This window comes from Suncus etruscus, chromosome 13 (assembly GCF_024139225.1).
Source record: "Suncus etruscus isolate mSunEtr1 chromosome 13, mSunEtr1.pri.cur, whole genome shotgun sequence".
NCBI classification, from domain to species: Eukaryota; Metazoa; Chordata; class Mammalia; order Eulipotyphla; family Soricidae; genus Suncus; species Suncus etruscus.
Window position 1 is genome coordinate 28,606,705 of NC_064860.1, and position 138,790 is coordinate 28,745,494.

The following is a 138,790-nucleotide window of genomic DNA, read 5'->3' on the forward strand; positions in this document are numbered from 1 at the left end:
TATCGAGGTCTTTAATCCATTTGGATTTTACCTTTGTACATGATGTTAGCTGGGGGTCTAAGTTTAATTTTTTGCAAGTGGCTATCCAATTGTGCCAACACCACTTGTTGAAGAGGCTTTCCCTGCTCCATTTAGGATTTCCTGCTCCTTTATCAAAAATTAGATGGTTGTATCTCTGGGGAACATTTTCTGAGTATTCAAGCCTATTCCACTGATCTGAGGACCTATCCTTATTCCAATACCATGCTGTTTTGATAACTGTTGCTTTGTAGTACAGTTTAAAGTTGGGAAAAGTAATTCCTCCCATATTCTTTTTCCCAATGATTGCTTTAGCTATTCGAGGGTGTTTATTGTTCCAAATGAATTTCAAAAGTGTCTGATCCACTTCTTTGAAGAATGTCATGGGTATCTTTAGAGGGATGGCATTAAATCTGTATAATGCCTTGGGGAGTATTGACATTTTGATGATGTTAATCCTGCCAATCCATGAGCAGGGTATGCGTTTCCATTTCCGTGTGTCCTCTCTTATTTCTTGGAGCAGAGTTTTATAGTTTTCTTTGTATAGGTCCTTCACATATTTAGTCAAGTTGATTCCAAGATATTTGAGTTTGTGTGGCACTGTTGTGAATGGGGTTGTTTTCTTAATGTCCATTTCATCCTTATTACTATTGGTATATAGAAAGGCCATTGATTTTTGTGTGTTAATTTTGTAGCCTGCCACCTTGCTATATGAGTCTATTGTTTCTAGAAGCTTTTTGATAGAGTCTTTAGGGTTTTCCAAGTAGAGTATCATGTCATCTGCAAACAGTGAGAGCTTGACTTCTTCCTTTCCTATCTGGATTCCCTTGATATCCTTTTCTTGCCTAATCGCTATAGCAAGTACTTCCAGTGCTATGTTGAATAGGAGTGGTGAGAGAGGACAGCCTTGTCTTGTGCCAGAATTTAGAGGGAAGGCTTTCAGTTTTTCTCCATTGAGGATAATATTTGCCACTGGCTTGTGGTAGATGGCCTTCACTATATTGAGAAAGGTTCCCTCCATTCCCATCTTGCTGAGAGTTTTGATCAAGAATGGGTGTTGGACCTTATCAAATGCTTTCTCTGCATCTATTGATATGATCATGTGGTTTTTATTTTTCTTGTTATTGATGTTGTGTATTATGTTGATAGATTTACGGATGTTAAACCAGCCTTGCATTCCTGGGATGAAACCTACTTGATCGTAGTGGATGATCTTCTTAACGAGGCATTGAATCCTATTTGCCAGGATTTTGTTGAGGATCTTTGCATCTGCATTCATCAGTGATATTGGTCTGTAATTTTCTTTTTTGGTAGCGTCTCTGTCTGGTTTAGGTATCAAGGTGATGTTGGCTTCATAAAAGCTATTTGGGAGTGTTTCTGTTTGTTCAATTTCATGAAAGAGTCTTGCCAAGATTGGCAGTAGTTCCTCTTGGAAAGTTTGATAGAATTCATTAGTGAATCCATCTGGACCTGGGCTTTTGTTTTTCGGCAGACATTTGATTACTGTTTTAATTTCATCAATGGTGATGGGGGTGTTTAGATATGCTACATCCTCTTCCTTCAACCGTGGAAGATTATAAGAGTCCAAGAATTTATCCATTTCTTCCAGGTTCTCATTTTTAGTGGCGTAGAGTTTTTCAAAGTAGTTTCTGATTACCCTTTGAATCTCTGTCATATCAGTAGTGATCTCTCCTTTTTCATTCCTGATACGAGTTATCAAGTTTCTCTCTCTCTTTTTCTTTGTTAGGTTTGCCAGTGGTCTATCAATCTTGTTTATTTTTTCAAAGAACCAACTTTTGCTTTCGTTGATCTTTCGGATTGTTTTTTGAGTTTCCACTTCGTTGATTTCTGCTCTCAGCTTTGTTATTTCCTTCTGTCTTCCTATTCTTGGGTCCTTTTGTTGAGCATTTTCTAGTTCTATTAGCTGTGTCATTAAGCTACTCAGGTAAGCTCCTTCTTCCTTCCTGATGTGTGCTTGCAAAGCTATAAATTTTCCTCTCAGTACTGCTTTTGCTGTGTCCCATAAGTTCTGAGAGTTTGTGTCTTTATTGTCATTTGTTTCCAGGAACCTTTTGATTTCCTCCTTGATTTCATCTCGGACCCACTGGTTATTGAGCATGAGGCTGTTTAACTTCCAGGTGTTAAAGTGTTTCTTCTGAGTCCCTTTGGAATTCACAAATAATTTCAGAGCCTTGTGGTCAGCGAAGGTAGTCTGCAAAATTTCTATCCTCTTGATCTTATGGAGGTATGTTTTATGTGTCAGCATTTAGTCTATCCTGGAGAATGTCCCATGTACATTGGAGAAGAATGTGTATCCAGGTTTCTGGGGATGGAGTGTCCTATATATATCCACTAGGCCTCTTTCTTCCATTTCTCTCCTCAGGTCTAGTATATTCTTGTTGGGTTTCAGTCTGGTTGACCTGTCCAGTGTTGACAAAGCCGTGTTAAGGTCCCCCACAATTATTGTGTTGTTGTTGATATTATTTTTCAGATTTGTCAACAGTTGTATTAAATATTTTGCTGGCCCCTCATTCGGTGCATATATGTTTAGGAGAGTGAATTCCTCCTGCTCTACGTACCCCTTGATTAATATAAAATGTCCATCTTTGTCCCTTACAACCTTCCTGAGTATAAAGTTTGCATTATCTGATATTAGTATGGCCACTCCAGCTTTTTTATGGGTGTTGTTTGCTTGGATAATTTTTCTCCAGCCTTTTATTTTGAGTCTATGTTTGTTCTGACTATTCAGGTGCGTTTCTTGTAGGCAGCAGAAGGTTGGATTGAGTTTTTTGATCCATTTAGCCACTCTGTGTCTCTTAACTGGTGCATTTAGTCCGTTGACGTTGAGAGAAAGAATTGTCCTGGGATTTAACGCCATCTTTATTTCAAAATTTGGTGTGTCTTTTGGGTAGTCTTTTCTTAGATTAGGTCTTTCAGTTTTTCTCTTAAGACTGGTTTTGTGTCTGTGAAGTTTCTGAGCTGTTTTTTGTCTGTGAAACCATGTATTCTTCCATCAAACCGGAAAGTGAGTTTTGCTGGGTATAGTATTCTGGGTGAAGCATTCATTTCATTCAGTCTTGTCACAATATCCCACCACTGCTTTCTGGCATTGAGCGTTTCTGGTGACAGGTCTGCTGTAAATCTCAGGGAAGCTTGCTTGAACATGATTTCCCCTTTTGATCTTGCTGTTTTCAGAATTCTGTCTCTATCTGTGGGATTTGTCATTGTGACTAGGATGTGTCTTGGGGTGGTTTTTCTGGGGTCTCTTTTGGTTGGTACTCTTCGGGCATGCAGGATTTGATCACATATATTCTTTAGCTCTGGAAGTTTCTCTTTAATGATGTTCTTGACCATTGATTCTTCCTGGAAATTTTCTTCCTGGGTCTCTGGGACTCCAATGATTCTTAAGTTGTTTCTGTTGATCTTATCATAGACTTCTATTTTCGTCTGTTCCCATTCTTTGACTAATTTTTCCATTGTCTGCTCATTTGCTTTAAGTTTTTTGTCCAATCTCTCCTGCTGTATGGAATTGTTATGTATCTCATCTTCCACAGCACCAAGTCTATTCTCAGCTTCTGATACCCTGTCCCAGAGCTTATCCATTTTGTCATTCACTTCGTTTACTGACTTTTTCAGTCCTGTTATTTGACATGTTATTTCAGTTTGGAGTTTTGTCATTTCTGCCTTCATATTTTCTTGGTTCTTATTAGTGTTCTGTTCAACTCGGTCCAGGGTTTCTTGGAGTCTGTTGAGCACCTTCCATATTGCTAGTCTAAAGTCCTTATCTGAGAGGTTGATTAGTTGTTCAGTCATTATCTGGTCCTCAGAATTGTCATCTTCATTCTCTATGTCTGATGCTGGCCTGCGTTGTTTCCCCATTGTCACACTTGTATTGTGGGTTTTTCTACGTGTTGTGGTGGTATTCATTGTCTATATGATGTAGGCAGCACACTCCTCTGGCTCCTCCCTTTCTGGATGGGCTGACTTGCCTCTAAGGGAGGGGAGTCCTCCGTGGATGAAGCCTCACACTGGGTCAAATCTTAGGCCCGAGCATGCAACAGAGAAGACAGTCCAGAGAGAAATGTTTGCTTCTGTGATATAGCGCCGTTCTTAGTGTGATTTTTCCTTCTTGTTGCAATGGAGTTCTTTCCTTAGAAAGAGTGCACGGCCGCGTAGCGAAGCGGAGCGGCCGTGCTCCTCTGAGCCTCTTTTTGCCCCACTCGCAAGAGTTTCACGCAAGAGGACAGTAGACAGACATAGACAGGTCACACTCACAGTCTTTCACAGTTGAGCCCCACTGGGCCGGTGTACTTTCGCGGATTTTCCCCGCCTGGTGTCACACACAGGGAGCCGGCTTTTGCCCAGATAGCATTGTTATCTCTTCCCGAATGTAGTTTCTTTGGAGTTAGCTTCCCAGGGCTCTGAGGAGAGCTTCCAGAGTTCAGGAAAGACAGAGAAGGGTAGGACAGGGCTCCCTTCCGGTGCTCAGTTCCTCAGAAGAAGCACAGCCCGGTGGAGATTCTGCAGGTAGAGCAGTCAGCACTCTGCCTGGAAACCCCCACCTGCAGCCTTTTCTCACTCACTCACTGGCTCGCTGGGTAGCTCCCGAATGTAGTTTCTTTGGGGTTCACTTCCCAGGGCTCTGAGGAGAGCTTCCAGAGTTCAGGAAAGACAGAGAAGGGTAGGACAGGGCTCCCTTCCGGTGCTCAGTTCCTCAGAAGAAGCACAGCCTGGTGGAGATTCTGCAGGTAGAGCAGTCAGCACTCTGCCTGGAAACCCCCACCTGCAGCCATTTCTCACTCACTCACTCACTGGCTCGCTGGGTAGCTTCTGAATGTAGTTTCTTTGGGGTTCGCTTCCCAGGGCTCTGAGGAGAGCTTCCAGAGTTCAGGAAAGACAGAGAAGGGTAGGACAGGGCTCCCTTCCGGTGCTCAGTTCCTCAGAAGAAGCACAGCCCGGTGGAGATTCTGCAGGTAGAGCAGTCAGCACTCTGCCTGGAAACCCCCACCTGCAGCCATTTCTCACTCACTCACTCACACTTGGTACTTTTTAAGGTTTACTCCTGGTTCTGTGTTATGGCATCATTTAAGGTGGGTCTCAGGGAACCATATGTAAAGATAGAGGTCCAACTACATGCTGATTTTAACTTTGGAAACAAGACACTGATCTAGGATCTTTCATCTATAAACTACCAACTCTAAATCATTGTCCATTTAACTACTGTATAACATGAGCTTCAGAATGCAGTATGTGTTCAATAAACATTCTCAAACAGTGAATGTAGTAGTACAGAATCTTACCCTTTTTGTGACCATGGCCCCCATTCAAAATTATTTCCTTTTCATGCCCCCCCATCCTACCAGCTAGCCCCAAATTCTTCTGCTTATGTGTTCCTCCCTTTAATGTAGTTTTTACCTGCAGTCCTCTTGGAATATTCTGGTGACCCACAGAGTGCCACATAACATTAAATTGTAGCTTTATCTAATTCACTTTAAAATATATAATTCAGGGGCCGGAGAGATAGCATAGCGGCAAGGCGGGTGTGACCCCAAACCCAAGTATACATATAAATATATAATTCAGTGTAATTAGACCATTTATGATGTTACACAACTATTACCTCTCTCTAGTTCCAAAGTATTTTCTTTTTCTTTTTTTGGTTTTTGGGCCACACCCGGCGGTGCTCAGGGGTTATTCCTGGCTGTCTGCTCAGAAATAGCTCCTGGCAGGCATGGGGGACCATATGGGACACCGGGATTCGAACCAACCACCTTAGGTCCTGGATCGGCTGCTTGCAAGGCAAACGCCACTGTGCTATCTCTCCGGGCCCTCCAAAGTATTTTCAACATTTCAAAACAAAACATTTCTTTTTTTTGGGGGGGGGTGTCACACCTGGCAGTGCTCAGGGGTTACTCCTGGCTCTACGCTCAGAAATCGCACCTGGCAGGCTCGGGGGACCATATGGGATGCCGGGTTTTGAACTACTGTCCTTCTGCATGCAAGGCAAATTCCCTACCTCCATGCTATCTCTCCAGCCCCCATAAAACATTTCTTTGAGCAGAAACGTTTCTCCCCATTCTTTTCTCTGCTAAGCCCTATGCCACCACTAACATGATTTCTGCTCCCACTGATTTACCTATTTCTGTATATTTCAATAAATAAAGACATACAATAAATAATTGTTTGTTTTGACTTCTTTCAATAACAGTCATTTTGAGGCCATCTCTACTGTAGACCTTTCAATATTGAACAATTCTTTTCATTATTGTCTATACATACAACTACATATTCCCTAAATCTATCTATGAGCATCTAGTTTATTTTGGCTATTGTGAATAATGCAGCTACTAACGTTGGCATACAGGTATTTATTTGAATACCTGTTTCCAATTCTGTATCAATTCTTCATGGAATTGTGGGTCCTGCGTTTATCATCTATGCTTCAGTTTTTGAGAAAACACCCAACTATTTTCCCAATAGAAGTTTTGCTGAATTAGGGGCCGGAGAGATACCTGGAGGTAGGGCGTTTATCTTGCAAGCAGAAGGACGGTGGTTCGAATCCTGGCATCCCATATGGTCCCCTGAGCCTGCCAGGAGCAATTTCTGAGTGTAGAGCCAGGAGGAACCCCTGAGTGCTGCGGGGTGTAACCCAAAAACCAAAAAAAAATAAAAAAGAAGTTTTGCTGAATTAAAGAAAAAGCAGGGTTGACTTTATATATATTTTTTCTTATGCTCTACTCTAGGAGAGCTGGACTCTGCAGAGCAGAGACTGTCAGCAACTGAGATACTTTGGCTTGCCTCATCCTCAAAATAGGGGAAATAACCTTCAGTGGAAGTGAGGGGGTGCTCTTAAGACTTCACCCAGATTGACTTCCCTTCCTCCCTGGCCTTGCCACTTGCCACTCCTGCACCTGCTTCTGCTGGGGTTGCATCCCTGAAGGCCCCCACTCCCCAGACCCCCACCCCCACCCCAACTCAGACTGAGTGCAAACTACAACTCCCAGAAAGCACCTCTCTCGGGCCGCCTCGCTCCGCCTGGTGCGCATGTTTGGCAGACGTGGCACCGGGAACTCGGAGGCGGGGAGCGGCTGGGAAGTGGCCCAGGCGGTTGCACCCGTTAGAGCGGGCGGGTGGAGGAGCCCGAGCTGAGCGCGGAGCCGGGCGGAGTGGGCAGCGGCGGCGGGGATGGCGAGGGCCGGACCGGCGTGGCTGCTGCTCCTGGGCGTCTGGGTGAGGCTGGGGTGCCGGGGTGCCGGGCTGGAGGGGCCCGCACGTGCTCGCTCCCAGCGTGCGGTGCCGCGCTCCTTGCTCCCGGCCCTGCTCCCGCGTGCCTGGAAATGCCTCCGGGCACTGGGTGGGAGCGTGGCCGTCTGGGGGAACCCTAAGGCTGCAAGACAGATTGCGGGGCGCTCTTATCTTCCCCCTCCGGGGCGCGGTGGCAGGAGCCAGCTCGGGGTGGCTGCTTGCGATCCCTTGCAGGATGCATGCTTTGCTTGCACAACTTTTGCAAGGATTCCCTCCCTGGAAGCGATCGCCGGCTAGTGGGGAGTGGGGGGATCCGGGTGCATTGGCAATGGGTGTGCAAGGGCATTTTCTTGCTCCGTTCTCTGAGCCCTTGCACCTGTTTGAGTGCTTGGGTGGGATGGGGGTGCTTTCACCTGCCTAGCCGGAATTGCACCCCCTTTATCAATTTTTTAGACCCACCTTGTTATCGGTTTCTTATCCTGAACTGTTAGCAAACAGGTCCCCACCTTCGTCTCCATCCCATTCCAAGCTGGGCGCGGTCGCAGTATGGAGCTCTCAAGGCATCAGCCTCCCAGCTCAGCCCCTTGAAGGTTGTGGGCCGCGGCGACTCATTCTCATTGAATGTATCTGACTTGGTCTTCTCATTCATGAAATAGGGGTGGTGAGCACACACACCCCTCCTCCCCCAGCATCCCCTTACAAGGTTGTCTGGAGGGTCGATGAGAACTCCTAAAGTAGGATAATCCTGAATTTTCCAAGCTGCAGCTGGGAGTTTGCCATTTGGAGATCTCCCTAAAATTCCTTTTCCAGTGCATCTTTAGACGAGGTGACTTCCAGCCCCAGAAAAACCTCATCTCCACTCTTAGTTTGGGTGGTTTTGTGGCTGTGTGTCTTACATCTCTCTGCTAAATTCTGATTTTCTTTTTATCATAGATCTATCTTGGCTCTTTTCCCTACTTGAAGTTCTAGGGAACTTCCTTTGCTGGCACCCTCTCTAAGAGATTTGTCCTCCCCACCCCCTTTTTGGGTGTGGCAAGGATGAGGGGACGACACCAGGAGTGGAGTGATGCAGTAGAGGGGTGTGTGGCTAGAGTTTCTTAATTAAATACTCAGGGACCAGAGAGATTAGGCACTTTCCTTGCATGTGACTGACCATCCTCATGTGGTTCCTAGAGCCCTCCAGAAGTGATCCCCGAGTACAGACCAGAAACACCTGAGCACCTCTGGGTGTGGCCCCAACATCATCACCCCCACTCCCAATCAAAAAACAAGCAATAAAACCACCCTCACCTTCCCATACCCTGCTTTTCCAGAATCACATGCAAACCCCTTTATTTATTATCTGGTGTCTTCGAGAAAAGGAAGCATCCCTGACTCCTAGATCTGAGGCCTGTTCTCTGTCTGGAAAGAATTTGGATCTGTCTTAAGGCTAAGAAGGGGCCAACTCACCTGACCTGGCTTTGCTGGATGATGCTCACTTTCTGCACTGGAAACAAATGACTGTGCAGAGGTGCAGAAGGGACAGTTCTAATACTACCAGCTGTTTTTCTTTTTCTTTGTTTTGGAGTCACATTCAGCAGTGCTCAGTGCTATAACTCCTGGCTCTGTGCAGAGGGGTTGCTGGGGGTTTTCTTTTTGTTTGTTTAGTTTTCAGGCTACCCCCAGTATATTCAGGATTTACTTCTGGCTCTGTGCTCAGGATTCACTCCTATTGGTACTGGGGTACTATGTGGTTCTGGGAATCAAGTGTGGGATTCCAGCATGCAAAGTATGCATGCAGAAGTTGGGCTATAGGAGATCCTGCATTCCTCCCTTCTCTTTTCCCTTTCTCTTGCTTAAGTAAAGGACTTAAAACCTGGTTGGAAAGAAGTTTTATTCTGCAAACATTTATTTTATCCAGTACATTGGTGCTGGCTTGGGTTTTGGGTGGAGAGCAAAAAACACACATTGTCCTTGCCCTCCCTTATTGCCTTGGGTTGAGGAGGTAAGGGAAGTTAGTACTGAGAACAAATAATTAGAGCAGTCAATGCCAGTTCCCACAGCCTTGGGGACCTCCTGTTCTGGAGCCACAAGTGGATGATCCCCGATGGGTGGGGGCTAATAGTAACCTCAGGCACAAATGAGATGCCTTGTTTTAAAGAAGGTAGACTTCCATGAGGTAATACAGTGGGTAAGATGCTTGCTGCCTTGCATGCAGCCTACTTGAGTTTGATCCCTGGCACCATATATGGTTCCTGAAGCCCAGTCAAGCAAGAATGATTCCTAGGGCCCGGAGAGATAGCACAGCGGCGTTTGCCTTGCAAGCAGCCGATCCAGGACCAAAGGTGGTTGGTTCGAATCCCGGTGTCCCATATGGTCCCCCATGCCTGCCAGGAGCTATTTCTGAGCAGACAGCCAGGAGTAACCCCTGAGCACCGCCGGGTGTGGCCCAAAAACCAAAAAAAAATAAAATAAATAAAGTGATTCCTAAAGGTCAGAGACAGGAGTAAGCCCTGAGCACTGTCAGTGTGACCCCCAAATATATATGTGTGTGTGTGTGTGTGTGTGTGTGTGTGTGTGTGTGTGTGTGTGTGTGTATATATATGCATATAAACATAAATGTATGTAGATATGAATTCCTGAGTTTTGTTTTTTTTTTCTGAGAAGGAGCCACATAAATTTGGGACCCTTTGTTGCAGAGACCAGGTCAGTTAGCATGTTGGGGTCTACAGGGGGAGTGTGGAGAGCTATAGAATCTGGGGAGTTTTCTCCTTTCTGGAAGTTTTCTCCTTTCTCCAAGCCCTGATTGGTTTAGTGAACCCAAGTCCATGTCTGAGGCCCAGGGTCAGCAGTGAATGTTTCCCAGTGAGGTTCAGATCTTCTCTGTAAATTTAAACTCAGTGTTCATTTGATTTGGGCTCCCCAAGTCCTAAGAGTTGGATTTCTTTGCTCACTCAATATTTCCTGTGCACTGATGTGTGCACAGTGCTGGGCTATGACCCAAGGGAGATAATAGAGCATAAATGGGCCTACAGAGATTTGTGGACAGGGATGTACAGCAACCACATATTTTTTTAACAGTATCAAAAAAAAAAAATGAAATGACTTCAGTGCTCAACAGTGCATGGTCTCCAGTCTTGTTTGTGCTGTAAACAGTGGTGTTGGGAAAGGACATTTATAAGAATGCTCTGTTTGTATTAAACTATTTCATGATGATTATGAAGAATGTCGAGGATGTGGTTGAGTGCTCACTGTGGTAACTAGGAGGAAGGTGGGATATAAAAGAGAAGCCTGGAGAGGCTGAAGATCCTCCTTTTGGTTCTGAAAAATTAGTGCCTTCATGTTAACCGTGGCTGTTCTGAAAGTGGAGTTGTAGAAGAGTGACTTTTGCTTACTTCTTTGCTTATGCTTTTTTGTGAGTTTCAAGTTTTCTGTGTGGAGCATTTTTGATCAGGAGAGCTAATAAAGAAACTCTTTTAGGAAGGTTCCTTGGGGACCTCTCAACCTTCTGGTGGAATACTGGGTGGAGTCATGGGACATGGGGCAAGCACGTTGGTTACAGCATTTCCAAGATAGGTATTTGTGCAGAGACCCTTCATCCCAACCTGACTGTTCATTCCGCTTCCTGCTGTTCACCTCAGTTCCTCCCTGTAGCTGACCCTTCCCTGAGCCTCCCAGGTGGAGTTGCTCATCTTCAAATGGAGAAATGTCAGAGCTGGAAAGGATTCTAGATATCACTTAGCTCCAGCAGGTCCAGCATTAGGAAGGCCTAGGAGTAGAGCTGAGTACTGAAGCAGTTTTCACTGAAAAAAAAAAAAAGTTATTTTTCCCTCCTGAGGCCAAATACCCTTAGATAAAAAAAAAATGGGTGGCCATTTTCCCAACACATTCTCTATATTTGGGGATGAGGATTTACAATGTCTTTTGAATAATAAAATGTACAGTGCCTTGAACTGTACATCCACTTTGGCCAAGTATTTTATTGTTAGGAGTGATTCCCAGGTTACTTGAGCAACTTCCCTTTCAAAGAAAAAATTGATAGTATGTTGTGATTTATTTTATTTTTTTATTATTATTATTATTTTTGGTTTTTGGGTCACACCCGGCAGCGCTCAGGGTTTACTCCTGGCTCTGTGCTCAGAAATCGCTCGGGGGACCATATGGGATGCTGGGATTCAAACCATCTGGGGGTTGGCCGCGTGCAAGGCAAATGCCCTACCGCTGTGCTATCGCTCTGGCCCTCACCAACACTTAAATATTTTGTGATCATGTAAGGTTCAAAAGACTGAGCTCTAACTTATTTGGTTGTCCCAGGGATCACACCCTGCAGCACCTGCAAGTGCTGGGGATGGAAGCCAGAGCCTCAGACTTGCAAGTTTTGCACCCTACCACTGAGGCAAAAGCCCAACCCATGCCCTTTTTTTGAAGATAAAAGTGAAATTTTTGGGAAATAATTCACTCAACGCCACCCAATTCTTTTTTTTGTTTGTTTGTTTGTTTTGTTTTTTTGTTTTTTTGTTTTTTGGGCCACACCCGTTTGATGCTCAGGGGTTACTCCTGGCTATGCACTCAGAAATCACCCCTGGCGTGGGGGGACCATATGGGACGCCGGGGGATCGTGGTCCGTCCTATGCTAGCGCTTGCAAGGCAGACACCTTACCTCTAGCGCCACCTTCCCGGCCCCATCACCCAATTCTTAAGGCTGAACTGGGATTAGAAGCAGACTTTCTGAATTATGGATCTCCCTGCTGCTCCATTTTCAACATACACATGCATACATAAATACAGGTACATACATGCACAGGCATGCGCATGCCCCAGGCTTCTCTACTGCTAGTCACATCTTGGCCTCTGCCTTATGGTGCTTTGTAGCTCAGCACCTGGTGGGTCAGTGGGCGGAGGTGGAGGAAGCAGATGTTTGCCACTGCTGTCTCCTGCAGGGCTTTTAAAGAACACGTATTTAGGTTCCATGCCATTATATATTTAATAGGCTTTTGTGGGTTGGCCTGGGGTCCTAATTGCCCTTTATAATGCTGGTTGGAACCTGGAATGCACTTCTTCCACAGAAATAAACTCATTACAGAGGAAGTTTTCAAACAGGACAGGCACTCAAGTTGGAGAGAGGGGAGGGATGAGAGCCATCTGAGTGCCAGGGACTGCAGGTTTCGGCAGGGACCCAGTGGTGGGGTGCCACTATTCAGAGAAGCGCCCCACTTAGTCGCAGGAGGAAGGCTGTCTCCTAACTCTGAATAAGGTAAGCACCCTGCTCTGGCCACTGTCCCCCTATATCTTGCAAAGCCTTTAATAGGCCTCACGCACAGGTGTCACTAGTCTATGCTGGGTTGCAGGAATGAGGGTGACAGGCAGGAAAGTTTCCCCCACACCCAGCGATGGGCAGTGAGCAGTGATAGGCAGCCCAAGCCTGGACAGAGGATTTGGGTTGGAGCAGGGGATGTTAATAAAGAACAGCAGGGCTTGGGGCAGGAGTGATGGTACAGCAGGTAGGGTGCTTGCTTTGCATGTGACCCACCCAGGTTTGATCTCTAGCATCCCATGTCATCTCCCAAGCACTTCCGGGAGTAATTCCTCACTGCAAAGCCAGAAGTAACTCCTGAGCATTACCAGGTGTGGCCCAACCCCCCAAAATAAGTAAAGAACAGAATTTGGAGCTGAGAGAGAGAGAGAGAGAAAAAGATAGAGAGAGATAGAGAGAGATAACGAACAACAGGTAATGAATTTACTTTGCATATTCCTAGCCCCAGTTGGACCTCTGGTACCCCATATGAGCATTGTCAGGAGTGATCCCTGAGCAAAAAGTGGTGGAAGATACACAGCTTTTAACCATCTGGCCACTGAGGAGCAGATGACCCTTTGCCCTGCCTCAATCATCCTCACTGGGAAATGACTAAGTAACATAGAATCCAGTAAGCTCTTGCTAGGAAGTGTGTTTAACCCTGGAAGCAGTTATTCCGGCAGTGGAGGTAGGATTCAGTTGGGGTCCAGGGCATGCGGTGTAGATTGAGCAGGAGATTGTTATGCTATAGGTCCTCACTCTTGGGGTGACATGGGGTTGGGTGCTTTTTCCTGCCCTCTCAACCTCTCCGTAGAGCCAGAGCCATAGCAAGGTGTAAGGGTGTGGCTGCTGGGTGTGGGGGGAAGTGCCTAAGTGTTTGAGCGCTCTTGCCTTCCTCCTGTAAGTGAATCTTTTCTTTTGGGAAGGGAGGTGCTAACCACTGGGCCCCCACTTGTGGTTTTATCTGTGGGGCCCATGTGCCTGTGGTTTTGTTTGTGGGGCCCATGTGGTGCATCTTGATGGGAGGTTTGGAGGAGCTCAGCTACCATGGGCCCTGAAGTAGTTGTGAAGTGTTATTGTATATTACTAGGACTTGGATGGGTCCTTTGCTTCCCCATTTCTCTCTTTCCTTTATTTACCCTCATGTTTCCAGGCATCCGGGGTCCCAGCAGGAGCCGGAGGTGCACACTGCCCCCCTATTGCTGGTCTTGAACTGGCATGCGTCTGTGCCTACCCATTTGGTATGTTAGTGAAAACCATAAACACCGAACATTTTGCAGATGTTTGCAAAGACTTTCCCTTCTTTCCAGTATGTGCAGTTCTGAGTCCCAATGGGAACAATGAGCTGAGATGGTTAAGTGCTGTTGTCTTGAGGCAGGGAGGGGTAGGCTGATAGAGAGGTGAAGAGAGACTCCCTAGACACAGTTGGTGCAGCCTGGGAGGCTGGGAAACAAGTTTTCCCCTGAGTGAGCTGTATACTGCCCCTGGCAGAGAGGGCTGGAACTCTCTTGGACAGAAAGCATCTTGGTGAATGATTTCTGTTTGCTTAAAGAAGGTGAATGGGGTCAGGGGTGGGGCCATCGTACTTTTTCTGAAAGAGGACAGTAGTAGGCATGAACCCTCTGGGGCAGAGAGATGTGTTAAAATGGCCTTATTCCTTGAACAACATGTGGCCAGGTACTGGTTTCTGAAATAGCTTGGGCAGTGTTTCATGGGGGTACCTGTACAACGTTGCCTTTCAGCTCACTCCTGACCTTGGAGGAGGTTTTAGAGGCGGGGTGCTCAGTCATCATTTCCTTTAGTGCTAGAGTGCAACCCCCATTGCTTTCATCCAAAATGGTCACTTCTCATTAGCCTTGCTTGAAGGGGAAAGGGGCAGGTATAGAATACCCAGAGGGTATGGAGTCTTTCCCAGTCAGGGAGGTAGATGAAGTGGTGGATCACGTGCCTACCATATGTGAGGCCCTGAGTTTGGTGCCTGCATTGCTGCTTCCATCTTCCTTCTCACTCCAAGCGCTACCACTTGTGGTTCTTGGAGCGCCCAGGCATTGCTGAGTAGAGCATCTTGAGGAATGGCTTCAGACCATTCCACCTTCTCCCTAGCACCCATGGGAGTGGCCCCTATAATTAATAGCTTTCCTTTCCTTTTTTTTCTTCTTCTTTTTTTTCTTTTTTCTTCTCCAAGGTCTCATTGAGCCTTCAGTGTGCTGTATATTTTGTTTCTGGTTGGCCTGCAGATGACCTGCTTGCTAGGGTAGGGCTAGAGTATCTCCCCAAAGAATGTTCCCATTCCCCCCTCTTTTTCTTAGTTGTGGGCCACTCCTGGCAATTCTGGGATAAGGGGCTGTAGTACCAGGATCCTCCTTTGTGCAAGGCTCTGCCTCTCAGCTACACTTCAGGCCCAGAGCAGATGTTGTTAATGTGTGAGCAAATTCCATAATCTTAGCTCTGGGAGGTATTTTTGGAGATCCAGGTTGAGGGTCCTAGCCTGGGACTTAAACACATAAGGATGCTCTAGTGTCTGAACCCAGATGTGGACTTGACTGGAGGGCTCTATTGCTGGGTCAAGTAGGGCAACTTCTGAGGAATAAGTGGGTCTAATCACATCATAGGGTTTGATCTGACTCAGCCCTGGGCAACACATATTTTTTGGTGATGCTTAGGGCTTATTCCTGGCTCAGGAATCATCCCTGATGTGTTTAGGAGACTATATGGGGTGCCAGTGATCGAATTTGGATTAGCCATGTACAAGGCAAGTGTCCTACCTGCTGTACTACTGCTCCAGAGTAGCCTTCTCAGAGCCTTTTGTTGGAGAGGAGTTTCAATATTTGTATAAATAATGGATCAACACTCATTTAAGTTATGAAATGATCCCAGTAAATCAAACATCTATGACTGTACATTCTTTAGGGTGAACTCATTCAAAATTTACTCTCAAATTTACCTACCTTGAATATACAGTATTAGTGCAATATTATTAACTATGTCCCTATGACTGACTTTCTATCAGTCTTTTATAAACCTTTGTTTATAAACTCATAAATATTATGCCTTTTAAAAGCCCATGACTGACTTTCTGTCCGGGAGTAACCTTCTCGTTCCCTTTTGCCCTCTCTCTACCATTCTACCAAGCTATCCCTGAGATTTTTGTCTTTGATATGTTTTTATTTTCTTCTGCTTTGCAAAGCATTTCAGTTTGATGTTGTTCCAACTTATTTTTGCTTTTGTCCTTTTGATTTTGATGTCACATCTAAACACACATCTTAAAGACTAACGTCAGAGCCTGTGTTATGTTCTGAATTTTTTATGGTTTCAGATCTTTGCTTTATTCTCTATAAAGATCTATCTTTGTGTATATTGTATGATAGTGGCTTTCATTCTTTTTCTTGGGGGGTGGGCACATGCAGTGGTGCTCACAAATTGCTCCTGGCAGCACACTTAGAAATCGTTCCTGGCAGCATGGGGGACCATATGGGATGACAGGGATTGAACCTAGGTCCATCCTGGGTCAGCTGCATAAAAGGCAAATGCCCTACTGCTCTGGCCCTTCATTCTTTTTTTAAAGGGGTGGGGACTTGGACCATACCCTCCTGTACTCAGGTCTTACTCCTGGCTCTGTGCTCAGAGGTTACTCTTGGTGGGTCTCAGGGGAACATATGGGTTATCAGGAATTTAGACACCCCAGGTTTTTTTTTTTATCTTCTGTGCTATTATTCTATATCCATCTTTTACACGTGACTATTTAGTTTTTCCCAACACAGTTATTAAGGAGAATATTCTTTCCCTACTTGTGTGATTTTGGCTTTTTTGGTCAAGAATAATGCTTTTATATGTATAAAGCAGAATACATAGAATTGCGAAGATTGATGATACTGAAGTGCAAATGTTAAAGTATAACAAATATGTGTATAACAAATAATACTTATATTTCTCTTAATGTGTCATGTAAAGGGATTTAGTGACAGGTTAGATATTTTCTATAATTGTGAATGGTGATAAATGTAATTGATGTTTGAAGATGTTTTCAGTAACTGGAATGTGATGAGAAAATGCAGTTTCTGGGGGGTAGGTGGAAAAGAGAGAAAGAAAATGTGATTTCTGTTGGTGGTCATCATGGGTCTTTAGTTCCTGCTGTAATATTTTACTGTGTTCATCATTTTAAGGGAATTTAGTGAAATTCCAAGGTTTTTGAAAAATTAGTGAAGATAGAAATGTTGTTTTTCTCCCTATTTGAGGTAATTGATTCAGTATAGACAAAAATTACCCCTAAGTTGGGAAGAGCAATGCTATGTCATACCAGAATATGGAATACCATTTTCAGATCATCTGGTGTTCTTGGGAATGTTCTGTTACTTCTTCCTCAGGGTCCATCTTCTGTCTACTTACCGTATTTGCTGGCGTATAAGACGACTGGGCATATAAGACGACCCCCTAATTTTACAGTTAAAACAGGTTTAGGCCTATATTCGCTGTATCAGACAGAACGTTCCTGTGCTGCAACTGTATGTACCACAGAGAGCCAATTACAACAAACAAAGGTTCAAAGGTTATACTGTCATAGACTTCCTCTCTGACTCTGGCCAATCTGAGCAGGCTTTTTACACAGAACATTATCTAATTTGCATGCATAAAAAGCCTGCTTGGATTGGCTGAGTTAGAGAGGCGGTCTGAGCAGCCTTGCAGTGATTGGTGCAGGATCGAGTTGGAAAATTCGTTTTGTGGCAATATTCAGACAATTTTCGTTTAGCGGCATATTGAAACATTTTTCGGGATGACCCCCGATTTTCGGTTGACTTTTTTTGTTTCAAAAGTCGTCTTACACGCCGGAAAATACGGTAGATCAGATACAAGTGGTGTGTTTGATGGAGAAGAAACCCAGATAGATGATAGCTCTCGTCTGACAGGAGGTAGTCATTCAACATCCTACATCAAGCCACTTCCTTTTATTTTTTTTTCTTTCCAACTTAATCGTGCATGTGTTTAACTTATTCATCACTTCTTTTGAAGCTCTTGTTTTAGGACCTTTTCCCCCATCAATTCACTTTTGATCTTGCTAAGTCTTGCTATGGGTCCCTTAGTAATGAGTAAAATAACCTTTTAAATATGTCCAAAACCATTAATATGAGAATTAGTTATTTTGTTTTATTTTATGCACAGTTGTTTATTATATGGTTGATAGGAGTTTTTCTTTCATAAATCATCCCAACACTACACCCTCCTCCAGAATTTCACTTTTCTCTACCAGGGTCCTTGTGTTCCCTCCCTTCTTCCCATCTCCCCTTTTGGTAATCTTTCTTCTAAGCACCAGTTCTTGATTTCTTGGTCATTTGGAACCCCTAATATGTTTTCCTATATCTCACATATGAGAGAGATCATCCTATATCTGCTCCTCTCCTGATTAATTTCATCAGCATGAGATCTCTAGATCCATTCACAAAGCAGAAAAATTGCACGATTTTCTTATAGCCAACTATTATTTTGTTGTATCTGTGTATCAGTTTCTCCATCCAGTTATCTGTTCTTGGACAGAGTTAGGTTTTCTTTTTTGGTGTTTGAGTCACACCCAGCGCTCTCAGGTGTTGCTCCTGGCTCTACACTCAGAAATCATCCCTGGCAGGCTCGGGACCATATGGGATGCTGGGATTCGAACCACTGACCTTCTGCATGCAAGGCAAATGCCTTACCTCCATGCTATTTCTCCAGCCCCCGGAGTTAGGTTTTTAACCTTTTCCAGTTTTACTTGATCTCTCCTTCAGAACCACTGGGCCAGTAGTCAGTGAGGGTGTGATGGTCAGAAGGGAGGTCTAAGCTGGTGTGGTGTTAACATGGGGGGTGCTACTCAGGAGTTGAGTGACTTCTCAGCATTTGAGTGGAGTGGAGAGCTGGAAGAGAAGATGGGCCAAGTGAATCCTGAGGAATGTCACTATTTAAAGATAGGTGAGATCACTAGGAAGATACAAAGAGTGACTGAAGGTAGAAGGAAATGGCTAGGGTTGAGCAGGAGCACTGTGGTAGCCATTGTTGAACCTTATTCTAAGTTTTTGTGGCGATGATGGGGACTGGTCTGTTCTCAGAGGCCTGAGACCTGGAAAGCAGGGAGAAGAGAGGTGTAATACTCTGGCTATAAATGAGAGGAGAGTACCACTAGACGGGTCCCAATAGAGGATTTTTGCTGGTTTGGGGCTACACCTGGGTGTGCTAGGTTGGTTGTTCCATGTGGTTCTTGAGCCTCTGTGCAGAGCATGCACTCAGCCCACAGAGGAGCTAGCTCTTTCACCCTTGTCTTCCATGAGGAACAGTTACAAATGAGCCTGTGGCAGAGGTTTTTCAATTTGTTGTTAAAACCTTTGACTCCAAACCATTTTAGAGGATAGTGTGGATACGAATTCTTGGGATCCCCAATCCCAAAGAGTGTTTTCTTCCTGGGAAAGCACAGGAGTCTGTATTTCCAAAAAGCCTGTCAGTGCAGGATTTTGCCAGCCAAGGTTGCTGCTCTCTGATGAGTGTTGCGGCATGAGCTGCCCAGGTCACGTCATATCAGGAGCCCACGCCAGGCCTGGGAGGCATCCCTGGGCTGAGCACCAGCTGCTTTTGCTTTTCTTTGAGGACATCTGGGGATTGCCTGTGAGTGTATGGCAGAGGAGAGATGGATCAGGTTGTCAGCTCTTTGTAATTGGTTGTGCTCACTCAAGTAGGAAGGAAGCCAACTTGCAAGGCTGGGAACCAAAGGGGTCTTGTCCTGAGTATAACTCTGGATACCAGCAGGAATTAATCACACTGGTGAGCTAAGTACAGACGTGGGGATCCAAGCCTGGAGGTCCCGAGTCCTGGCTCTGCCATAAGATACTCACCCCAGACCCCAGGTTCAGGACTACAGTCGATTCCTTCCCAGCTGTTCCCAGCTGATTTCCACATGTTTTTACTCCTACAAGACCAATTCTCCCTTCTCTATGACAGCCTTTGCACATACACAGCAATAGGAGACAGGTCTCCCTGTGGGCTGCTGCTTGCTACTATGGTGCATGCCAATGTTTTTATTTAGAAACCATGCCTTTTAGAACCATGCTGATGGGAACCCCTGAACTGAGGTTGCGACTGTGCCCTAGGGTTGAGGCATGGGGTGGGAAACGCTGGATCAGGGACTCAAATTGGGAGAATTGAAAGAGATGCTTCCCTGGAGGAGCTCAGCTAAGTAAGCACCTGAGTCACAAGCACTTGACTTGTTATTTTCTTTTTTTATTTTTATTAAATAATTTTTATTTTGACCAACGTGGATCACAAGTCTTTCACAGTAATTTTTGTTTTGTTTTGTTTTGTTTTTGGGCCACACCTGGCGTTGCTCAGGGGTTACTCCTGGCTGTCTGCTTAGAAATAGCTCCTGGCAGGCACGGGGACCATATGGGACACCGGGATTCGAACCAACCACCTTTGGTCCTGGATCGGCTGCTTGCAAGGCAAACGCCTCTGTGCTATCTCTCCGGGCCCTCACAGTAATATTTTAGGTAAATAGTGACATTGAATCAGGGGCATTCCCACCACCAGTGTTGTCCTCCCTCCACCTTTGTTCCCAGCATGCATCCCATATCCCTCTCCTCTGACCCCCGGGCTGCTAGTATATATGTGGTCCCCTCTGTGTCTAGCTTGTTGTAGATTGGGTTTCGATTCTGTTGTCGTTGGTTTTGGATTTGGTGTTTAAGTATGATCATTTGTTATTTTCTTATCAATTAGCAGAACTTTGAGGAAAAGTTGAATTTCCAGAGTGGCAATTCACCTGCCCTTACGCCCTCCCTGCTGCCTCATTTGCTGTTCCCTCTACCAGTTCTGCCGTGTTAACAGGCCTAGCACACCAGGCTGGCAGTGGCCCAAGGCTTCTTGGCTCACAAAGCGGCTTTCCAAAACATTAAAAGCTTTAGGGACTTACATCCTGGTTAAATAAATGTACTGCCGTGGCAATTTCAGAATCAGAGAGCCTGAGTTTATAAGCTCTTGCATCAGTTGTCTTGTCCTGAGATGTCCCTTATTGTCAGCCCCATTGTCGCTTGGGGAATTGAGAGGTGAAGCGTTCTGGGCAGCCCAGATTCATGGTGGTGTGGGTTTTAAAGAAAGCAAGGCAGGAGCAGGTGGCTGGCTCTGTAGTTCAAGGAACAGGAGCAGTAGTGGATGAATGCGACCAGACCTCTGCCATCTGCTAGACTGGAGCCAGCAGCTCAGGTCCAGTTCTCTTGCGTTGACTATGTGCTGAGTGAAGTTTCTTAACTCCTCGTAGTCTCAGTTTTCTTATTGATAAGATAGGTCTAATAAAAACACCCATTTTAGCTCATTTGCCAAGGTAATTAAATTGATAATCATGTGAATTTGTTTGGCTTGCTCATGGTTACACAAAAAGCGCTTTGTGCTTATAGCTATTCTTATCTCAGCCTAATCCCCAAGTCCTGGGTTTTGAAGTTTAAGGATCCTCTCTTGAGTTCTGTAACCTGCTGAGTGCTGAGTGCTTTCACATCTCTCTCTCTTGTTTTCTCTCTTGTTCTCTCTCTCTTGCTCTCTCTTGTTCTCTCTCTTGTTCTCTCTCTTGCTCTCTCTCTCTTGTTCTCTCTCTCTTGTTCTCTCTTCTCTCTCTCTCTCTCTCTCTCTCTCTCTCTCTCTCTCTCTCTCTCTCTCTCTCTCTCTCTCTCTCCCTCCCCCTCCCTTTCTCCCCCTCTTTCTCCCCTCAGCTCCAGCCAGTCTGGAGGGTCTACATTTCAGCAGTTGCCCAGTCTTGTATCTGCACTCTTGACCCTCATTCACACTCACAGTACCCCTTCTCTTTTTTTTCTTTTCTTTAATCTTTGAAGACTGCTGGGTTGATATTTGAATGTTGGAACGTATCTGTGGTGAGGTCCTCTAACTTGGTGCATGGTTCATGCGCCTTGTGAAGACTGATGCTGAATCTTGGTGGTTGGTAACTTGTAATTTGCCCTTTGAAAGGACACAGTTTTCCCATATTTTAAAGTTAATGTTCTTTGTATATCTTATCCAAGCCATTTTAGGTATGTGTTGAATGCAGAGTACCTTGGAGATTCCTTATAATAGTTCCTGTGAAATAGCTGCACGCTGTCAGAATAGCAGACACAGTGACCTGGCAGTGAAGGACAGATGAATACACTCGTGTGTGTGTGTGTGTGTGTGTGTGTGTGTGTGTGTGTGTGTGTGTGTGTGTGTGTAGAACTGCTAGGGAGAAGTCTAGGGTGGAGATGACCAGAGCCTGTAGAAGAAATAGAAGATAGAAGCATAGGGTTGGAGTGATAGTGCTTTGCACATGGACAACCAGGACAGACTCAGGTTTGATCCTCGGCATCCCATATGGACCCCCGAGCCTGCCAGGAGCGATTTCTGAGCCCAGAGCCAGGAATAACCAACTCCTTAGTGCCACGGGGTATGCCCCCCCCCACAAAGAAGAAGATAGAAGCAGTGTTTGGTCTTGAGCATCTCCCCCTACCCCACATTTTTTTCTCCCAGTAAGCTTTTTCCTAACCAATTTTAGAATGATTTGTGCCTTGGAAAAAATGGTTTCAAGAAGCATATACAGGATTCTGCCATAGACCCAGGTTTCCATACACATTAACATTTGATCATATTGTTTCATTGTGCAGACCTGATGGTTCTTTATCTCCTGAATATTTCAGCATTTCCTAAGAGGCAAGGACATTCTCTTCTATGACCCCAGTGCAGTGATCGAAATTAGAAGTGCACCTTTTGGCTCAGGACTCAATCCAGAATCATCCATTGAATTTAATTGTCATCTCTCTTTGGAATCCTCAAAACTGGACTGTTTTTTAAGCCTTTTGTGACCTTGACTTTTTGAAGTCTCTCATTTTGGCTTCTGATGGAGTTTCCCTTCTGTGCAGTACAGCAGGAGGCTTGTCATGGCAGTGCCAGCCATTACTGAGGGGGCTAAAGAAGTTTGGCTCTTGGCCTAGAAGGTTTCTGTCTGGCCTCCCCTTGCTTCAAGTGAATATTCATGGAGTGAGGTGGGGAGATACTTTAAATCTGTTAATAACTTACATCAATTATATTACTTAAGTTAATGGTAAGTGATGGTGCATTTTTCTCTTTACATATTTAAATTGGATGTGCCTGTTATTACTGGTTAGAAACACAGAGGTAGAATAAAATCTACCCAAGAAAAAAAAACTTGGTGCATTTTTTTAGTCTTTATCTTTGTACTTTTTCTGAGTCTTTTTCTTGCTTTCTCCTCCTTTCCTCCTTTCCATCCTGTCCTTTCTTTGTTTTTTTCCTTCCTTCGGTTCTCTTCCTCTTTCCTTCCTTCCCTTCTTTTTTTGCATAAAGCTGTGGTAATATCATACACAATTTTAATTCTAGCTTAAGAAACATTACAACAACAACTTTCACCTACCTGCTGCAGCAGAGGTTTGGCCTTTGTGTTTCCTGTACTGTTTCTCTTGAAAGCCTGAGCTTCTCTCATTCCTGTTCCCTTCTTCAGCGGATAGCTGTCACCAGGTGACCACAGTACCTAACAGAGGTGCACCCTAAGACTTGAGTAAAGGGGATGAATACAGTCTATTCAATTTCGGATAAGCTTCCTGTCTCTTTCCTTATTAGTAGTTGATCTAACTCAGCACTTCTCAAATAGTGGGACACGCCCCCCCAGCGGGGGGCACAAGGCTCTGTAAAGGTGGGTCGCGTTTGACTTCAACAAAGACTGTCATGACAAGCTAAGCCCCACATTTATGTCTCTGTATGTCTCTGGAGCTGAGAGTTGCTGTGTCCTGCTTCAAACCCCGCTTCGAAAAGCTATGCATTGCAAAATGTGCTCATTGTAGCCATTAATCCAGGCATCACCTCTGATTAAAAAATCAGCTCAAATGATTTTATATATTTTTGTTTTGCAGGTTAAAGGTTTTTTTTTTGTTCGTTCGTTTGTTTGTTTTTGGTTTTTGGGTCACTCCCGGCAGCACTCAGGGGTTCCTCCTGGCTCTATGCTCAGAAATCGCTCCTGGCAAGCCCGGGGGATATATAGGATGCCGGGATTCGAACCGTCGTCCTTCTGCATGAAAGGCAAACGCCTTACCTCCATGCTGTCTCTCCGGCCCCTAAAGTTTACAGTCAAGCGGGGGTGGGGAGCGAAAAATGTTTTCTTCTTTCTAGGGTGGGCATGACAGAAAATAATTGAGAAGCACTGATCTAACTAAACTCTCCTCTCCTCACTTCTGCTCTTTTCTCCTCTTGTTTTCTTCTCCTCTCCTTTCCTTCTCCCCTTCTTTTACTCTTCCTCTCCTCTCCTCTTTTCCTCTCCTCACCTTCTCTTCTTTTTCTCCTCTTCCTCATCTCTCATTCTCCCTTTCTTTCCTTCTCTCCTTTCCTCTTCTCCCCAAAAATGAAGAGAAAAATGTTAATCTAAAGTTTAACACTTGATTGGAATTTTAGACACTTCGAAATTACCCAACTGAAGCAGATGCGAACAGTTCTTTCAGTTTAAGGCTTTTGCTCCGGTGGGTATTCAAGATTTATTTATATCTTTGTCAGGAAACCCAGCACGATGGTCCTTTATAAGATTATTTATTTCACTCCTGTTTTAGTGCTAGTGTTATCTCTCTGTGGTGTCAGTACCAAGTTACTTTTTAAACTCTGGTTCCACATTTTTTTTTTTTTTTTTGGTTTTTGGGCCACACCCGGTAACGCTCAGGGGTTACTCCTGGCTATGTGCTCAGAAGTTGCTCCTGGCTTGGGGGACCATATGGGACACCGGGGGATCGAACCGCGGTCCGTCCAAGGCTAGCGCAGGCAAGGCAGGCACCTTACCTTTAGCGCCACCGCCCGGCCCTGGTTCCACATTTTTAGTAAGTCTTTTCTCCTTGTTGTCTTGAGGTGATGCTTGAATCCCAGTCCCTTTTTCAAAATTCCACTTGACTGAAAGGAGGGGAGGGCTAAGATACATTCCACATGTCTATCAGGGACAGTTCCTAGAATTGGCCACTGGGAACATGTGCTTGCATTTCAGCACTCTGATTTGCAGCAAGGAATGTGGAAAGGTGTGACTTTTAATGTGGGTCATCTCATGTATGCTAGAATCTAGCTTTTCTTCAGCTAGTGCCATTATCTCACAGTACCTCTCTGGAATTAGCCCTGAGAAAATTGTTGCCATTGGAAAGGACTTTGAAAATCACTGTCAGAGGAGGAAGCAAGACCTCTGAAAGGGGAGAGGACTGGTCCAAGGTCACCCAGCCAGTGACGCACAAAATCTGGGTTTCTGGCTCTTTGTATCAAACCTCCGGCTGTTAATAAATTCTTAACTCTACTCAGATTCTCTGACCTTGGGCTCAGGTCATCTGTTTTTAACCTTTTTCCCAGATTTCTTTTACCACCAGCTTCTTAAGAGTCTAGACTTCTAGATTCTGACATTTCAAAACTATTTTGAGCAAAATGTGGGTTATACTAAATTAAACTGGTTTCTTCACAGCTTCCAACATGAGAACCTTTTTTTTTTCTTTTCAGGTGACAGCAAGAAAGATCAGGTCCCACCTCTATTCCTTTGCCTGAATGTTAGGGGGGAATTGAAGTCCCCCAATTCCCTTACTTTAGCAAGCTGCTCTTACATAATTGAATGCCTCTGGCTTCCTGATCTGCATTGAATTGTGAATCTATAACGGCAGACAGCTTGCCAGGCTTTGGAGAATGTGAGGGTGCTGGCACACACCCCAGAGATCTGGAACTTTTTAAAGCTGAGGGTGTAATGTGGCAAGAACTGTTCTCCCTATTATTTTTCTGAATTGTAGGACTCTTTAGTCTGCTGTGATGGTGGGTGGGCTCCTCCCTCGTTAAGTGAGGTTAAGTGAAAAGGGAAGAAGTGTACATGCTGTGTGTTGGGGAGGAGGCGAGAGCGAGGTGGAAGGGAGCAGAGAGAGCAGAGACTGTAGTATAAGCCCCTCATTCATCATAGAGCTGGACTACCTTCCTCCAGGCTGAGGGGAGCTCTGGGCTGCTGGAGGCAGAATGTTACCTCAGTTTCCTCCTGGGAACCTCCCTGCAAGGGGATTCTGGGAGGCTGCATGCTTGCGAGATCTCCTCTGACCAGGAGCAGGGACACCCACACTCTGGTCCTAGCTTTGCTACTTTCCTACTTGCATAGTCATTGATTCTCTGAGCCTCCCCATCTGTCTGACAAGGCAGCTGGTTCAGGGGAAGCACTGCCTGGTGCTGTGTGATTTCTGAGTTTGGTTTCTGTACAAAGGGTTGGGTTCGTGATGGGAACCTTGCTGGGTTCGTGATGCCTCATGCTTGTGCGTACATGGGAGTTTCTTCCTGTCCCTGCCCAGAAGGGCTGTCCTATCTAATTACAGCTGGGCCCAGCTACCACGGTTGCTGTCTGTGCTCTGACTCATGCATAGGCCCATAAAGGTCACTTCTGTGAGGATCGACATAGTATGCCTGGCATTACTATGTCCAGGTTCCCCTGAACTACTGTGTTAGATTCTCCATATTCTTTTCTCTCCCTCATTGGGTCCTCAGGTGGCCCTGTCAAGTCAGAGTCAGTGTAACCTGCCCATATGGCATTTGGGGAATGGCTCTTGGTCAGCAAGGCTGGCTACAGTCATCAACAGGCTGAACACAGAGGTACCTGGACTTAAGCCCAGGTCAGCCTGACCCTGGAGAATATGCTCACTCCCTGGCACTGAGTGGTAGGAACCCATAGTGGTAGGAACTCACTTCCTGCAGTGGGAAGTGAGGGGGTGGGTCTCTCTTGGCTGTCTAGCAGGTTTCAGTTTTGGGGGTGTGATGAGGATAAGGGGAGAACAATTTCCTCCATCCAATGCCTCTAACCAGATGGGCCTGGGCACCCTGGATGCTGCTGGTCTCTGATGAGGTCCCTATTATGGGGGGTCCTGGTGTTCTGGTGGGGGAGGATGATGTTGAGATAGGGGTTGAATGCTGGAGCAGGGTTCTGCCTTTAGAATACAGGCAGAACCTGGCCATCTATCTGCTCTTCTTGCCCTAATGTGGCCTTGCACTAGGTTTGCTGCACCTCAGTTCAGGCCATCGGGCAGCTCAGCTCCTTGTAATCAAGAGCTGAGTATTAAATCAGTGAGTGTTCAAGTGTTCAAGCTCAGGGTTAGTGAGCTGAAAGCTAGCAGCTTTCAGAGAGTCTGCGCAGAGACTGGAAGTAGTTATTTTGCTCTTCTGGCCTCCAAACAAACACTGTGGAATGCTCCGAAGAGCCAGCCCTGCCAGACACATTTCTGTGTGTCTTTGGACACGTCAAACCCGACTCTCTCCTTCAAAGCTTGACAAAGAAGCAGGGGAGTTGTGAACCTTTAGTATAGTAATTGAAGGAGCTATTGTTGTCATCAGGGTTTGTGAGTTTGGGTTGTTTTGTTTGTGAGTTCGTGAGCTATTGTTGTCATCAGGGTTTGTGAGGCTGCAGGAAAGTTCCCAGGTACTGGCTGCATTTTGTGGGAAGGATGGAGCGGGAGGGATGGAGAGTGCACATTGGAAAGGCTGCGGCTGTGTCAATGCTGAGGAAGGAAAGGTTAAATGGCTGGAGGACAACAGGAGGCCTGGGATTGCTGCTGCCCAAGGTGAGGGTCTCTTCTTAAGGCCAGATGCAAAGTGCCTTTCAGTGGCTCCTTCTGTGCAATGTCAGCATAGGGCCATGTAGCTCTCTGGACCCTGGGTTCCCAGATTTACCTGGGGATCTATCTAGTTCTCTGTCCTAGATCACCAGAACCTGTCTCTCTAGGTCTCCTGATACTGCGTGGGTGCTTGGTAGATGAGTCTTCTGTCCCCTTCTCCCTCTAGTGAGGAAAACTCTTGAGCATTTGACACCATCATCACCTGCTTTTTGGGGTCTCCTCCCAGAGAAGTGGTCTATGCGGGCAACGTGTCCACCTTCCTGACCACCCTACTGGAGAGTCCCCTTTTCCTTCCCTTGCCCCTGTGTGAATGCTTTTTGAACTCTGGGGGCTGCCTGCCAATGCGTGGGTGACTCCCTTTTTCTCCACCTCATCCCATCCCTTTGCCTCTAGCCTCACTGATGGCTGCTCAGCTCAGTTGCAGGTCCAGTCAGATAAAAATTAAGAGTGTGGCTGGGGGTGCGGGGCTGGAAGGAAAGAGGTATGTTTACTCAGGGTATTAGAGTGCCTGAGGGCTTCTCTGGTTGGGAGGAAGGAAGACTGTACTCTTGTGCTTGGCGCTGTAAACTTCGTGTCTCCATATGCTTCCAGGCACTACTTCCTTCCTCCCCTTGCCTGAGTTCAGACTCCATCAGCTGTCTGCCAGCCTCAGGAAGGTAGGTCTCTGGTCAGAGACTCGAGACTCCAGAAACAGGCACTTGTTTTTCTTGACTGTTCACTTTATCTGAGGATTAAAAACAGAGCATCAAATGTTTTTCCCACAGGTGCTTGTTTTACCCCTCTTAAGCTATGTGTTGAGCTATGATCTTGGTAGCCCGAAGTCCCTGGGGGTGGTAAAAGACCTTGAAAAATGAAGTGGAATGAGCTCAAGGGAGCTCAGAGAGCCAGTGCATTACCCCCAAATCCCTCCACTCCTCCTCTGGCTCTACCCTGTGCAGAGGAAACCTTAAGCTTCCAAGAGATTCCATTTAGAAGTGGTAGAATGTGGTCACATTCTGATCATCTGCTCTTGATGATGAATAATGATGACCGATGGTGTGCTCTTGATGGATAAAGCATGTTTGATAGGTTATCTCCTTTCAGCTCCTTCCTGTCCCCTGAGGCCTAAGGTCTTACTGCCTGACATAGGTCAACTATGAGGCCCAAGTCTCTGGAAGGTCAAGTGATATCTTTGCTGTTGAATATTAAAGACTCAACTCCAGACTTTTGGCTGCAAAGATGTATGGAGGGGCCTGGGATCCAGAGCCCAGGGTTCATATCTTCTGCTATTGATATCGCTGGGCAACTTGTATTGTTTAATCTCTTTTTAAAACTTTCTGGCAGAAACGAAACCTCCCATTAGTCTAACCAGGCCTTCCTCCTTATCTGTGCTGAATCTATCCATTGGCCCTTTCCCTCCAGAATTGACTCCTCCTGTCCTCAGTCCTCCCAGAACTCCACCCTGGGCCTTCTCTTCCCTTTCAAACTGACAGTGCTAGCCTTGCTCCCTATCTCTTCTCTGTGGGGCTCTGTGTTTCTCAGTTCCAGTCTTCGTTTTCATTCCCTACTTATTTGCCTCAATAAGGTTAAACTTTTCACCTGCCCACCCTCACCTATCCTGCAACAGGCCTACACTTATAACCCAGGTTGTGGGCCTGTGGATTTCCAGGACTTGAGCTTGCCACCAGGCCCTCCTCCTGGTCTCTGTAGTGTATATGTGAGCTCTTGTTCTCTGTAGTGTGTGTGTGTGTGTGTGTGTGTGTGTGTGTGTGTGTGTGTGTGTGTGTGAGAGAGAGAGAGACACACACACACAGAGAGACACACAGAGAGAGACAGAGAGAGAGAGAAGAAGACACAGAGAGAGACAGACAGAGAGACAGAGATAGATAGACAGACAGACAGAGAGGAAGAGAGAGAGGGAGGAGAGAGAGAATATCTGCTCAGCCTGAGACCTCTATCCTCTTTGTAGTGACTCCATGTCTTCATCAGTCAGGTAAGGGGCTATGCTTTGCTTATCCCTCACAGTGCTGCCAAGTACCCCAACTTCTAGGTTTCTTGGGAAGATTTGTCTTGAGTCCTACTGTTTGTTTCCTGAGGTCACTTGGCTGAGTAGGAAAAGCTGAAGACCCTCTCCTACCAGCGTGCAGCCTTTTCATTCTGTTGAACATTCAGAGCTGAACTTGCTTCTTGGTGGGTTTCATGCTCTACTACTTTCAGTGGTAATGTGGTCTCTCATTACCCCCAGGATGTGGGGTTTTGGGGTACACTGTTTAGGATTGACTTTGACCTTGCAGAGATGTCCTGGTGGAGTGGGTGGCAGTGTTTCATGTGGCTGCTGTCTTTTTTTTTTTTCACTTTTTTCCTCTTTTATAATTTTTTATTTTTAATTATGAGAACAATGATGCAAAGAAAGAGGACAAGGTAAAAGTTAACAGTGGAAGGACAATCACCCATAAAGAGTTCTCAGAAGAAATCCCCTTGCTGACGCCTAAATTTTGAACTTACAAAGAACATTACGAAAAATAAAACAGAACCTATGTATAATTACTTTGTCCACAAAAGTTGTACAACCCATGTACAACTTTGTCCACAAGTCCCCAGACTGTAGTACATTATAACATTTCTTAGCAGTACACAAAGCGATCTAAAGCCATGAAATTTATGTGACTCCTTAAACATTGAAGACATAGTATCTTTTTACATTTTCATGCACATGCATATTAGTTTAAGTTAACATCAAAAGTTTAAGTGGTTTTTTTTTTAAGGTTTAGAGTCAAAGGAGCACAGTAAAAACGGTGTTAGAGTGGCAAATATTGTTTGCATAGGTCCACCAAAATATGGGAGACATGGAAAGGAAAAGCCTTGGCTTAAATACAAGGAGATTCTACCCCTGAAGTTTCCTGGCATAAGACCAACTCTAGGCTCCAGGCAAACTAGTTTGTTCAATCCAAGTCATTGTAGTGCCAATACAGTTTTATTTTTCACGCAGTCTCTATTGTTGGCATCAGGTTTCTGTATTAAAGATCCTGGAATCTGCATATCCTACATTAAAGTCAGGCTGGTGTGGAGTATCCTCTAGTTTCACCTCACAATTAAAGGGCAATGCAGAAAGCCCTTTCCAGTAAGCAGGTCTTGTTGTTGTTAAGTCTTCTCAGTGTTAAGGGAAGTCTCTTTTGAGTAGGTCAATGTCAGAGCAGCGGTAGGGTTTTTCCTGGTAGAGGATTGCTTCCAGGTGATGTTATAGATAACCTTGGATGTTTTGTAGATGGCTTCCCTAGATCAGAGGTGAATGGAGAATGCCCATTCTTCTGAGGCCTGTGCCAGGTCATTATGTCAATGTTCAGGGTATAAGGTACCATTGTGTACAAGATTTGTGTGTTCCTATCTCTATTAGATAAGAACTTATTTGTATGTATAGTATTTTCCCGTTTTAATGTGCCTATGCAAACAAGAAATAAAGCCACGTGGCGTTACCTGTGCATATGGGGTCGTAAGAACACATCCAACAATACCCGTGACTTGGTTCAAACATAAGCATTAAACGGAGGGACTCTTTCACCAAATTCCCTATTGAACAGTTCACAAAGAGATGAAAAGATAAAAAATGGGGAAAATCGTCACTTATAAGATAATATTCAGCAAGAGCTATAGCTGTCAAAGAAAACACACATAAAATGTTGAAAAGACATATGTGTCCATTTTATGCCTTTCGAATAGTTTGGGGGGTGTTAACTCCAGTGAACCACTTTGGTCTGTGACTTAGGACTCTGTAGTACTGAAGTTAAAAAGGGTAAATGTGGAGTAGGTAGGGGGTGGTAGGGGGTGAGAGATTTAAAGAGAAAAAGCAGCTTTTGTAGGGGTATGTGAAAGGGCAGAGTACAAAATGGACATTCTGAATACACAAAAACAATTCAAGGATAGGGAGTACTATCAATGTATATTGTGCATGTGGGGTCGCTAGCCCCTGTGCGGTTTTGAACATATAGACTGGTAAGAAATTATCAGTGACTACTTCAGTGCAACCGAGCAACTCTCGTGGCTGCTGTTTTTAACAACTTATAAAAGTGTGTGTGTGTGTGTGTCCCTCAGGAGGACAAATACTCTTGGCTGCCTGTTTGGTGTGTGTGTGTGTCCCTCTGGAGGACAAATACTCTTGTCTGCCTGTTTGTGTGTGTGTGTGTGTGTGTGTGTGTGTGTACTCTTGGCTGCCTGTTTGGTGTGTGTGTGTGTGTGTGTGTCCTTCTGGAGGACAAATACTCTTGGCTGCCTGTTTGGGGGTGCCTGCTTCTTGGGCCTGTTGAGGTGCTAGAGCTCATAGCCCTTGGTTCTCTGATCCCCAGGTGGCCCTGCCCATATGGCTGTCCTCAACAAAGGTCTCACTCACGGACAGAATTGAGAGAATATCTGACGCCAAGGAATTGAAAAAGCTGCTCAGGACCCGGAACAACCTTCTGGTGCTTTACTCCAAGTCTGGTGAGTGGTCTTGGGACTAGGGCGGTGGGACATTAGGGACCCGAAGACCACAAATGGTCAGTTGTCAGTGTTCTCAGTGTAGGCTGGAGGGCAGCAATGACTTTTTTGGGGGTCCCTGCAAGGGGCCTTGGTTCTCATTTGCTAGTTTTTTGGGAGGACCAGGTTGTGTATGGGAGAGAGAAGAGGGCATGGTGGGCATGGGGAAGGCTGTGCTGGCTTCCTGGACAGACCTGGCCTGACTCCTCCTGGGAAGGCCTCGTAGAGCTGTTAACAAATTACTTGAGTAGCCTGTCAACATTCAACTGATTTCTAGTTTGGGGGCATGGCCCCTAACTGGCCCTCATGAATCAGACCAGAGGCCAAGTGCAATGCAGGCAATGGATTCCTTGCTGGACAGGCTAGCAGTTAAGGCCACAGGGGTTGGAGAGTGGTTGACAATCTCAGCCCTGGGTTGAAACTGACTGACACTGCAGGGTTCGAGGCACTCTGGGCACTCCTCCCTGGCTGCTCAGGCTACTTCTTTACTGCTAGGGGGCTGACAGGGGCTTCAGAGGGTGGATCTCCTGAAAACTGCAATCCATGGAGCCAAGTTCTTTCAGCCACTGGCAGACATGACCCCAGGCCCCTTAGAGGAGCTGTCCTTTGCTCCTGGGTTTGGTGGTTGGTAACCTGGTGCATAATTCACGATTCTCCGCTGTCAGGAATGGGAAACCAGGAATGCCGTCAGGAGGGATATCCAGAGGAACGGAGAAACAGATCCTCTGTTGAGTCTGGGGATTGTGGGACAAGATGGGTCTTAATGCCCTGAAGCCCTTTGTTTCGGGGTCCATTGATGATATAGCTTCTGTCTCCGTGGCTGGGAGGGCCAGCAACTCTCCAGGGAGACCTGGAGCCAAGATGGCCAGCACCCATCCCAAGTGGGAAAAAGACAGGTTGATTTTGTGGGGAGGACAGGTCTGAGACCAGGCTGTGATTGGCATGACTTAGAGAGGGGGCCTCTTGTTCTTGATTTCTTCCACCCTCACCCAGCTACTGACACTCCAGGTCTCAAGCTGTGCTGTCCCATGCCTCTGTCTTTTGGGCTCCCTCCTGTGGTGGCTGCTGGGTGATCCCCTAGGGATGCACTAAGCCTTTGGAGCAGTGTCCCTTCATGGCATTTCTTCCTCTACACCTAGGGGTGTAGTAGGGAGAATTTGCCACTCTCTGGACCAACCCTGAGACCAAATGTACAATGGAGCTTTGCCCTCTCTGCCTCCTATCACTATAAGGGATCCAGGTCTCCTCTGGGTGGCTCCAGGTTTTTGTTTTGTTTAGTTTTGTTTTTTGTTTTTAGGTCACACCCGGCAGCACTCGGGTTACTCCCGGCTCTATGCTCAGAAATCGCTCCTGGCAGGCTTGGGGGACCATATGGGATGCCGGGATTCGAACCACCATCCTTCTGCATGCAAGGCAAACGCCTTACCTCCATGCTATCTTTCCAGCCCCATGGCTCCAGCTTCTTGATGTACTTTTGAGTTTAGCAGACAGCTGCCATTATCCACACAAAAGGGGCATCGTGGGGTGTGTGTGTGCATACTTCAGACTTCATGTCTTTTCATTTTTCTTTGCAATATGGCAGTGGTTTAGGGCAAAGAAAGCAACAGACTATTCTCTCCACCAGCACCTACCCCTTGACCTCAAAAGTATGGGGTATATGTGCCAGGGGAGTTTAGCCCCCTACTCCTTCCCTCTCACAGTGCTTTCTGATATTTTCCTCAGATTCAAAGCACTAATCCTGAGCCAGGATATTCCTCTACCCTGTCCTGAAGCAGGGTCTTCTTTCCTGTAGCTGATCCCCAGGGACTGCTGAGACATCAGTGAAGTGTAGCCGAGGACTCTTGTCACAGTCACCAGCTGTTCTGTCCCAGAAGGCTATGAGGTGCAGCCTTCATGGACTGGGCATCAGGACAGGCAGCTCCACCTGTCCCCTCAGGGGGAGTCACAGTGGTAACTTCTGGCTCCAGAAAGACAGTGGGTCTAGGATTCTCAGCCAAGAATGAGGTGTGGTTGGGAAGGTCTGTGTTCAGAATGATGGAAGGGCACAGGGTCTCCTCCCTGTGGGGAGGCAAGTAGATTTCAAACTCTCAGGGGTGCTTCTCCAGAGGCCTCACTTGCTCAGGGCTGCTGTATCTAGCCTCCAGGGAAGGTGCCTAGAAGGTCCTGCTGCCCTGGCACAAGAATGCTGTTTTTCTTTTTTACAGAGGCTGCCCCTGACAATCTTCTCACTTTGTTGTCCACCGTGGCCCAGGCGGTAAAAGGACAAGGGACCATCTGCTGGGTGAACTGTGGGTATGTGCTGGGCATATGGGCACAGAGGTGGTGTGCTGTACCTTGGGGGCCAGGGTTGGGGGCAGGGATTGCCCCTCAATGAATCTTTGCAGAGAGCAAAGATGATGGAGAAATTGTGTCAGGAGACTCAAGGAATATGGCATCTATGATGGAAAGGGCAGGGTCCAACTCCTTTCTGTTCTTTTGAGTGCCCTGTCTCTCCCCTTTGAGGTTTTACTCTCTTATCAAGTGCTACTTGAATTTTTCTCCCCATATCAAAAACAGGGTAGGTAGCCAGGTGCTTCACTATTGGATAGAGGGAGCCCTCTCTGCTCCGAGAGGCAATGTACTGGTGGGGGTCCACATTCCCCTCGGCAAGACATTAGTTAAGGGATCTGTAGCCCTGAGGACCAAGGTGGTGAAGCCAGCTGATTGACCAGCTGCTGCCTGAGCATCTGAGGACTGTTGAATGCATCTGCCTTGGGCAAATGGCTTCATCATTCTACTGTTCTTACCATTGTCCCCAACTCCCTCCCTGCCTCTAGCCTCTCCTTCTGAAGCTCAACTTCTAGAGCCATCGCTGGCTTCCAGAGTCAGCATATAGGTGGCAGAATCCATTGCTGGCCCCTGGTAGCATATCTACAGGGAAGAAGCCCTTTCTCTGTTTCTCCTTCCTTATAGCTACTCAGTGGAATGATATGTTCTGCATCTTTGTGGTCAGTGCACATGGGTGCAGGCAGGCATATTCTCTCTCTCTCTCCCTCTCTTTTTTCTCTTTCTTTCCTCCACCTCCTCCTATTTTGTCTAAGCTTTCAAGTGGGCTTAAATACCCTCATCTCAGACACCTGCAGGATAAGTGAGCCAAGGAAAGGAGCTCAGATTGGTTTGCTGTTTGCTCTTCATGGAGCAGAAATGTGTCAAAGCTTTGTCTCATGTGGTGGTTCCCAGCTCTCTCCTCTGTTGACTGGGGACACAGGACAGGAAGGGGTATTCAGAGCCTGTGTGCTCAGCTACTTCTCATGTGGAACTTCAAGTTTGTCAGGAGTGTGGGTGTGGGAAGTGGAGGGGAAAGAAAGGACAGTCTCTTTCAGGGAAGAGGGGGCCTTGTTGAGGAAAGAAGAGTTCTCCTGGTGGCCACAAAGGTCTTTTTTCACCAGTACTGGAGTGGCACTTTACCTCCAGCTGAGAGTTAATGTGAGCAACTGTGGCATTTCTCCCGGCAGCCTCTTCCTCTTTGGCGGGAGCTCTGGATGGCAGTTTTGCAAAGGGACACAGCTGAGGCAAAGATGTTGCTTCCAACTCATCCTGCCTGTGATTGGAGGAGATTCATATTTTGTCCAAATGCTGGAAGAGAGAAGATGAATCTGTATTCTAGTCAAGCAGAATGTGTATGTGTGTACATATACACGTACTTGTGTTTATATACAAGTGTATGTGTTGCAGGGGTGTCTTGCTGCAAAAATGTGAGTGTCTTAATGTGTTTGTTGGCACGTGTGTGTACAGACATGCGTCTCTAAGGTGTGTGTATGAATGTATTCATGCATGAACACACATATGCACATAAGCCATACAAAGTGGAAAGAGACCAGTGTGGGAGATGAGGACTAAAAGAAGGGAAGAAGGAACAGATTCTGTGAGGTAGCCAGCAAAGGGACAGGGAGAAGCACTGGGCTCAGAGAGCAGGGTAGGGCAGCACTGAAGAGCAGAGACCAGAATAGGAGAGGCACACAGAAAAAGTAGCTCCCCCGTTGCATGTCAGAGACACTCATCCCTATAGAGGCTGCCTGGCTCAAGGAAGGTCAGAATGCAGAGGGCTTGGAGACCCTGGTTGGGAAAGAATCTACAGTCTCAGAACCCATTTCCTTTCTCACTTCTAGCCTTGCCCTGGCACCTCTACCAGGATGCAGATGGCATGTGTGAGTAACTCCTGATCTGGGAACTCAGGAAACCAAGATCCCTGCCAGGGTTCCTGACTAACTGATGGCAGATCTGGGTTCCAGGTCAGTGGGGCTACCAGCCTGGGCCCCCTACATGGTGGTCTTGGATCTGTGAAGGCTGTGAAGGATCACCAGAGTTTCCCTTTGATCACCTCCTCTTTTCTTCCTGCCCACCTGCCACCTTTCACCCTTGGGTTCCATCCCTGGGAGTAGCCAGTCTTGGTCCCTGTGCAGGAAGATTTGTGAATGTAGCCTCAGCCTGCAGCAGATTCAAAGGGAAATGCCCTGCCTGGACCTGGGGCAGAGGGAAGGGTGCTGTGTTGTCATCTGTAACCTTTGTCACAAACTGGACAGCTGAGCAGGGAGGGAGCTGATATCCCAGGCCTTTGACTTTGATTGGGAAGCCCTTGGGGTAGTGGATGGGTGTGGTGGGCATCTCCCCCAGCAGATGGCTGCTCCCTGCAGGAGCCAGGGCAGGGCCTGCACATAGTCAGGCTTGTAGTCTCTTTCCTCTGCTTTCCAGTAAGGCTTCTCATTTCCCTGCTTACCCTTGCTTTCCCCACCCAGGGCCATGGGTCAAAGATGAGGAAGGGAGCTGGAGAGAGAAGTAGCCAGTAACTAAATCAGTTGCGCCTCACGTCAGCCCAGATCCTTTTAAGTCTCTGAACTTGGGAAATTTTTTTTGAACTCGTGTGTGTGTGTGTGTGTGTGTGTGTGTGTGTGTGTGTGTGTGTGTGTGCGCGCGCGCACGCCTTAGGAAAACAGTACAAGGGGGGCAGGAGCTGATCTGAGAACATTAGGAGTTGTTGCCTGGTAGGGTTCCTTGCTCAGGAGACGGAACAGAGAGAGCCAGAGTACAGGGCCAAGACAGCATCACTCACTCATTCACTCTTTTGCTCTGGCTATTTATAGCTGCCTGCTAAGTGCCAGATGCCATTGTAACCCTGGAGGAAAGCATGAACAAAGGGAACCCTAGCCTTCGAGGAGTGAGTGCTTCTGAGGAGGGTGGCAGTCAGGGCTGGTCCCATGTGAAAGGCACCTGGGAAGACAGCAGCAGGAGGAAGAGGGCAGCTGAGGGTCTGTGCTGAAGGCATCAACCTGTGTGCATGTGAGTATAGCAAGGTGAAATCTCCATCAGAGTCTGCAGCACTGAAAACTGGAGAGGCAGCCAGGGAGCATTTGCTTAGCTGGAGCCAGCTCTCAGGCTGCTGACTGTGGAGCCCACGAACTCCCCACAGAGGGACTGAGGGAAGAAGAACCCTGTGTACTCCCTGATCCATCCTCACAGGGTGGGCTGGAGAATTGCCTCCAGGCCTCTACGTGAGTTGTAGAACTCATGTGCCTTCTTCTGTTTTGTTGAGGCGCGGAGAAGCTACCACTGGCCTAATGGGAGGGTGGTAGTGAGGGGTGCAGGGGATAGAATCTAAATAGGTTCAGTTGTGGATCTATCAAGACCCCATTGGGACCAGGGAGGGGCCAAGGGAGGCCTGTAGGCATTGAAGACCTACTACTTCCTGCCTGGCAGCCTTTCTGCTACAGTGGATGGGTAGTAGGTGGTCATAGAGAGAGCAGAGCATGAATAAAGTCACTGGACAAGGAGCCTGCTTGCCAAGCAAGTGCTTCTCATGTTCTTTCCATTAAGTTCTCTGAGCCAGGACAGTATTGCTCAAACACCACTGCTCCCCACCCTCTGTAGTGTGGGGTGTTCTCAGTACCCTCCAGCCTGTGTGGCTATGCACACCCCAACCCCACAGGGCAGGACTATACGGACCCCCACCCTCACTCCCTATCATCATGGCTGCTCCCTGACCTTGCCTCTCCATCTTCACCCCATACCCAGCTACCCCTTCTCTCTGGCCTCTGTCTATCCCTTTTGCCTTTGTAGAAAGGTCACACCCAGTTCCTGGCATCCAGAATCAGTTCCAGCAGTACTAGGCCTGGAGGATCAGCTGTGCTTACACCAGTAGTACAAGATAGAGCAATCAAGGCTGTTCTGTGTCTAGTGTTGGGGCCACCAAAACCAGAGGTGCTAGGGGATCACAACAAGGGCTTTATTGACAGTGCTTCGGGGGTGGGGGCAAAACAGTGCCTAAGATAGAACTTGGTACCTTTTGTATATAAAATGTGTGCTCTTATCTCTTGAACTGTCTCCCTGACTCTGGGAGTCTCCCATCTTTCAGGCCATTCCATTCCTAATTCTCACTGCTCCCCAAGATCATCTTTGCTGGGCTGAATCTAGAAGCAGCAGTGTTAAATGAGGGCTGCCTAGGGTAGGGTGGGGAGAGTATGCCGGGAATGCCTGGTGCCATCTTTCAGGCCCACATGCGCCCCTCTTTCGTCTTGGAAAGCCATGCTTCTTGAGTGGCCTGTTTTTGTGTAGGATATTGCCCTTCAGTTTGCTGGCCTATTGGTGAGAGATGCACATGGACCCAAGTGGGGTAGTCTGCCCAGTGCTTCTGTCACAACCGACAGATGCTGGTGGCTATGGAAAGCGGGTACCATGACAACAGGATTTGTTGTCACACCTGGCAGGCAATTTCTGAGCCTGGAGAGCAGGAGGGATGGAGAGAGGAGACAGTTTCTTCAGGGACTGAGGTTGAGGCAGGGACTAGGATCATCTAGTAGTCTCATTAGAGCACAATGCAGGTTTGGATCTGGGGACCTGCAGGTGGGAATTTGTGAGTTTCCTGGCTGGCATGGTGCTGCAAGTTGTGAACCTTCTGACTGAGGAGGGAACCTGGGTTGAGTGTGTTTGAGACATCTGCTTGGTTCTTCCCAGCACACTTGGAGAGAGGGGTGTCCTTTCCATAATGTGTTTCTTTTTTCCTTTGGTTCTTGTTTAGTTTGACTTGGCATTTAAGTAGGGGCAATTTTAAGTAATGCCAGTCAGGGAGGGTTGAACTTAGGGCCTGTCACCTGCTGGGCACAGGCTCAGCCATATCTCCAGCTCATTCTTCCTTTCTCTCTGTCTGGCTCTGAGTTCTTTTGCACAGTGGAACAGTTTTCTCTGACTCTGCTCAAATGGTTTTCTAGCAGGTGGTGAGGTTCAAGCTTTCAAGACTTGTTTGGGCTCCAGACAGAGATGCTGAAATCACCAGGATGTCAGGGAATGCCAAGAAGGCCAGGGAATTTGTGTTGTTTTTTTTAAAATGTTGGTCCATTCTATTCTAAGGAGCTGTCACATAGCCTTCAGTGTTAACCCCCCAATCTGTACAAAGAGTTCATCTTGGTTGTCCTTCATCTCGGCTTCTGGGGTACTTCCTTTGTTTACCTCTTTCTGGGAGGTGACTCCTCCCATCTCCTGATCCCTGCCTTTCTTGACTGATTTTTAGCTCAAGGGCAACGCCTACTTGTTCCAGTTCCTGGATAACCGACCCTACTTCCACTTGCTTGGAGCCAGCACTTCCTTTTTAGGAAAAATTTCAACTTACCTGACTTATCTGACTTGAAGATTTCACTCTGTCAGCCTGTGTGAATAATTCAGGTGAAAATGCTTCTCTATGTTTTTTCTTTCAGTGACGCAGAGAGTAGGAAATTGTGCAAGAAGATGAAAATTGACCTGAGCTCAAAGGACAAAAAGGTGGAATTATTCCATTACCTGTAAGTAGACACAGGTATTTCCATTTTTCAGCTGAGTGCCAAAATCTTTTATGGCTGTTCTTAGTGAGCAGAGATTTTTTGGGTTTTTTGGGTCACACCTGGCAGCGCTCCTGGCTCCACGCTCAGAAATTGCTCCTGACAGCCTCTGGGGACCATATGGGATGCTGGGATTCGAACCACCGACCTTCTGCATACAAGGCAAACGCCTTACCTTCATGCTATCTTTCCGGCCCCATGAGCAGAGATTTTTAAAAAGAAAAAAAATTAAAGACCCATGATATACAAAGTTATTAGTATAAGAATATAATATGTCAACACCAGTCTCATCACCAGTGTCAACTCCCACCACCACCAATGTTCCTATACTCCATTATTCTCATCCCTCTCTTTTTCACTCCCCACCTCTACCTGCCACCTTGACAGGCACATTTCAATGTTTGCTGGTTGCAGTTTAGATTTCATGTTTTCAGTGTTGTTGAGTCTCTGCTTTGGATTTATAACTATACTGTCCTTCCACATCACCAATAACCATCGTCCCAATTCCCATTCCTCCATTACTTCCCTTTCTCATCTTCTTTCTTCCCACCTTGATTTATTTCCTTCTCTGTTCTTCTCTTCCCTAGGTCAAGGGTGATCTAGGCATCCCCTTTACTACATTACATTTTCTCATCCAGTTATTTTATATGCCACAGATAAGTGTGATCATGTGTTTGTCTTTCTTCTTCTGACTTTACTCAACATGATATCTTCCAGTTCAAACCAAGCAAATTGCATCATTTCATTGTCCCTTGCAACTACATAGTATATTCCATTGTGTATATGTACCACATCTTCATAATCCATTCATCTGTCACTCAACACCTACATTGGTTCATAGACTTCTTTTTAAATGAATGATTTTAAACGTTGGGGTAGATACCCAAAAGTAGAATTGCTGGATCAAACAGCTGCTCAATTTTGTTTACTAAGAACTTGCCATACTATTTTCTATAGAACCAATATTCTACCAGCAGTGGATGAGAGTTCCTTTTTTCACCACATCTGCACAAGGACAAATTGATCCTATTATTTTTGATATGTGTCATTCTCACTGGTGTGAGATGATATCTCATTGTCATCTTAATTTGGATTTTTCTAGTGATGAGTGATGCTGAGCACTTTTTTATATGCCTACTGGTGTTCCATTTGTCTTCTGTGAAGTCTTTTAAATAGCAATTTTTTGAATGATAAGTCTTTCACAGTTATATAGTTGTGGGTGTATATATATGTGTGTGTGTGTATGTGTGTATATATATATATATATATATATATATATAGTTGTTAACCCTTCCCCAATTCCATATGCTAATATCATCTGTATGATCAGATCCACCCACAGCTGGGAGGGGTCTGCTATTGGAAATATAGATGTTACCTGGGGAGAGGGGAGAGGAGAAAAAAGGCAGCAAGCAATCATGGAAGGCAGCAGAGAGAAGCTGCTTGAAAAGGCTTAGCATAGAAGACATGTGAGGAAATGCACATGGCGGTTAGGGCCATGAAATAAAACTGACTCCTGAAACTTCATCTGACCGCTTGTGATTCTCTACGTTGTTATCCTGTGCCTTCAGACCTGCCAGCCAAAAGGGCTACAAGTGTCCTGCCGTTCTGAGGGTGGCCTAATCCCAAAACTAGGACTTTATATTTTATATGTATTCAACACATAGTGACAGTGAATTAGGGAATAGCAAATTTTAAGTTAAGTTTTATTTCAAAATTTTCTTTCTCCCTTTTCAACAGCTTGGAAAAAACCTTTAACTTTAAAATTTAATTTCTAAAAAAAAAATTTTAATTTCTAATTTGCCAAACATATTAGGAGACTACAAGTGTGCATTTTCATGACCATTGCTAATGTTCTCACTATTTTCTCCTTGTTTGGTAGGGATGGTGTCTTTCACATGGACTATAACCGGGCTCTGACGCTGAAGGTAATGTGCTGGTTGCCTCCTCAGCACAGTGCAGCAGGCAGCATACACACAGACACAGACAGACAGACAGACAGACACACACACACACACACACACGCACAGACAGACAGACACACACACACACGCACGCACAGACAGACAGACACACACACACACACGCACAGACAGACAGACACACACACGCACACACAGACAGACACACACACACACGCACACACAGACAGACACACACACACACGCACAGACAGACAGACAGACACACACACGCACGCACAGACAGACACACACACACACAGACAGACAGACACACACACACGCACGCACGCACGCACACGTGAACACCCCTGATTGGCCTTGGCTCATTGAGGTCCAGAGGACAGGTTGCACAATAGCTCTTTGGCAGGAACCAAGGGATTCTTATCTCTAGAGCCAGTTGTCAGCAGAAGAGAAAAGTTTGTGACCACCTGCTCACATGATGAGAGAGAGATAGAAGTTGTGAGATTTACCAGTGAGGCAGGAGAAGCCACCTGTCCCCTCCAAAGGCTCAGGACTCTGTAGTGGCTTCTTGTTCTGCAACTAATTCTCAGCAAGATTTCAGGGTGGGTGTTGAGGCCGGCCTGAATTGAGCTCTGAATTATAGGGTCAAAACACCTGCAGAAACATCAGCAAGGGCTAGTGTGGACGTCCTGTGAGCTGCAGGTATTTCAAGCCATCTTCCAACTTGAGTGTTTCTTCTGTCCTGGGATCCTCCTCCTTCACACATGCTGTCTTTCCCCCAGAATGGCCTTCTCCTTGCATGAGTGGGCCAAGTGTTTCTCCTGCTAGTCCTTCCTGCCTTACTTCTCACGCTGCCCCGACCTTGCATTGTCCCTCCACCTGCCTCCTCCCATTCATCCCTGTCCTTCTGTCTGCTACTCTGAGTCCCCTTTCTGTTTCACTCCCACCCATCCCTGGTGGTTTCTTGTTTATCTGCTAACACTCATTCTTTTTTAAGTGGCAGCAGCCTCTGCCACATATAGCCCCAAAAGGCCTGATGACTCACCATCTTCACACCCACTTAGACACTCTTGATCAGCTCAGCCTCTCCCCTTCCGGGCTAAGACGTCATCCGAGTCCTTGGACAGGACATGTGCTCCTACTGGCATGAGGTCCAGGCATGTGTCTGGGGACAGGCTGGCTGTTTGGGGCTGGAAAGCAGAGAGACAGGGGCTTTCGCTCGCAGTAAGGCAGACGTGCCCTACTTAAGGGGTAATGGCCCTCTGAGGTATCTGTCCTAGTATCCTGACAGACTTTTGACCTACTGTTGTAAGGAAGGAGGCCCCAGGGTTGTAGATGGTCTGTGTGAGGGATACTGAATCCAGGCCTTTGCACTTCTTTACAGATATGGGGGTGTGGGACAGACCCACCCCAGCCCATGACGTCTGTGTCCATAATCTGAAGAGCAGCTGAGGGGCATGTGGAATAGTTCATCTCTAGCAGAGAGAAGTTTCTGGTCCTAGGGTCCCAGAGCTCAAGGGCCGTTAGAAACTGAGGTGGGGTTCCTAACTGTACAAGGGCCCACATAGTCAGAGGAACATTGGAAGACCAAAGGCCGCCTTTCGGGCTCCCCAGCTTCTGTTCCCCTGGTCTTTGGATCCAGCTCTGGCTGCTGTTTTATCCTGCGCTGGTCACAGGCTTAGCACTGTGGCTGCTATTGAGGCCAGTGAACAGATAAATGAGGGTGAAGAGGAAGAAACACCAAGAAGGCAACTTTTGAATAAGGAACCTCTTGCTTGTCAGTGGTCTGTCTTGCAGAGTCGCTAGTGAGTCAGTGTGAACTCAGAGTGCTTGATAGGTTGTGAGGTATATAGAGGCCTTTATAATATTCCTTCCTTCCTTCCTTCCTTCCTTCCTTCCTTCCTTCCTTCCTTCCTTCCTTCCTTCCTTCCTTCCTTCCTCCTTCCTCCCTTCCTCCCTTCCTCCCTCCCTCCCTCCCTCCCTTCCTTCCTCCCTCCCTTCCTTCCTTCCTTCCTTCCTTCCTTCCTTCCTTCCTTCCTTCCTTCCTTCCTTCCTTCCTTCCTTCCTTCCTTCCTTCCTTCCTTCCTCCCTTCCTTCCTTTTTTGGTTTTTTGGGCCACACCCATTTAATGCTCAGGGGATACTCCTGGCTAAGTGCTCAGAAATTGCCCGTGGCTTGGGGGAACCATATGGGACGCCAGGGATCGAACCGAGGTCCTTTCTTGGCTAGCGCTTGCAAGGCAGACACCTTACCTCTAGCGCCACCTCGCAGGCCCCAGTATTTCTTTTTTCTATCTGTTCTCTCTGCCTGCTTTCCTCTCTTTCCCCTTTTAGGAAGGGGGCGCTGTTTGGATCTGAATAAATAGGAGGTAATGCTGAGAGGAAAGGGCCTTTTGCTGCAGGCAAGCTAGCTCTTTATATTTTGGAGCAGCTGGCTAGTGGGTAAAGGGTTTTGTGCCTGACCTTCTTGCCTCTTTTTACCCTCTTGTCTGTGTGGATTATTTGCTGCAGATCTATACGACTGGAACTGCTTCCCCTGTCCTTGCTGGTTATGGAAATAGGAATTCCCTTTCCCTTCTGGGAACTGTGGAATAACCAAAACTCAACCCAACTCCCAGAGAATGTCACAGTACAGTAGGTGAATTCCCCCCACCCCCGCTCCTGCTCCAGCCCTCTAATGACCTCCCCAGCCATAGTTCCTGGGATGGGACACCCAAAGGAAGGGTCCTAAGGGTCGTAATTGTCACTGGGATTGGGAGTGGAGGGTTTTTCTCCTCCAGAGTACATGCATGATAAAGTTGAGGAAATTTTGATTTGGGCAAAGCCTTGGGATGGGCTCATTCAACTCTCACTAAGGAGCTGGATTTTGAGCATGAATGTCTCAGATATATTCTAAGAGATAATTGGTTTCTTTCTTCCAGTTGCATGGTTTTCCCTTTCTATTTTTGGTTTTGGGGTCACAGTGGCAATGCATAGGAGTTACTCCTAGCTCTCTCTCTGCTCAGGAATTACTCCTGGCAGTGATAAGCAGGGATCAAAACGTGATCAGCGCTGTCTGTGCAAAGCAAGTACCCTACCCACTGTGCTATTTCTCTACCTCTGCATGCTTTTTTCTTTTGATCTTGATACTGAAGCGGGTTCAAAGTAGAGACATGGGGAGGCTGTGAAACCTTGAATGAGGCTGTGTTGGGCTGGACAAAGGAGCTCCACAGGCAGCACACTGATGATCATTCACAGGGTTACCAAACCCCACCTGCTCCCTTGGAACTGGGTGTGCATATTTAGGGAATGTGTTCTTGTCCATTAGGTCTCACAGTTCCCTAAGTCCACCATGTCCCAAGACTGAGAACTTCTGCTCTGGGTCTCTCTGGACTAGGCAGACGGGCCTCGTACTCAGAGGGCAGGCACTGCTGTAGGTTAGGCAAATATGTGTGAAAAGGGATTCAGAAAAGATAGGTCAGCCCTTGTTGTGTGCCTAAGGTCTTTCTCTGGCTGCCAGTTAGATTTGGAGGGTCAGGAAGTGTTGTCTGGGTGAGTCCTGCTAAGTCTTAGTTTTCTCCCATTCTCTGGTGCAGCTCATTCCAAATAAGAATTTTCAGTAAAAAAAAACACCCTCCCTGAGGTTTTCAGTGTGTGCCCAGTGTTGTGCTGAATGCATAGCTACACTCTGGTGTTCTCTCCCTTCTCACCCTAGGGCTCCTCACTTTCCCCTACACAGACACCAACATACAGATGTACACATGCCCCCCACATACCACATATGCACACAACATGAACAGATACAGGTGTATATACTTATATACATGCATATATATATATATACATATGAATATCACATGTACTCAGCTCTCTGGAGCTTACTCAGTTTGCAGTTGCAGAAGTAACAGGAACCTACCTCCTAAAGTGGGGGAGTTTGAGGGCTTTGTGGACCTGAATCGCAGAAGATCAGAAGATCAGAAGCCCCTTATGGGATGGGAGAGAAGAAAGCTATTCCCTGGGGCCTGGTCCTCATTATCATTGACTCCAAGCTCATTCCCTAGAGTGACAAGGGAGAAAAGGAAAGGAAAGCCTTCTGTCCCAGGTCAGCTGGGAGCAGAGTGGGCGGAGGGGCCCTGCCCCTACCCTATGTGTGTGTTCGCCAAGAGTAGAATTTGGAGTCAGTCCTTTGCATTTAGAAGACTAGTTGACTCCTTTACCCTGAAGGTCTTTGCCAGATATTCAGGAAGACTAGGGGTTTGGGGATGAACTTTAAGGAGAGAAGTATAGTTACTCCAGGGATGTCATCCTGCTATGCTATGCAGGATGACAGGTTTCCCTGACAAACCCTGCAGAGGATGATCATGACACGCCCAGGAGACGGCAAGCACCTTCATTTAAGTTGGTGGGTTGCTTGTGTATAGGGCTAACGGTCTGAGTGGCGTGTGAAGGTAGAAATGTCTACTTGGGACTAGTCACTGTTACTCAGAGTTGTCCTGGAGAAGATGGCATTTAGTAAGATCATGAATGTGCCTCTGGCCTAAATAAGAAACACACATTCTTGCTTCCTCTTTGTTGCCCATGAAGAAGCATGGTAGATGAGGACCAGTTGACTAGTGTGAGGCATACTTTTTTGAGCTCATCCTCAGTCCTTTCCCCACATTTGGGTGCCCAACCAGGAGATGGGCAGGCTCCTAAGCCCTGTCTCTTGCCTTTCCTTACTCAAACTTGTTTCCATTTCTTTTTCTTTTCCTCAGTCCATGGTGGCTTTTATGAAGGATCCCAAAGGGCCCCCTCTATGGGAAGAAGATCCTGGAGCTAAAGATATGGTCCACATTGACAGTGAGAAGGTAACTTATTTCCCATCCATCTTTTCCCACCTTACTTCCGGCATTTTGCCATGTTTAGATTTTATCCTGGTTTCCATGCCCTCCCCAGATCACATGCTCCTATCTTTACTGGAATTAGTGGGTGCATCCCCAGAGATGGGATGATGTCAAGTGTTTACCATTCTGAGTCATAGTATAACTTGGAATGCATCATTTATCGTGGAGTTTCAGTTTGCAGATTTGGACAGGGGTTGGGGGCTGGAGGTGGGTGAGACTGGTTCTCCAACCTCTCCTGGTCTTCCACCTCCGGGGCCTGTCATATCCAGCCTGACTCACAGGCCCTCTGCGGCTCTGTGTGTATACGGGCATGTTCCTTGTTCAGCTCTGCCTTCTCTGATGGGCAGCCCAGACCACCACAGTTAGAGTCTTGGTGGTCGGTGACCAGCTGTGCTTCCTGAGCACAGAGGGAAAAGGGGCCTTCTTATACCGAGAACATAAAACATTCTCGACTTTCCTCTGTTCTCTTTTCCTCTCTAATTTGAAATGACTGGCTCCTAGAAAAATGCTTGCCATTTCCAGTTTTTGTGGAGGAGGGATCATGTATGATTATCAAGTGAGCCTACAGTGATTGCAATTAAAAGGCCAGCAGCAGCACTTCTCTGGGAGAGGAAGTGCCAGAATTTGTCAGCTAGACTGGGCTGCTAAAAATTTTTCCACTGGTGACCCCTTTTTCTCTGAGAAAATTTTTGTAGCCCCTGGTCAAAGGGATTATAACATCATTTTGCATATCACATATTCACTGATAACAAATCATAAAGAAATGTATTTTAAAACATATTTTCAAAACATCTCAGAACCTCTGTGGAACTGTGATGCGCTCTCTAAAAAGCTAGAAGGAGGAATCCTAAATGAGCAAGAATTTGGGGGCAAGGAAGGAATGGCAGATGTCTGGAGCTCTGGCACCTGTGCTTTGCCTGTCACCAAGGCCAGCCAGACCTGCATGCTTTTCCTAGGCATGTTTTCTGATAAACATGTTTACCTATCTGGAAACTAAGTGTTTGTCAACAGTTCACTCCCATTATTCCTGTTCTCTCATGTAAAGCAGTACAGAAAATATGCTCTTTGTACCTACCAGCAGTCTTCTTATCCTTCACTGTGCTGTTTTGTCTCCTGCAAAATCTGGGCAGAACAGTTTTTCTGCTCATAGAATCCCCTCAGAGAGATACCTTAAAGTTACAAATTTAAGCTTGAGTTGCTAACTCCTGATTTGTAAGCCTAGAATTCCATACTTAAAAGCAATTAAGCTTCTCTCCATGAAATAATTTATTGCTGTTCAAGGTGTGAGATCAGATCACTCAGGCACAGAAAACCCAGTTCTTCACATCTTTGACCAGGCTTCAGAGCCCAGAACAAGTGTTTTCAAAGTGTTGACATTGTCAACCACTCAACTCAGGCTTTTATTTTGAGCCTGTCATAAAATTAGCAACCTAACCGTCCTCCACATGTAGACAAGAGTAAATCTTTTCAGAATCAACTATGACTATTGTACTCTTAAGTATTAAAAATGAATATTTTTCATCACCTTTATCTCTTGGAAAAAGGGTAAATAATTGTTGAAAGTCATTGCACACACAAACATTTCAACCCATGGAAGTGCCCTTCCTTCTAATATGCTGTTTTTGTAACCTGCATACCCTTTCCACTTAATGTAACGTGCACATCTTATTATGACAGTAAACACTCCTCTTTATGCCACTAATGATGTAGTGGTGTTCCATTGTGTGGGATGCACCGTCATTTATTTATCTCGTGCCTTGTTTCTGCCAGAAAGCTGCATTTGAAATGTGCTCTTATTTTTCTTTGTTCAAAAGAAAAAGGCCTCTCATTTTCTTCTGTGAAAATGGATTAGAGGAGCTTTTCTAAATCAAAATGTCTTTGCTCCATCCTGGTGCATTCCCCTCAGTGCTCAATAGATCTGTTGTTGACTTTGGCGGGTGAAGGTGTGTGTGTGTGTGTGGGGAAGGTCCCTTGTTTCACTTTGCCTGTAGTCTCTCTACTGACAGTTCTTACCATTTGACTTTGTATATTTATTGTATTTATTTTACAGACATATGATGCCTACAAACTCACCAGACACTGCCCAAAGGGTTTTACAATGAAAATGATGCATGAAGTGAAAGCTGTGGGGTGGGGTGGGGTGGAATGGATGGGCTTCCCTTTACTCTGTGCCCAGTGGTGCCTGGCACAGTTGAGGTGCTAGAGAAGCCACAATTGGCAAGCCCCCAGTTATTCTGGGACAGATAGATTCCCTGTCTGGCCTATTTGGTCTTACGTGAAAGTTCCCCCACAGCAAATTCCCCTATAGGTTGCATGAAGAGGGGTGATCTGAGGACCTGTCCTGGAGCACACAGAACCCATTCCAGTCCCCTGGACTCACCCAGATGGAGCACAAAGTAAAGCAAAAGTAGCATGTTTTAGATGAGTCTCCCCACATGGAATGGCTTTTTGAAAAAGTTCACCAAGCCTCTGCCTCCCCATCTAAACAAACTATGCAAGAATTTTTCTAGAATGGTCATCACTAGGTAGTTTTCTTCCAGTTCCTCACATGCCTGACTGCTGCAGGCCTTGAACCAGTCCCCCTGGGATTTCTGTGCTGCCCCTCCCCAATACCCCATAGGCATTTGGGAGGCGCCAACCCACCTGCTGTATCTCTCTATTTATGCTCAGGGTTTTCGAAGGCTCCTGAAGAAGGAAGAGAAGCCTCTGTTGGTGATGTTTTACGCCCCCTGTGAGTAACTGGGGTCCCCTAGTTACTTGGTTTTTGGAGAGGGTTAGCTGGGGGGCTTACAAGAGACTGGACACCAGCCCAGGTTTGCTCTCCTACCTCTCCCTGCAAATCTTTTTCCCCTTACTTGCTCAAAGTCGCACAGCTTCCTCCCCTCCTGCCCTTCCTCTTAGTGTCTCTCTCACTCGAGAATCTCACTTGATTTCTAACAGTCAGGCTACCCTCAGCAATGCTTGGTCTGGTGGTGTGGGCCCAATGGTTTAGCTGTGGGCCCAACAGTTCTCCAGGCCACCTGGGCGATACCTGGGCACTGCAGACTCAGGGCTATGCACCGGCCTAACATGTGTTCTGCCACCTGAGCCACATCCCCAGTCCTCTTCTTGCTCCCTTTACCCTGAGCTTCATCACCAGTGTGACATTCCTCAGGCACCTGTCTCCTGTGAGTCTGGAGTCCCTTTCCTGCTGACCTCATGCCCTGAAGGAGCCCCTGATTTGGGGTGTACAGTCTGTGGTCCTGCTGCTGTTCTGCATCCTCTGGACATCATCTGGTCCATCTGACTCTGGAGAAGCATAGCTGGGTAGAGTGGGGTTGGTGGGGGGGGGGGCGGGGACAAAGACCAGAAAGAAAGGTGGGACAGTGTGGAAAATCATCAATCTATGAATGAGGTAAGAGTGTGAGTGAGAGCATCAGAGAAATCCCTGAGCAAAGAACTAGAAGACCTGGGTTCTAGTCCAGCTTTGCCACTGGACAGTTGAATGTCTTTCCAGGCTTCCCCTCTCTGGGCAGGCCGCCTTTAGTCTGTCTGTAAGAGAAGTGGATGGGTCAGAGAGTGCTTCTCAAACTTTTGTTTCAAGCACATTTTCCTGATTTATCATTGGTTCTAGGAGTATATAGGACGAGGATAAATTTCACACCATTCACCATTAAATGTTCTGGTGCCGGGCCCGGAGAGATAGCATAGCGTGTTTGCCTTGCAAGCAGCCAATCCAGGACCAAAGGTGGTTGGTTCGAATCCCGGTGTCCCATATGGTCCCCCGTGCCTGCCAGGAGCTATTTCTGAGCAGACAGCCAGGAGTAACCCCTGAGCACCACCGGGTGTGACCCAAAAACAAACAAAACAAAACAAAACAAATGTTCTGGTGCCATCACTCCAAAGGCACCTTAACTCGTCTTTAAACCAATTTATTTATGCCAGGAATGGGATAGTGGCCAGGGATTCATATATACAAAGACTACATTCTACTACTGACCTATATTCCTGGCCCTTAAAATTTTGACATTATTTTGGCATTTCATAGTATTACAAGTATTTTGTATTTCATCAGCATTAAATATAAACAAATTATATGTAAGTAAGTGGAAACTGAATTTCAAAAAACCCCACTGACCTTGCCATCTACTTCACCAGATGTATTTGCATGCTGATTTTTTTTTTCTCTTAAAGAAGATACTGGTTATTCCAACTACTTCATAACCTCCTAACAATGGTCAACTAACTGGAACCCCCAAAAAGAATCCTCTTTTGTAAATATTTCAGGGTTGAGGCAATCATGTCTTACTTTGCTCAGGTCTGGCAGTGCTCAGGGGCCCTCAGTGCTATACCTGGTAACTCAGATGTAGATTTGTGTCATGCAGTGTCACGGCTTCAATGTAAGGTGATCAAATGCAAGGACCACTTGAGTCACACCCTCTTAGTGAAAACATTTTGTTGAGACCCAGCTGTACCTATTCATTTCCCTTATTTTGAAGCAGCTTTCAAGCTATGGTAGCAGATTCAATATTGAGGATATGCCCTACAAAGCCCCAGATTCATCTCTGCAAGTTTATCCCTGCAGGCAAATATGTCCAACCTCGTACAGGTCCATAGTGCTAGATGTACAGCTCCTTTCCAGAAAGCTGCTGCCATCCAGAACTGCATATGGTCCCTGAGCCCACCAGGAATGATCATTGAGTGCAGAGTCAGGAATAAGCCCTGAGTACTGCCAGGTTTGAACTAAAATCAAATAGGAAAAAAAAATTCCCAGAAAGCCATCTTAGAAAGTAAAGGTCTGGGGAAAAGTTGGGTACATGGGCATGCCCAGGAACATTCGGGTGGCATAGGCAGTAGCCTGGGTTGTCTATTTACTCTGGAGATTTTACCTCCATCTGGATGTTTCCTATTCTGTCTGGTGACAGACAGCACCATGCTTAGCTCCAACCTAGTGCTTGCCTATGGGTGGAGAGGCCCTATGCTTTTACTTCCAATCTCATGCCTCTGCTCCCAGTGGCCTATACTTGAATCCTCATTCTCTGGGCTTACAGACAGTGGCTGGTTTCACCTATTTTTGTTTTCCCTCCCTCAGAAGGGTCTTATTAACTGCCCAGCCAGGAATTGCTACAGGAGTGATTCTGCCTTCAGAGGCTCCTGAGAACTGGTGCTCTTTTGCCTGACCTTAGAGCCTTCAGGGCCTGAGTGAGATTGAAAGAGTGTAGGTGGTTGTCTGGAAATGTCACACAAGAGCACCAAATACTCTGATGTTTGTACTCTTGTATGAGTACAAGATACTCTGGAATATTTACCTTGAAATGTTTACAAAAGAGGAGTCTTTTTTTGGGTCCAGTTAGCTGACCATTGTTAAGAGGTTATGAAGTAGTTGGAAATACAATACTCAGCAGGCAGAGAGGCAGAAAAGTTATCCTCATACAAAGGAAAACTGAGGTGGAAGGGAGGTTTCCTGTAGTGGTGCAGGAAGGAGGAGCCCTTTAGTTCAAACTTGTGCTGGGCCCTGATATGGGGCAGCCTCCTGGCCCAGGTACCCCCAGACTCCACTGTTAGTGATTCAGAAATCTGTGCTATTATTCTATTCCAAACATCCCTCATGACCTTGTGGGAGACACACTAGTTACCCTCATTGGGAAGGTTAAGGGTAAATGAACCCAGAGCAGTGCCCTTTGTGACTTGAAATCTGGGTCCCCAGGACCTATTGTTTATTCTGTACATGCTAAATGGAAAAGGAAATAAAGGGAAGGTCTGACTTTGGTGGTTTGAGAGTAGCAATTAGTCTTATCTCTCCCTTGGCCTCCCAGTTGAATGAGTTACAAGATAAACTCAGATAGAGATCACAGTCCCAGCTCTATTTTAGGAAAGAGAAATTGGAAACTGACTTCGTTTATAGCATCCTTTACTCTGATCATAGGATCAGCTGGCGGAGCACTGTTTAGGGAGTATGAGAGCTGCTGTGGTTGCAGGATGCAGGCAGAGCTGGCAGAAAGTGCCCATACCTGCAAGGACAGGCCATTGCTTATGCTCCTGGAGGATGAACTTGTGGTCCAGTGGTGTCAGACTCCCATATTTTCATCCTACTGCTAAGGAAAAAGTAGGTGAGGCTTCATGTGTCCCCTTGGTTTCCCTTAGTAGAGGATGGGCAGGATAGAGTGACATCTTCCATCCCTTCTGGACACGTGGCCCTATTGTGCTTAATGTGGTCCTGATGGTCCACATCAGGTCTGGCCTGCAGGGTCTTTCAGGCAGCTCTATTATCTGCTGCTTTCACAGGCAATGTCACAGCCTGCTTTGCAGCAGTGCTGGTCAGGGAGCAGGGGAGGATTGCAGGATCTGTCAGCATCCTAAGAGCCAAGTCAAGTAGTCAAGACTGCTTCAAAAGTGGAGTGGTGTTTAAGGCCAGACGTTCTGGACTGAGTCCCCAGTACTTGGCATCTTGGCTGCTCCAGAAGTGGAAGATCACAATCCCCAGAAATAACTAGACCAAAGGCAGGTACAGAATTCTCTGAAATGAATGCTGGAAGGGGCCTGAGGTGGTCTGTCCACCCAACACCCACCTCATTTGCCCCCCAACTGGAGGAAGGTTCCAGCAAGTAAATGAAAGGTGAGAACTGAATGTTCCCATCCAGGCCCAGACTGTCCCCTGGGGCTAGAGCCAGAAGCTGGCCAGGGCTGGCAGGCTGCCAACCACCGCATAATTGTCCTTGTTAAGGAAAGAAAAGAGGTGTGAAAATCCCTGAAGCCATTGTTTCTGGAACCACCCATTGTGTCCTTAATAGCAGATGACTGGAATTCTTTGGAAGCCCCAGAATGGGTGGTGAGAGGAGATTTTTGGCTGGGCATGATGCTGAGAGCTCTTTTGGCTTCTTGGGTGAATTTCTGCTAACCCAGTATCATCTCTGCCTTCTGCAGCTCAGTGTTCTGCCTTCTCTGGCTATGGGATCTTAGCCAACCCTGCATTCTTGGGCACTCTGTCCTCTGAGGCTTAGGGCCTCTATCCCCTGTTCTCTACGTATCCCTATGTCTGGGGCAGCCTGCTCTTCTGGAGGCAGCTGAACATGTGTCAGGGAGAGGGAACTATGCAGAGCTCAGTGCCATTCATAACCGAGATGTTTCCTCCTGCCTGTGACTAGGGTGTCCCAAATGCAAGAGGATGAAGCTGCCTTTCCAGAAGGCTGCAACGCTGACTCGAGGCCGCTTTGTAAGTGGGGCGCCGGGTCAGGTCAGGCTAGCTGACTCTCCTGCTCACCCCTCCCAACGGAGAGGTGGGGATGAAGGAGACAGGGGAGAGGGTGGGTTCCCCACTGCCACTGGGGCCAGTGAACGTGGATATCTCCCCATCAAGCTGCTGTGACCAAAATGTTGGTCCCTGTGAGAAGACAGTGAAGAAGTGACCAGGAAATTAGCAGGAAGCACAGGAAGTGTGACCTGGAGGCCAGCAGCTAACAGGACATCCTGCAGAGGACACGGTTCAGGATGGGGCACTAAAGTGAGCCAGAGCGCTGATTGGGAGCCCGCAGCTCAGGAGGGGCCTTGCTAGGAATGACACCCTCCTACCTGCACAGAGGCATTTAGTGAGGAATAACAAGAAACCTGAGCCTGGCCCTTCTCAAAAGAGGAGCCCAGAGGATAATTGATGGAGCAGACAGGGATGCCCACCCTGGGCATGGGAGGGGAAGAAGAGTTGCAGAAGAAACAGGCCTTCTGAGAAGAAGCATTGGGGTGTGGGTTATGGGAGGGACAGGCCTCACCTGGAGAACAGAGCATCGCATGCTAATGGGTCTTGCAGCCCAGCCCAGCCCTTCTCTACCAGGGGCCAGTCCAGTGTTAGTTTGCCCTGCGTTGCAGAGGTTTGCAGGGGTGGTTGTTTTTTTTTTTTTTTTTTTTCCTGCTGATTCTTTTTATTTTGTTTTTATAGCTCCAGGAATGTAATTTTTAACTCACCTCAAATACATGGAAGGATTCATATTGGTAGAGTTGCCTTAGTGGGCACAACCTGACAGGGAACTCTGAGACCTTAGATGTGTAAGGTCATGGATCAAATTAGTTATCAAATTCAAAGTCAGTTGTAAAGTTAATGTTTTTAAGATTTATTTTGTGTGTGGAGGGGTGGTGGTGGTGGTGGTGGTGGTGGTGTGGATGTATGTGTGTGTGTGTGTGTGTGTGTGTGTGTGTGTGTGTGTGTGTGTGTCTACTCTACTCCTGCCTATAGGAATTACTCCTGGTAGTGGGCTTCGTGGACCATAGGAAATTCTGGGGATTGAACCTGGGTTAGCTACTTGCAAGGAAAGCGCCTTACCCACTGTACTTTCTCCAACCCCACTGTGTGTGTGTGTGCGCGCGTGTATCTGTGTGGAGGTTTTGAACTGATATCATCCATGCAAGGTAAGGTGCATAACCTTTGAGCTATCTTCCTGGCCCCAGTCTAAAAGTGACTGCAATTGACCCAGTGATGGCTTTGCTCTCAGGTTGTCTGACTCTAATGGGTGCTTCCTCATTTGACCTCATTCAGGGCAGCCCTGTGGTGCTCTATGGCTCTCGCTAATGAATTCCAGTACCTCATGGCCCTGAGGCACACTTCCAGGGAAGTTTTGCTTTTCATTTGGTACTTTAATAAATTCCATGTTTTAATAGATTTTGCCTGGAGAAAAAACTTAATTACTCATAGTATATATGCCCTCACCCATAGACAGTCAGAAATCTGCTCTGCCCAACTTACAGAGGGAGGGTAACTAAGCAGCTCCCCATTGGAGTAGACCAGGATTTGGTGCTAGTCATAAACCTCTTCTGGAAGATTCTCTGCTACTGCTGTTCCTGCTGCCGAACTCAGTATTTGTGACCTCTCCTACACTTCTGCATGGCTTATCTGCTCAGTTTGGTTTGGTTTTAGATTATGGTACTTATCAGGTGACATTAACTATAGTTTGATCGTTTCATGGCAACTATACAGCTTGTGTGCAGGAACTCTGTGGGACACTTGTCTGTTTCTCTGGCATAGAGCACAGGATTGAACTCGGAGTAGGCACTTGTACTTGTCAATGAGAGAGTGAGCACTTGTGGCTGCCCTTCTCTGGTCATGTGTTATACATGGCTCTGTTTTCAGTGAGAGTGTTGTCCCCTGTGTATATGAATTTGAAGGCCAGAAAGAACGTAGGAAGAGCATATGTGGGTCTGGGCTCACACGGTGTCCTTCCCATGGTTGGCTCTGAGAATCATTCATTGTACCTTTGTCCATAGAGAAAAGATCAGAACCTGCATCTACCTGGCCTAACTGAAAAAGTATCAGAAAATTTCAGAGAGATGGGCATCTGGTTCCATGTTCTGCATGCATGGACCCTATCTTCATCCCGGGTGCTACATGGCCCCAAGCACTGCTGGAAGTTGCCTTGGGCCTCTGAGCATTTCTTGGGAGATTCCCCTCCTTCAAAAAAAATATTAGGGGCCAGAGCAGTGGCACAAGCAGTAAGGCGGGGGCCTGGGCGGTGGTGCTAGAGGTAAGGTACCTGCCTTGCCTGCACTAGCCTTGGACGGACATCGGTTCAATCCCCAGTGTCCCATATGGTCCCCCAAGCCAGGAGCGACTTCTGAGTGCATAGCCAGGAGTAACCCCTGAGGGTCACCGGGTGTGGCCCAAAAACCAAAACAAAAAAAAAAAAAACAAAATAAAACAAACAAACAAAAAAAACAAGCAGTAAGGCATCTGCCTTGCCTGCGCTAGCGTAGGACGGACCATGGTTCGATCCCCTAGCATCCCATATGGTCCCCCAAGCCAGGAGTGATTCCTGAGCGCATAGCCAAGAGTAACCCCTGAGCATCACTGGGTGTGGCACAAAAACCAAAAGAAAAAAAATTAAATAATTGAAGTACTCCTTTAGTTCCCACATTTCCTCATCCTCCGTTCTTCCATCTTCAGCAGTTCCTTGATAAACTTCTAGAAAAGTCGGGGGACTGTCCATGGTCCTTAGAGCCTTTCTGGACAAGCCTGACTGGGCCTGGGTGCTTGTTACCTCCACCAGAGGCATCTGTGTGTGTTAGGTGAACTGGCCATTTCTTTGCTCCTGTATTTTCTCTTTTATTTCGTTTCCTTAGAAAATGGTTTCAAGGAAAGTTTTCACCCTTCCTGGCTATATGAAAGAGAAGCTGCAAGCACATCTGGAGGCTGGGCTTATGGTGCAGCCTCAGTTTCTGGAGATTGGGCTCCTGAATAGGAAACTCCTTTCTATCCTGACACAGGTCCAACAAGACTGACCCTTGTCCCAGCTCAGCTCAGTATCTGCAGTCTTGTCTTTATCCCTGCCATGCTGAGCCCTTTTGGTTGACTGTGTCTGCAGTAAGGGTCAAGAAAACTGTCCCTCCCTAGATTTCCTGGGAGCCATCCAACCTGGTGATGTCATTAGGACAGAAGCCAGGCCTGCCTTGTCGGGGGAGGCCTTGTCTTGCCATTTCCCAGACTCAGTCTGCCTCTGTTTTGCTATCATGTGTGTCTAGTGATTCATGATGTCTGTCCCACCCACTCCTGCTAATCAGGATCCTCACATATTTGCTGCCGCCTCTGCTGCTGCTGCTGCTGCTCTGTGCTTTCTGACAGTCGTGCTCAGACTGGTACTGCCTTACCATTAACTGTTCACAGTAAGCCCTTTAGCATGGCCAAGCCTTTTGGTAGCCTTGACCATGATGGACCATCACAGAATGGATCATTGGTCGGGGGGGGGGGGGGAGGGCAGCTTTATAGAGCTCAGTTTTGGTGATGGCTTTTGCCAGCAGGGTGGCATGTCCTGGGATAAAAGGTTTCTAACCTCAGAGTCTCCATTTTCCATTTGTACAATGGCTGATAACACTAGCCCTGTTCCTCTCCTTGGACCATTATTCAAAGGTGTCACAAGCCTCATCATACTCTGCACACCCCCTTCTTCCCTCTCAATGAGTGGGGTACACTCAAGGCACTGTTTTTCCACTGTTCTTCCTTATTAGCATCTTGGAGCAAAGACCTGGGACTTGCTTTCCTTGTCTCCTGCTCTGTCCCTTTGTGATTTTCTGTCTATAGCTTTACCATAAAGCAGTTTCCTGGAGCCTGATATTTTCCCTGGCCTCCATTTTTCTGCCCCATCCCTGCCCCTATGTTAGATTGGCTGTGCTCTCACAGTCTGGATCTATCTAACTGTGATCCCAAACATAGGATGTTTACAGTTCTCTCTGTGTGGAGGACTCTCCCCGAGCACCATGGGTGCTTCTACCTATGAACCTTTTCCTGCTTTTTCTCCCTGCAACTCTGCCCCACATAGCTGCAGGTGCCCACCTGCCCATCATCCCAAGATTGGTTTTGGTCGTGGCTTGCCAGATTGTTGACATGCCCTGAGTGCACACCTTGCTCCTTACAATGCATCCTGTGTGTGATTTTCCCTGGGTCTCAAGCTTCTCCCCCACTTCGGTGCAGGTGGCAAAGGATTGACTTCCTTGCAGAAATTTCTTATGGTTTCACTGTAAGGAGAATGAAAAACCTCAGTCTTAGCAGATGCACAACTAAAGGGTTTGTGTGAAAGAGACTTAAGCAAAAGACCCCACGGTCTTTGAGTATGGACTCTGATTTTTGCCTGTGTTCATGGAATTGAGAGGTTTGTGCAGGGAAGTGATGTCATGCAAAAGGAGGACGTAGAAGATTAATCTTGTGGCAAATGTGCACTGGCTCCAGGGAGATCAATTAGATTAAAAAAAAAAGGAAGAAAGAAAGAAATTTCAAGCAGGGCAGCATTACTGGAACAGACTGCTTAATCAGCCAGGACAATGACCCCAGGGGCTTTTATAGGTTCCCAGGGCTTCTAGTAAGTTCTATTTTAGCCTCTTTCCTTTGTTTCTCGCCACATCCCAAAATGGGCAAGGGAAAATTAAGTGTTTAAGGGAAAATTAAGTGTTCAGTGAACAAACATTTATCGTGCACCTGCATTAATGCCGGGCATTGTGGCTAGATACATTAAAAAAAAAATGCCTGAAAGATGCACTCTCACTGTATGGCTACTGCCACTGAAGCTTTTCTTTTTCTCTCCCTCTGTGTCTCCATGTATTGTTTCGGTCCAGTTCAGTTGGAGGAGTGTTTGGGGGGGTGGGGTGAGGTGGGGCCTTCTCATTTCACATAACAACTACTGATTGTTTTTGCCCATCCCGAAATAGTCTTGTCTGGTCACTATCTGTGATGTCTGTGACATGCAAGTTCTCTTTCAGCCCCAAGCTGTCCTACAGGAGGAGGTTCCCGCTCCAGGATCTGAATTTTAGGGGCCTTTGCTTTCGGAGTGATTCTTGGATCTAGCCCAGTCAGTCACCACCAGGCACAGAGGCACAGAACTGCTGGCATGTCCTTTTCTGATTCAGACTCAGGCTTGGGGTGCCAGATGTGCCCCATGCAGCAGGATGTGTCAGTATCTTAGTGGTGCTCAGGTCAGACCGTGAGAAATGGGTTTACTGGGGTATAGGTAGAGGAGGTCATGTATTGGACAGACAGGTGCTCACTATCCTTGGCCAGGTGTGTACTCAGAGCTTTGAGAATGTGGTCTCTGGGGTGTAGGTGTCAGACCAAGCACAGACCAGGACGGGTCCAAGAAGGAATCAAGACTGCCCCGGGTAGGACAGTGACACCACCTGGCTTGCTGAATGCCCAGAAGAGCAGACAGTGCCCAGGGGTGGCCACACCTGAACATGGTAGGAAGTTGGGGGGAAGATTTCCTCTTCCACCAGAGAAGTTGCTTGGTACTTGGATAGCACTTCCCACAGGGCAGGGAAAGGGAGGCAGCATCCTCAAACTATACAAGAGGGGTGATACAAGACACAAGGGCAGGAGTCTGGGCAAGTGGTAGTCATGTCTGCTGTCCCTTGCTCCTAGGTACTGGCTGGGATGAACGTCTACCCCTCGGAATTTGAAACTATCAAGCAGGAGTACAATGTGCAAGGCTACCCCACCTTCTGCTATTTCGAGTAGGTTCCAGTTTCCCCTCGGCTGACAGGTGCGCTTTTCTCTCCCTGGTGGCATTTGGCACCCCTGCTGAACCCCGTCTTCCTGATCTTCCAGGAAGGGCCAGTTTCTGTTTCACTATGACCACCAGACCACGAACGCTGAAGATATTGTGGAGTGGCTAAAGAAGTAAGTTGGTGCCAGGCTCAGTGAAGGGAGGCACCTGGCGGGCTCTGGCAGGGTGTGGGTCTATTGTTCTGCTAAGGCAAAGACTTGAGGAAGAGGAGGAGAAGGGGGGGGAGTACGGGGAAGGGTTTCTGATGTTACTGTTCTCTGGCCTGAGTCCAGGGAAGCTCTTAAACTGGGGAGGCAGGTCGGCAGGGTTTAGTGTGGCTAAATCCTGTCTCCCCAGCTACCTTCCTTCCCATACCCCCAGAGCTGGCAAGGGCCTCTTTGCTCACCACCAGAAAGTCAGTGACTTTCTGGGACCTTCTTGCCCCTCCTATTCGTGTGGGGTGGAAATGGAGCTTCTCTCCAGGGTGTGAAGTTTGAGGGGAGCAGTCCAGTCAGTGGGGACCTATCCCAAGGACGTCACTAGGAAGCTCCAAGGAGCCACCCCCTTTCTTTGCTTTGCTTTACCCTTTGCTATGTCTCCTTATGCAGCTGCTTCTCAGCCCCTGTGAACATTAGTGATGTGAGGCCTTGAGGGTCCCCGTCCTTCCCTTTAGATCCACACTGCCTTCACCTGCATCCTTTCTAGCAAGGCAAGAACTCAGACTCAAGCGGAAGAGAAAGGCCTGAGTAGTGCGGTGCACCCATCCCTGTGCTTCTGGAAGCCTCCACACCAGCCCATCCAGCTGGGTGTCTGCCTGCTCTCTTGGTCAGTGTGGCACTTGGTAATCACTGACATGTGACCACAGGCTTGCCTGCGCTCAGTTAATGGAATAGCAGTAGCTCTTTGGGGGAGCTCTCCTTGAGCCCCAGACTGTTCTCAGGGCTTCCCATGAATATTCATGCGATCCTCAGAGCAGGCTTTTCAGAAAGAGTATCGGTCCCATTGTTATTATTGTTGTTCATCACCATCATCATCATCATCATCATCATTATGTGGTTTGGGGGCCACACCTATGGTGTTCAGGGCTTACTTCCTGGCTCTGTGCTTAAGAATCATTCCTGGCAGACTTCAGGGACCATATGGGATAATGGAGATTGAACCTGGGTCGGCTGTGTGCAAGACAAATGCCCTACCTGTTGTGCTATAGCAGCAGCGGTCCCACTTATCATTACCTTTATTATTATTCTTACTACTACTAGTAGTAGTATTATTTGGATTTGTGGGCTGTAGATTTCTTGCATGCAAAGTCTGCTCCTTCTGTGCTGCTCTGGGCCCTCTACCTCTTCCCCCTGTTGAACGAGGATATGCTGACTGAGCACATAGTGCTGGCTGGCTACAGCTGGCAGGGTTTGGTACCACTGGGGCAGTCCTGGCTCTCACAAGTTCACTCCCTCCCTGAGTGATGGGTATTTTTTGGTCATGTTACCTGAGGGACACAGGGTTAAAGAATTTGTAATCCACCTAGAAGAAGGTTGAAAATGTGTGTTTTCTGAACAGATGCATTTTTGTGTAGAAAAGATAAAAACCACTACAGTGTCAGAGGTTGAAAATTTCTGTCTTATGTGCCTGAGACCCTGCTGCCTGGATTGGCATAGCAGGAATATCACTTGGCAGCTCTTCCCTCTCTTTCCCAGCCATTAGCCATTATCATGCATCCATTGTCTTAGCTTGGCCCCCCCTCCTGCTTGTCTTTCTCACCCAATAATCAGCCTGTCTTCTCCTTCAGCCACTCATAGCTTCCTCTGCTTTGGGGAAAGTTTTCAGCAAATAGCAATCTTATTTGTCACAAAGCAGAAAATCCGCCTGCTCTCCTCCCCTTCTCTAACCTTCTTCAATTTCCAAACACCCTAGATCTTGGTAGAAGGAAGATCAAGACTTGTTTTTTCAAAAAATCATTCTGAATTGCTTGCTAACCTCCTTGTGTACAAGGGGAGCATATGAGTAGGGTTCCTGAGGTGGGTTATTGACTGCCCACAACCCCCAGCCTGCTACTTGCCCCTCAACTCCCAGCCCTTGCCCCAGCTCCAAGATTCTTGGACCTGCCCCACTTCTGCCTACCTGGCCCTTCTCCCTTCTTGTGAAAAGAAACTTTGTTCTGGGCCACCCTAGGTAGTCCCCATTCCCGGCTGCCCTGCTACCTAGACATCATTGTCAGGAGCCGCTCTTGGTTCTTTTGAGGTGGACATGGGGGCTGGAGAGATAGTAAATCAGTAAAGAACTGGCCTTACATGTGGCTGATCGTAATCTAATACCAAGTACCCCATATGGTTACCTAAGCACTGTTCAGAGTGAGTTCGGAGTAAGTACAGAGCCAGGATTGAGCTCTGAACACCACCAGGTGTGTTTCTCTTCCCCCAAAACATGGAAGTGCAACTTCTTGAGTGAGTGGCCTTATCTCTGCCCCTTTCACACCCACAGCAAAAACAATTGTGTTGGGGCCGGAGAGATAGCATGGAGGGTAGGGCATTTGCCTTGCATGCAGAAGGACGGTGGTTCGAATTCCGGTATCCCATCTGGTCTCCCGAGCCTGCCAGAACCGATTTCTGAGCCTAGAGCCAGGAGGAATCCCTGAACACTGCCGGATATGACCCCAAAACCAAAAATCAAAAAACAAATAAAAAACAAACAAAAAAAAAACCCAAAAAACAAAAACTATTGTGGTGCCAACTGGCTTAATCTCTTAATACCTTTTTCATTTTGAGTCAATTCAAATGCAATATGCCATTAAGATGCTTATTTTTAAAGTGCATCAAAACAGTCAGAAAAGACTTCCCCTATCCAAAAATAAGGTATTGTGATACATGTGTGAATCTTTTGCCAACCCCTTAACCCCCAGTACCCAACTCTGGGCCTTTCCTTGTGTCTTGTCTACTTCATGGGACCCTAGACTCCAGCTTTTGCTCCTTTACCAGGGCTCTCATGAACTATTCTCTGCCTAGATGTTGCTCTTAGCATATCTAAGGACAAAGGCTGGGAATCCAGCTCTCTGTCTTGTGACAAAGCAGAATTCACTCTTTCCCTGGTGTCTCAGGGCAGGGCTATGGGCAGATGAGTCTTTGGGGTCTGCTTTCTTTTCCTCCCTGTGCCTCACACACTGGCTTGGAACTAGAGTATACCACATGCTATGCATGCTGGCTTGCCTCCTGCTTCCTGCCTTCCAGGTTATTTGTATATCAATATGAATAATAATAAAAATAAACACCAGTATTATTGACTCATGGTGCCCAGCTCTGTATCGCCTCATCTTTGGCATGGGTACCTACAGCAGACCAGGATCTGCCCTCTGCCAGCTTTGTGCTTTGGAGCCAAGAACTGGAGCCAAGATAGGAAAAGCACTGAAAGGCAGCATCTCTGCGTCTTGCTTTTCCCCAGAATATTAGATGTAGCTGCTTCAATGCCTCCAAGATCTAGGAAAAAGGGAGCCTTGGCTCATTTGAAGCTGCCGACTCATTGTTTGAAAGATCCTTGTTGTCAGTTATGAGTGATATCCAGAGCATTTGGGCAGTACTTTGCAAATTCACCTTGTCTTACTTCCATGATCTGTCCTGATATACCTGAGGAATAGAACAGCCTACAAATATACCATACTTCTGATTTGATTTGTCTTTATTTCTCTGTCACAGCTAGTCATGCTCAAGCCTTCTGGCTCTGTGCTCAGTAATTACTCCTGGTGGTTCTAGGGATTGAACCAGGATTGACTGTAACCCTAATGTTCTGTCTTCTTAGTCAATATTGGGTGTCTCTCCCCCTCAAGCTGGCAAGTAGAACAAATAACTGTGACCTTGTGATTCACAGGATGGCCATCTCTGTCTCTCAACTACAGAGAATGTTCTTGGACGTTACATAAAGTGTCTTTCTCTTTGTTCATGTGTGTTCTGCTCCTCGGACTTATGGAAAGTAACTTTTCTTTTCCTGGTGTGGTCTGTGCTATTTGAGGTTTACTCTTGTGTTCCCCATGGCTTTTCTTCCCATAATCCTTTAGTTTATTTACCTTTTTTAAAAAAAAATGGGGGACACACCAGGCAATATTCAGGGATCATTCCTGTCTTGCCTGTGCACTCAGGAATTACCCCTGGCAGTTCTCAGGGGACCAGATGGGATGCTGAAGATTGAAATCAGGTCAGCTGCATGTAAGTCAAGTACCCTAGCTATTGTGTTATCTCTCCAGCCTTCTATTGGGCACTCTTAAAGCACTTACTGGGAGCTGCTATTAGATGCAGGCAGGGGCATGGCGAAGAAGGAGCTTCACTCTGCCAAGAAACAACAGCAAAAAATCTGCACCAGTCAGTGCTTGGGTGCTCAAACCTGGGCTTAGTGCGTACCTTCTAACCTGTGCCCCACTCTGCCTGTGCAACCTCTGTGGCCTATGGTTTCCTGGTGGCAGGGGGATTACCAGTCTCATAGAGGAGGCACCATCTGAGGACTGAGCCACTGCAGCTCTCCCTGTGCCTCTGGATTTTAGCCTCAGTCTAGCAATCTGCTTCTCTGGCAGCATGTCCAGGCAGAGCCTTTGCCTTTTCCAACAGTAAAGCCCCCTGCTCCTTGCTGGTTCCTCCTCCTCAGCCTGTATCATTGAGTCCATTTTCTTCTGAAATTACACTGATCTATTTTCCCTCTTTTTACTGTATTATCTTTGTTGTTGTTTTTTTTTTCCTCTGTGTGTATATTTGCACCCTCTCCTATAGTTGTATTGTCTCCAGATAAATGGTCTCCATACTTTTTTTCTTGCAGTATCAGGGCTCAGAACCAAGATTTCACACATATGAGGCATGAGTTTTACCACTGAACCACATCTTGGGCCCCAACTATCCTTTTAACTACTGCCATGGTACTGGGGGATTGAGCTTGGGGCTTCATACATGTATGAAGCATGTGTCCATTCACAAAGCCTAGTCCCCAGCCCTCCCTTCATATTCGACTAGAACTTTCTCAAGTGCTTTTCTATACTTGCGAACCCATCTCTCCTCCATTTTGTGTGTGTGTGTGTGTGTGTGTGTGTGTGTGTGTGTATGGTAGATGTATTTTTAATTGCTTCTATTCTTAAATACAAGTCATTTCATTTGCATAATTAAAAACCAATTTTTTTTAAAGATACTTCAAAGTCACCCCTTGAGAAGCCTCACCTCCATGATTTTCCTTCATCTTATTCTCCCACCCATGCAGGTGGCAACTATAGCTATTTCCTGATGCAACTCTTAGCCAACAAGCATGGGTAATAGTGACTCTTCTCACCCCTGTCTGTCCAGTTCAGGTGGTGTGCCTAGAGCATGTTTGCCATGGAGGTTGCTCTGGCTCTAATTTGGCTTTCCAGGGCAGTCCATGGGGGAGTGGAAGTTCCTGGTTCTCCCTCCACTTCTGTGCTCTGCCCTCCCTGGTGTGGACAACAGTAGCTGATTGGCTCAGTGTCTTTTCTAGTCTTGCCATTTTCAGCAACTGGCCCTAGAAATTCTGCCTTCTTCAAAGGACTTACTGCCTCTTAGCCATGTAGCCTAGGTCATAGATTGCTATTATTATCTTTATTCTTATTACATTTTTTTTTTATTTCTGCCTTAGCAGTCCCTGAAACATTTCTCCTATTTTTACCAGTCCTCGGGTTTAAAAAAGGGTTGAAAACCACAGTTTGGAGTGAATACATACAGATACACTTGATTTTGAGGGATGTGCTGCTATGTTGGGAAATAGATTTTCTACAGTGGGATTAGTGGTGATCTGGCCTTTTCAGAGCAGCCTGTGTTTCTTGGTATTGCTGGGGGCTATTAACTGGCAGTGATGAGTCATTCTTAGGGGCTTAGCCCTAGCCTGGTTCAACATTGGTTGCCCTCTCCCTGCTGCTTCCAACCACATGTCCAAGGCCTCTGTGGAGCCCAGTGAGATGATTCCTGAGGGGCTACTGAGTAGGGTGGCACTCCCAGCTCATCTGGGATAGAGGGGGTCTTGGCAAGTTGCAGATCCTGTTGTGGGAGCCTTGTTCTCATAATCTCTCCATCCTGGCAGCTGGATCATGGCTCTTCTTTGAATGCTGCAGGCTCCTAAGCAGGACCCAAAGATGTTTTGTGCCTTTAACATTTTAAAGTACTTTAAACAACAGAGAAAGCACCAGCCAGAGTGTATGTAGCAGTGATGCAGTGGGGAAATTGTATCCCCAGTTACCTCACCGTTGAAACCAGAGAGCCAGTGACAGAGCTGTCACATGGACACATGGATGGGCCAGGAGATCAGGCAGGTAGCATCTCAGGGTCTGCCAGTTTGATGCCCAGCCACTCTTAGCCAGATTGATTTACGCACATGCAACACCTGGCCTTGGTCAAGCAGTGCTGAACACAACAGCAGTCCCACCAAAGGCTGTGCTTTGCTGTTGCATTGGCTGAGAGGTCAGCAAAGTCTCTGAATACCTGCAAGGAAGCAAGTACTGGCAATCATAACATGGATTGTTGTTGACCAAAGGGTCTTAGCTGAGTACATGCAGGGCCTCAAGGGAATGGTATAGCGGGCAGGGTCAGGCCTCACACAGGGACAAAAAGCTTGAGGTGGTTCTGTATCTGAGCTGGGGTCAGGGTCAGGGGGACCTGATATGGGCTGCCCATCCTGGACCTGCTCTGAGCTCTATCTGTTTTTGGTCTTGCAGTCCACAGCCGCCACAGCCCCCGGTGCCAGAGGTCCCCTGGGCAGATGAGGGCGGCTCTGTTTATCACCTTACCGATGAAGACTTTGACCGCTTTGTGAAGGAGCACTCCTCTGTCCTCGTCATGTTCTACGCCCCATGTAAGTGGAACCTACCACCCTGCCTTGCTCCAACATCCCTCTGGCCACCGCTATAGGCAGCTCCCAGGCACTGGCTTGCTGGGCGCCTCCTCTGTGCCAGATGCTTGTGAGAGTCCTCCAGGTGCTCATGGCCCTCACGATTCCATCTGAGCAGCACAGATGTTCTCAACCCTCAGGATGCATGTGTCCCTTGGCTGAACCTGACAGATGTTGAGTGACTTCCTCCGCACTAGTGTGGGCTGGGAAGTTCGGTTTTAATGGGGCTTTACTTCAGCTGCAAGGACCCTTGGGAATCCTCTAGAGAACCTAATCACTCCTCTGTGCCAGGTGGGCACAGAGGCCAGGGCTAGAGTTGCAAGCCCCCCACTCGCCCCCACCTAGCATCTAGAATGCATCCCTGTTGTGGCCAGTGGACAGTAACAGAAAGGGGTGAATAAAGCCAGAAAGGGGTGAATGAAAGACCATGTGGCTTAGGGATAGTCTGTGTCAGTATGTCTCTCTCCACCTATTTCCATGGAGAATGGAAAGTTGGTTACAGTTCATTGCCTAGAGGGAGACATCTGCTCCTGCAAAGGTGAGCAAGGGGGTGACAGGTTCATAGAGAGAGTCCTGGATGCCAGGATTACTGTTCCAATGGGAGGAAAGAAGTTGATCCCTGTACCTGAGGCTCATGTCAGGGAGAAAGCTCTTCTCTCCTGCCAGCACCTCAGCCCCCGTGATTTCCCAAGAGAAAACCATATGAAGGAGAAAACCAAAAGGCAACTTTCCTTTGGGATCAGCCTCAGTTGTGGCACAATAGCATAGACTGGGGAATCTTTCTTCACTCACCCAGGTGTCTTCAGGCTTGTGCTAAGCATCACCCATATCTGCAGGGGACCATCACCTACTGCAGCACTGGGTTGAGAATATGATCAGCCCATTGCAGAGCAGGAGACTGTTAAGTACACAGGGAAATGTGCCTGTACTGTGTTCATCTGCCCCTGCCCCTCTCACCTTTCTACATAGAGGCCACATCCAGGGCTCTTCCCAGATCCTTCTCTTAGATGATGCTGAGTTCTAGGGATAACTCAGAGGGAAAGTGTTCCAGAGAGGATGCATCCAAGCTCTTCCCAGTTTCCTGATGAAGGGCACTCAATGGTACAGCTTTCTGAGCAGGGCCAAGGGCTATGGCCTGGAGCGCTGCCTGCTCAGCTGTGTTCTCCACTACTCTATGCTCCTTATCAGCCCTGTGCTCGCTGGGCTCTCACACAGCTACTGATGGGTTGAGAGCAGAGATGGTTCTGCATGCTGCACTTTGTGGGTAGCAAAGGCAGATGTGCGCTGGCTGCTTCCCATCCCTTCCTGGGAGCTGTGCCTGCACCCCTGCTCCCCCCTACTCCAGCAGGCCTGTGACCAGAGTCTGCCTGGCTCCTGGAAAAAGGCCGAGGTTTGAACTGTGGGTTGTGGTTTATGCAACACAGCATGAAGAGTCTGTTCCCTTTGAAGAATCCTGGAAAGTGTCCAAAAGCAACATGTACCAGATAGATGGGGATTGTTTAATAGCTGTTTATTATCAACCCTGTTTACATACCGGTATTGTGTGTATGAGTGTATGAGTGTGAGTGTGTTTGTCTGTATTCTTTAAAGGGTCTTAGGGGTGAGCCTTCTAGAGTAGTAGCTGATGCTTGCAGAATCAGTGCCTCTCCCTTTCCCGCTTTACAATGTTCTCTTCCCTTCCTGCACCAGACTTTGCTCATTCCCTTTGTCGTTTCTCAGGCACAGAATAAAGACTTCATATGGAGAAAAAAAAAAAAAACAAGTGAAGTTCTTAGTACTAAACTGGAGGGTGAGCCCTGGAGACTAGCCCGCGTGCCACCTCCATGTACTATCAATAACATCACTGCATCACTGTCAGTAACAAGTCTCTGGACACCTCCCAGCCTCCCAGAGCTCCATGGAGGGGCCTGGACTTAAAGTTTAAGATGGTCAGGTGTGTAAGGATTGGCCAGTCTTCACAGTCCCCATATTCTCTGTTAAGGTGTCTGCCCGTGTCAGCTGTGGATGCCCTACAGCTTGGTTCCTACTGGAAATGGGAGGGAACAGGGCAATAGCATATTCCCCTGAGACTAGGGCCCCCTTAAACCAATGCACAGAGCAGAGGTGCAGCCCACTAGGATCGTTGCTGCAGGTGGCCCTCACCCTGCACCCCTCTTCAGTCACATGGGTTCCAGGCAGTTTTACCCAGACAAAAACACGTTCTCTGAGTGGCTTGCCTCTGTGTACTCAGCCACCAGCCTGGCCTTCATCATGGGTGAAACCAGGCTGCAGTAGGAGACTGCAGGCCAGGACCCACTGCTGGGAGCCCACTACACATGGTTCAGGGTAGGTGGGATACAAGTGCTGCTTCCTGTGCCTTTACTATCTACAGTGACCTTCCGGAGAAGTCAGGCTGTGGAGTGTTGCTTGTCTTCTCCTGGTGCTGCTCTGTAGGATCTGCCACCTGCTCGACCTTAGACAGAGGAGGAGCTGGTGTCTTGTGTCTGACACACTGCTTGAGTGAGCACAGCTGTGTGGGTGCTAAAAAGACCCGAAAAGTGGGCATATCTAGGGACGGTGTCCTTGAGCATCTACCCCACATTGTGCTCAGGAGCCTATAAATAGGCTGCAGAGGACCTAGCCTTTGTAATCATCACACACACACACCACTGCAGACTGCAGGGACTTGCAGCTTGACCCTAGTTCATGCATGCCTTCCTGGCCACAGACAGACATACATGTGTCTCACACACACACACACACACACACACACCACTGTAGACTGCAGGGACTTGCAGCTTGGCCCTAGTTCATGTATGCCTTTCTGAGCCACAGGTTGGGATGAAATGTTTTTCTTCCACACCTGGCCCTGTGTGCTACATCTGCCTCCCTCCACATTCAATGACACAAAACCATCCCTCAGGCTCCAGCTTCGGTGCCACGGAGTTTATTTCTGTGTTGACCATAAAGTAATATAGGATTTACAGAAAATCTGAAGGATTCAAGGAAATGTAAATGGTTAACAAAGATCTCTGGGTGCCAGAGTAGAGTAGAGGAATTAAAATACTTGCCTTGTACACAGCCGACCAGTTTGATGTCCAGCACCACCAGGAGTGATCCCTGAGCACAGAGCCAGGATTAGGCCTTGAACACCCCCGTGTGGCCCAAACCACACACAAAAGAAAAAGCTCCTCACCATCTGTTTTTGAAAGCAGCTTTTCACTTTTTTTTTGGGGGGGGGGTGCATTATTCTTGCTGGTTTTTATTTTCCACTTTTATTTTTTAAATTAACACAGTTAAATACTTTTATTCTGTTGAATGCAGAATTATGCCTTTAAATCTGCTGTCACCTTTTTCAGAGCCACAAATCAACTCACACACTATTGCAACCATTTTGTTGGCAGGAGCAGAAACAGGCTTCCGGCCACATAGGGCTCAGCCATATGCCCCTGCCACACCCGACCTCAGCTGCACTCACTTCTGCCAGCCCCATCTGTACTGTTTCTGTCCCAACAATGAGTTTGGACTTTTATAAAAAGGATTATCCCTGTCTACTTTCCCATGATTTGTTCCTTAAAGGATTTTTGGGGGGCTTTTGGGGTCACACCTGGCAGCACTCAGGGGTTACTCCTGGCTCTATGCTCAGAAATCGCTCCTGGCAGGCTCAGGAAACCATATGGGATGCCAGGATTTGAACCACCGACCTTCTGCATGAAAGGTAAATACCTTACCTCCGTGCTATCTCTCTGGCACCTGAAGATATTTCAGTGTAAATGAAGATGTTGGCTTTTGAGTCTGCCTTCATCTTTATAACCCCTGAGTGTGTTGGTAATTTTGCTGGGACATGCATTTCTTTTTAAAGTTTTAGGCACTGTGGTTTACAATACTGTTAATGGTAGGATTTCATGCATAACACATTCGCATACCACATTCTCCACCAGACTGTCCACTTTCCTCCACCATTGTCCCAGTAGCTCTCCACTCCTGTCTTAGTCTTCCCATTCTCTGCCCTTCCCTCTGGTAACTTCTGACTGAAAACCAGTGTTCTGTTTCTCTTTCCTTTGGGCATGTTTTACTCACACACCTTATTGTTTCTTGTTTCTTTTTTGTTTGTTGGTTGGTTTTGGGGTCATATCCAGCAGCGCTCAAGGGTTACTCCTGGCTCTACGCTCAGAAATCGCTCCTGGCAGGCTTGGGAGACCATATGGGTTGCTGGGATTCGAACCACCGTCCTTCTGCATGCAAGGCAAATGCCCTACCTCCATTCCATCTCTCTGGCCCTCTTTGTTTCTTTATATCCCACATATAGCAGAGATTACTCTGTGACTGTCCTTTTCCCTCTGACTAACCTCACTCAACATGGTACTGTCCAAGTCCCCCACATAGCAGCACATTGCATGATTTCATCTTTTCCTATTATTCCATTGTATAATATGGCACCATAGTTTCTCTACCAGTCACCTGGTTTTGGATACTTGATGTTTTCAGATTTTGGCTCTTGTGAACAGTGCTGCATTGAACATAGCAACTGTTTTCTCTGAATAGTTTTTGGGCCTTTGGGGGTAGATGCCAAGAAGTGGAATTTCTCTGTTATGTGGAAGCACAATTCCTAGTTTTTTTGAGAGGTGCCCTATTGTTTTTAAAAATGGCTGGACCAGTCTACCAAATTATCCCATTGTACAATGAAAGAAACCATAAAATTAACACAGGCTTGGGGCCGGAGAGATAGCATGGAGGTAAGGCATTTGCCTTTCATGCAGGAGGTCATCGGTTCGAATCCCAGCGCCCCATATGGTCCCCTGTGCCTGCCAGGAGCAATTTCTGAGTCTGGAGCCAGGAATAACCCCTGAGCACTGCTGGGTGTCTCTTTTCTTCACATCCATGTCAACACTAGTTGTTTTTGTTCTTTATGATGTGTGCCACTGGTATTAGATGATATCTCATTGTTTTGATTTACATTTTCCTAATAAGTGATGCAAGGCTTTTGTTTGTTTGTGTTTGTTTGTTTCTGAGCCACTTTTAGCAGCACTCAGGGGTTATTCCTGGTTTTGCACTCAGAAATTAACCCTGGTAGGCTTGGGGAACCATATGGGATGCCAGGGATCAAATCTTGCTTGCAAGGCAAACACCCTACCTGTTGTGCTATCACCTCAGTCCTACCAGTATATTTTTTTTTTAATGTTTTATGGCCATCTCTATTTTTTAAATTATTCTCCTGGTGATGATGTTTTGCTTGTCTTTCCCTCTGCAAACAGTGTAACACCCACCTGTAAACTAGTGCACTGTCTAGGTATTTGATTGCTGCAAAGTATGCAGCTATGAAGCGGGGAGCTGCAGCTTAGGGATGCTGCCACTGACCTCCCCTTGACCTGGCCTGTTTCCTTCAATGTGCTTAGTCAGGTTCTGGAACCTGAGCCCCCTTTTCTGTGCATCCTTGCACACTGCTGGGAGACTCTAGTCCAGACCCTTGGCCTGTTTTGAATTGGTTTGTCTTTCAAGCTACTATTGTTGCATTGTGGATTTCTTCTTTCTGTTATCCATGCCTCTGATATTCTTGCTGTTTTTAGCCTGTGTTAATTTATTAATATTTTTTTTGTGTGTGGTTTTTGGGTCACACCTGGCAGTGCTCAGGGGTTATTCCTGGCTCCAGGATCAGAAATTGCTCCTGGCAGGCACGGGGGACCATATGGGGCGCCGGGATTTGAACCGATGACCTCCTGCATGAAGGGCAAATGCCTTACCTCCATGCTATCTCTCTGGCCCCAAGCCTGTGTTAATTTTATGGTTTCTTTCATTGTACAAATTTGTTGCACATTTTTGTAGTCCAACAGTAGGTTATCTATTGAGCACTTAGCTCTGGGTAAAGTTCACTGTTCAACCCTTTTAACAGAGTCACTCAGTTAATCATTAAGATTACTTTTTGGGATATAGTTACCCAAACCATCTCCATTGGAAAGGGAAGTGCCAAGAGATTAAAAAACTTGTCAAATGTTATCAGAGTCATAACAGAGCGGGTAAGGCACATGCCTTGCATGTGGCTGACCTGGGTTCAATGTTTAGCATCCAGTGTGGTGCCTGGAACCCTCCAGGAGTGATTCTTGAGTACAGAGTAACCCCTGAGCACCACTGGGTATGGTCCAAAAAAGAAATTTGCTAAATGCCAGAACCTGAAAGGTAAACTCAGGATCCAGACCCAGGATTAAACTCAGAGGCCACACTCCCTCCTGAAGCTCCAGCCCTGACCTTGGCATTTGTGGGGAAAGTAAAATATTCATCCCTACATTATAAAAATAAAAGTATCCCATGTTTAGCTAACAATATTCTGTCTTTTGTGGTGGTGTTTATTTATCTGGTATTTCCACTTTGTTGTTGTGCCAAGTGGGAAGAAGGAGTCTGCTCTTATTTCTCTCATGCATTTCCTCTCATGCATTGTTTTCCTGGTGTTATTTTTTCTTATCAAGAATGCTTTTTTGGGGGTACATGCTTTTTGTCGTCACATAATATTCCATTGTATAATGGTGCCATAAATTATTTAGCCAGCACCATAATGCTGAAAGTTGGAGCTGCTTACCGTATTTCCCTATTATAAATCACCCCACTGAGAACATTTTCATGCATAAATATTTGTCCACATGTCAGACAATTTCCTTAGGATAGAAGCCTGGAAGAAAAATGTTAAAAGCTTCTTATCTGCATCTTTACACTAACATAGAGGAAGCAAATAAAACCCAGCTCTTGCTCTGTGCCAAAGGGGACTGTGATGTATGGAGGCCCCTGGAGCACATGAGCCTGCCGGGGTGTCAGTGTCATGAAGCCTAATGCCTGAAAAAATGTACCCCAAGGTCTTGGAAGTCACTTCCTGATAGCAACTTCTGTGGGAAGTTGCTAAACCACTGCCAAGGAAGGTGGCAGGAATAGGGTGGGAAAACCAGGCTCTCTTGAGTTACCACAATTAGGGGGCTTTCCAGATTAATCTGGTGCTCTGGGAACTGCTGTTCCATATGCTGATTGATCAGAAAATCCTAAGGGTGATGGAACCTAGTGGGATGTGAAGGAATCTAGAAGCTGGGATGAGCAGGTGTCAGCATTTCTAGTCAGAAAAAAAGAGTGTTGCTGGAGGGAGGAAGTGGGTGTATCACTGCCTGGTCGGATTCTGTCATCCTTCAGCACTTACAGAGGTGATGAAAACCTAACAAGGAGATTTGGCAGCAAAAGTCAATGGTCTATCAAATCACAATCTGGAAAGTAAAAGGCAGTGTGCCCACACACCAGTAGGCCCCGTAGGCAGCAAACTTCCCAGCTTCGTAGGACCAACAGGTACAGTGGGACAGAAGAGTGCAGGGTGAGGGAGGTTTGTTCACCCACCCCTCTTTCTTCTACTCTGGGCCTAGTTGTGGTCCTCATTATACATGCTTTTAATTGAAGTTTGTGCCTTAACCTTATATATTGTTCAGGGCACAGAGGGAGTTGAGGCTTGAAGAGAAAAGGCCCTAATAATGCTGGAACTCTATGCTTCAATACAGGATATGGAAACAGACAGATGCTAGAGGTTTCCCAGGATGTGTTTAAGATTCAGTAAGGAGCAGGGAAGTAGGTAAATTGGAGGTGGGTTGGGTGGAGGTGTGCAGGGACATACTTGTGTTGGTCATGGACTTGACCATGGTTAAACAGGAGAAAGGAGTTTTATCAGATCAGTAGATATGGAGCAAGGGCTGATTCTTTTCCACAAAGAATTCAGTCCAGTGAAGCAAAGTCCTCTATGCACAGGTGCAAACAGAAGCGTTGCAGCAATGAGGCTGATCCCTTCAAAGAGGAGAGGTAGTTGGGGCACTATCCTTAGTGTTGCCCCATTTGTTGGGTCCCGTTTACTCCTTTGTCGGTTGTTTGTGTGTCCGCAAAGAGCTCCAGAATGAGAAATTGATTCCCATCCCCTTGTCCCCTTTTGTGGGGAGATCTTGGTAATATTTATCCACAGCAAATAATCTACACAGACAGGAGGATTAAGGGGTAAAAGGTTGGGCGAAGAGAGTCCTTTGTCAACCTTCTGCTAGCTCCAAAACACATCTAGAGCCAGCCAGCCAACTCTGGCAAAAGATTCTGAACACCTCGCTCCCAAACTATTTATTCGGCTCTCTACAGCGCCCCCACCTGGAAGGTCAAGGTGGGACAACAGGCAAAGAATAATCTTATGGAAATATTTTCATATACAACACTTGGGACCAGAGATTAGAGGGGTTGCACGTGCCCTACTATGTGTGTCTTCCTACATACATCCTGTGTGTGCCATGCAGGTTCACTACTGTGCATGCCATTCTGTGCTGCCCTTCATGTGTCCTGCATGTGATTTGAACAGGTTCTGTGTCCAGTGGGGTTGCCCAAGAGATAGAAGCTGTGAAGCGGTAGCCTCTCTGCTTTCCATAAAGGAGTGATAGTGACTGGGCTCTAGCCATGTTGCTGGAGTTAACAGCCCAGCAGTGAGCCATGGCTATGAGAAGGCAGAATTGGATTCCTGTATTCTCCTCCTCTGTGAGAGGGAATTCAAGTCCATTCTTCCTTGTAGGGCTAAGTAAAGTTCTTATAATAGCATCTGCCATACTGGGTGTCAGTCATGATCATGTCATAATCTAATTTTCGCCTCTTGGACATCCCTCCTCTTACACCCTCCTTCCAGCACCCAGTCGATGAACAGAAGATTTTTCACATACCACCCCATCTACCCTCGAGCTTTTCTTCCTTGCTTCCCTGGTGTTTGGAGAAAGGGCTGAATCTCATTACAAGGGTGGAGGGTTCCTCTGAAGCTGTGTGCCCTGGAAATAATTTCTTGGCATTCCCATAGGGTGTGGACACTGCAAGAACATGAAGCCAGAATTTGAGAGTGCAGCGAAGGTCCTGCATGGAGCAGATGTAAGCTCCCTTAACTGGGCCCCTGAGTATGATTCCTGGGAGAGTCTGAGTGCTCTCTTGCCCCCATGTAAACACATCCTCATCAGACAAAGGACCAACTGGGGCAGAGAGAGACTGTGGGATTATGTGCCCGTTCCTGCCAGGTCACCTCTGCTAGCTCATGGGGTGAATCATAGCCCTCTCCTTTGGTTCTCTGGGAACCCATAGCCTGAGCCTGGTTGGTAGGGCAGATAGCACACTCGTGAAAAACGGAGTTGGTGCCATCCCGGGAGAGGTGGTGCGCTGGCGGTACAGTGGGGTGGGGTGGGGTGTGGCGGGGCCCCTCACAAGCCGGCACCGCGTCTGAGGCTGTCATGCATGCTTGGCCTCTCCCCCATCCCAGAGCTCTGGTGTCCTTGCAGCTGTCGATGCGACGGTCAACAAGGCCCTGGCAGAAAGATTCCACATCTCCGAGTACCCGACTCTGAAGTACTTTAAGAATGGAGAGAAAATTTCAGTGCCTGCACTCAGGACAAAGAAGAATTTTATCGACTGGATGCACAAGTAAGTTGGATACTCTCAACTCCTGATAGTGCCAGGGGACAGTTTGTAACTGCAAACCTGGGCTCCAGACCCCAGGAGACTGGCTGGTTTGATTCTCCCAGTTCTAAGACCATGTCTGGTATGCTGAGCCTGGTCCTAGTCCAGCCCAGGTACATGAAGACCTTCCTGAAGGCTGTTCCATTCATTAAGGGAAGCATATGCTACTTTTTTGAGAGTACCCAGCTTCCTGTTGTCAGGGCCCTGGGCCTACATCAAATTTTAGCCCCTGTGAACAAAGAGGAAGTACATAATGATTTATAGGCAAGAGCACCTGGAGACCAGAAATCTGGCTTTAAGAAATAAGCAGAGCTGGTTTCTTCTGAGACCTCCCTTTTTCTCTGTGTCTTCCTTTGTTTTCCTCTATGAATATCCATGCCCTCAGTCTATAACTCTCAGATGGACCTGTTGTACCAGAATAGGGTTCACCCTTGTGGGCATATTTAACTTAATCATCTCTGTTAAACCTGAATTCCAGATCCAGTAACATACCAAGGTCCTGAGTGTTGGGATTCAACATATAGACTGGAGGTAGTTGGAAAACAGTTTGGCCTAAAAATGTACAAATAGAAAATCCCAGTTACCGCATGAACAGTGGCCAAGATCATGCACTTGCTGAGATTTGCTCTGTGGAGTAGGGACCCATGGGGACATCACACAGACGCACAGACACCAGAAGCCATAGGCCATATTTCAGTCAGAAAATGAGTATCAGCATACAGGTTTATAATCTCCTGCCTGAAAGCCCCACCATCACAGTCATACATGGTAAAATATTCAGAGACACTGCTCATGTCAGCGCTAAGGGGAAAATAAAAGAAGATGGACATTGGTCTGTTCAGGGGCCTCGAGCACTGGGTTTGGGAAAGGACCAGGGGGTGGACCACGACATCTGGGCTTGTCCCTAGAGGAGAGTTTCAAGAGCATTCCAGCCTTTGTCATATTGCCTGACACTCTCTCCCATGACACCTTCTGTCCTCATCTCTGGACCTCTGGAGCCCTTGGGGATGCACCTCCAAAAGGGACAGAGCACTCACTCCTCAGATTCTTCTGGTATGGGTGTCTTTGGGGTGAGCTCTGTCCTCAGCTAGGCTAGGGTGGGCATCAAAGCTGCTGCTTTCTAACCAGGGCTGCCTCTCAGGTAGCCCCTGAGCCCAGCCCAGGGTAATGCACTTAGACGCTCACACTTGTGCTCAGAGAGCAGGGCTATTGGAAACATTAATCCAGAGGCCTGGATATCAGCCACAAGCAGGGAAGGCCTATTCTTTCTAACATGGTCACTGCAGCCACACACCTGAAAAATAAGGGCAGTTACTTGGGCTATAAGAAGCCTCTGACCCTACTGAGACCCACCTTTCCACCTGTAAACTTTCTCCACCACTGACATTCTAGGGACATCGGTGAGGCTAAATCACAAGTTGGTGTCAGATACAGAAATATGCAAAGAAAGGAAGTTGTTCTCCTGTGGATGGCAGCTGCCCTGAAACTTTTTGGTATCACCCAAGTGGTGACCATCAACTTAGCTGCGCTCTTTTTGATTATTGGCCCACTTCATTCTCGGAGCCTACAGGGGCCAGGGGTTTTCTTTCTGTGACTCTGCTGGGAAGACTTGGGTTCAGAGAAGCTGAGGTCTTGGTCTTGAGGCAGATGGTCTCTCCAGTCCATGGACAAAGCATGAACAGAATGTGAGGCGCTTACCAATGGTGCAGGGAACAGCCAATGAGGCCTTGGCAGGCTTGGATAGAGATGCCCACGCTGTGAGAACTGAGCTGGGCCCACTGCAAACTGGCTGGGCAGATAATGTCAGAGCAGAGAGCTCAGGTGGGTGCTTCACCCACAGCACCTGGTTTTGCATCAGAGGACTTGGAGGGTAAAGGGAGAGTAAATGAATGCTGGGAGAAGAGTGAGCAAGAGCTGTTGGGGGTTGGAGTGACAGTGGTACCTCAAAGTGGAAATAACCTAGGAGTCAAATTCTGGATGAGAAAACAGGCATGAGTAAACCTGAGCCACGCTTTTACAGACACTCGACCAAGGCTCTGACTAAACATGGAGGGGAGAAGAGCATTGGGAAGGTGGAAGCTAGGGTGGGTAGTGGAATTTCGGAAGGGTTGTTATGCTCTGGGACCTGCATTCAGGAGCCAAGGATCATGGAGTGAGAAGTACACAGCACCTAGGACATGCAGAAAGTGAGAAGTGTAGGTGTAGAGAGGATAACAGGGACAATAAAATATCCTTCAAAGACTGGGATTTATACTTGAGTGAGCCAGAGTGGAGGGAACCAGTGGGCAGAAAGAGTCTAGAAAGCCACCAACCCTTATGAATGCCATCATTTATGAGCATTTCTAAGCTGGCAGCAACTCCAAGGTTTTTTTCACTCAGTTTATCAACACTGTCTCTTCATAAGTGACAGAGGGTTTAGTGACTTAGCTAAGATCCCCAACCAGTAGCCTGGCTTGGAACCCAGATACCTCCCACCTTAGCCTCAGCTCTTCCCACCCCCCAGCAAAGGCTTAGGAGCAGAAAACAGAGGATCCCTTAGGGCCCAAAGGTAGGTGGAAAGACTGGAGGGAGGGAAAAGCTCTGTGTCAGAGAAGGGAGAAGATGGCTACACTTGGCACAGGCTCTCCATGCCTCATCTCCTTAATAGGAGGCTCAGGGGGAGTTTGAAAGTCTTTGCTTTTCAACAAGTTTTCTTCGTTGTGCCTTGGTTTGGGGGACCATACTCAGCAAAGCTCAGGGCTTCTGACTTTGTACTCAGGGGACCATATGCCATGCCAGTATAGAAAGTGTTGGCTGCATGCAAGGAGGCACCTTAACCTCTGTACTTTATCTCCAACCTCTAAAACTGGGGTCGCAAATGGGACTTTTTAGAATTGTGTATGGTTGCTTTCTAAGTTCCTCCCCACACAGCCGGGTGAGGGAGACTGTCCTCAGGATTGCTTCACTCAATCCCCTCCACAGCCCCGAGGCCGTCCCTCTGCCAGAGCCCACCTGGGAAGAGCAACAGACCAACGTGTTGCATCTGACCAAGGACAATTTCCGGGAGACCCTGAAGAAGAAGAAGCACACCCTGGTCATGTTCTACGCCCCTTGTAAGTTGTAAGGTGCTTGAGGTCCTGGGATGGAAGTTGGGCAGAGAGGTGCTCCTGGGGACTCCAAGTCACTGGTGGGGAGTCGACTGGTCTGAACTGGGTGCAGAGTCCTTGTTCAGATTCCAGGGCTTCCTTTCAGCTCTGCCCCATTCTCTCCTGCCTGGAGGCCTCTGCTTAGTCTTACTCCCTTTATCTGGGCAGTGACCCTGTCTCCTGTGTCCCTGAGATCTTCATTCTGCACTGATCCCCACCACCTACCCGTGGCCATCCCACTTTGATTTTGTGCTTCCTAATCCCCTCTGGGCATTGACTGCTCAGCAAACCTTACACTTTCGCCACTTGGATCATCTCAGTCCATTTTGTCCTCCTTTTTGCTCATTTTGCCATCATTTTCCAGAGCATCCAACCCCTCTGATCCTTCCAAGGGGCTTGAGAAATGTGGTAAGGCACAGTCGTCTTTTCTCCACCTCATGACCTCCCTCACCAGTTCAGCCAAAACTTACATCGAGGAAGTAGAATATCTGCCAAACAACCCTATGACCTGGGCTTTTAGTGCTTGGCTCTATGTCAACATTAGAGATTGCAAGGAAAGGCCATCCGGTGTCCTGCCCTTCACAGTGGATGAATTCCTAAGGGATGCTAAATGCTGTGCTCTGTGGAGAACCAGGCAGCTCAATATCATAAACCTTCTGTGTGTGCCCAGCCTCCCAAAGCTCCCCTCTCAGCCTTCCCAGCTGCTAACCCACCTTTGTTCTTTTGTTTGTTTGTTTGTTTGTTTTATTTGTGGCACACTTGATGGTGATTAGGGCTTACTCCTGGCTCTGCACTCAAATATCACTGTGCTCTGGAGATGCTGGGAATTGAACCTGAGTAGCCTCATCCTAGGCAAGCACCCTACCTGCTGTCCTATCTCTGGGCCCCATCACTCTTCTGTTCTTGCCTCCCCTGACTGAGATTTGTTTTCTTGCTTCTTACTCCTTGCCTTACTGTCCTCACTTATCCTTGAGTATCCTAGGAACTGAGTGCATTGTTCAGCGAGGGTCTGTCTCCAGAACAGGATGGCACTCCTAGCTAAAGGCTAGGACCACAGAGTCCATCACAGCAGCTTTCTGCAGCCAGCTGGGGTGGGAATGAAGGTGTGCCAGTCTCATTAAGGACTAGGAAACACACTTCTTCACAGTGTAGCTAGCTCGGCATAAAGATAGATCCGGCCATAAAGCCAGGAATTCCTCCACATACTCCTTTTTTTCCTCTTTTTTTTTTTTTTTTTTTTGCAGGGAATATATGCTCAGCCACAGTGGCTTTTTCTTTTGACTTTGCAGCCCCAGCCTTTTCTTTCTTTTCTAGATCTGAACCACCATATCCCTCATCCTCTACAATGTCTTCCTGACAGGAGACTTTCGTAAGAGACAAGCAGTCACCCACTGGCTTGTAGATGCCCAGTAAATTGGAAGGGAATACTTCCTAGCATCCTAGATGCCAAAGCTCTTCCTCCAAATAACAGCTCTTCTGGTCCTAGGGTGCAGGAAGTAGACTGGCCCTGCCAGGCTCAGGGTTCATAGTTCTCCCCTAAGCTTCATTGTTAGGGAAAAGGCTGGTACTCCAACTCCCTCCTTGTACTCCTGTCCCCAGATTGTGCTACAGGCTTCCTCGGGTGAATTCATCCTTCTATAGCCTAGCTTCCCAAGCAACCCAAACCCCAAAGGCAGGGTTATTTTTCAGTATTCACAATATTGCCTCTTGGTCCAGGGAGATGGCTCAGAGTTTTGAGTACATGCTTTAGCAAGCAGGAGGCTCAGTCTCTGCCCACCACACTGCATGATTCCCCAAGAATGCAGCACTGAGTTTGGCTCCAAGAAACTGAAAACCAAGCCCAGAAAAGCCTATGTATGTTTTTTACAATAGTTACTATGTGATGTGTACTTCAACTCAGGAATGAAGAATTTAAATGCAGAGAGACATCAGGTACAGTAACAAGGGGTCAAGGCAGGTATAGCAATGAGTATAATGCACACCCCAGTCCCTTCCACAGGCTCCTGCCAGATGCTGCTGTATTCAGCCCAGTTCAATCTGCTCATGGAAACTGCCTTAAATCCTGTGGGGTAGTGGAATGGAGTTGGGACATTCTGTGTGACTTCATTCTTTGGGGGTATGGGGATAGTGGAGTGGTGCCAGGAGTTCAGAAGGTTTAATAAGCTCCTATTAGCTTTCTATTCTTTTAAATTGGAGTATTTAAAAATGCATAAAAAATGAAGTTGTGGGGCCGGGCGGTGGCGCTGGAGGTAAGGTGCCTGCCTTGCCTGCGCTAGCCTAGGACGGACTGCGGTTCGATCCCCTGGTGTCCCATATGGTCCCCCAAGAAGCCAGGAGCAACTTCTGAGCGCATAGCCAGGAGTAACCCCTGAGCGGCACAGGGTGTGGCCCAAAAACCAAAAAAAAAAAAAAAATGAAGTTGTAAGGGCTGGAGAGACAGCATGGAGGTAAAGCGTTTGCCTTTCATGCAAAAGAACAGTGGTTTGAATCCCAGCATCCCTTATGGTCCCCCGAGCCTGCCAGTAGTGATTTCTGAGCCTAGGGCCAGGACACATGACTCCTGAGTGCTGCCAGGTGTAACCCAAAAACCAAAAAAAAAAAAAAAAGAAGAAGAAGTTGTCCAGAAATTCAAAGCACTATTACTGATACTTCAGCTTTTGTGGGTCATGTTCTCAGCTACCAGGCTTCCTGGAAAAAGAACAGTGTTAGGGGAGGTTTGCCCAGGTGATATCAACCTAAATACTGACATACCTGAAGTTTGATCAAATGGGTATCCTCAAAAAGAATCATAGAAGGGTGGTAAGGCAGAACCATCAGCAAAATGGTAATTCTGGTTGATAGATACATCAGGCCTGGCTTTAGGCTTTAGCAGGCCAGAACCTGGACCTGGTCCTGCCCTCTCCTCCCAAGATTGTCAGCTTTCTGCTCGGCTGGAACAGCTTCCATTTCAAGCCCAAAACTTCTTCCACAGCCTGGATTGTACAAGGATCTTGTGAGCCCACTGTGTGCTCTCTACCCCTTGTCCCTTAGACTGGTGCAGGGTTGGGATGTGGCTTGGAGTGCACCCATCATCTATGGCTGGGCATTCTCCAAATGCTGTTCCCCATTTCACTCTCTTGAGCTGAAGGTGTGAATAGCAAGACTATGGATGGATGGGCAGATTGGGTATCAGATGGACCCCAGTAGGTTGGGTGAAGAGAAGTTCCTGGAAAAGTTTCTCTGAAGGCTCCAGAAGGCATGCCTGTGACCTTAATTCTCCCTGCCCCTTCCACAGGGTGCCCACACTGTAAGAAGGTCATCCCCATCTTCACGGCCACTGCTGAAAGCTTCAGAGATGATCGGAAGGTAAGGCTGCCCCTCCAAATGCCTCCGGTATAGTGCTTCCTCCTCCATGCAGTTCCTTAATGACCAAACAAAATCTGTGGGACCCAGCTCAAGTGAAGCCATACACCATTTGCCAATATGCAGTAGAACGGGGTGTGCGTGTGCCTGCCTTTTTTGGGTGGGTGTTCAAAACGTTTTATAGTGGGGTCTGCTGACATACACTAGTCTCGTGATAAAAATACATATGAAACTCCCAGCCACAGCTTACGGGAGGGAACTGTGGCAGGGAGAGCACAAGCAGACTGCGGGGGCTCACCCACCCACGGGTGTGGGAGCTCCCGCAGCGCTGACTGCTGAAGCATAAAATGAACAAGCTGGGGCTGCAGATCGGATTAGAGAGCCCTGGACTGGCCAGGGAAATGGGAGGCCGGGAGAAGCTATGTCAACTCTCCAGGGCTCAGCCTTCCTTCTCTCCAAAACCAGGGTGATGCTGGGTGGGGTGTGGGGTGGGTGGGCGGCTCATAGACTCTTCCCAAGCTGGGATCTGGCCTCAGAATCATGCCCTTCAAACAGGCCTAACAGTGAGGTCCGCCATCCCTAATCACCTCATCCGTACAGCCCCTCTTGCCCCAGCCTTATCTTTCCTGGATGGAGGCTGGGAACAGACACACTGTAACCAGCCAATGGGAAGGGAGCCACCTGTATGAGTGTGGTTAGGGAGGGCAATCCTATGACCTTTCCTGCACTGGGGTGCCCCTTGTTCCCTACAAGGCTGACTGTGCCCTTGAACCACCACTGTGCTCCCACCTGCTGGAAGGAGTATTGGACCAGAAACATTTTTTCCTCTGTCTGATAGTGTCTACAGTAAAAGAATCACAGCAAAAGAGGCCCCATTTCTCCATCTTCCCACCACCTGGGACCTGTGTGGACTTGGGCCTGTCTCACACTCTGCTCAGTCTCACACTCTGGGTTTTGGTAGTATGGAATCCTTCCTCCCCTTGCCCATGCTGAGTGGGAGCTCCTCCACACCCAGAAACCAGGGTGCACTTTGGCTGCCCCCACCACTTAGCAACACTGGAGAAGTGAGCACATGCTTAGCCCACACTGGGGCCCAGGGTGGTGGGCAGAGGCACCCCTACCTGGGTGGCTGGGAAGTTCTTGGATATGGCCCCACCTTGGACCTGGGTCCTGTAACAGACCTTCTCAAGCATTCACAGATGCTCAGGCTGTGTCCTTGGGTTTCTAGAGGTATCTTCTGAGGCAGCAAGGATATGACTTATGTTACTGATGCACACAGACTGGGGGTCATCCTCGAATCAGTCAGATGAGGCGTGCTGCCAGGAATTTGTGATTTGATTCTGCTCTTGGGGAATCTCCCGAGCAGTGCTCAGAGGGCATGGCAGCCACTCCTGTAGACATTCAGAATGATGCTGCTCCAGTGTGGGGCCACAAGAGTCTGTCTCTGGTGGCACACATGACCAGGAGATGCTGAGACTCATGTACCAGGTCTCCACACCCTGGCAGAGCCCTCAAGCTCTCTGAGCTCTCAGTCCAGCAATTAGTCATTTGTTTCTGTTCATGGTCTTATTTTTATTAGCCATACCTGATTATACTTGGAACATGCAGCACCCTCTGTGGAACTCAGAGTTTCTGCAGGCAAAGGTGCTCCAGCCCTTAGAGCTGCTTCTTAACTAAGGCCATGTGCTTCTAAGGAGCAGGACTGTTGCCAGCCCCAGGCAGGCAGGACGAGGCAGTTCTCTCTTTCTGAGGAATCAAGTCAGAGCTGTGTACTTTGCTCAGAGATGCTCAGTGCATTGCTGAGACCTACAGCTGGCTTTTCTGATGGCCCTATTTCCCCTTCTTATGCTCTTCGCCTCTTAGCCAGGTGTTGTTTTTTCCCCCTGAGAATTGGACCCTGGTCCTTCCTCAGTCAATATGCATTTGGTTGTTCACTTCCATTTTCATGACCAATGTCAATATTAACTCCTGCAGAGATTTATTTTACTGAATCAATAGAGCCACATGTAGCCACCCATACTTTGGGCTGGGGAGCTTTCATGCCTTTGCAGGAGCTTATGGAGACTCAAGCAGTTGTCATGCTGGGTGGAGAGAGGACCATATTACTGTCATATGGGAATGGAGGGCCATAATGGGGACAAGGACCGGAAGGCTGGGGCTGCAGGCAAGGGGCGAGGGCCCAACATGGGCCATCCCTACTGCACATAAACAAGTGTAGGGGCGGGGAAAACAGTGGGCCTTATCCAGCCATAGTGGTTGTGCTGAAAGGGAATCGAAGGAGCTGAAGCTCCCTCTATGGTGAACCTCTTGTGTGGTCTCTTGTCTTTATAGACTTTTCACAGAAAGCTCCCCAGACACAGTGGCTTCATTTGTCCTTGATCCCTGGAACCAGTTAGTGGTGACTAAATGAAAGAGCACCAATATACTTGATATTTGCTGGGACCTTTTTCCTGGAAAGCATGTCAACCTATTGTCTAGGAATTGGGACTCACTCATTTCACAGATGAGGGCATTGAATCTTAGGTATAGATCCTAGCTTCACACAACTGTATGTGGAGGGCACAAAAATTTTTTTGTTTTAAGGGAGCTAGAGAGATAGCTCAGCAGAAAGATACTTGTCTTGCACCCAACCGACTCTGTTTTCATCTCAGGCTCTCCTATGTTCCCAAACTCTGCTAAGAATGACCTCTGAGTGCAGAGCCAGGAAAAAGCCCTGATCACCACATGCTCCCAAAACAAAAGAAATTATTTCAAAATAATTTTACTTAGGATCTATTATTATTTTATTAGTATACCTGTTTTACTTACCTGTATACTTATAGTCATGGAAGTGTTCTCAGGCAGAAAGGGGTTGCAAGTAGTAAAAGGTTGAGATGCCCATCCCACGTAGAAAGTTGCAATCAAATAAACAGCCTTGTGTCTAGTCGGTGCTTGCTTGCCTTCATAGGTTTGATCCCAAGCACCACATATGGTCCCCTGAGCACTGCCAGGAGTGACTCCTGAACACAGAGCTATCTGTAAGCCCTTATAGCATAGACCCAACAACTAAAATAAAAAAACAAATAGGGGGCCGGAGAGATAGCACAGAGGTAGGGCATTTGCCTTGCATGCAGCAGATCCAGGGCAAATGGTGTTTCAAACCCCAGCATCCTATATGGTCCCAGGAGTAACCCTGAGCACGACCGAGTGTGACCCAAAAGCAACAAATAAAAACAAATAGACCACTCAGTTCTCTGAGAAGCAACCTCAGGAGATGGGCAGAGATGTTTGGGGAGGTGATCTCAGAAAGCAGCCAGGAAAAAGAAACTGAGCAGGTCCAGGGATCAGAACTATAGGGACTGAGGACCTGAGTTGGAAAGCATCATTTTCATAGCTCTAGCAAGCTGGGGACAAGCCCTCCAACCCTGTGCATCACCCACCTCACTTCTTGTCCCCAGTGGTAAGGAGCTGGGTACTAAGACCAGTGCCTGACAAGGGGAGTGAACCAAAGTGGGGGCTCCCAGCTGTCCTGAAAGCAAACTCGAAGTCCATTGTCTGCTGTGGCTCAGTCAGTGCTGACTCAGTGTGTGTGTGAGGACAAGTGCACGGGGTTCCTGAGAAGAGACACATTTGCTAACTCATTTGCCAGGAGCTGTGCGAGCACTGCCTAAGGGGAGCACGTCCAGTGCTTGGCCCCAGTAGGAGCTGCATGTGGAGGGCCCTTCTGTGAAGGCATTCAGTGGAGGGTTTTCTGAGGAAATACACATTTTAAATTTAGTAGATTTATGAAACCTTACACTACCGTTCCCACAGCTCCAGGGCATGTATACAAATTAAATGCATAACTTCAAAGTGACTGCAGGCGGAGCTGCCATAGCTTATCCAGCCCTCTGACGTGACCTGAGGAGCAGTCCCCTAATGCTTGCTGCTGCCCACTTTTGAGGGCTCCCCAGAGCCATGCCCCTCTACCACTCCAGCTCCTGGAAAAGGAACTCTGGAAACTCTATAGTGGTTCTTTCTAGTTAATTCACAAAAGTGCTTTAGAGGATGTATGGGGGTAGGGAGATTGTTCTTCTCAGTAGCCTACAGGGCCTAGCCTGCCCAATAGCTCTGAGCTCCAAGTGGATGCCCCCCCAAAAACAGCCATCGGGCGTGCCCGGAGGCGGTGAGGAAGAGGCATGTGTTTCAGTAGGAACGAAGGGCCGGTGCCGTCAAGATCAGCTTTTCCCGAGAAGTTACAGAGCCAAACTCTGACAGAACATCTCCTGGCTCTTTTTCTAGGTTGGCAGCTAATTCAGATTTCGTTTTTTAAAAATATGTTATGTGGGCCAAATAGAACAGGATTGTGAGCCAGATATGGTCCGTGTGCAGAGAGTTTGCAAACTCTGTTCTAAAAAGTCTCTCTCTATGCCAGTGTTTCCCAGAGTGGACCATTCTACCACCCTGCTCCCTGCTTGGGGTGCTGGGATGATCCAGGGGACAGTCAAAAGCTCAGTTGTAATTGAGGATTCTCTTTGTCCTACTTGCAGTTAGCTTGAAAAAAAGGTCAATGGGGGATGAGGGGAAAGGGGAGAGAGGTATACATGACTTTTAACTATTTTTTTCCTCATAAAGGGAACTAGGTCAAATAAGTTCAGGAGCCTCTTCAGTCACTTCCTGAGGGGGTCAAGACATGTGGGGGTGCGATGCCAGTGTGGCCTCACCTTCATCTCCCACCCTGCACCTGCTGACTTATTCAGGGACAGTTGTCTGCTATGGTCCTTATCTGGTGGCCCACAGGATTCTTCCCACATCTGAGGCCTGTGGAAATGACCTGCAGCCTCAGAACTGTGTATGGGTCCTGGTTTTAGAATCATTTCCAAGGCCAACCTGTGCTGACATTTAGTCTTTTCCTTGAAGCCCTCAGCCCTCAGTATACTATCTTTCCTCTCATGGATCCTTGACAAAGCTCCTGTTTCATACCTGTGGGTGACCCATCATTTGGGTCTCTTGGAAATGAAAAGCTGGCACCATCATCTCAAGAGCTGAGACTGCACTCAGCCCACTGTTGCAGGGAAGAAGGCAGGAAAATGTGGGCTGTGGGCCAGAAGTATACAGCAGGTCCAGGCCCTAGTGCCAAGTCAGCCCACACTCACCAGCCCTGTCATCTGCCTGCAGATCGCCTGTGCTGCAGTTGACTGCGTCCAAGGAAAGAACCAAGACCTCTGTCAGCAGGAAGCCATTCAAGGCTACCCCACATTCCACCACTATCATTATGGGAAGTTGGCAGAGAAGTACAATGGCGAGCGCACGGTGAGCCTGGAACTGGGTCAGGGCAGTATACAGAGGCCTCAAGAAGGCCAGGTGGTCTGCGAGCCTTCCTCCGAGCATCAGGGGCCCAGGGTAGGGGAACATAGACATTTGGGACCCTTAGGGCATTGCTAGCCACTGCCTCCACAAGTTCTGCCCACCCCCAACTGTGGCCACCTGACCAGGTCAGAAAGAAGAGAAGAGAGTGCTCATATTCATGAAGGGTTAAACGTTTTTTTTTTTTCTCTTCTCTTTCCCTCCAGGAACTTGGATTCACCAACTTTATCCGAACTCTCCGGGAAGGAGATCATGAGAGACTAGGGAAAAAGAAGGAGGAATTGTAATTACTGCTTCCGAGAAAGCATTTCCATTACACTGTGAATGATACCTGTTGTTCCTTCTGAATTTCCATATGTTCTGAATACAAAGTTTTTTATAGCCACTGATGGCCATTTTTGTACAATTTTGAAATAAAATTAAACCAATTGTTTGGTGCCTGGGTTACTTCCACAGAGCTGGTGCTATGGCAAAAGCTGGACATTGTATCCTCTCTGGGGACATGGAGGAGCATTCTCCAGGGTCACATCTGCATGGAAAAGGCCACAGGAAGGCAGGCTGAAGAGGAGACAAGGAGCATAGGCCCTCTTAGTCAGCTGAGAGCAGAATGGAGAGATCAGGTCACTGAATAGGCTGTCAGTAACAGAACTCCTGAGAGGTGAGGCACGCAGAGGGTGATGGAGATGGAGGCTGAAGTGGGAGACCTGGGCTTACCCCTCTACAGTCTGTGGTGTCTTTTGGTATGCCATGCTAGAACCCATTGTTGGTGTGCCATGCTAGAATTCATTGCCTACTGCTCTTTCTCAAACTATCTATGATCCCTTTTTCTACAGTCCCTACTCTCCCTTTAAAGTAACTCAGTTCAGAATAGAATGATCGTACAGATGGACAAGTAGTACAGAGTAATGGAGTCAGTGACTTCTCATGGCTTCTTTTTGTTGTTGTTGTTGTTTTTGGGTCACACCCGGCAGTGCTTAGGGGTCACTCCTGGCTGTCTGCTCAGAAATAGCTCCTGGCAGGCACGGGGGACCATATGGGACACCGGGATTCGAACCAACCACCTTTGGTCCTGGATCGGCTGCTTGCAAGGCAAACGCCGCTGTGCTATCTCTCCGGGCCCTTCTCATGGCTTCTTAATGGTATCTGCCAGTGCCAAATGCCAGAACTTCCCTTTATTAAACTGATTTCCAATACCAGAAGGGGAAAGGTCGAGTAATCCAGGTGTGTGTTTACATATCAAAAGAGATTTACAGAAAAGAGAAAGATGGGGAGAACCTTCGGTTTTTGTTTTTTTTGTTTGTTTGTTGTTTTTGGTTTTTTTTTGGTTTTTGTTTTTTTTTTTTTGGTTTTTGGTTTTTGGGCCACACCCGGTGATGCTCAGGGGTTACTCCTGGCTGTCTGCTCAGAAATAGCTCCTGGCAGGCACAGGGGACCATATGGGACACCGGGATTCGAACCAACCACCTTTAGTCCTGGATCGGCTGCTTGCAAGGCAAACGCCGCTGTGCTATCTCTCCAGGCCCACAATCAGCTTTTTTTCATATCTTTGTCTTATCACATTTTTTTCATAGACTTGTTTGAACATTAGAACCTTCTGCAAGTAATACTTAATTTGAAAATTCTTAAACATCTCTACACCATAAAAATGTAATGAGTCTAGAACATGAGTTCCTTTTCATAAACTTCCTTAAACAAAATCACAAGAACATTTCTACATATATATACATATATACAGTTTGAAAATAAGTTTGCTAAATGTTCTTATAATGAGTACTGTAATAAGAATCAATAGTGTCCAAATTTCTTTTCCTTCTACTTCTGTGGACAAAGACATTAGAACATTTTTGCAAACATCATTTTGAAAATAAGATGCTACATAACAAACACAAATATTACAGCAATTGAGAAACATTCACTAAGATAACTGAAAACTATTAAAAATATAACAATATTATGATTTCCCTGGAACTGTGCAGACTAATATTAAACCACTAAAATTAGATACAAAATTTTCTGTTTGCAGTGAGGCATAGAACAAAACAGTAGCTTGTTGAAATCTATACAGGTAGAACACACAGTTTAAGCAAAAATATAGTGACCAATGCAAATAGGATCAATAGTTAACCTAGAAGAAAGTTTCAGGAGGTTCTGAAAGCAGTTTCTTTTCAACTGGTCTTTGGCTGGACTTGGATCCTCCATCTTCTGTGTTAGGCTGATGAGGTTGTCTGGGACAAAAAGGTCTTTGGTTTCCTGCTGTTGGTCCCCCTAAAATGGAGCTTTCTCTTGGCTTCTACTCCATCAGTGACCTCAATAAGTAAGCTGCTGCAAGTTGAGGGGGCTGAAGTCCTCATACAAAGCACCTTTGGTAAAAGAAAGGTGGTGGGTCTTGACCTCTGGGATGTTGCTCAGAGTTTTCAGTTCTCTCCCCTTCACTGCTTGCTTCTGTCCTGTCTGAAGGGGTCTCTGCCATTTATGTTCAGATCAAGGGCCATGTGAACCAAGGTTCCGGTAAAAGACACTGCATACTCAATCCAGTTCAAGGATGCCATGATAGTGATTCACCAAAGGGTCAAGGCACTCACTATCATTGGGAGTCTTTTCAGGTCCCTGGGTCCTGGGCCGCTGTTCAAGCTCCAGTTGTAAAATAAAACCCCTGGGTTGTGAGATCACCCCAGTCATGTTTCTAAGCCCCACTCAGAAAAGTCTGAAGAAGCATTGAAGAAATAATAAACCAAGCCAGTCAGGAGAGAATAATGGAGTCAGTCAGTGGCTTCTTGTGGCTTCTCCCTCGTGGTGTCTGACAGCACAAAAAGTCAGAACTCCTCTTTCTTTATTAAACCAATTCCTAATACAAGGAGGGGGAAGGTGTTGTAATCCATTTGCCTTTCACATATCAAAAGAGATTTATGGGAAAGAGGAAGATGGAGAACACCTTTGGTTTTGGATTAATAGCTGGGTGTCATCTTACATACAGGGATTAAGGTATTTGTCTTGCAAATAGCCAAACCTGAGTTCTATCCCAGGTACCACATATGGCCCTTTGAGACCGCCAGGAGTGATCCCTAGCACAGAGCCATAAGTAAGCCCTGAGTACCACTGGGTATAGCCAAAAATAAAAGAAGGCAAAAACATATGAGGAAAACAGCTCAGTTCTAGCATAAATGGGGTCTCACGCACAAATTGAATAGGGAGCCTTTGTGGTTCAATCTGCTTTGTCTGCTGACTGCAAGAGTGGCCTAGGGAATATTGCTCACAGTCTCGGGTGTATGTGCAGGGGATACTGCTGGCCTGGGGACAGCTATCTATCCTGAGTGCCAAGGCTGGTTTAAACAGCCCACCTTTCTCCACAGCAATAACCAAACCCTCATACTGTTATGGTGGACAGAGCTAGCTTCTGGGTTCCTGTGGATGTTGAGTAAGAACAACACACCTACCACCAGATACCCTCAATGTTACAGCCTTTTCCTTTACAGCTCCCAAGAGTCCAAAAAGAAAACCAGCCCCAGCAACTCAATTCAACCAACCAGTACAAATACATTCTGTTTTCCTGCCTCTTGGCTCTTTTTTGGATCCTTTCCAACAAATATTTTTTAGTATGAGTGAGAGTTATGGCCATATTTTTTGTGAAGTCTGTGTATGTATGTCTTGTTTAGTGTCTGTCTGTTCTGCATATTTTGTATATAGTTTCCTTTTTCCTAACTTTATCTTCCCCAAATTAGTCTTCCTTATCCTTCCTTCTCTCTTCCTAGTCCTTAACATTTTAATTTTCAGGATTTCACATGTGCAACCCATCTCCTTCACCCACAACTACAAGCTTCCTGATCTCGGCGGGAAGAAGAAATCCATGACTGTTGGAGTTTTACACCATATATGCTGCAAACTTGTTGGAAATGAAGCCACCTGGGATTTGTGTCACAATGTAACACCAGAGAAAAGATCCATGGACAAGACCCACAGTCTCTGGATCCCAGTTAAACTGTGCTGTCTGAATTTCTGGTTTTCCATCCACATACAAAATGCTATTGTTGACCGTTTCTACAATGGCTACCCCAAGATTGCACCAATCCCAAAGGAAATACAGAAGCCCAACCAACTTATGATGTAATGATGTAACGCTTGGGGATGCCCCAACACATGGATGACTGTACTGGCCTTCCTTCTTCATTCAGCTTGATGTTATCTCCTGTACAAGGCTTCAACCGGCTTTTCCAGACCCATCAAGTGTCTTCTGCCGGTCTTTTTGGAGTCCCAGACCCCTCATATTTACACATTGGTATTGAACTCTGTAGAAATTACATCTGTTGTTTTTCCTATAACTGTAATCCTTTGAAGTTATGTTTGGTACTACGCTTCTTTTGACTATCGTAATTAATGTTTTTTTATTTTAGTTTTTAATATTAGGAATCGATGTTGTATTACATTAAGGTTTTGCTTTCTTGACTTTAGGTTTGTGAGTTATATACTATTGTCTATAATTTCCCAAATGATATTTTTGTCTGTTCTCAGGGTTTTTTGCGTGGGCGCATCATAGGCAAAATACTAGGTTTATAGAAGGTTCCATCCATTTTGGATGGGCCCTCAAGTTGTTTATTTACACAGGGAGGGTCTCTGCCTTAAACATTTTGTTTTGGTTTGTGACTTAAGCTCCCATCTATAAATAGTCGACATCAATTTCAGACATCTTATGGACTTCAGACCGGATTAAGAACTTGGACTAAGTTCAGATATCTATTGATCATCATTGCAGTGGCTCCCCACTGTGCAGAGGGTGTATGTGCCACTTCTTCCGAAATAAAGGCCTAGTTCAATGCCCTCAAAGATGGGCTTTCTGGTCTACCTGAACTTGAATAAAAATGGAGCTGGAGAGATAGCATGGAGGCGAGGCGTTGGCCTTTCATGCAGAAGGTCATTGGTTCAAATGCCGGTATCTGCCAGGAGCGATTTCTGAACGTGGAGTCAGGAGTAACTCCTGAGCACTGCCAGGTGTGACCCAAAAACGACCACCACCACCACCTACAACAACAACAAATAAAGAAAAGGTGCTTCTTCTTGCCTGCTACACAACCTTTCTGGTGTCTCTTCGAAAGATCTATGTACGTCTTAGATTTATCTTCTCAGGAGCTTGTAGTTGATTCCTTGATACATGTTTCTGGTTTTAGACACCCTGTGCTTAGGTTAGAAGTTTTTCTTTACATTTTCCTGTGATGCGCTTATGCAAACAGCCGCTCTTTTATTATTGACTAATTTTTCTTTTAATAATTGTAGACAATATTGTTTGTTTACTAAAAACAAAAGGGGGAATTGTTGTGTATGTAAATATTTTGGGGGATTACTATGTTGCTCACCCTAATCTGATTAGGTGATTGTGCCCTACCCTAGGGTGTGACCTGGCATTCTGCCCCCACCCCAGGGTAGGACCTGATTCTGCTTCCACCATTGGTTGGTATCTGATCCCACCATTGGGTGGGACCTGACTCTGGACTATAAGAGCAAGGGTCTGTGGAAGGCGAGAGGCTTTGGCTGGATGGAACTGAATCGGAGTCTTTGGACTTCAGTTTTGTCCATCCGAATAAAGCAAATATTTCCACGAGCCTGATTGTCTGCGAGCTGTTTACCCGCCGTTTCACCTCAGAACCGTGGGCTAGACAGGGTGGCAGACACGTGCTCCGAGCTGGAAGAAAAGGGCCTCATTCTCCATCCCTCCATCAGTCAACCTCTTCAGGGGCTGTCCTGCTACATAATGAAGACTACATAAGGAAGACTAATTTGGGGAAGATAAAGTTAGGAAAAAGGAAACTATATACAAAATATGCAGAACAGACAGACACTAAACAAGACATACATACACAGACTTCACAAAAAATATGGCCATAACACTCACTCATACTAAAAAATATGTGTTGGAAAGGATCCAAAATAGAGCAAAAGAAAAGAGAATTCAGCTGAATCAATTAAAAGCTCCTTAAAATGTAATAGCCGGCAATTGTTTAGATAAATCATTTCAAATTCACAAAAAAAATTTTTTTTTTTATGGTTTTGCCTAGCAGATCTGAAAGAGAATTTCATGCATAATACAAACATGGACAACTCTACTATACGTGTATATCAGTATATATACAAAGTTATTGTATAACAGTAACTTTATGATAATCAATCATAGGCAAGAAGCACTGTGAAGAAAGTCCACCTAAAATTATCATTATGTAAGCGTCTTAAAACCTAAATTGAGGGAAATAAAGCAATAATGTTAAAATAAAAAGAGTGAAAGTCGTTAAATGAGTATACCTAGAAAGAAAAACAACATTAATATGATGAGAAATTTCTCTTTCAGGTGAACCTTGACTAAATTAATTTGTAAAATTTCATGATTAACTGAGACCTAGAGCAATAATGAAATTAAGACATAAATCCATCCTACAAGGAAACACATTGGGGATTCATGATTTTCAATCTATATTCATTGATCATGCCTGTGGAAAGAATCCTAGAGCATTAATAGCAACTGATAAGGAAGTAAAATGATTATCTGGTGTTCATTGTAGATCTCTAAGAAGTATAAAACAGGATGTATGCTGCTGTGGATTTCACCAATGTATTAGGGACTTTTTTGATCTTCTTGTCATCAAAATTGATCCAGTGTTGTTTTGCAGCAATTTTACAGTATGAAGTACAGTGTCCATAGTGAACTTTACCATAATGGTTTGACACCGATGATAAGTTGTATTTCTTAATCTTGCTTTTATTCTCTGAAGTGAATTCCTCTAAATTGAGGTCTTCTAAAGGAAAATCTACGTAAGTATGCAATTTTTTTATTTGTTTGCCATCAAAAGCAAAACGTTTCAAGTGTATTATAAGTACTGGTGGCAGTTTCCATAAGTACGTTTTCTTTGAAAAATCCCTTCTATTTTTGCAACTGTTGCACAGAACTTTGTTGTCATTTCTTAATTCTTCTTCTTTAAAAAATTCAGAGAGGCATTCCTGTATTGTCTGATTGGTTACATCTTGCATACATGAGATCTTGAAAACCCATCATTCTGATTAGTTACAAAATGAATAGTCAGATCATATAAGTCAGAGGTGTTGATTTTTCTGGCCCTATCTTCCTCATTTGGACCTTGATTTTTCACTCTGTGCAGACACCATACTGCACCTCCTGCCTCTGTTCCAGCCTTTCCTGACTGTCTTTTCCCTGGACCTTTCCTCTGCCTCCCAGCACAGCTGCCAGACACCAATCCCCCACTTTAGGTCAGCCCCCCCCCCCGACCCCCAGCACACTCATGGCCAGCACACTACACTGTTAGTGGTGTTAGTTGAGAGCCAGCCCTGCCTTGAGTCTTGGGGGTAGTTCAGGGATGGTGCCAGATCTCAGTGATTAGCTCTGTGAGGCACCAGGGCAGTGACTTGTGGAACTGCCCTCCTTTCCTGGGCTGGCTGCTCCCTGAGTTCCTTGTCTGTCCCTCCTGCTGCTGGGCCCAGAGCTGAATTCACAGCTGTGTTGACAGCTCTGCTGAGTGAGATGAAATGTTTTGTGAGCGCTTATTCTGTGCAGACCTCTCTGTGTCAGATTAGCCTTTCCTTTTGGGGCAGGGCCTCAGAAGTGTCGAAGGGGCCTGGAGGACACTCCTAGAGCTAATTGGCTCTGCTGTGGGGGCTGGCAACTCAGTGCTTATGCCTTGAGATGTGCTGGAAGTTACTGAGCCATACTAGTAGTGCTTATAGTAGCTGGTATGCACTGCAAGGTATTGAGTTTAGGTGCCAGGGGTGGCTCCAGCCCTTTGTGCTCTCTTCCTAGACCCCAGACTTTTTTCTCTTGTCCTTAGTATTGCCTGAGGCAAATAGTATGAAAAAAAGAACATACATTTAAATGTTTACCAAGCTCCTGCAACCACCTGCTGTCATCCTAGAAGCCTTTAATCTTGACTGTGTCTGTTCCTGCAAAAACACTTGGGAGAGCGTGTATGCCCTAAGACATGGGTTTTCTAGTTGCATGCACAATGATATTGAAGGGCACAATGCAGTGAAAAAAAACCAAACTTGAGATTCTATATTATAAATCCACTTCAAAATGTTCTCCAAATGACAAGTTACAGAGGTGGAAACTGGAAGAATGGCATACCTGAGGGCCTCAGGAGGCAAAGTCGGGGTGATCTTTGAGTGCAAAGTCAGTAGTAAGCCTGGAACATTGGGGGTGTGTGACCCAAACAACTAAAACAAAACAAAACAAAAAAAGATTCTTCTAGGGGTAGGGCCACAAAATGTTGTATGGAGGGCCATTTGCGGCCCGCAGGCCATGAGTTTGAGACCCCTGGTATAGAGGAACGCACTTGCCTTGTATGCAGCCAACCTGGGTTCAATCCCTAGCACCCCATATGATCCTCTGATCCCCTCTAAGAATGATCTGAGCATAGAGCTGGATGTAGCAGTGGGTACAGCCCAAAAACAAGTAAAAAATGTTCAGCAATAGAAACAGGTTAGAAGCAAAAGAGTTTTCTAATGTATATATGCACAAAGATTCATACTAATATGTACATACACATATAAAACTACTCTATATATTTGTTTACAAGTAAAGATACCAATCCCAAATATTTGGAAGGTTGCTAACCAGACTGAACAGCACAGGAGTTATTATTGGCGTGTGAATCTGGAAAACAATAAAATGAGAAGATTTCTATTTATCAATATATCTATCCATCTATCTATCTGCTTACTGAATGGTAAGCAGATAAGGTCCGTAAGACCTTACTTAATGGTCTCACTGAATGTGGGAGTTGTATGCTTATAGTTTTTTCTATAGAGAACACGTGTGTATGTGTGTTGGTGTGTGTGTGTTTTTGTTCTTGGTGTGTTTATATTTGTATATTATTGTGTTTACAGATGTATGTGTATGTATATATGTGTGCATTTGTATAAATATGCATCTATTTGTGTGTGCAGATATGTTTTTGTATGTTTGTGTGTTTTTCCTATGTATATTTGTGTGTGTTTATTGGCATTTATATGTGTGTCTGATATCTACATTGATATCATCAAGCAAAAGTTCTTGTGTAGTCACTGCAGGATGCCACCCTGGTAAACCTTTAGCCTTACAGTGTCTTCCTCTTCCCTTCCATGAAGTGTGCACAGAGGTTTACCTGGGTCAAGGCAGCGAGGGGAGAAGCTGCTGGAAATGCAGATTTCTTGTATGTGCTCAGAGATAACTCCTGACAGGGCTCAGGGAACCATTTTCGGTTCTGGAGAACAAACCTGGATCACTCACCTGTAAGGCAAGCAGCACTCTACCTGCTATAGTATCTCTTGGACTTCATTGTTCTCTTTTTTAACTTTTTTTTTTTAGATATAACCTGGTTCTCAAGGTCAAATGCAAATAGATCAAAGATCTTGATATCAGACCTGAAACCATAACATATATAGAATAACACATAAGTAAAACACTCCAGGACATTGAAACTAAAGGCATCTTCAAGGAAGAAACAGCACTCTTCAAACAAATCAAAGCAGAGATACACAAATGGGACTATATTAAGCTGAGAAGCTTCTACACCTCAAAGGAAAAAATGCCTCGGATACAAAAGCCACCCATAGAATGGGAGAAGCTATTCACCCAGTACCCATCAGATAAGGGGTTAACATCAAAGATATATATGGTACTGACAGAACTTAACAAGAAAAACATCTAACCTCATCAAAAAATGGGAAGAAGAAATGAACAGATAATTTCTCAACGAAGAAATATAAATAGCACTGAAAAAATGCTCCACATCACTAATCAGGGAGATACAAATCAAAACAGCAATGAGGTATCATCTCACACCACAAAGACTGACACACATTAAAAAGAACAAGAATAATCAGTGCTGGCGGGGATGTTGGAGAAAGGAACTCTCATTCACTGCTGGTGGGAATGCAATCTAGTCCAGCCCTTATGGAAAACAATATGGAGATTCCTCAAAAAACTGGAAATTGAGCTCCCATATGATCCAGCTACACCACTCCTAGAGATATACCCTAGGAAAACAAAAAATTAATAGAAAAACTTCTTCCTCACACCTATATTCATCGCAGCACTTTTTATAATAGCCAGACTCTGGAAATAACAAAGATGCCTTTCAATAGATGAATGGCTAAAGAAATTGTGGTACATATACACAATAGAATATTATGCAGCCCTCAGGAGAGATGAAGTCATGAAATTTCCCTATACATGGATGTACATGGAATTTATTATGCTGAGTGAAATTAATCAGAGGGAGAGAGAGACACAGGATAGTTTCACTCATCTATGGTTTTTTTTTTTGGGGGGGGGGGTCACACCCGGCAGCGCTCAGGGGCTACTTCTGGCTCTATGCTCAGAAATCGCTACTGGCAGGCTCAGGGGACCATATGGGATGCTGGGATTCGAACCACTGACCTTCTGCATGTAAGGCAAACGTTTTACCTCCATGCTTTCTCTCTGGCTTAAGAAAAATTAAAGACATCAAAATAATTCCCAAGATGAGGGACAGAAGGACCAGCTCAAGATATGAAGCTCACCACAAAGAGTGGTGAGAGCGTTAGAGAAATAATTACGCTGAGAACTTTCATAACAATGTTAGTGAGTGAGGGATGTAGAAAGCCTGTCTCAAATACAGGCAGGGGGTGGGGAGAAAAGAGATGGGTGCATTGGTTGTGGGAAGGTTACATGGGTGAAGGGGGGGGTGTTCTTTTTTTTGTCTTAAATTATCTTTATTTAAACACCATGATTACAAATATGATTGTAGTTGTATGATTTCAGTCATATAGAGAAGTGGGGGGGTGTCCCTCTTTCTCCCCTGGACTCCAGGCCTTCCCTGGGTGCCAGCTCAGATGGCCAGAAGTGGGTTAAGGTAGACTCTTAGGGGTCCTCAATCATCCCCCCTCCCTCCGTACTCCAGGGGGGAGGTGCATGGGGAGGAGGGCAGGCAGATATCTGGCTTCCGGTTCCCTCTTTGATTCTGGGGACCAGCTCTTGCCAGGTATGGGTTTGGGGAGGCCCCATATCGGGGGCCTTCTCCCTAGCCTGGGGAGTGCTGGGAAGCTTGGCAGGCCCCCAGCGGTCCCCTTCTTTCTCCCCTGACTCCAGGCCTTCCCTGGGTGCCAGCTCAGATGTCCAGAAGTGGGTTCAGGTGGACTCTTAGGAGTCCTCAGGCTTCCCCCCCTCCCTCCATACTCCAGGGGGAAGGTGCATGGGGAGGAGGGTGGGCAGATATCTGGCTTCTGGTTTTCCCTTTGATTCTGGAGGCCAGCTCTTGCCAGGTATGGGGTTTGGGGAGTCCCCATGCCGGAGGCCTTCTCCCTAGCCTGGGGAGTGCTGGGATGCTTGGCAGGCCCCCTCCGTCCCTCTCTTTTTCCCCTGGACTCCAGGCCCAGGTTGACTCTATAGGGGTCATCAGGCTTTCACCCTACCTCTCCCTACACTAATGGAATGTGCTTTGGGAGGAGGGCAGGTCGTTCTAGCACTGGTTTATGTTGAGACAGTCACAGGAAATTTTTTCTCCTTGGTCTCCTATTGATAGTATTGTATGCATATAGTTTATATATGCATAATATACATCTTGTATTGTGACCTTGATACTGCCCTACAAAGCTCATTTCTAATCTTTTACTACCTCAGTCCCAACCCTTATTTTCCCTCATCTACCCATGTAGGTGCAGCTCATGACATGAAGCTCACCACTTAGAGTGATGAGTGCAGTTAGAGAAATAACTACACTGAAAACTATCATAACAATGTGAATGAATGAGAAAAATAGAAAGCCTGTCTCAAGTACAGGTGTGGATGGGGTGGGGAGGAGGGAGATCTGGGAAATTGGTGGTTGGAATCTTGCACTGGTGAAGAAGGGTGTTCTTTATATGACTGTAATCATACAACTACAATCATATTTGTAATCATGGTGTTTAAATAAAGATAATTAAAAAAATAAAAATAAATAAAAAAGAGGGGGGTGTTCTTGTTATGACTGAAACCCAACTACAATTATGTTTGTAATCACGGTATTTAAATAAAGAAAAAAAAAGGAATAACCTAGTTCTTTATTGAAAAAAAAATTGGCTAAACTTTCTTGTCTCAGATTTCACTTCCTTTTAACCAATATCTTTACTATTTCTTTTGATAGAGGGGCCATTCTTTTTGACAGAACAAACATTGGCATTTTCCTTTTCTCAATTTGACAAGTTAATTCTAAGCAGTTAAGCACAGAACTTCTTCCTCCAGCCTCAGTCTGCACCCATGATAGCAGTCTTTTTCTTTTCTTGCAAGCCTCAGCCAGATGGGCTCCCCCAGGTCTCTTACCTGCACCCCTCATTTCCTCCATGTCCTTATCTGCCTGGTGCAGCCCTCCCTAGATTCTTTATATATATCCTCCTCTCTTCCTTCAGCATTCCTCCAGACATTAAAAACACACATACTGCTTTTATGCACAAGACAGCCAAGAAGACACCATCAAACATAATCTCCAGGACCCAAACCCGTAAGTTGGTCCTACCCAATAAGGTGGAGCCAGAGAAGCATGACCGCTCCACTTTGCTCCACAGCCGCGTGCATCTTCTAACCCACAAATCCCAGCACAGCACATAGTAAAATACACTATACAAGCGTGGCAATGAAGAAACGATGCAGGACAACACCATGTATAGAGAATGATGATGACCTGAAAAGACCAACACCTAGTTAGCCTCTCAAATAAGGAGTTTAGAGTATTAATATGAAGAATGCTCAAGAACTCAAAGAAAGCATAGATCGAGTTGAACAGACCACAGTAATAGAACTCAAAAAATTCTGAACTGAAATAACAGGTCTGAAAGACTCAGTACATGAAATGAAAATCTTAATGAAAAGCCTCTCCAGCAGAGTAACAGCAGCTGAGGACAGGGTCAGTGAGCCAGAGAATGAGGTGCAGAATAACTCCATAGAGCAGAAGAGATTGGAAAGAACCTTGAAAGCAAATGATCAGACAATGAATAAACTACTCAAAAAATGTGAACAGATTAAAATAGAAGTTTTTGATAAACTCAACAGAAACCCAGGAAGATAATAATAATAATGAGGAGAAGAAGAAGAAGAAGAAGAAGAAGAAGAAGAAGAAGAAGAAGAAGAAGAAGAAGAAGAAGAGTTGGAGGAAGGGTGAGAAGAGGAAGAGGAGTAAGAAGAGGAAGAAGAAAGGGAAGAAGTATAAAAAAGGAAGAAGAAAGAAGAGGAGGAAGAAGAAAAGGAGAAAGAAGAGAAGGAGGAGGAAGAAAAAGAAGAGGAAGAAGAGAAAGAGGATGAAGGAAAAGAAGAAAAAAGACAAGCAAAGAGGAAAAGTGAAGAAGAGGAAGAAAAAAATGAAGAAGATGGGGAAGAAGAGTAAGAAGTAGAAGAGGAGGAAGTAAAAGAATAAGAGAAAGAAGAGAAGAGGAAGAAGAAAAAGAAGAGAAAAGAAAAACAAAGAAAATGGACTGAAGATTTATTTTTATTTTTTTATTTTTTTTTTTTTGGTTTTTGGGTCACACCTGGCTTTGCTCAGGGGTTACTCCTGGCTCTATCAGAAATCACTCCTGGCAGGCTCCATAGCAGGGGACCATATGGGATGTCGGGATTCGAACCACCAACCTTCTGCATGAAAGGCAAACACCTTACCTCCATGCTATCTCTCTGGCCCCCAAGATTTATTTTTAATTTCTTTTCATATAATAGTGTCTTTGTTTAAGCAGCATGATTATAAACATGTTTGTAGTTGGGTTTCAGTTAAAAAAGAAAAAAAGAAAAACACACATAAGGGTTCCAGGGCCTGGGAGATTGTGCAGTTTTCAGGAGCACATGTCTGGCATGTCACAGAACCCAAGTTGGAACTATGGTACCATATGGCATCTCCAGTACCACAGAGTGCTGCCCTGGAGGGCCTCCGGCCTTGCCCAGAGTAGCCTTGAGGCCTCCTAGCACTACTGGCAGTAACTTTGGTACTTCAAAGTTTTTGGAGTCCTCCAAAAGTTTTTTGGTACTCCAAAGGTTTTTCAGACTTGTTATTTCAGTTTGGAGCATCTTTGAGCCCCAACACCCCATATTTCCAGACTAAGCACTGAACTGCTCAGTCTATTGGCCAGGTATCACCAGGAATGCTCTCTCAGGGGGCTTTTGAGCACTGTTTAGAGAAACATCCCACAGAACAGCTGGAGAAGGGGGCCAGAGAAATAGTACAAAAGCAGCTAAGGCATTTGCCTTGTATGTAGCAGACCCTGGTCTAATATATGGCACTACATATAATCCTTAGAGCACTGATTGAAATGATCCCTTAGCACATAGTCAAGAATAACCCCTGAGCACTGCTGGGTTAGGCCCAAAATTAATACAAATAAAAAAGTTGGGAGGATTGAATTTTTTTCCAGACCTTTCTCATCCCCAGCTGAGAAGTAAGCCCCCACAGCCTCCACTTGCATGGACTTAAGATGAAGCAATGGAAGAGAAGTCATCAACGTTCTCTAGGTCATATGTTTCAACTCCATGAGCCTAGCAACTCCAAGTTCCTAGCAGTCACCAGTATTTCCTGCCAGTCCTTAATGGAGAAAGGGTGAGATATAACTATATCCTCAGCTCTGGTGGTATGTTCAACCACTGAGAAGCTTTCAAAGCTGTTGGACTCAGGGGATCAAACCCTGCCCCCCAAATAATTGCTCAGAGTGACGGCTGGCCCTGTTCTTTTGTTTTCATTTTTGTTTTTGTGTCACACCTGGCAGTACTCAGGGATCATTCATGGCAGGATTGGGGGACCATATATGGTACCCTGGGTTGAACCAAAGTTGGCTGCATGTATGGAAAATACCCTACTTACTGTACTATCACTCTAGCCCCAAGTTGTTCTAAGAGCCACGGGATGAATGGTACAGACTTCTGCAGGGGCTCAACGCTGACCTATATTCTAGCTAAGGAAGTGAAACTGGCAAAAATCAAGGGAAAGAAATTTCCCCCAAGGACATGGATAAAGAAAGTAGACCCCTGCCTACATTTCAAACAGGTTAAAAGCAGATAACAGGAGCTGCCAAGGAGCAACCGAGTCTGGGCAACAAGACAGCCACAAAGTATATGTGGGATATTCTGAGATGGCCCTAGTTTTGCTCTAGAACCTTGATAACTTGGGAAGGTACCTAAATGTGCTCATGTTCTGGAGGTGGTTCAGATTCTGCTTTGCAAAATAATGGACTTGAGAACTTCTGCATCTCTACTGTCTCACCAATTGCCTGAAAAATGCCCTAACCCCCATCAGATACTCTATAAAACAGCACTCTTGCTTTTGTTCAGTGCTATGTCTTTGGAACAAGAGTTCTGCTGGGTCTGGTGGTGTAGTTAAATAGAGTTTTTCTGCATCTCAAAGTTTGTCACTTGGCCTCTTGCTGGCTTTTGGTAAGAATTTCCGCAACAACACCATTCTTTAAAGTTGGAATTTCTTGTTATGATTAAGTAATTAAGTTGCTTGTCATCTATTGTTAACTCTAATATCCTGAAAAAAGTTTATAAAAGAAATTAACAGGAGGACTGGGGAGATGACTCTGGGGTAAAGGTCATGAGCCCTGCATGCAACATAGGGAAGATATTCTATCTTTAGCACCTCATGGTCCCCCAAACTTTCTTCTGAATGTAACTCTTGAGACCCTCATTCTCCCAGGGGGTCTCAGTTACTCTGGCACCACCAGGTTCCAACATTAAATTTTCTGGTCCAGTGACTTTCTGAATCATGTTTCCCTGGCCCCCTGCAGACAGTACTAACTGCCCTGGAATTTCCTAGGATGAGGAAATACCTTCCTACAATTTAGGGGCTATCCTTAAAAAAAAAAACAACAAGGACAAATTGGGAACAAAAGCAAAATATACCTTTATACTGAAAAGCGAAATCGTGAGTTAAACACTTGAAAGTTGTAAGAGGCCACTAATAACTCAAAATTCAGAGTAAGCAATGCCAATCAAATGTCATCTCAGGTAGTCTTTTTTCTTCTATCTCCCAGCTTCCTTTTCATGAGTCTCCATCCATTCTCTCCCCACCACATTTTTTTCATCCCAGAATGCTATCCCTCAAGATGTCACTTCTACTATATTTGCTTGCTGTCTTTTTTCTTTGTGTGACCCTGTCCCTCATCTCATTCTTTTTCCTCTATTCTAGTAATGGCCAGGGGTCACATACAAGTTGTCTTGCTATGTTTGCTAGGGATTACAAACCAGAAACCGTTTCTGTCCTACCTTTTTTTGTTGCATTATTTACTAGGAATTGCACCGCATTGTAGTGTTGTCATCAGAAATCACATGTGTGTCCAGACAACAGAACTCAGACAGTAAAGCTACTGGATTATACTGTGACCTATACAGCTCCAGGGTTGAATGCAAAACCTCAGGCTTCTAAGGCAGATGATTCAGCAACTGAGCCATCTCCTGTCCCCTTCTTGAATCTATCTTCCTCACTCTATGATGGCAAAGACTTTTCTGTCTATCCCGTTTCCATAACCCCTAACCCTGATCCAGACAATAGACATGGTAAGTAATTGATGAAGATTTTCTGACTGCTACTGAAAGTTTTCACGTAGGACCAAGAAGTGACTCAGGAATAGAGTAAATAAATGACAGATAATGATGGAGCTGACCTTGACACTCTATGGTCTCTAATAAATCAGTGATGGTAACCTTTGATTGAATAACAGCTAGGTGTGTTTTTTTTTTTTTCTGACCAAAGGGATTACATGCAGCAGTGCTGGGAAAGGGTTTATGTTGCTGAGGCTCAAACTCATAGGATACCATTTTAGCTATCTCTCTAACCCCTAACAGGTGATTGCTTTAAAATGTATTTATTTAATTTATGTATTTATGATTTGGGATATTTAATATAAAAATTACTTTAATAATTGTTATATCTCACATTGGTGTTACTAAAGTTGAAAATTTCCTGAGCTGGTTGATGCTAGTTAAGCCTTCTGTGTTACTGATTTTACTCATTGAGATTATTGGATTTTTACAACTCTCCTATCCAATTTATTGTGCTTCTATAGGGTTGTCAGTACTGTAAATTTGGGAGGTGTTACATGGCTGAGATGTGGAAGCTGGGGCAATATGGTGATGTGGTGTCTAGATGACTTTCAGTTTGGAGCTGGGACATTTATACGCTGGAGGATGTCAGGCATGGCTGGGAATTGCTGAACCTTTCTGTCTTCCTCCATTACAAGAAGGGTCCAGATTTCTGGGCTTGGAGATCCATCTACCTGGAACAATTGGGCAGTGTGGTGTTCTTTCCTAATAAGTGGTTTTTTTTGTTTGTTTGTTTTTTGTTTTTGATTTTTGGGCCACACCCGGTGACGCTCAGGGGTTACTCCTGGCCATGCACTCAGAAGTCGCTCCTGGCTTGGGGGACCATATGGGACGCCGGGGGATCGAACCGCGGTCCGTCCTAGGCTAGTGCAGGCAAGGCAGGCACCTTACCTCTAGCGCCACCGCCCGGCCCCAATAAGTGGTTTTTGTTCTTTCCTAGTCTTTGTGTTTTTGCAGTTTTATTTTTGTTTTAATTTTGGGCCACACCCAGAGAAGTTCTGAGCATATTATTGCCTCTGTCTTCAGGGACCATTCCTGGTGGGGTTAGGTGACCATATGGGGTGCTGAAAATCGAACCCAAGATGGTAAGCCAAGCACCTTACGATCTGTAATACTGATCTTGCCCTGCTTTTGCAGTTTTTATAATGGGCTCATGAGTTAATTTGAAAATTAAAATGTGAATTTTCCATAAAAACTAGAGCAAAGTATTATCATTGAAAACATTGAGGATTATGATATTATCTTATCTTGAAATTTCACATCTTGAATTTCTTATCTTGAAATTTAGTTAGATCTATGAAAGAAATGGCTGGGGAAGACAAAGAGCACCAGAAAGAGTGAACCAATGGGAATGGGGGAGCTTGATCAGATTATGATCAGGGAAAGAAGTAAGAGACCAGTCATAGAGATAGATACAGTCACAGAGGCAAGGAGGAACAGAGAGCACCACATTTAGTAAATGGTCCTTTCCCTCATTTTGATTCCAATAAGCACCTCCCTGTCAGCTCTTGAAATTTGAGAAATAATACAAATGCAAGTGGTAAGTGGATATCATTTTATACATTTCTGATGGGCTCTTTTAAAAGCAGTGAAGAAACAATGGCTTCTGAAATTGTCCCAGCTGTGTCCTAAACCTAGTTATTAAAGAAAGGCATCTAAATTGGGAGATTTATGTGACCATCAATTCCAGGTGGTGATGAGTAACCATAACTGCAAATACCAGGACATGTTCTTGTGATTTCTAAGGCCTTCTTGATAATGGAATAATAATGATAATTACAGTGTCCCGAATCCACCTTCTCACTAAAAAATGAAATACCAAATAGAAGTAGTTAGTATTCATTAAAAGCAGCATGTGACTAATCAGATAAAAGAGAAGTACTTAGTGAAGGCACAAAAACACTTAAAGAAAAGTTCTTGAACATTTATTTTGTATCATAATAAAATGAAAATGTGGGTTAGTTTTAAAATTCATAGCTTATTTACAGGAACTCCTAGAACTTACTGCCTACATATAAAATTACTTTAAAAAGAAAAATAGAGATTATATTATAAAATGGAAGGAATTCACAGTTCCTTTTCAACTAGAATTCACATTGATATGTAAAGTCTTTTTAATTAGAGAAATTAAAATAAGCTATATTTAAAGTAATTAGATGCTTAAAAATGTCTTCAAAATGATTGGAACTTGGCTATAAAAATTAACATGAATAGTATAGAGATATAATAATACCTTTTCCAAATAATTTTTATTAATCTGATTTTCATTCCATTTGTCCTGCCTAAGGAGGAAAAACCTCACTAATATATAGACTTTGAGTCAGTAGCTACAGTAGAAGTGTACTGGTACTATGTTTTTCATGGCAAAGTTATAAACATCAGGGGCCGGTGAGGTGGCATTAGAGGTAAGGTATCTGCATTGCAAGCACTAGCTAAGGAAAAATCGTGACCGCGGTTTGATCCCCTGCGTCCCATATGGTCACCCCAAGCCGGGGCAATTTCTGAGCGCTTAGCCAAGAGTAACACCTGAGCATCAAACGGGTGTGGCCCGAAAAACCAAAAGAAAAAAAAAGTTATAAACATCAGTTTGCCATTAACAGAAAATTTCAAAATAATGGAACTCTTAAAGATAACATTTATCTTTATATATAAATATATTAGGTAACAAAATATTTTATATGTCTGACTAGTTAATGTTTATCATATTACTAATTTAAAAGAAAATGAAATTTAAAATTTCCACCTAAGAAGAAGCTGCTGGGCTGAAGTAATAGTAGTGAGTCAGGTATTTCCCTTCCATGCAGCTGACCAAGGTTTTACCACTGGCACCCCATATGGAATCCAACACCACTGGGAGTGATCCCTGCGTGAAAATGATCCCTATGTGAAAAGTCAGGAGTAATTCCCGAGTACTGCTGGGTGGAGTCCAAAAAACAAAACCAAAAAGGAAGACATTTAAGTAATATTTAACTTGAAATGCAAATTAAAACAAGACTTTTTTTTTTTTTCATTTAAAGTAACAAGGTGCTTTACTTTATTTACATGGGTCCATGTCTGGAGTCCTTAGGGCTTATATCTGGTTCTATACACTTGAATCACTTCTGGTGGGAATCAAGCCCAGGTCAGATGCATGCAAAGCAAAGCACCTTACCTACTGTACTATCGTTCTGGTCCCAACAAAGTAATTCTTCAATGATAGTGTCCAAAGAATCATCATAAGTCATCAACATCAACATTTCAAAGTAATCTGGAAATAAATATGGAGAATCACAAAAGATATAACTTTCAAATTAGCATTTCGATTCTAAGAATGTATCCCAAGTAAGGAACTAATTCCAAGCATGGAAGTAGCTACAATAAGTAAAAAAAAAAAAAATCACTGATGTATTATTCATAATATTAAAAAAAAGAGGAGAGTGAAATCTCTGGAGAAATGCCAATTAGCTAATTAAAGACTAGTTATGTAAATTATGATACATTCATTTCTATATATTCTTCAGTCAGTCAAATGATAGTTATTAGAACTAGGGAGAACCACAGACAAAATCTTGTGATGGGTTAAATTTTTATAGCAAAATTTAAATTTATAAATATTTTATGTTTCTAATTATTCAAAGTTAGGCCTAAACAAAAGTACCAGAAGAAAATGTGTGTGGTAATTATGGGGTTGTTACAGTAACAAGAGTATAGATATTTCCTTTTCTTAGCTTTCTATATTTTTTGTGATGGGATTATATTACTTTTAAACATATTTTTTGTTTGTTTGTTTTGGGACCACACACGGTGATACTATAGTTACTCCTGGCTCTGCCTTTAGGAATCACTCCTGGTAGTGCTTGAAGAACCACACATGGGATGCTGGGGACCAAACCTGGATTGACCACATTCAAGGCAAGTACCCTAACTATTGTACTATCTGTTCAGTCCCTGATCCTGTTATTAATGTTTGAATTGATAATCAATGGTTTAGAATTGTTTGGTGGACAATGTTTTCCCATAAACTTTTTTAATTACACTATATATTTGAAAGTTTGGTAAGATTAAGTGTCATAATATCAGAATAAAATTTTGGGGGAAATTTTAGGTCAGTAACAAGTTTAAGCGCATATAATAAAATATGAAGTGGAAAAAAGTCTGAAAACAAAACAAAATACCTGACCTCATATGATCCTGATTTCTCTAAAAAATGTTTTTATTGAAAGTCAAACTTGATCTTCTCTATGTCGTAAAGCTTTTATTATTCAAAGGATATCATAAACAAAGTGAAAAGACAATGCACAGAAGGGAAGGAAATATTTATAACTCAGATACGTGAGAATGGACTTGTTTCCAGAATATGTAGGGAAGTCTCATAACTCAACAATAAAGACATGAACTCCACTTTTTAATGAACAAGTACTTCCAGAGAAGATATATGGGCAGCATGTATATGAAATAATGGTCAATGTTACTAATCTTAATAGAACAACAAGTGGGGCTGGAAAGCTAGCACAGCGGTAAGATGTTTGCCTTCCACACGCCCAACACAGGACAGACCCCGGTTCGAATCCTGACATTTCATATGGTTCCCTGAGCTTGCCAGGAACAATTTCTTTTTTTTTTAATTAAATATATTTTTATTTAAGTAACATGATCATATTTGGGTTACAGTCATAACCAGAACACCCCCCTTCACCAGTGCAACATTACTCCCTCCCCCCTTCCCATCCCCTGCCTGTTTTTGAGACAGGCATTCTACTACAGTAGTTTGTTTTTAAGTTCAGTAAGTTGTAATTTTTTCTTTAAAGGATAAGAGTAAAAAAATATAGTAAAGGTGTGATAGTGGCAATCGCCAATGTTTGCATAGGTCCAGAAAAATGGAGAAAATGGGAGAAAAAATCCTTGACCTGATTACAAAAAGGCCTCACCTCAGAAGTTTATTGGCATAAGACAGACTCTGGGTTCCAGGCATACCAGTCTATCCAACTCCAGTCATTCTCAAGGTCCCGGTGAAACTTTTTCACACTTTAGCTATAGTTGGTATCAGACTTTTATATTTAAAGACTCTGGATTCTGTGCATTTCTTTCGTTGATGTCAGGCTGATGTGGAGCATCCTCTAGTTTCAGCATATCATTAAATGCAGAGCGATCTGCTCTGCATGCAGACTGTTGCTGAGTCACCTGGGTGTTGGGAGTACTCTTTGGAGTCAGTCAATGCCAAAGCAGTGGTAGGTCTTCTCTGGTAGAGGCTTGGATGCTAGGAACAATTTCTGAGCATAGAACCAAGAGTAACCCCTGAGCTTTGCCGAGTGTGACCCCCCTCAAAACAAACAAACAAACAAACAAAGAGAACAACAAGTAAGATACTGCATCACACTGACAAGACTGGCTATAATAACCAAAGGGCAGATAAGAACTATTTATGCATCAATAGCTCTCTCATTCATTTCAGTGGAAATTTATAAGGGTGCACCTGCTTTGGAGAAAAGTGTTTCAAGAATTTAAGGTCAGGAGCCGGCAAGATAGCATGGAGGTAGGGCGTTTGCCTTCCATGCAGAAGGATGGTGGTTCAAATCCTGGCATCCCATATGGTCCCTCTGAGCCTGCCAGGAGTGATTTGAGTGTAGAGCCAGGAGTAATCCCTGAGCATTGCTGGGTGTGACCCAAAAACCAAAAAAAAAAAAAAAAAAAAAAGAATTTAAGGTCAGAGAAATACTATATTTCCTGGTGGAATTGGAGTACTGTATGGGGTACCAAGGAAGGATTAGCCTGAGTTAGATGTATGGAAGGCAAATGCCTGACTCACTTTACTATCATTCCAGTTCAACATTTTCTTTTTTGGTGGAAACTTTTAAATTTCATACTCTTTTTGTTAGTAAAGTGAGGAACATTGATTAGTTAGATACATCATTGATTTTAAGTGTTTGCATTGCTCACAGCTACCTCTGATTTGAACCCCAGCACTACCTATGGTCCTTCTAGCACTCAGGAATAATCTCTGAAAGGCAAAAGTGAGCCCCAAATACCGCCAGGTCAAACTGGTCCTTCCCTCTGCAAAGAAACATGGAGTTACCCTATGAGCAAACCATTCCATTCCTGGTGAAAATGAAAATGTGCATCTAATAGAAACTTAAGGCATAAATATTCCAAAAAGTCATATATATTATAACCCCAAATTAGAAATAATCAAAATATCCTTCAACAGATGATAAATAAAGCAAAGGTGATAAATACATAATAAGTATGTATTATAATACATACATACATTATAATATATACATATGTATTATAAAATTCAATAGAAGAAAGTTCTGGTACATACTGTAGCTTGGCTGAATTTTGAAAACAATCATGCTTCATGGAAGTAGCTAGAGACAGAAGTCTACATATTGTATAGTTTTGTTTTGTTTTTGTTGTTGTTGTTTTTGGGTCACACCCGGCAGCGCTCAGGGGTCACTCCTGGCTCTACGCTCAGAAATTGCGCCTGGCATATGCAAGGGACCATATGGGATGCCGGGATTTGAACCACCGTCCTTCTGCATGCAAGGCAAACACCTTACCTCCATGCTATCTCTCTGGCCCCATATATAGTTTTATTTATGTGAAAGGTCCAGAGCAGAAAAATGTATAGGCACATAAAGTAGATTAGTGCTTTCCCAGAGCAGGGACACAGAAATAAAGGTATAAAGTTTCTTTTTAAAGTGATGAAAATATTCTAAAAATAGATTAGGGGTTAAAAAATAGAACAGGGCTTAAGACATTTGCCTTCCACGTAGCTGATTCTGGTTTGATCCTTGGCTCTAGTTTGGTCTCCTACTCCCTGGAGCTCAGAGCTAGAGTTATTCCTAAACACTCCTAAACCAAACCAATTAGTAAACAATCAGAACAAAAATAGCCGCTTGTAATTATTGTTAACTCCATGCACATATCAGAACCCATTAGCTGCATATACTTTAAAGGGATCTGCTATGAACTACATTTCAGCACATCAGTTTTAAAAAAAATAAAGCTAAAATGATACAACAGGTTTCAACAGTATGTATAAAAGCATACAAAATTAATATTGGTTACCTTACATTGTTGTGTTTAATGGCCTCACCATATGCAAATCCGGGGACATATGTGATTCTGCATAGGAGACCATATGCAGCACTGCAGGAATTCAAACCATGTCCCAGTCACACTCACAAAATACGCAAGCACCTTAACCTTTGTTAATCTCTCCAGATTCAGGAGTTGTTGCCTTTTGACTATGTGTTAAATACTTAAGTGAATTGTGGCACAAATAGTCTAGGATTATATTCCTTGTTCCAGGATGTTGCTACCCAGTTGGGTCACCTGGGCAAGTGTTTTGTCCACACATCAGAGTGATTTTCTGATAAAGATAGCAATTGTTTTGAACATTAATGTACAAAGAGTGTACAACTCACAGTCCATAACACAGTGCAAACCCTATTCATACAGTTGAGTGAAAGGAATCAGTAGTGGACTAGTTCATGCAGCAATGTTTCATATACATTCATATATATTGATTTTTGGGTCATACCTGGGGGCGCTCAGGGGTTACTCCTGGCTCTGTACTCAGAAATCGCCCCTGAAAGTCTTGGGGACCAAATGGAATACCAGGATTTGAAACACCATCTGTCTTGGATCAGCTGCGTGCAAGGCAAACGCTCTACTGCTATGCTATCGCTCCAGCTCCTGGCCCACATACCTTTAGTTTTGCTAGGTAAGATTCATTTGTTGTTTCTTCTCTACTTTTCAAAATTCATATCAAACAAATGTTGAATTTAAAGTTCTTTTCTAACTAAATAAAATGACCTTGGCTTCCAAAGTTACATTTTGCAATGGATAGAGATACCAAGTAGTGAACCAATGATATTGAGTAATGAACGTCAATGGGATATAAGGTTTATTTATCTCTAATGGTTCTGGACTATCAGGAGAATCATGAAATCTACGATCTTACTGAGCTTTTGTGCATAACCAGTTGGGAAATAGGTTGAATTTTTGTGGGTTTTTTAAACCTAGATTTGCTATTGAGGTTATTTGTTTGCTTTTTTATTGTTAATTCTTTTTTTTTTTTTTTTTTTTTTTTTTTGGTTTTTGGGCCACATCCATTTGACGCTCAGGGGTTACTCCTGGCTATGTGCTCAGAAATCGCCCCTGGCTTGGGGGATCGAACCGCTGTCCTTCCTTGGCTAGCGCTTGCAAGGCAGGCACCTTACCTCCAGCGCCACCTACCCGGCCCCTATTGTTAATTCTTGTTTGGGGCCACACCCAACAGTAGTCATGGCTTCGTCCTAGCTTTGTACTCAGGAATCACTACTGACAGTGCTGGCTGGGGTGGGACCACCTGTGGTGCTGGTATATAAGCTGGGTCAACTAAATTCAAGGCAAAGGATTATCTTAAGCCCTATATACAATATCTTTGTCCTATCCTTTAACAGTTTTCATTTTGTGTCTGTCAGTGAACACAGTCAACTGTTCACAAGCATCAATAGGTAACAAGGTTTTATTTCTTTAGCCCTTCCCATGCCAATTATCTGATTGAGTGAGCACAGTGCAGCTCTTATTCCTCTTTTCTTTGGCATAAGGAAAACTACATCTATCAAACTACCAACATTTGACAAATGTATCTCTGGTTTAGTTCTTTTTTTTGGGGGGGCGGGGAATGGATTATTACCTAAGGCTTACTCATGGCCCTGTACTCAGAAATGATGACCCCTGACTGTGCTCCAAAGACCATTGTGATGCCAGAGATTCCAACCCAGTGCAGCCTATGCAAGGCAATCACTTACCCCCTACACTATCTCTCTGGCACAATTTTAGTTTCTCTATAGTGAGTGCCAAGCAACTACATAAATCACCTTCTCCTCAAACAAATGTTGGTTTTCTGGCACTCATGTCCTTTGAGTGTCTGTGATCTAAGACTCAGTTTCTTAAAAATAGGGAGTTAAGCAACTAAACATGGTGGGGGGTGTTGTGTATGTGAACATTTAAATGGGATTATTAAGTTACTGACTCTACCCTGATAGGTGATTGTGCCCTACCTAGGGTGTGACCTGGCATTCTGCTCCCACCCTAGGGTGGTACCTGATTCTCTGCTCCCACCATTGGATGGTACCTGATTCAGGGGCATAAAAGCAAGGGTCTGTGGAAGGCGAGAGGCTTGTTTCCTGGGGCCTATTCTTAGGCCTTTTGGCTTCGGCCTCTTCAAGGAATAAAGAACTGTTTTCTTCGGAAGCCTGACTGCCTGTTGGCTTTCTTCCTGCCGCATTCACCTCAGAACCGCCGACTGAACAGGGTAACAGACGTGTGGTCCGAGCTGGAGGAGAAAGGCCTCTTCCTCCATCCCTCCATCAGTCAACCTCTTCAGGGGCTGACTTGCAACAGCGGGGGTGTGAGAAAACTCTAAACTTTGTTTTAAAATAGCATTTTTAGGAGTTATTATTAGTAAAATGTTTGTTTTGTATACTTTCTATATAGACTCAGATGAGATTGCATAAAATTGCATAAAAATTTCTCATTTGGAAATGGTCCTGATCTAAAAGAAAGAACAAAGATCCTGAATTTCTCTTTGAAGAGGAATTACTGAGGGAATAGTCAGAGGTCATGAATTATGAAGTTAATTAAACTTTTTTTTGCTTAGGAATTCCCAAAGTGGGCAATATTACCCCTGAAGTTGCTAGAACAATCTAGGAAGTGATAGTCCTATAGGTGCTATTGACTTTGTACAATGTTACTTTATCCTCACTGAAAAGAAACAAAGACAACAGTACTCACACGCCTTTTTTTTGTTTGTTTTTGTTTTTGGGTCATACCTGGCAGTGCTCAGGGGTTACTCCTGGCAGGCTCAGGGGACCATATGGGATGCCGGGATTCAAACCACCGTCCTTCTGCATGCAAGGCAAATGCCTTACCTTCATGCTATCTCTCTGGCCCCTTTATTTATTATTTATTTATTTATTTATTTATTTAATTTTTATTTTTTGGTACTCACACTTCATACCAACAACACGTAAGACTCCAATTCAACAGCATCTATCAGACTTTTCAACTAAAGACTATTTAGAGGAATCAATGCATAAAAAATAAAATAAGGACTCAAAAGATAATTCAGTGGGCTGATCACATGCTCTGCAAAAGGGAGGCCCAAGTTTATCCCCATTAGTAGGAACAATCCCTAAGCATTGAGCCAGGGGTCGCCCCTGAGCAGTGCTATTTGTGACCCATGCCAATAAATAAATCAATAACTAAAACGAAATGTTATAAAATTATAAAGGGATCTCATGAATGTCTAATAATTTGCTATGAATCAAGAAGATTATCAATACTTAAAATAAACAAAAAGCCAGACTGGTAATGTAGCTCAGTGTTACAAGCTTCAGTGAGGCACTGTGTTTAACCCCACACACAGGTTTTATATTTATTTATAAAAAAAATAAATACTTTTTTTAAAATCCACAAAAACTAAAACCTGGTTCCTTATTTTTTTTTTTTATCTTAGAGCTCTTATATATTAGAGATGTGTCGGAAGACGTTACATATTACAGCTTGTCAAATGCTGAAAATTGGATTTTACACCAAAAATACAATGTCATTTAATTAGTTTGTGTATCCTTAATGCATTAGTAGACCAGTTGCAAATCATTCCCTCCCGCAAAAAAAAAAGTTGAAAAAGACATCCTAGTACAGTGGTCGGCAAGCCGCGGCTCGAGAACCACATGCGGCTCTTTATACTTTTTAATGCGGCTCTTCTGTATGCCGGGCAGCCGCTCCAGGAGTCAGGACTCTGCTCCTAGCCTCTGTCAGTGCGGGGTCCTGCAAGCCCCCCAGAGGGGCCCGGCCAGCGGGAATCAGCTGAGAGGCTCACGGACGACCACACCTTTATTTAGCAGGGCTAGAAGCACAACCACACCTGTAAAAAATCTAAGAGAGGTTAATAATAATGACCTTAGGCACTCAGACCGGTCTAAGGTGGTCTTTATTGGGGTCCAGCATCTCTTATATAGAGGAGGAGAAAGGGGCAGGTAAAAAGACGGTGTCAATCATACATTTTGGCGCGAAAGCCATGAGACAAAGGCAGTAAATCATCTTCCAGAGGGGAGGGAGAAGCAGTGACAATTTTACAATCATTCCCAAGTCAGCAGCTTTCAAGGAATTGCCCTATGACCCTAAAGTAGGGCTTGTAGCCCACTTTCCGGAACTCTCAGCAGTTTTTATAGTGGGGCAAGCTTTGTTGCATTTAGCTAATAACTCAGGAATGTAAGTTAAGGGGAGACTTGGCTCCATGGTATCAGGCAGTGTCTTCCTCCCTTAGGCTGAGAAGTTACTTATTACTTGAAGGTTGCTTTCCTGTTGGTATATGGGCTTATAGCAAACAGCACTTAGCACTGAAAAAATGGCAGGGAGTTTTGCAAAAGTAGCCACTGAGTCAGTCACGGTAGCCAACATGTCAGTGCGCGCCCTGTGTGGCTCTCAAAATAAATTTCAATAGTTGTTTTGGCAAGATTTGGCTCAGTTGAAAAAAAGGTTGCCCACCACTGTCCTAGTACATTCAGTGAGTGACTCAGTTGTACTTAAGACTTATTCCTGGGGCCGGAGAGATAGCATGGAGGTAAGGCGTTTGCCTTTCATGCAGGAGGTCATGGGTTCGAATCCCGGCGTCCCATATGGTCCCCTGTGCCTGCCAATTTCTGAGCAATTTCTGAGCCTGGAGCCAGGAATAACCCCTGAGCACTGCCGGGTGTGACCCAAAAACCACACACACACACACACACACACACACACACACAAAAAGACTTATTCCTGGCCCTATGCTCAAGGATCAGTTTTAGTGGGGTTTGAAGGACCATGTGTGGTGCCAAGGATAGAGTCTGGGATTGGCTGCACACAAAGCAAGTGTCTTACCCCTATACTATCTCTCCCCTTATGCTTCCATAGTTTTCTTATTTTAAATCAAAACCTTTAAAAAAAAGTTTGTTAAAACATCATTACTTAATCTTTTCAGGCATTATATGTTCAAACACCAATCCTACCACCATTGTGATTTTTCTCTTTATCGGTATCAATTTTCCACCCACCACCATAGCATGCCCCCTTGCAGGCATAAGAAACTTTACTTCATATTGTTTGTTACAACACAAAGATAAATGGAATTATTAAAATTAGATGAGCAAAGGTCAATTTGTAACTCTAGCCTAGTTAAATAGACAACTAGCTCCACAGAATTTTAGGTATGAATTTTATACTGAGACTCTGCAACTTTATTGCATTTAAATGGTGCTGAATGCCCTTTGAGATGGGATTTATTCTTTAAAGGCTCTTGACCCCTGATGGCATCTATTTCATAAATAATTAATTCAATTATACTTCAGGTGGAACCAAATCTCATTTAAGTTCTTATATCAGTAGCAGTGACTTTGGTTTACTACTTAAGTTTTTTGAATTCCTTTATTGATTGAGATTCTGTGGTTTTTTAATACTGTTAATAGTAGTTTCCTTTGACTAACATCACACTGTCATTTCATCTTTCTTCAGTTCATTTGAGTGATGAACACAGGTGACAATGAAGTCAGGCAGTAGAGTTTCATTTTAGAATATGACACTTCCTTACTTCAAAAAAATTCAAAAGCCAGGAAGGTAGAGAGAATAGTATCAAAACATGAATATTTTCTTTTCTTTTTTTTTGGGGGGGGGGAGGATTTTGGGGCCACACCCAGTGACACTCAGGCATTACTCCTGGCTATGTGCTCAGAAATAGCTCCTGGCTTGGGGGACCATATAGGACTCCGGGGGATTGAACCATGGTCCTTCCTAGGTCATATGCAAGGCAAAATGCCCTACTGCTGCACTACCGCTCTGCTCCTACATGAATATTCTCTTCAAAACATATTTTATTAGATATATAAAAAAGATGTTATAAAGTAAAAAATGAGCATTCTGTCCCCTTCTCTGTTTAATGTCTTACAAGTACAGTATTGGTTCCTCTTTGATCTACTCAGTCCATTTTCCCACTTCTCCCAAATCACCATTATCCTAAATTTTGTGTTAATATTCACAAATAAGTCTGTACCTTTTTTATTATTAATATATATGAAAATGATTGTTTTTATTATTTTGAGGATTTTATGCTTTAATGGATAATATGCTTTAATTTATGCTTTAATAATACCATATTCATTATCTTCATAATTGACTTTATAAAATCATATAGCTCTTCTTTTCATATTGAGTTATAATTGACAGACTAGTTGCAGTGGTGCATTATGTTAGTTTGATACTTGTATATTTTGTGTAGTAATCGCAATTCCACTCAACAATTTTATTCTTATGAGAACTTGTAAGATCTACCCTGTATAACCTTTGAAACATGCAAAAATGTCATAATTAATGACATGTCATAATTAATATACTCCTCATGCATTACATTGTATCTTCAGGAATTAATTACCTTATACCTGGGATGTTTCTGTTTTGGCTTCTTTCATCCATTTCATCCATTCTGCTTCCTCACCCCAGAAATTTAACATATTTTTAGATTTAATTTTAGGAAGTTTTTTGTTTGTTTGTTTTAGGCCACACTCTGCAGTGCTCAGGAATTACTCCTGGCCCTAGCTCTGCACTTAGTAATCACTCCTGGAAGGCTCAGGGAACCATGTGAGATTCTTTTATTTTATTTTTTCTTTTTTCTTTTTTGTGTGTGTGGTTTTTGGGTCACACTTGGCAGTGCTCAATTGTGTTAGATGGAACAAATCTAACTGATGTAATAGTGAATAAGATAAGGTTAGTTAAGTGGGTTCAATGTAACAGATCTAACAGATGTAACAATATTATAGATGTAACCCAGTGTAACACTGGGTTAGTGAGTTATGTTAAGTGCATTAGCTGCAATAGATCTAACTGATGTAACAGTGAGTCATGTGAGTTAGTAAGAGAAGTGTGTTTGATTTAACAGATTTTACATATGTAACAGTGAGTTTTATGCAATGATTTAGTGCATTTGATGTAACAGATCTAACAGAATTAACTGTAAATTAAGTAAGTGTTCTTTTAAGGAAGTTATGTAATGACTGATGGAATGGAGTTTAGCAAAGTAAGTGCATTGGATGAAACATATTCCACAGATTTGAAATAGTGAGTTGACTCAGGGGTTGGGCAGCCTGGTCTCCTGGAGCCCAGAGACAGTCTTATGCCAGGAAATTTCAGGGGTGAGGCCTCCTTGTACCGTTTTTTCCAGCGTAAAAGACAACTTTTGAAACAAAAAAAAGTCAACCGAAAACGGGGGTCGTCTTATACGCCGAGTATATCCCGAAAAATGTTTCAATATGCCGCTAAATGAAAGTTGTCTGAATATTGCCACAAAACGAATTTTCCAACTCGATCCTGCACCAATCACTGCCAGGCTGTTCGGACCGCCTCTCTAACTCAGCCAATCCAAGCAGGCTTTTTATGCATGCAAATGAGACAATGTTCTGGACCCGAATCTACACTGTCAAAAGCCTGCTCAGATGAGCCAGAGTCAGAGAGGAAGTCTATGACACCATAACCTTTGAACCTTTGCTTGTTGTGATTGGCTCACTGTGGTACATGAGCACAGGAACACATGCAGCACGTGCAGCACAGGAACGTTCTGTCTGATACAGCGAATATAGGCCTAAATCTGTTTTAACTGCAAAATTAGGGGGTCGTCTTATACGCCGGAAAATACGGTAATTAGGCCAAGGCTTTTTTTTTTTTTTTTCCATTTTCCCCTATTTTGCTGGGCCTATGCAAACAATGGTGATTGCCACTTTCACACTGTTACTACTGTATTTTTTTTTTAACACTTATCCTTTAAGAAAGAAAGAAACAAAAACATCTTACTAAACTTAAAAAAAACAACTGTAGGGCCCGGAGAGATAGCACAGCGGTGGCGTTTGCCTTGCAAGCAACCAATCCAGGACCAAAGGTGGTTGGTTCGAATCCCGGTGTCCCATATGGTCCCCCGTGCCTGCCAGGAGCTATTTCTGAGCAGACAGCCAGGAGTAACCCCTGAGCAAAACCGGATGTGGCCCAAAAACCAATAAATAAATAAATAAATAACTGTAGTAAAATACTTGTCTCGAATACAGGCATGGGGTGGAAAGAAGGGAGGGGCATTGGTGGTGGGAATGTTGCACTGGTGAAGGGGGGTGTTCTGTTTATGACTGAAACCCAACTACAATTATGTTTGTAGTACACCGATGTATGTAGGTGCTTAAATAAAGAATTTATATTATGGGGGCCGGGCGGTGGCGCTGGAGGTAAGGTGCCTGCCTTGCCTGCGCTAGCCTAGGACGAACCGCGGTTCGATCCCCCGGCGTCCCATATGGTCCCCCAAGAAGCCAGGAGCAACTTCTGAGCGCATAGCCAGGAGTAACCCCTGAGCGTCACAGGGTGTCGCCCAAAAACAAAACAAAACAACAAAAAAAAAGAATTTATATTAAAAAAAAAAAGAAAAGAAGCAGTGACTTCAGCAAGATAAGGAATTAAGTGTATAAGATGTAAGATATAACTGATCTAACTGTTGTAATAGTGAGTTCAGCGAGTTACATAAGTGAAGCATGTTAGCTGGAATAACGCTAACAATGTAATGAGTTCAGTAAGCCAAAGGCATTAGATATAACATCTAACAGATGTAACTTTGAGTAAAATGAGCTAAGGAACTTAAGAGAGATAGATGTAACAGATATCACAGATTAGATAAGTGAATTAAGAGCCTTAGATGTAACAGAGTTCATTAAGGTAAGTGTCATTAGATGTAACAGAACTGATAGAATTATGTCACCCCCTCAGTCTAATAAATCCCATCAGAATGCCCGCTGGGACCGCTGACCAAGACTTTTGATAGTGAGGGTGATATTTCTCATGCTTAGTTACAATTATTTGGCCTAAATATTAATCTTCCTTATGCTGTATTAGGTGTATATATATTTGAGCATTTACCTAATATAAGGGTTTATACAGGCAAATATAGCTTTGATTAAATTTCTCTTTACCTGAAAAACTCTGCACCAAAGGATACTTAAAAACAGCTTTAATGTCAAAATTTGCCTTCTTTTTATCCTCTGGGCTCTTAAGATTAAAATGTTTCTGTTAATAGGTCTGCTAACCATCTAGAAGTATGTGAATTGTTTTAAAGATCAAATAGCGGGGCCGGAGAGATAGCATGGAGGTAAGGCATTTACCTTTCATGCAGAAGGTCATCGGTTTGAATCCCGGCGTCCCATATGGTCCCCCGTGCATGCCAGGAGCAATTTCTGAGCACGGAGCCAGGAAAAACCCCTGAGCATTGCCGAGTGTGACCCAAAAACCACACACACACACACACACACACACACACACACACACACACACAAAAGATCAAATAGTGTACACTGATAAAGCTTCTGTTTAAGAGATATGTTGTACATTGCAAAGAAACAAATGTTAGCATTTTTTCACACCATAAAAAACTGTAACTGACAAAAATCCCACATATATACCCCCAATTTTTGACAATAAACCAGAACACTGTTCTGCACAACTTTATGTGGTTCCTCATATTTCCTAATTTTCCATTCATGCACCCACTTTCCTGGAGAGAATTCAAAGAAGTTCTCTAACGTAATCGGACCACACTAGCTGTAACATACTTCCCCTTGTATGAAGAGCTGGGGTTCATAGTGAGGGGGGCCTGCCTCTTTCCTGGCAGACCTGACTACCTGGCCTTAATCATCCCAGTTTAGGGTAGCTCACACCTCTGGCAGGGTCACCTCCAAATTGTCCAAAGATTGAAATGTAGTGTGTAGAAGGTGCAGCTTGTACTCATCCCCACTGGCTTTCTTGGACTAATTCCCCAACTAGTCTTAAACATTCTTCCTATAAAATCAGTTAGCAGGGCCCGGAAAGATAGCACAGCGGCGTTTACCTTGCAAGCAGCCGATCCAGGACCAAAGGTGGTTGGTTCGAATCCCGGTGTCCCATATGGTCCCCCATGCCTGCCAGGAGCTATTGCTGAGCAGACAGCCAGGAGTAACCCCTGAGCACTGCCGGATATGACCCAAAAACCAAAAAAAAAAAAAAAAAAAAAAAAAAAAAAAAAAAACCAGTATACTAGTATACTCAACAATGACTTATTGTTAACATCTGGTACTGTGTCCCATCCTGGGATTTGACTTCTCCATGTTCAATGTCTCTTGGTCTCCAGCTACATTCTCACTTTACCTGCTCTAGCCATGTCTTGTTTCTGTCATATCTGCTGCCTTTGAACTTGTTTTCTATCTCATTTCTCGTTCCCTTTGTCTCAAAGTCCTCCTTGCATTGGTTTAATTTTCTTTTTTAAGATTTATTTTTATTTCATATTGGGGGTGGTTGGTGGTTCTCAGGGATTGATTACTCCTGACACTGAACTCAGGGATCACCTCTAGTGGGACTTGGGGGAGATAATTTGTAACTGAACTACTAATGCATTAAGATACACAGACTAGGGGCCGGGAAGGTGGCGCTAGAGGTAAAGTGTCTGCCTTACAAGCGCTAGCCAAGGAACGGACCGCGGTTCGATCCCCCGGCATCCCATATGGTCCCCCCAAGCCAGGGGCGATTTCTGAGCACATAGCCAGGAGTAACCCCTGAGTGTCAAACGGGTGTGGCCCAAAAACCAAAAAAAAAAAAAAAAAGATACACAGACTAGTGAAGTGACATTATTTTGCTTAGAAATACGTTTTCATCACTTAACAAGCCATATTATTTAATTCAGTGGTGCTCAGGGTTACTCCTGGCTCTATACTCAGGAATCTTACCTGGTGAGACATATGTAGTTCTGGGGATCTAACCAAGTCAGCCACATGCAAGGCAAGTTCCTTAAGCCCTTTACTATCTCAATGGCCCCACATGCCACTTTTTTTTCAAATAAAATTAATGTAATTTATTATAATAAAAATTAATGAATATGATTATCAAATTTTCCTCATCTGGTATAAAAATGTCCAATGCTTTCTGCCTAGACCAGGGGTCAACAACCTGTGGCTCCAGAGCCGCATGAGGCTCTTTTAAAGCTTTGCAGTGGCTCTGACAACAGGATCGTAGCAGGGGGCAGGAAGCGGTATCACTTAAATATTTTATTTGGCTATTAATTTGTACAAATATATTTTACATTGTTAAGTGAAAAAGTTCTTTTTTTTCTTCAGTTCAGACAGCTAACTGCATGATCCTATATCTAGCTTTAAGATAAGGAACAATGTATGCAGTGCTATATTTGTTTTAAATGTCTCCGTAGTTTGGGGGCTCCCAGGTTATTTTTTTTTCTTTGGAAATTAGTCCAAGTGGCTCTTTCTGTCTTAAAGGTTGTAGACCCCTGGCCTAGACGATACTTTTAATTTTCTGTCTCTGCTTTTGAAAAATTTCTTCTTAAAAAACTGTGATTTACAAAGTTCTTGATAGTTAAATTTTAGCATAAAATATTCTAGTACCCATCACCAGTGTCAACGTTTTCCACCAGTGTTCCCAAGTTCTGTTCTGCCCCACATCTTGCCACCTTGGCAAGCACATTTTAAAGTTTTATTGTTATAATTTGGATCGCATGTTCTCAGTGTTGTTGACTTTGTGCTTTAGATACATAGCCATATCACTCCCCCACATTACTAATATACCCAAGGTTCTTGACTCCTATTCCCTTGTCACTTCCCTTTGTCATCTTCCTTACTTGATTTCTTTCTTTTTCTGTCCTCCTCTCTATACTCAAGGGTGATCTAGGAATCTCCTGTTTGTTTGTTTAGGTTTTGGGGCCACACCCAATGATACTCAGGGATTACTCCTCCACTGCACTCAGGGACCATTTCTGGCGGTGCTTGGGGGACCATACAAGATGTCAGGGATCTAACTTGGGTCAGCTGCATATAAGTCAAGCATCCTCCCCACTCTACTATCACTCTGGCCACAGTTATCTCTCCCTTTAAAACATTGCACTCCCTGGTACAGTTATTCTAAGGACCACAGAAGTGAATCATCCTGTTTTTCTTTTTTCTTCCTGTTGGCTTAATGAGGTATCCTATAGTACCATCCAGGTTGCAACGAATTGCAAAAGTTTGTCTTTCTGCATAGTAATTCATCTACCCTTTGATACCTATGCTGATTCCATATTTTATATATTGCACTAAGTGCTGTGTATGTCCTTTAGAATGAAAGTGGGATCAAATTCTTTTTGTTTGGGGGTGGGGGTCACACCCGGCAGCACTCAGGGGCTACTCCTGGCTCTATGCTCAGAAATCCTCCCCGGCAGGCACGGGGGACCATATGGGATGCCGGGATTCGAACCACCATCCTTCTGCATGCAAGGCAAACACCTTATCTACATGCTATCTCTCCAGTCCTGGGACCAAATTCTTTAAGGATGAGTTTATATCTCCATCCTCTATTTGTCTTTTCTTCTCTTCCCTGGAATACACTCTAATCTTAAATCTTCCCCCAATTGATTTTCCCTAATCCACTTTCCATCACTGATTGTTTCCTGTCATCTGACAGTACCTTGGACCATGGGCTGCTCATCAGCTCCCAAGAGCTCTTCATACTCCACAATATATCTTTTTATATTGTATACTGAAGTGCTGACCTAGCTGAACTCCATTGCAATTCGATTGAGCAAGGTACCATAGAGCTAATCTAAAAAAATAAATAAATAAACCAAATCTTCTGTTTTAAAATGCTGGGGGCTACTCTGGCAATGTTTAGATATTCAGGGTGCTCAGGGGCCACTCTCTGGTGTGCCTGGAGGACCTGGTAGCTCTGTGGGTAAAAGCCAGGGCTATAGCTCTTTCAGCAGTCCTGGGAATGTCCTTGCCCTGGTTCTTTGGTATCTTGGGTCTCACTGACCTGCTCCCAGAATGTGCTTTGTTGGAAAATGCAGCTTTCTAGTTTACCCTCTAGTCTCTAGAGGGAGCTTGCTAGGAGACTGCGGAGCCTAGTCACTGAGTTAATCGCCCCAGTGAAGGCCAACAAATATTCTTTCCTAGTGAAAAACAGAGAACTTCAAGAGATCCAACAAGGAGTGGGAGGAGAGGGTAAGGGAATCAAGGGAGTACATAAGTCAGAGGGAAATGCCATCCTTCTCAAAAGAGAGTTCTTATGAGGAAAACAGTCCCACCCCTGGCTAGAAGGAGCAGGTTCTTGCAAAAATGAAATTGGGGGAAAAAAACAAAGTGCTTTATTTTTTTTTACTAACAGTGATTTTATTCCACTGTTAAGGGATTATGGGCCAAAGAGACTTTTTTTTTTTTTTTTTTTGGTTTTTGGGCCACACCCGCTTGACGCTCAGGGGTTACTCCTGGCTATGTGCTCAGAAATCGCCCCTGGCTTGGGGGGACCATATGGGACGCCGGGGGATCGAACCGCGGTCCTTCCTTGGCTAGCGCTTGCAAGGCAGACACCTTACCTCCAGCGCCACCTACCCGGCCCCCAAAGAGACTTTTTAAAGGACCATATTCTTGTCAGCTTTGCCCAAAGGCAGGCACCTAAGAGGTAGAGTAATCCTTTCTGGGCAGGAGCCATGCTGGATTCAGGAATGTGGAGCTGGCATAATCCTAATCTTTTGTGGGAAGGAATGGGTTCATCCAAAATCTGAAAACAACTTGAGTGTCCAAAAGCAGATGACTGGATAGAGAAATTATAGTAGATAGTCTATTATATATACTCAGCTACAAGGAAAGATGAAGTCATGCAATTCACTGCTATGTGGATAAGTCTATATAGTATCATACTGAATAATATCAGACTAACAAACATAAAATAATATCTCTCATATATGAGATATAAAGAAACAAAGTAGAGGAATAACAAATACCCGGAGATAACAGAAGCTGAGAACTTGAGAACTGGTCTTCAGTAGGAAGCTTGGGGTCGGAGGTAGATAGGATGGAGAGGAGACACTCTGGAGCAGGAGTGAGTGCTGAACCTTGATAAAGCATTGTGCATCAAACCCTATCAGTAACAGTATTATAAACCATAGTGCCTGAAAGGAAGAGAAAGAGGAAAGTTCCTGTTATAGAGGCAGGCTGGTGGGTGGGAGGGAAACTGGAGACACTGGTGGAAGGAAGGGGACACTGATGAAGGGAGGGGTGTTGGAACACTGTCTAACTGAAACTCAGACATAACTTTATAACTCACAGTGCTTTAATAAAATAATTTTTGAGAGAGACAGAGAGAGACACACAGAGAGAGAGAACACATGCGAGAAACTCTGGCAGAATCTGGAGAGAGATCTGGAGAGGAGTCTTCTTACAAATACCATGTCTGCCTCCCTTTAGAGGGAAAGGAGGGGAGTCACTTTGTTCTCCAGCTGCCATCTAGGTTGCCAAAGACAGCATGGTTCCTGGGGTAATCAAGAGTCACTTGTGGGGCCGGGCGGTGGCGCAAAGAGGTAAGGTGCCTGCCTTGCCTGCGCTAGCCTTGGACGGACCGAGGTTCGATCCCCCGGCGTTCCATATGGTCCCCCAAGCCAGGAGCGACTTCTGAGCGCATAGCCAGGAGTAACCCCTGAGCGTTACCGGGTGTGGCCCAAAAACCAAAAAAAAAAAAAAAAAAAAAGAGTCACTTGTACAAGACACATCTGCATCACAGCCCCTCATGTCCAATGTAGTCAGCAGATGTTCTTGCCCCCTATGCCTAAGCTCAGTCTAATCAAGGAAGCCTCTAAGATCACATCCAACTTCAGTGACATTTTAAAAAAGAGTTTAGCAGTACTTTTCCAAAGTATCAAGGTTATGAAAAACAGGAAAAGCCTGAGGAAATGCCACAGATTGAAGTAGGCTAAGGATATGTTAACTAAATGCAATGTGGGATCCTGGCTTGAATTCCAGACCAGAAAAAAACATCAGTGGGAAAACTATTAACATTCTGAAGGTTTATGTTTTCTCAGTTATTGCATTTATATTAATTTCTGTGTGTTGATTATTAGGCTACAGTTAAGTAAATTGTTCACAGTAGGGAAGCTAAATAGATACTCCAAGTAATCTTCATACTATTTTTTGCAACTTTTCTGCAAATATAAGATTACTTTAAAATAAAAATTTTATGCTTAGGGCTTAGTTCTGGCTCTGTGCTCAGGAGTGACCATGTCAGTGTCCCTGGTAGTGCTCAAAGAACTATATGTGATTCCAGGGATTGAACCCAGGTTGGCCACACACATTACTAACCCTATGCTATCTCTTCATTTTCTAAAAAGGGTTTGTTTTTTTTTTATTAATTATTTTTTTTATTATTTTAATTATGACAACAAAGATGCAAAGAAAGAGGACAGGGTAAAGTTACAGTGGAAGCCCAATCACCCATAAACAGGATTCTCAGTAGTTCCATCGATGATATCCCAGCCTTGAACTTTCAGCCAAAGAACATTAAGAAAAACAAAACTGAACCCATGTACAATACAATTACTTTGTCCCTCAAATCCCCAGTTGTAGTACATATTGTTTCTTAGCAGCACACCATATAAAAAGGGTTTTTTAAAAATCTAGGCTTACGGGCCAGAGAAATAGTACAGGAGGGAAAGTGTACGCCTTGCTTGTAAAGGATTCCCCAGCACCATATATGGTCTCCCAAGCACCACCAGAAGTGTGGTGAACACAGAGACAGGAATAAGCACAGTCAGGTGTGGTCCAATCCCCTTAACTTATGGCTTTTATGGTTAATTTTTTTTTAATTTTTACTTTTTAAATATCGTTATTTAAACAATGATTACAAACATGACTGTAGTTGGGTTTCAGTCACAAAAAGAACACCTCCCTTGACCAGTGCAACATTCTTATCACCAATGTACTCCATTTCCCGCCTCCCACACCCTCTGCCTGTATTGGGAGACAGGCATTCTACTTCTCTTACTCATTAACATTGTCATGGTTGTTGTTATTGTTCTAACTGCACCTCCTTGAGGTGAGCTTCATATCATGAGCAGGTCCTTCCGGTCCTCATTTCTGGGCATATTACAATAATGTCTTTAATTTTTTTAAAACCCATAGATGAGTGAGACTATTCTGTATATCTCTCTGACTTACTTAACTCAGCATAATAGATTCCATGTACATCCATGTATAGTAAAATTTCATGACTTCATCTCTCCTGATGGCTATATAACATTCCAGTGTGTATATGTACCAGTTTCTGATTTAATGTTTTTATTAAATTTGATATATGGTCTTTATATGCCCACTAGTCAATTTAATCAACTATGGCCTTTATAGTCAATTTTTGCTCATGATATAGTTTGTTTTTTATTAGCTATTGATCTAGAGTTTCTATTTTTCTCAGATAACTTTTTTGTTTAGTTTGGTTTGGTTTGGTTTTGGGGCCACACCCATTGATGCTCAAAGGTTTACTACTCCTGGCTTTGGGCTCAGAAATCTCTCCTGACTTGGGGGGACCGAGGGATAGAACTGTGGTCCGTCTTAGGATAGCGTTTGCAAGGCTTACTTCAAGTGCCAACACTCTGGCCCCTTCTCTAGATAACTTTATAGTTTTCATTTAAAGTTTCACCTTAACTATGTTTTTTTTAATTATTGCTGTATAGTTACCAATTATTATTCTCCAATATGTTTTGAAATATTAGTCTTATAGTTAGTTTTCTTTTCATTGACACTATTACAACTTGTAATTTCTTGATTTTTTTTTCTATTTTGATCAGGATTATCAGAGATTTATCTCTTAAAATGATTCAAAGACTCTCTATCTTTTTTTTTTTTTTTTTTTTTTTTAGGTTTTTGGGTCACACCTGGCATTGCTCAGGGGTTACTCCTGACTGTCTGCTCAGAAATTGCTCCTGGCAGGCACGGGGGACCATATGGGACACCGGAATTCGAACCAACCACTTTTGGTCCTGGATCGGCTGCTTGCAAGGCAAACGCTGCTGTGCTATCTCTTTGAGCCCCAAGACCCTCTATCTTGACTGTGTTTATCATCCTATTTTGTGTTTCTTTCTTTTCTTTTTTTGTTTTTGTTTTTGTTTTTTGGGTCACACCCGGCACACTCAGGGGTTACTCCTGGCTCTATGCTCAGAAATCGCCCCTGGCAGGCACGGGGGACCAGATGGGATGCCGGGATTCGAACCACTGTCCTTTTGCATGCAAGGCAAACGCTTTACCTCCATGCTATCTCTCCAGCCCCTATTTTGTGTTTTTTATTTTTTAGTAATTTATGATTTGATTTTTTTTTTTAGTTCATCCTCTTACTACTTCAATCTTTCTGAATTGAACTCAATGTTACTTAATTGCATTCTGGTTTTTTAGTAAAAGATATAATAGAAGCCTAGGGATTTATTCCAGTTCTATTTGACTATCACTGAAAGTTTTGGCTAGGAGGCTTTTCATTATTGTACAAGCCTTTTCATTATTGTACAAAGACTAATAATCATAATTTCTGTTGTATCTACTTTTAACCAATATATTAGTTATAAGTATGCCTTTATACTTTGGAATAGATGAGGCTAACTATAGTTTTGTTATCAATACTAGTTATCTATATCTATATCTATAAATATTTTGCTTTTTAGGGTCACATCCAGTGGTACTTAGGGATTACTCCATTACTGTGTTGTAGTAGTAGTAGTAGTAATAGTAGTAGTAGTAGTAATAGTAGTAGTAGTAGTAGTTATTGTTGTAGTAGCTTTGTGGTCATGGAATGTCTTGGGGAAGCCATAAAAGTTGCTGGGGATCAAGCCTGGGGTGATCATATGTTCTACCCACTATGCTATTGCTCTGACCCTAATTGTATTGTATAAATTAGGGCATTCTTGAAGTCCAAACCATAGCATTATCATACGGAACAAAGTTTGCCATATAATATGCATCACTGCCATCCATTTACTCTATATTTTCCTTCTAAAATAGTTACAGGTTGCCTAAAGTGGAGGGAGGGGGTTAAATCAAATTATGTATAATTGAATGAATTAGCTGATTTCCCCTTTGGCTCACACTGTCCACATCTTTGCAAAATTTTTGTATATATGTTTTAGGAGGCCATTCCCAGTGGTACTCAGTGATTACTCCTGGTGATGCTCAGGAGACCATATGGGATATTGAGGAGTGATCCTGGTCGGCCACATGTGAGGCAAACTCCCTACCAATTGTACTATTGCTCTGGCCCCAAATTTTGTATATTCTGATTTTATATTTGTTATTTGGGACAGAGAGGATTGTTTGGGCCATACTACCACAGTGCTCAGTGGCTACTTCTGGCTCCATGCTCAGGAATCACTTCTGAAGGTGTCTGGGGATAGAACAGGGATCAGTCACATGCAGGGCAAGCATCTTACCTGCAGTGTAATCCCTCTGGCCCAAAGCTAGCATACTTGGAGTGTGTTGAAGTACATTTTTGCTTGATTTGTGATTCAATTTGCCATCTCCAAACAGTAAAAGTTTATAAATTAGCATAGTCTCCCTGGTACTTGTAGGTACCAATGACATTTCCATGTGGATAGAGGTTATGGAGATTTGTGATTGTGCCCCTGAATATAGGTGCAGGATCAGTACTTATTATTGCTGGTATTAAAGCATGACAAAAAATTTCTTGTTGAAATTATATATTCCCTCTGTTAAAAACATGATCTAAGCTGAAATCTGAAGACAAGGTCAAAGAAGTCACTCTGGAAAATGAAATCTAATGAGATTTAATATCAAGAGAAAAGAGATTTTGTAACATCCTATTTTGTGGGTTGTGGATATTCTCTATGAGTCAGACATGTTAGAAGTAATGGCCCTAATTCCTCTGAACTAAAAGGAGACTCTACTAATAGTCATTCATTATTGTCTGTTATAGTTAAGGTTCTCCAGCCACATAAAACCAGTAGATTGTTGATTCATATAGAGGAAGAATGAGGGAAAGGTAGAGGGAGAAAAAGAGACAGAAATAGACAAAGATAGAGACTGAGAGAGGTGGAGAGAGAGACAAAGAGAGAGAGGAGATAAATAGCAAGTGATTTAAAAAATTGACTTATGGGGCTGGCGGGATAGTAGGGAATTTACCTTGCACTCTGCTTGCCCACATTCGGTCCCTGACATCTCATTTGGTCCTCTGAGAACTGCCAACAGTGATTCCTGAGTGCAAAATCAGAATTAACCCTTGAGTATCACCAAGGGTAGCCCTAAAAATAAAACCAACCAAACAAAAGAAATTGATTTGTGATTATTGTGGCCGACAAGTTCAAGTTTAAAATCTGCAGGATGAGCCAAATCAAAGAAGAATCAATATTGCAAGTTCAAGCCCAAAGGCAGAATTTCTTCCATCCTTGTTCTACTTAGGCCTTCTACTGATTAGATAAAATCCACCCATCCACCTATGGTGAGCAGTCTGCTTTACTTAAATGTAATTAATCACATAAAAAACACTGCTACTGAATACTATGACCAAACCCCCATTCTAACTGACAGTTACTTAACCATCAGTCTGCCCAAAAGAATGGGGATCTCATATAATCTTTGAATTTGACTTCCTAAAAGACAGGATGCACGAAAAGAAAGTGGTCCTGATATTTTATTTCCAACTGTGTTGCAGGATTTATGACATCAAAGAGTTTAATTGCCCTCTTGGTGCTCATATTCTTCTCTAAGTAAATAATAGGATTATGAGAATTATACAATGTAATCCTTACATAACATTCAAGGATCCCTGTGTAGGTAATAAAACAAAGATTTGTTTCTTTTCCTATGTTTTTGAAGAAGGTACTTTCTATGGCTGCTATCTCAGAATAAGCCAAACTTCTTTGGAGATGACCAGACCCCCGAGTTCTGACACTGCTAACAAGGCTACTTTCTCAACCTGATTACTCCATCTTTTATGTAAAAAAAGATATAAAAATACATTCTATCAGCTTATCATTGATTACAGTTTTGTGGAATGTTAGGGGTTTAAGTTATACTCATCTATATGTGGTCAAGTACTACCACATATAAAAATATTCCTCTCAAATTTGGAATATTAAGAAACACAATAAAGAAACAACAAATAGACAAAGTCTTTAGACTTGAAGATTTTGTCTATGGAACTGAGCTTATGGCAGCGGAGGAGGGGAGGGAGGGTAGCTAGGAAAAATTCTGAGGACACTGATGGAGGTAAATAGGTACTGTGGTTATAGCTCTGGTATTGAAATGAGGTATGTATGAAATATATAGTTAAAAATTATAAATACTGATACCTTAATAAAATGGCACATCAAAAAATCCTGTTGCGTTCAGACAGAGACCTCCAAGGACTGAACATATGCGTTACATTGAGAGACCCTTGTTCAGTTTTTTTGTTTTTTTGTTTTTTTTTTTTGGTTTTTGGGTCACACCCGGCGGTACTCAGGGTTACTCCTGGCTGTCTGCTCAGAAATAGCTCCTGGCAGGCACGGGGGACCATATGGGACACCGGGATTCGAACCAACCACCTTTGGTCCTGGATCGGCTGCTTGCAAGGCAAACGCCGCTGTGCTATCTCTCCGGGCCCCCCTTGTTCAGTTCTTAACACCACATGGTCCCCTGTGTAATGCAGGAAGCAACACCAAAGCAATATGGCCAAAATAAACAATGATCTATTAGATTGTACCTTATTTTACCCAAAACAAAGATCATTCCTAGTTTTTTTTGTATGTTTGCTTACAACTTGGATTTACGCAAACACAGAGATGGTCCTACTTATAAATCTGGGTGGGACTGGCTCAGAATCGCCTGAGCTATTTATCCTTACAGCCCCACCCAGGAGTGGCCTCTGTACTCAGTTCTGGCAGGCAGCTTGGAAGAGATACGAGGTAGAAGAATGCCAGACTATATGTGTTTCATCCTCAGCCCTGTCTGGATTATTTCATGCACCACCCTGCTTTATAGTCATTGACCTGGGCTTGGAGGTACAGTGCGTGGGGGCTGGGGTGATTTTACAATGATCTTGTTAGCAAGGACTCTTCCACTGCTCACGAATACAATGACACTCTTAATCTTCTTATTCTTGAGAGCATCATTGCCTGATTCAGTGTCTGGATCAAAATTTTGGGGAAGAAGGTAAATCTCCTCGAAAGAGGGTTGGTTATTGTTTTTTATTGTGAGGAACCTCAGGGAGATCAAATGGTGGTAGAAAAGAGCCTTCCACACTGGAAACCCTAGAAGAAGTTCTCAGTCTTGGTTTCTCTGGGGTTACCGTATTTGCCGGCCCTAATTTTGCAGTTAAAACATAGGTTTAGGCCTATATTCACTGTATCAGAAAGAACGTTCCTGTGCTGCAACTATATGTACCACAGTGAGCCAATCACAACAAGCAAAGGTTCAAAGGTTATACTGTCATAGACTTCCTCTCTGACTCTGGCCAATCTGACCAGGCTTTTGACAGTGTAGATTAGGGTCCAGAACATTGTCTAATTTGCATTCATAAAAAGCCTGCTTGGATTGGCTCAGTTAGAGAGGCATCCGAGCAGCCTGGCAGTGATCGGTGCAGGATCAAGTTGGAAAATTCGTTTTGTGGCAATATTCAGACAGTTTTCGTTTAGCGGCATATTGAAACATTTTTCGGGATATATTCGGCGTATAAGACGACCCCCGATATTCCGTTGACTTTTTTTGTTTCAAAAGTCGTCTTATACGCCGGAAAATACGGTAGCCTTGCTTATTTTTCTGAGAAGTTCTTCACTCTGTTTCACTTAATCCTCTCCTAGGTAGAACTACAAGATGATCCCTCCTGTCTCTCCTATGGGAGACCCTGTCGGTTCAAGCATGTGGCTTCTCACCAAATCACTGTTTCTCAGGTCATTCCTGATTGGTTGTTGCTCAGCTCTTTTCAGTCTGCTGATCCAAGCTTCTGTAGCTAAATTGGAATGATACTCTTGCGCAGAGTCCTTCAATCTTTCTGCACCTATAGACCAGCATTTGTCCTGTCTAGTGTACTGATCCAAGAACTAGCAATTATAACCAAGATGGCAGACTAGTGTTTGTTTGTTTGTTTGTTTGTTTATTTATTATCCTTTCTATACCTGTGCACTAGCACAGATCTCTGAGGTGTCTGAGATCAATGATAGATCCTTCTAGGAATATGGGTCAAAACATGCTGAAAGTAAAACTAGCTAAAGCAAGTAAAGTAGCATATAAATCTGTGTCTAATTGGATTGCCCATTGGGTCATTACATGCACCTCAGTGATACTGTCTCTTTTCCTATGTCCCCAGTCTTTCTTGGATTTTACTTACAACTTGCCTTCCAGACTTGTCCATACTGCTTTCCCCAAATGAGACAAGTTTAGGACCCTCTTCCTCTTATGTTGAGACTCGTGGCCTTTCCTTTGGCCAACGTAGAACCTTGAGCACTCTGTTATGGCCATTATTGGTCCTGTTTTTTCTATCCCCACGTCCAATCTAAAGAGCCTTTTTCTAGTCTTTGCCTACTTTTCCATGTACAGACCTATGGCTCTTGTATTCTCAGTCCTCTAACACTGATCTCCATGCAACCAGTAAGCTCATGGCCCAATACTTAACTCCTTAATCAGATCAATCCATTTTTAACATTGGCTTTCTGAATTGCAAAGTGACCTAGGACGTTTTAGGATCTGGGAAGTGCCTGGAAGACCATCTTGAAACAGCATTCTTCCTTCCCCCGCTGCAGAGGCGCCCTCTGGAGGAGAGAGCCAAGCACCACAGGGCAAAGCAAGTGAAGGGCTGAAATCTTTGCTCTTAAAAGCCACTAACTATGGGACCTTAGCCAAGATCTTCGATGCTTATAGAGTCATAATAATTAATAATACACGGCTGACCCGGATTCGAGCCCGGCATCCCTTATGCTTCCCCAAGCCTGCCAGGAGAGATTTCTGAGCACAGAGCCATAACCCCTGAGCACTGTCTGGTGTGTGGCCCCAAAACAAAACAAAACAAAAAAGAGAGAACAAAGTAATTAGCATGCAATAAACAAGGAGTTTATTTTTCCTTTTTTTTTTTAAGTCGGTGGTAATAACATTTCCCAATTCCTAGAAAATCAAAAGGAAATATTTTTTACTGCATACAGTCAAATTCTCATTTCTGAGAAACAGGCTTTTCTCCCCACCTCATCTATCCTACAAGGTCACTGCCATATGGGGGCAGAGAAGGAACGACAGGGATGTATTTATAGCAGCAAGGGAAGGCGTATTTAGGATGGAGAGAACTTCCCCCACCTAAAGCCCTCTTCTGTAATAAAAGTTTAAAGTCCTTTCTTTGCAGCTTACCTTATTTTTTTCCCTTCAGCCGTAGTAGCAATGTCACATTGAGGTTACTCCCTCTCTGAAAACACCATGGTTAGTAAAACATATTTCTTTCTGAATTTGGTTGGAGGGAAAGTGATTTTAAGTCCTTTTCCCCCTAGAGCCAAGAAGTATAGAGTAATTAAAACATTATTTGTAAACAGGAACAAGAAGTAATTTATAGCTTATGTGTGATCATTTCATTCTTTCATGAGCTTACATATTTATGCGTTTGAATAAAACCTATGAATACTAACTGGCTCTTTATTCTAGTCAATGAGACTGGTGGGGAGTGAGTTGGTGGAGGAAAGTGTGGGGCACATAATTGAAAAATAAGATGGAATGATGGATTTGAGAGGCTTGTCTGGCCCAGAATTACTTTGTGACTCTAACTAAGTACAACAGTTCGTGCTCTGATTCTCTACCCAGAAGATTATGATAATGTAGTTTTCTAGAATTTCTGACATGAGATTGCTTCTATTTTTTTTTTGAGGTTCTCATTTAAAAAAAAAAAGGAAGAACAGGGGGCTGGAGAGATAGCAAGGTGTTTGCCTTGCATGCAGAAGGACGGTGGTTCGAATCCCGGTATCCCATATGGTCCCCCGAGCCTTCCAGGAGTGATTTCTGAGCGTAGAGCCAGGAGTAGCCCCTGAGCACTGCCAGGTGTGACCCAAATACCAAAAAAAAAAAAAAAGAAAGAAAGAAAGAAAGAAAAAAAGGGAAGAATACCCCAAAGATTTTTGGGTTTTTTGATCCAAACAGAAAAATACTAAAAATAATAATCCGTGTGAATCTTAAAATATTTTACTCTTGATTCCTGAGAAAAGGTGGGGGGCTTTGCAATATTTGAAGGAGTCACCTTAAATCTGAGGTTTCAGGAGGGCTGGAGAGATAGTACAGCTGGTAGGGTATTTGACTTGTAAATAGCTAACCCAACTTTAATCTCTGGCAATCTATATGAGCACCAGCAGTATACCAAAAATAATCTCTGAGCATCACCAGAGATTTTGTAACCCAAAATTAAACTAAAAAATTAGGGTTGAATCATATTAACATATACTCCCATATTACTTAGGCAAAGAAAAAGATAAATGAGCATTTTTTCTCTTAGAATATGAGAACTGGTATTCAGTAAGAAGCATGCCTCTTGGGGTGGGGGAGAATATGCCTATAGTGGAGGAAAGTCTTCAACCAGGAGAAGGAAGTGGTAAAGTGCTATGTAAGAAACTCTATCAGCAACAGAACTGTAAACCACAGTCCAAAGATATATATATAGATATGAGATATGATATATAGATATCATATAATATATACATATATTATATATGATATATATGTATGAGAGAGTGTGTGTGTAAAAAGCACCTCTTGTAGAAACAGGAAAGTGGACACAGGTGAAGGGATTAGTGTTGAAACATTATATACCTGAAACCCAATTATAAATGACTTCGTAATTTTATGGTGACTATAAATTTGTTTAAGAGTAACATTTGGGGCCAGAGTGGTAGCGCAGGCGGTAGGGCCTTTACCTTACATGCCCTAACTTAGGACGGACAGCGGTTCGATCCCCCGGCGTCCCATATGGTACCCCAATCCAAGTGTGGTTTCTGGCGCATAGCCAGGAGTAACCTCTGAGCGTCACTGGGTGTGGCCCCCTCCCCCAAAAAGTAAAATTCATTTATTTATTATTGGTTTTTGGTCCACACTGGTGGTGCTCAGGGATTACTCCTGGCTCTCTACTCAAAAATTACTCCTGGCATGTTCAGGGGGATCGAGCATATGGGATGCTGGGGATTAAACCTAGGTTGGCCACCTGCAAGGCAAACACCCTCCTGTGCTGTCCTTGCTCTGGCCCCTAACATTATTTTTATTTTTCTTAAATAAAGAAATTATTTTTAAAATGTAAAAAATGCATTATTTTTAAAATGGAAAAATGTAAATAGACTAACTTCGAAGCCCTGTTTTAGAAAGGGTGTAGGGAATGTTATGGATGAGATTAGCCATTGGTACAGTACTTTATTTATTTTTCCAGCGGAGAGAGTTAATGCAGTCCCCTATCTCAAATTATGCAGTCAAGTTTTCCAAGTTTAGGAAAATTGTAGGCTTCAGTACATTCATAGTGAAATGGATAGGCCTCGCCCTGAAAAAACTATCTTCATGATTATGGTATCTCCCCGTTCAGGTAAATATAGTACAGGATTTTTTTGAGGGACCCAGATGGCAGTGCTCTGGAGCTCCTGCCTGACTCTGGAGTTGCTGAGGAGTTGCTCCTCAAAGTATTCTGGGGACCATGTGATGCCAAAGATAGAACTATCCGAAGGCCCCTTAATCCCTGTTCTATCTCTCTGGCCCAGTTCATGTTTTTTTAAGAGTAATCTGATAAGAACTCTAACAATTTTGTTTGATTTGGTCACTTGGCAAGCCTATGTACTTCAATGCTATAGCCTGAGGATACAGATACAAATACAGGATACTGCTCCAGCTCAGCAGTACTGGAAACATCAAGGTCTTCCTGACTATGGTGGAAGAAGAAAGGGGTTTAGGGCATCTCTAGTAATGCATTGAGGTTCAAGTAGTTCTGAAATTTTTTTTGAAGTATGAGCACCCCTAAAGTATGAGCTATCCCTCGCCTCTCCAATCATGTTGCTGTTGGCCATACCTGGTGGTACTCAGGTATTATGCCTGGCTCCAAATTCAGGGATCACTCCTGGAAGGGCTCATGGGACTCTCTGGAATGTTGGGAATTGAGCCTCAGCTGGTGATGTGCAAGACATGTGCCACTTCTCTAATCATTTTAAGTTGTCCTTTGACCAACAAATCCTACTTTAAGAAGTCCCTACTACCTAAACACACATGCCACTCAAAGATGCAGTTAGGTCTGTGTTTTTTAGCTGTAATGTTTTTAATGACTTGAAAAAGGAACCTAAACATCCATTAATAGAAAGTGATTCAGTAACTTATGGTGCCTCCACATTACCATCTGCCTCTTTGAAAGAGAATAAAGTTAATCCACATATACTGACAGATGGGGTACAAAGTGAGACTGTCATGAAATATTAAGCGATAAAAACAGGTTTGAGAGGTAGCTCAGCAGGCTGAGAACATACTGTGCATTTAGTGAACTGTGTTCAATCCCCAACACTACATTGACCCTCAGCATCATCCCTGAGCACAGAGCTAGGAGGACCCTGAAAGCACTGCTGGATATGCTTCCAAAACACAAAAACAAACAGGTTGTAGAACAATCTGTAGGATATTATTTCATTTTTTTTTTTGGAAAGAGCTTTGTGTGGAAGATACTAAAATAGAGGAAGATTGGCTGGAATAAAAGTTAAGAGAAAATTTTCCGCATTATGTAATTCTATATTATAACATTTAAATTTCTCTTGTTTGTTGCATTGCTGGTATTATGATGCCTGGAAAGTCTCACATACACTTGGCTGTGGTGTTCACAGGGGGTCACACCTGGTGCTTGCAAATTTAGCTATAGGGCTTTCTGGGAACCTTCATTGGGCTTAGTTGAGACACACAGCTATGGTGGTGGTGTTCCCTAGGGTCACTGTAATGCTCACACAATTCTCTTGTGGGGGTCACCCTTCCTGACCATGCTCCTCCAACATTTTTTTCAGCTGTGATGCTTGCCACGAGTCACACCTCTTTTTGGTGGTCTTAAACACATAGGAATCATATTATTAATAAATAATAATTACATCTTGTAAAATAATTATATTTAATAAGGCAATTAAATATTATTATACATTTTATATTATATGAATAATAAATATAATTGATATAACATAAATAATATTAGATCTATACTAGGTTGTTTTCATATAATACTATTTACCTTGATACTCTATTCTTTGTATTTTCTATAAATGGGAAGTTAATTATAAATATGTAATGTTGTCAGGCTTTTCAGAGTTGTTTAACTCTGAAAGAACACATCATAGGTGATGGTATCTTTCAGCTCATCACATTAGAGGCCTGACTTGTAACTTCTCACAGCCAGTCTTAGGCATGTAACGGTGGCTTTCCAGCTGCAACAAAACAGTGAGTAGCCTATGTAGTCTGGCATCAGAAGAACATCCTATGTTCATCTACAATTTATCAGCTGATCTTGTACCACGAATGCATTTCTACTTAAATCAATGTTTACATTGGGTTCAACATGATGATTTTTCAGGATTAAGGATTTCATTATTCCTTCTACGCTATTTTCCATCATGCTACCAAACATGCAGAGCTTTCTTTAATCAGTTGGAACTTTTGTTTATTCTGAAATACAGCTTCTAATAGAAAATCATATTTAATTTCCCCTGTAATTTAAGTGTTTATTGACCACTTTAATTCTTATGCAAATTAAAATTTCCAGTTTCTTGGCTATTTAAAATGGAATGTTCTTAAGTATTTTGTTGATATGTCATCAGTCTTTGTTGTGTGTGGTATATATTCTCTTCAGTTTATTGTCTGACCTTTATTACATATCTATTTTAGGTATTAAGCAGTGTCCCTGGCAGTATTCAGGGGCTGCTCCCTATTCCTAGAGGTGCTGGCAGAACCAGGTGATGCTAGGAATTGAACTTGGAATCTAGCAGGAGGAGGTTTGGCAGGCCCCCGCCATGCCGGAGGCTTGCTTGACCGGACCTAGGGGGGGTGT

The 138,790-nt window shown here is 44.6% G+C and overlaps 1 protein-coding gene and 1 non-coding gene across 2 annotated transcripts; one reads left to right on the forward strand and one right to left on the reverse strand.

The window, feature by feature from the left end:
- The first annotated feature begins 7,136 nt into the window (after positions 1–7,136).
- Positions 7,137–87,765, forward strand: PDIA5 (protein disulfide isomerase family A member 5). The gene is made up of 17 exons (XM_049785904.1): positions 7,137–7,248; positions 31,482–31,614; positions 33,855–33,942; positions 39,375–39,458; positions 41,377–41,422; positions 46,152–46,244; positions 48,951–49,011; positions 53,405–53,472; positions 59,143–59,234; positions 59,329–59,400; positions 65,952–66,088; positions 74,940–75,007; positions 75,390–75,550; positions 78,548–78,678; positions 81,986–82,056; positions 87,190–87,324; positions 87,585–87,765. Exons 1-17 carry the CDS (start codon positions 7,204–7,206, stop codon positions 87,663–87,665), a joined length of 1,566 nt encoding a protein of 521 aa, XP_049641861.1. The 5' UTR covers positions 7,137–7,203; the 3' UTR covers positions 87,666–87,765.
- Positions 87,766–136,159: 48,394 nt separating this feature from the next.
- On the reverse strand, positions 136,160–136,320 carry LOC126026493 (U1 spliceosomal RNA). The gene has a single exon (XR_007501740.1). It is a non-coding gene; the product is annotated as a U1 spliceosomal RNA (small nuclear RNA).
- Between the last annotated feature and the right edge of the window lie 2,470 nt (positions 136,321–138,790).

Coding starts and splice junctions, on each gene's coding strand:
- PDIA5 (XM_049785904.1), top strand. CDS start 7,204: ATGGCGAGGGCCGGACCGGCGTGGCTGCTGCTCCTGGGCGTCTGG. Junction 41,423..46,151: donor ACCGGGCTCTGACGCTGAAG/GTAATGTGCTGG, acceptor TCTTTTCCTCAG/TCCATGGTGGCTTTTATGAA. Junction 53,473..59,142: donor CGCTGACTCGAGGCCGCTTT/GTAAGTGGGGCG, acceptor CCTTGCTCCTAG/GTACTGGCTGGGATGAACGT.